Source organism: Limanda limanda, chromosome 10 (genome assembly GCF_963576545.1).
Source record: "Limanda limanda chromosome 10, fLimLim1.1, whole genome shotgun sequence".
Taxonomy (NCBI): domain Eukaryota; kingdom Metazoa; phylum Chordata; class Actinopteri; order Pleuronectiformes; family Pleuronectidae; genus Limanda; species Limanda limanda.
In genome coordinates, this window is record NC_083645.1 from 10,474,123 (window position 1) to 10,617,823 (window position 143,701).

At 41.8% G+C, this 143,701-nt stretch overlaps 9 protein-coding genes across 12 annotated transcripts in view; 4 read left to right on the forward strand and 5 right to left on the reverse strand.

Annotated features, from left to right (window-relative positions):
• Positions 1-6,112, forward strand: part of LOC133012275 (homeobox protein MSH-D-like) — a 10,361-nt gene extending 4,249 nt beyond the window's left edge. The window contains exons 2-5 of the mRNA XM_061080253.1: positions 3,767-3,859; positions 4,481-4,565; positions 4,703-4,995; positions 5,664-6,112. Of these exons, the coding sequence (XP_060936236.1) occupies positions 3,767-3,859; positions 4,481-4,565; positions 4,703-4,995; positions 5,664-6,112 (920 nt within the window). The remainder of the gene's footprint in view (positions 1-3,766; positions 3,860-4,480; positions 4,566-4,702; positions 4,996-5,663) is intronic.
• Positions 6,113-20,294: 14,182 nt separating this feature from the next.
• On the reverse strand, positions 20,295-21,458 carry LOC133012015 (D(1) dopamine receptor-like). Its single transcript, XM_061079975.1, has one exon. It carries the CDS (start codon positions 21,411-21,413, stop codon positions 20,295-20,297), a length of 1,119 nt encoding a protein of 372 aa, XP_060935958.1. The 5' UTR covers positions 21,414-21,458.
• Positions 21,459-22,686: 1,228 nt separating this feature from the next.
• On the reverse strand, positions 22,687-35,958 carry LOC133012276 (uncharacterized). Its single transcript, XM_061080254.1, has 5 exons — positions 34,860-35,958; positions 33,348-33,535; positions 26,158-26,286; positions 25,993-26,045; positions 22,687-22,699 (listed from the first exon to the last, which is right to left on the reverse strand). Exons 1-5 carry the CDS (start codon positions 35,956-35,958, stop codon positions 22,687-22,689), a joined length of 1,482 nt encoding a protein of 493 aa, XP_060936237.1.
• A 1,233-nt stretch (positions 35,959-37,191) lies between these two features.
• On the forward strand, positions 37,192-39,927 carry pin4 (protein (peptidylprolyl cis/trans isomerase) NIMA-interacting, 4 (parvulin)). 2 transcript variants are annotated; one of them, XM_061079507.1, is made up of 4 exons: positions 37,192-37,336; positions 37,479-37,546; positions 38,864-38,983; positions 39,514-39,927. In XM_061079507.1, the coding sequence occupies exons 1-4, from the start codon at positions 37,300-37,302 to the stop codon at positions 39,670-39,672; spliced, it is 384 nt and encodes a 127-aa protein (XP_060935490.1). In that variant the 5' UTR covers positions 37,192-37,299; the 3' UTR covers positions 39,673-39,927. The 2 variants fall into 2 exon arrangements, with proteins under 2 accessions (XP_060935490.1, XP_060935491.1); XM_061079508.1 differs by having other exon boundaries at positions 37,485-37,546.
• Positions 39,928-44,504: 4,577 nt separating this feature from the next.
• Positions 44,505-49,630, forward strand: faf2 (Fas associated factor family member 2). Its single transcript, XM_061079237.1, has 11 exons — positions 44,505-44,575; positions 45,361-45,429; positions 45,554-45,688; positions 45,931-46,007; positions 46,089-46,227; positions 46,339-46,424; positions 46,655-46,746; positions 47,070-47,247; positions 47,740-47,911; positions 48,006-48,149; positions 48,413-49,630. The coding sequence occupies exons 1-11, from the start codon at positions 44,513-44,515 to the stop codon at positions 48,593-48,595; spliced, it is 1,338 nt and encodes a 445-aa protein (XP_060935220.1). The 5' UTR covers positions 44,505-44,512; the 3' UTR covers positions 48,596-49,630.
• Positions 49,631-52,170: 2,540 nt separating this feature from the next.
• On the reverse strand, positions 52,171-61,858 carry rnf44 (ring finger protein 44). 3 transcript variants are annotated; one of them, XM_061079810.1, is made up of 11 exons: positions 61,674-61,858; positions 57,798-57,990; positions 57,113-57,335; positions 56,780-56,899; positions 56,140-56,313; positions 55,891-56,052; positions 55,206-55,321; positions 54,823-54,910; positions 54,314-54,435; positions 54,125-54,224; positions 52,171-54,034 (listed from the first exon to the last, which is right to left on the reverse strand). In XM_061079810.1, the coding sequence occupies exons 2-11, from the start codon at positions 57,902-57,904 to the stop codon at positions 53,972-53,974; spliced, it is 1,275 nt and encodes a 424-aa protein (XP_060935793.1). In that variant the 5' UTR covers positions 57,905-57,990; positions 61,674-61,858; the 3' UTR covers positions 52,171-53,971. The 3 variants fall into 3 exon arrangements, with proteins under 3 accessions (XP_060935793.1, XP_060935791.1, XP_060935792.1); XM_061079808.1 differs by having other exon boundaries at positions 56,732-56,899; XM_061079809.1 differs by lacking the exon at positions 61,674-61,858 and adding an exon at positions 59,699-60,106 and having other exon boundaries at positions 56,732-56,899.
• Positions 61,859-64,574: 2,716 nt separating this feature from the next.
• cdhr2 (cadherin related family member 2) lies at positions 64,575-78,667 on the forward strand. The gene is made up of 31 exons (XM_061079811.1): positions 64,575-64,607; positions 65,939-65,995; positions 66,085-66,144; positions 66,254-66,393; positions 66,498-66,548; positions 66,635-66,724; positions 66,916-67,005; positions 67,095-67,217; positions 67,780-67,926; positions 68,288-68,363; positions 68,452-68,561; positions 69,963-70,184; positions 70,263-70,412; positions 70,518-70,679; positions 70,761-70,822; positions 70,934-71,177; positions 72,094-72,333; positions 72,437-72,506; positions 72,592-73,176; positions 73,312-73,383; positions 74,416-74,465; positions 74,568-74,719; positions 75,665-75,761; positions 75,863-75,951; positions 76,035-76,106; positions 76,338-76,473; positions 77,212-77,333; positions 77,471-77,584; positions 77,761-77,832; positions 78,171-78,234; positions 78,322-78,667. The coding sequence occupies exons 2-31, from the start codon at positions 65,941-65,943 to the stop codon at positions 78,481-78,483; spliced, it is 3,879 nt and encodes a 1,292-aa protein (XP_060935794.1). The 5' UTR covers positions 64,575-64,607; positions 65,939-65,940; the 3' UTR covers positions 78,484-78,667.
• A 2,130-nt stretch (positions 78,668-80,797) lies between these two features.
• On the reverse strand, positions 80,798-82,948 carry LOC133011548 (G protein-regulated inducer of neurite outgrowth 1). Its single transcript, XM_061079293.1, has one exon. It carries the CDS (start codon positions 82,946-82,948, stop codon positions 80,798-80,800), a length of 2,151 nt encoding a protein of 716 aa, XP_060935276.1.
• Positions 82,949-86,984: 4,036 nt separating this feature from the next.
• Positions 86,985-96,753, reverse strand: sncb (synuclein, beta). Its single transcript, XM_061080284.1, has 5 exons — positions 96,633-96,753; positions 92,894-92,923; positions 92,520-92,605; positions 88,498-88,584; positions 86,985-87,014 (listed from the first exon to the last, which is right to left on the reverse strand). Exons 1-5 carry the CDS (start codon positions 96,751-96,753, stop codon positions 86,985-86,987), a joined length of 354 nt encoding a protein of 117 aa, XP_060936267.1.
• Positions 96,754-143,701: the final 46,948 nt, after the last annotated feature.

Sequence of the window (143,701 nt, forward strand, 5' to 3'; positions counted from 1 at the left end):
CACACAGACCAAATTATAAACAAGCTACACCTGGATTTTCCTTTCATTATTTATGTGAGCATATTATAGCAAGGTTATGTTAGATTTAAGCTCAAAGCCGATAACACAACTGTAGACTCTTGATCTCGTTAATCTGTAATCTGTCCTTGCCATAAAGGTCTCTCTTTATGAATCAACATGTTTATTGTTGTGTAGCAACATGTACATTTACATAAACAACCTATAATCGAATCCACTGGTGACCTCAAATTATAAATCACAAAACTTACACAATGTTAGTAACCACCAATAAATATTTTTCTGCTTGGGGCACATACACTTGTAATTTTAGTCATTCTTAGATTGATATTTGAATATTTTCTAGCTTTGAATGACCTCTGCCATTCATCAAATCATCTTCAGAGGCCATAATAAGAGTGGCGGTATAATTTTGTGAAGGTGATGTTTTACCTGTGGATCAACAGTGTAATCACTCTGCCTGGAGGAGCCCACAAACACGTCAATCTCACCCCCGTTAGATGGTAGTGACTAATATTTCACAATTGTTCATGTGGTCTAAAGATGCAATGAGGGACTTTACGAGACCGCAGCTCATTTTGAGGTGGATTGTTTAATGATACGCTTGTAAGATAATATTACTGAGTATATGTTGTGGTTTGATTTCAGAGCAAATGTGGGTCAAAGTTAAAAAGTTGAACTTGCTACCAGACAATCTGCAGCACATGTACATTGGCATCATTGATTTGTTGTGGTAACATGGAGATGTTAATGCTGTGCTTTCATCAGTTATTGATTTAGTACAATTTGTTTAGCATTTTTTGCTATTAGTCACTTGCTGCAACAACAGTGGAAACAACAAAGGTGCTGGAAGATCCCTCAACGAACCATGACGCAATGATTGCTTTGACGAAAGGACCTGAAGTAGCAGTAACAAGAAAACATATCTCATTATAGTATGCCAGCAAATAATTATCCACTCAGATTGAAGCTTGTTAACCCTTTGTTATCACAAGGCACAATACACAATGTCATCTACATTTATTACTGTTGTCTTTAATTACCATGTTTTGCTGAATAACTTATTCTTTTTTATAAAACTAAACTATATATCTATATAATTAGGGTACTTATGCTTTTTTTTGGTTTGCCACATTTTAATCTTAATTGTGCTAAAACCTTAGTTCTCCATTTGCATTTATATGAAAACTGTATTCACATAAGCGTCATCAGTTCCCACAGTGGATCCCTGACAGAGATCCAACTGTGACATTGAATTAACCCAAAGATACATCATGGCATTTCTTTTGTGCCTTGGAGTCGACAGGTATGGTATATGTTAATACAACATAAAAAAACAGGACTGCTGTGTAGGAAAGCTCACTCTAAAAACAGTGCTTAAGTAAATAAGCAGTTTTGGGAGTGGTGGGTGTCAGCTTTACAACATAGGACTCATTTGAAGGCATCAAGGCCAAGATTTACCCAAAACAAGCTCCCCTCCGTATTGGGCCTAACATCTTAAGAGCTCATTTGACTTTTTGCTGTAATCCATCCTACCCTGTACTTACAATGACATTAAACAATAGTTGTTTAGTTTTTTTTAACGAGTAGTTTATTTTGACTGTCTCCAGAGGAAGAATTGATTCAGTCTTGATTGCTCTGTGATGGCTACAGTGAGTTTGTGGGTCGATGTGTGTAGTTGTGTGTTTAACTCTAGGCTTGAACATGTTGCTGCATGTCAAAGATGCAAACCGCACTCACTTGGTGTGTAAGACACCCCAAACTGTATATAAAGATGTATGACATGAAAGCCCAGGCAAGGCATCTCAATTCCAACCTGATGGCTGGCTGCAGTATAGGTCATCAATCCCACCTCCTCCATATTAGTGTAAACAAAAGTAAACCTAGAAATTATATCATATTATGTAGTTGTTGTAACTTCAATGTTCTGTATATTCAAATGGGAATTTTTCCAAAAAGGTTTGGTTTTAATTAGTTATTGGATGGTATAAAAATGGGGTCGAAATGTCATGATTGACAGCTGAGCCTGACTCATTGACTCAATTTGTCAAGAGCGTTCAGTGTATCAACAGGATCCCACTACTGCAGCTCCATCCTCCCGGTCAAGACTTTGGCTCCAAATGTGCAGGAAGGCAGTATTCCTATCTGAAATACATGCAGGTGAAGTGAAGCAGAAGAGAAAGGAGTGCTAATTGGTGTTTGGGGCAATCAGTGTGAGCTGAGGACGTTAGCTCTCTGTTCCACTGCTGCTCTGCACCATTCATACATTGACTGTGTAACCTTTGGTGGGATGGTCAGTTTGCACCGGCTCTGGATTTAACTTTCCCTGTGTGTCTTCCTCCAGAGACCAAGCAGAAACGGTCTCAGCGCTCATGATGGTGGATAGCAGGGAGCTAATTGGTCCCAGTTACACAGTTGACTACAAAGACATGTCACATTGGTGGCAGATTACAGGGGGGGGCTGCCTTTGCACAGCTGTATTAACCAAAAACTATCTTAAAATCTGACTAGTTTTGGTTCTACAAATAAAAAAAACTAGCTAATGCTTAAACATGTCAATACTTTCATTCTATACTTTAATAAGAATGGTATTTGAATCCTACTTAAAGGGGGTACAATTTGTACTGTTGTTATTTTGATTAAATGAGATTTTAAAACAGTCAATTAATAAGACTGTAAATATATAAAGTGGACATGACCACTCCTCAAAAGTGTATCCAAGACATCCCGATCGCCCTGTAGTGGCTGGCAACAGTATAAATCCCATCTCCTCCATGTCAGTGGATAGGACATGGACCAAATTAAAGTCAAAGTACAAATCAAATAAATACATTGCTGGTTTTGTCATTTTAGGGAGTTCTTATCACACTGATGTATGTTCAAGTCTCTTTTTTCAGGTACGTTTTTTTTTGTTTTAGTTATTTGATGCTTTAAAATTTGGGTCAAATGATTTTTCAATTGAATGCATATGTTGGTGTGACATCGATACTGTGGCTCACACCACAACCTCTACTGTGCAGTCTCTGGCTTCAGAAAATGCCAAAATATCAGATAACAGATATTTTGGCGTACCTCTTGTACAATGGAAGGAGGTGGAGATGCATAGTCCATCCGTTGTCTATATTCTAACCTCCAACTATCACCATCATGCACCCACAGCCTCCTATATGTTCCAAATGTGACCCTGAGTTTGTGTGCGTATGTGTGTGCGTGTGTGTACATGCGTGCACACCTTGGTTACTATGTGAAGACAAATGACAAAGAGGCACTTGGGAGTTGAAACCATGATGCCAGTGTAATCCTTCTGATTACAGAGAGCACACAGTCTCTTGAGGGCTGATCACAGAGCTCTGGACAGTCAATTCACAGGTGGCCTTTGTGTGTGTGGGCATCTGTTGTTAAATGAGACACGCACATAGTAAAGGAAACAGACCGGAGAGTGTAGCCTAGAAGCAAAACTTGGACTAAAGGACATAGCATGCAATAAGCACTTTAAGTTTGCATCAGCAGCTGTGCATGTCTCTCTTTGCCCTGAATGAACTCTGACTCAGTACGACATTAAATCTTTCACTGTTCATCTTTTGATGTGAGCTTTGACATGCATGCACCTTTTTTGTCTGGTTTGTAGGACATGACATTAGCACCAGTGATGAATCCCATCCGTGTGTGGTTGGAGGAAGTGTTTAGGAAGGGCAGAGCTGCTTTTTCCACTTCTCATGATGTTTCCTAATACTCTGGAGCCCTACAGGTATGAGCTTCAAACAGGCACGAGACGCCTCTGTCTCCACCGGCAGAGCAGAGACTGGGACTAATCGCAGCGGGCGCCACACACCTCAGGAAGGTAGCAATTTTCCTTCATTACCGTTAAATCCTGCTTAAAAGAACCGGATTCCGCAGACCTAATTACAAGGTGTTAATAATAACAATGTAATGACAGTCATTTTAAGGCCTGCCCAAAACCATAATCTATCTCCCGACTGACTCTCACATTTAAGTGTGTGCTTGCCGTACGGTGATGTCTGAATTTTAAAAGCACGGTAATGCTCATTGATCACCATTGTGATTCTCCCACAATCGGTGTGTCAGGTCGGGCGAGTCAGGGCTCGAATCAGGAGCTATATCAGCTTTTGTTAAGTGGAAACACAGCTGTTCAGATGTCTAACTGATGCCTTTTATCCACCAGCCTAATTGAAGGATGGGAAAGAGTTAAGCATACATAAGTGGATTCTTTCCCCCCCACTATACAAGGCCTTGTCAACTTTTCTCATGCATTAATCCACAACTTCAAATCTATTTCCCTGTGCTTTTAGTGTCAAACATTCGGTCTGCTGACGTCTGTAATTATGACAAAGCCTGGTGAGCTTTCTTCACGAACCATTCTCACTGTGTTTTTCCTAATTGTCACCAAATGGATGTGATGTCTGGCTGACCTGCTGTCTGCTTGGGGGGTGTGGCCCCACAGATCCCGTTCAGAGCGTCCCAAACACGGCGTCCTATCACGAGTCAGCCCCCCCCAACCCCTGGATCAGGACGCATCACTGGCTCGAGTACCTCCCAAAGTTTTCCCAGCTCCAACTTTTGTCAACTTTGTTACAATTTGGGATTAGTAACAGCCGGGTTTCTCTCCGTGTGAGCACCGCCTGTGTTTCCTGGATTGGGATCGGATATCGTTTTTTGTCCAAAGAGGAAAAGCCATGTCTTCGCCGGAGGACTGGAGAGACGAGTGTCCCACAGTCCAGGCTGAACAGACACTGAAGAGGTGCGGGGCGCAGGTGTCCTGTCTGCCCTTCAGCGTGGAGGCGCTCATGTCGGACAGGAAGCCGTCGGACAGAGACAAGAGACATGACGCTTTGAATGAACATCAGGAGATCGGGCCTGAGTTACGCCAGCACTTAGTTTCTGTCAAAAGCGAACCCTCGGAGAAAGGGGACGGTGCGTCTTGGATTTCCAGCTCCATGACGATGTCCACGCCACCCCGTAAGTGTTTGTCTTGAATTATTCATCAGAACGGATTTGCTATTAAATAATGGTTTCTATGATGGTTATTTTTGTGGGGAATATCCCTCATGTTTTAGATATCAAAGTTATAGCAAAGAAGGAAAGGAATCCGTTCACAGATGGTTCTGAGATTATAGCTGATAAATTAATTAAGGAGATATACATATAAGTCAAATGTATGACTGCTAATTTTCAAGGAAAAGGACACACATATGACTTGCAGAACAAATCATAATATAATATGATTTAAATACATTTTAAAATACTTTTCAATACTTTATTTTCGTTTTCTTCTGTGCCAATAGTATTTGGAAATTAAAAACGAGACATATTTTTAAACCGGATTATTTTTGAAATAAATCTATTACTAATTCCATCTTTCCATTAACTGTCCCAAACCCATATACCATCAGTTTACTCCCATATAAATTGGAAAACAGTAGCAGACAAACATTTTGCGAAGCAGCAAATTAGGACTTTTTTCGATAAATCAATCAATACCATCAACTGTGTTTTTGGTTAGTAATGAATAACTTAATAATCAACATATCGGTTCAGGCCTTATTCAGCTACTTGGATATTAAACCCATCAACTTCTCTATTCGTCCAACCAAGTTATGGCCTCACTGTTTTCTCATGTCTTTCAGGGCAGCTCAGTCCACCAGTGTGCTCTTTGAGGAAGCACAAAACCAACCGCAAGCCTCGCACTCCCTTCACCACCACGCAGCTCCTGGCCCTGGAGAGGAAGTTTCGTCAGAAGCAGTACCTGTCCATCGCAGAGCGGGCCGAGTTCTCCTCCTCCCTATCGCTGTCTGAGACCCAGGTCAAGATCTGGTTCCAGAACCGACGAGCGAAGGCCAAGAGGCTTCAGGAGGCCGAGGTGGAGAAACTCAAAATAGCAGCTGGTGTTGGACACAAGACTGTGCTGCACCCAGGCTTCTCGTCTTTAACCTTTCCCCTCAGTGTTAACATGCAGGCCGGTGCAGCAGCGCTCTACGGACTGGGCTGCTCGTACAGCTGCAGCCCTGTCCACCCTGCTGCACATCTGGCCTTGTACACCTCACAGGTCGGATACAGACTCTTCCACCTCTCCTGAAGGCGAGATGCATTATTCAAACAAAATGTTGTGGATATTTATGGAGCTAAATGAGCATGCATCACGCCATACACCTTATGAGACTTGTCTGCATAGGATGTGAACTGGAGCTGAGGCTTCATGATCAAGGACAATATATAAATGTCCTTACACTTGTCAAGACAGACTATGGATGGACGAGGAAACAGCAACCAACAATCTTTCGTTGACGTTTATCAATGCTGATTCAGCACGGGTCACTGGTAATGAAGGAAATATTGATCAGGCCACATGTACCATATTATTGTCCTAAACACAAGTTTGCATATATTCTAGAGTTTTGATTGTCTACTTTTTGTATATCCTGGATGATTAGTTCTCACTTGTCAGCCTTAAACGAAGAGAAAATGTTGTAGTTGTAGAATTGACAGTTTGGCCAAGTGAAGTGCATGCTTGTACAAAAGCCAAAGTATTGGCATCATATGAGTTTATGATAACCCTCAGATTCATATATTTCATATTAAATATCCTCAATTTTGGTTCTCTTTGCTTGTTTGTGGCAAATATACACCACTAAGTAGTTGATCTCTGGGAAAACCAGCTTTTCTCTAATGCATTTGTCCTGTAATATACCACCTTTAAATGGGTGTTGCAGCTGTCTTAGTTTGGTGTCCCGTCTCCTTTGGACATCAAGCTGCTTTGTCTTTTGTCCTGCTCATCCACCAAGTGGCTGTCTATGGCGGATCACACCCCGTTCTCTGTACTGTGTATTTTTGCACAAATCCTCAGGGTTAGAAATTAAAACACTGATGTTTCCAGGAAACCTATAAACTTCTGTGGAGAACAGGCATATTTGGGATGTCTCTGCAGTCCTCAAGTAACGGGTGAAGTGGTTTCCTTCCTCACTGAGGTGTGAACTCAGCCGGATTAGGTGACAGTTAAAGTGCACCCACTTTGTAAAAAGAGATCTCATGATCTTGCTGTCTGCAACAGATGCTTTTCACAATGGACATTTGGAATATTATTATTACTAATAACACAGACTTTGTCCCTCTTCTTCCAAGTGTTCCTGTTTCTTTTCCTACTTTTAGGTTTAGAATGTAGTCAATGAAAAAGTCCAAAGCAGCATGATGGAAATAAATGTTTAGTTTCATCTTGAAGAATCACATTTTCTGTGCCTCTGGCTCCTTTGGATTTATTGCCCTATAGAGGATGTAAAACCTGCCTCTGTAGTAGTTTTTACATGATCTAAGCTGATTAGTTGACCACACCACTCAGCAGTAGATCATTTGGGCTTTACAAGCGCAGCAATCTCGCTTAACAAAGAGTCCCTCTGTGATTTATTGAATTTAAAAAAGACCACTTTGTCTTAATTAAACATTGAAGCATCATTTGATTTGAGGAAAATGACTAAACGACACATCAAAGTGTCAAGTTTCATTTCCATGTTTCGGTCGGTATCTTTTTGAAACTTTTGTTGAATTTCTTCATGTTTAGCCGTACATGACGGATCAAAACATATTAGTTGGACTGAAGTACTACCTGCTAATCTGCTTTAGAGATTTACACATGAGATTGCAGAGTATATAACTGTATTCACCTCACATATACCGAGGAGAGTTGGGCTCCACTGTAGACCACATGGGTGGATGTTAAACAGGGTGGTCTGAGTTAAGAGGTGCTGTACTGTAATGAAAATGTATCCAGCAAAGTTTCCTCTTAAGATGTGAAATGAAGTTTTCTGCAAATAGCAGATCTTATATTGTCATGATTGCATAGTGCCTTCTGATATCACAGAGGTAGAGATTTATTCATGTGCTGCGAGCTGTATTTTTGAAATTGTATACTTTCAGTGAACTGTGTAACGTAGCATTATACCAGGCTGTCCCTCTACAGGCAGTGGTTTAATTGTCCTTGTCTCTGAATTCTGACTCTACAACACTATGAAATTACACGTGTAGACTTGGTGATAACAGAACAAGGCATTATATGGTTTCTCTCTCTTCCTCTCCCCATCTCCCTCTGTAAACTAAGAAAGCTTGTCGCCATTAGCACATATTTCACAGTCCATTTGCTTCCCTCCATTTTGAAATGAAACCCAGCATTACTCTGATAGTGAGGCCTCTAAAAGCTTTGATTGCGCCGTGGACTCCAGTTTCAGCTGTTTGCATTGTGAAACTTAAGTGGAAGAAGTGATCACAGCCAAAAGTGGAACGGCTGACCTGAACAAAAAGAGCATGGGTCTTAAAATGACTTCATGCATAAACATAAAACATCAAATTAATAAAAATCACAAAATATAGTAACTAATTTGAGAAAGAATAACATTATTTCCTTATTTTTAAAGAACTTAAAGACAGAACTAATCTGAGTTTCTCAGACAGAGTAGTCAAGGAGGTTTTTAATCATGCAAATCTTATGTGCTAAGCCATGAGAGTTAATTGTCCAAACAGCTCACAGAGGCTCAAAGGACAGGTTGTCTCTATTTTATTAATACTCACACGTCCATATGTCTATGTTGCGGCTGTGGCAGAGGGGGTATAGCCTACGTCTGCCAACAAGAGGGTCGGCAGTTTGATCCCCAGTCTTCTCCATCTGTATGCCGAAGTGTCCTTAGGCAACAAGCTGAACCCTGAATTACCCCTCTGTGCTGCGAATGGATGCACTGTATGACTGAGTGTCTGAATGTGTGAGCTCTTTGAGTGATCATCAAGACTAGTAGGAGCGCTATGTAAATACAAACAATTTACACTGAAGTAATTTTTCATAACAGTAACCACAGACAAAGTCTTCAGACTAAATGTGCCTAAATGCTCTCTAAAGTTCAGCCAAAGATCATTTGAAATTACAGTATTCTGACTGAGACAAATCAACTTAAAGAAGAGATTTCCTCTACTAAAGTTAGTAAAAGTTACTTTCAGACATGAACTTATATCCTGATATCTTCCTGAAATTATCCGGAGGGCCAGTATGTAAGAACGCAAATAACCATGTCAGTTGCTCTGCACAGTCTCCAGAGTTTCTCCTGCCAGCTGCCTGGTAACAACTCTAAAAAATATCTTTATTGTTACAAGTCTGTCTCTCCTACTTTCTGAAACAACTGAATACTAATGTACTTTACAGTTCATAAATGATGTTCCCAATGTTAAGGATATGCAGTTCTTTCATTAATCCACAAGGTGTAGCAGCTTCCCAACTGTTTCTGTTCCCTAATTTCAACAACATAACTCCTCACACTACTCTCATATTAATTCACTTATTCGTGGCATTAATAATACCTTTTTGCACATAATGACGTATCATCTCATATATACGTTTACATGTGCAAAATTTTAATGAGGAATCCACACGCTCTTAGATAATGTATGTTTAATTCATCATGAGTGCCCTGGTGGTGAATAAAAGATTAAATTGTTTCGTGCCAGTGGTAAATGGCATGTGTTTGGGGGACAGGGGATTTCTAGAGTTCAGTGTTGCAGGGACAGAAGCATTTGGGTCCTTACACATGCATCACTGCAAATATGTGTTACATCAACTCAAATTGAGAATAAGAAAATCTGTTTCAGAATAAGTAAATATTAAATTAATATTTGCAATATTCATAATAAGCAGCCATCTTATTACTTCTATCAGACTGGCATTTCATGAAACATGACTCCCTGATCCATTTAACTGTTAAAAATGCATTTAAAGCCAAACAAAGCAGCCTGAGCCATCGTGTTCACAGAAAAAAGGAGCTAGTTCAGGATTCCTCAATGCCGCACTCCTCTCCTGTCCCACCCTGTTAGGCAAAACTGAGAGTCAGAGGAACATTTCGCCATGTAACTGCACGCAGGAACAAAGTTAAGATACAGTGCACGCTTCATTGCATCGTAGAAATACACTCACATTTGTGGATCACTTCTCACATGCAGTGGCAGAATTGTGAGATATGACAAACAAAGGAGTGGTGGGGTTGTGTGAGAACAACTCCACGCACCTCACAGGCCAGAGAGGTAAAAAGCATTGACTTTGGGTTGTTCGAAGTGCTGTAATTAAAGGGCATGCTTTCATCTAGTCTTCAAAGCGGTGGAGCAGGTGTGTTTCCATGAACAATCCCCGGTCTATCTTCCGTCGCTGTCCATGGATTTGTAAGTATTGAATCTCTGGATGTCTTTTTTCCCTCCTCTACTGTCTCAGTTTTGTTATGACCCCTTGTATTTCATGTCGCATGAAAGATAGAAGGTTATTATTGATCATAACGTAGCCAGGCACACAGTGAACCTTCACTACTTTGATGTTAATTCGATTTGTGTGCTGACTGTTAAGGGAAAAGTGTGACAAACTGAGGCACCAGGCTCAGCTGTAGTGAAGAGTTGACAGATTCCTTACTTGAAGAACTTGATCTTACCGCAACAGTCACACACACACCCACGCACGCACAAAGACACACACTGAGGCAGCCCTCGTCCCCCATTCTCAGAGTAATGCCACCTCTAGCAGTTTCTGCCTTTTGTTTAGTTCTTTCAGCTGGTTTTCAAGAGACTTTTCCTTTAGTCAAACAACATGACCCATTTCAACATAAGATACACCTAAAAGCTTTGGCTTTGAGGTTATTAGACAGAGCACTTCCTCTCAGGTCATTTCTGTCTTTTTTGTATATCTGGGGCACTGATGGCACCAAGGGAAGAAGTCTACGAAATGAGAACAAGCTTTATTGAAACATTTTCTCTAATATTTAAGGCCTTGAAGCACTTGTTATTTTTAAGTCACTTTCTCTCTCACATTCTGTTTTTCAGGCTCTTTTCTCCAACTCTCAACCCCCCAATGGATTTTTCTTATTTTTTAAACCCAAGGGTGTTATTGTTGCAAAACTGTTCTCGCCCCATAAGCCCTGGCCCAGCATTGTCTACACTGACAAGTTTGTATGTCTCTGCTGCTGTGGAGCCCCAGTGCTCTATTGATAGCCTGAGAGGAACACGTTTTACTCAACATCACTGTTGACCTCTGAGGTTAAAGAACAGCGTGAGGTTTCGTGTTAGTTACTGTTTACGGTCCTGTACATTCAGTACTGCCCTCTTTGCCTCTGTGTATAAAGCCTGCAAAGAGCCATCAATTTTAGATCAGACCTCTATTTATTTTGTTCGGAAGTGACTCCTCCAACAAGGACCCACCAATGTCAACTGAATTAGTGTTTCAAAGTGACATCCATACATTGCCCCGTGGGAGGTTTATAACCCTCCGTCCGAGCCTTTTCAGAGCGGCTCCATCTGTAGCTTTCACCATTGTCCGTGTCCCTTCACAGATCTGTGTGTCCGCTCAGTCTCCTGAGATCTCATGAGTCATCAATCTACCCTATGGCCTCCATTGTACTGAAGGAGACTGAGCCCTCCAACACTCTCTGGTAACTTAAGAGCACACTCGCTGGCATGAGATATGCACCAGATACTCAGAAATACAAAGACTTATATGCACAGACACACGCGATCGAGATTGCATATCCAAGATGTTCCCGGCGCTGAAATCCGAGTTATGTTTCCATTTTTGTTACTGCCTCATCATCTGTGTCATTCAAGTTCATCTGTGAGTTTCAGAGTTCAGCACGCAAAAGTCATTTCGAACCCCAGTAAAACGTTATGAGAGACTGTAAGTGGTTTGAGCTTAATTTTATTTTCCTTTTTCATTAAGTTACACATTTAACAGATTCAATAATGGTGAATATGTTTGATTACAAGACAAATTATATGACACATAATTCAGCAACACAGGCTTGGCCCCCTGTCTAGTCACATATTGAATTACTTATAAATAAAAGGAGGACTAAGCAGGGGAACAGACTTCCAGATGGGAAAATTAAAGAAGAAGATTAACATAGCTCTCAGAAAAAACATCTTTTCACTTCCTCTCCTTCTCTTTGTCTCCACAGTGTTGATGTAAACCCTTAGAACCTTTTTTTTAAGGGTTACAGTTGAACATGTATCTTTGAACCCTTGTTGGCTTTAATGTTACAATTTTTTTTTTGTTCGGTTGATCAGTCCATTGTTTTGGTCCAGGCTGACATATTTCAATGGATTGATTGAAATTTGGCCAAGACATTCATCGGCCCTGGAGGATGACTCTTACTGACTTTGGAGATAATCTACATCAGTAAATTAATCAACATTCTAGACACAAATCAACACACAATAGTTCTCAGACTAGAGAGCACAGGCCAACAGAGGCATGACACTGAACCCCAAACTGCATCAGACCTGCATCGATCATGGTTCCTGGAGGCCACTGTTGTTCGTTTGTGTGAACACTTATTAACATAATGCAAAAAAGATGCTCAGTGTGATTTAGAAATGTTAAAGAAACATGTAATAGAATTATCTCTAACAACGAAAAAGGCTGATTCTCATTCTTTATACCAAATTTTGCACAGAGCAGAACCTATGATCTATGCTTTGGATATACTGCATCTAAGGATGATGTAGACTTGTATCAGACCATTAAATCCCTGTGGATGAATTGTGCTATAAAGTGCTCCCACACTGATCATCAGCGTCTGTAAATAAGACACAACATTAAACAAGTCTGTCCTTTACCAATCTCCAGTTTCTGGATGAGCGTTCCTGGAAAGTCTATCTTGTCTTGTTCTAGAGCTGTCAAATAGGGGTCATGTGGCAGCAGGGCGATGCAACAAGGCAAGTTTATTTGTGTAGTAGATTTCAACAACAGGGCAATTCAAAGGCCTTAAAAAATATTGATTAGTTGAAGACTCTTAATTGACTGTGAGGTGAATGTGAGCGTAAATGGTTGTTGTCTCTGTATGCTGGCCCTGTGATATGCTGGCGACCTCTCACGCAATGTCCTTGAACAGGTCAAGTGGTATAGATGATCAGTGGATGGGTTCAAGGCCTGAAGTATCCACTGTGCCGTCGTGTCCTTGAAATTTTGTAATGACTCATTTATTGCATCATGTATCAGTTAGGTGGAAAAAAAAAAAAGAGTCACGTTGGCTTCAGCAGTAATGAAAGAGATTGGAGTGAAATTACTAATAATTGTTGAAAATTTGGAACAACTTTAGATTATAGTTAAATATTTTCATGAATTCCATCGTTATCACCGTGTTGGTTCTCTTACAAATAGAAATAATAATAGCTTCATAAATATTAGAATATAATTGAAAATTGAAATCATCAAAACAAAGTAAATAGAATACTTTGTCAGAAAACATATTCTTTACTTTTACTACTATAAAAGATTTTTTTTAAAAGGATGATTTCCTGAGCTTATTAAGTCCTAAGTTCTTGGCCTTTAAGAAACTGTGAACTCGAAAAGTTGAAAATAAACTTTCTAATCTGATTGAAAGTACTGAATCATGAATTGAATATACTATGAAGCCTTACTTTCACAGCACAGTTTGTTGCCTTTGAAATTTCAGCCTGATTCATCTTCTGCTTAAAGAGTCGAATTTGAACATGATCTCTCCCCTCTGGACATCTCTCGTTCTTCTTTCTTCCGTACATGTCACCGCAGTATTAGAAAAGATCATGTCTGTTGTCTCTTCTATACTCATAATCATAGGATTAGACACAGATGAACAGAAAATAAAAGGTTTTTGTGTCTTTATTCATTCGTTCAAGGACAGAGAGGACCACGAGTGCTTTGAAGCTGTTTTCTTATTGTGCACCTCTCTCCTCCTTCCTGTTCTTTCTGTCTCTCTGCTGGGGATGTTTGTTCAGCTTGTCACTGTGTCATCGCTCGGTGTCTGTTGCTGAGTGGTCTGCTGTACTATCCTCTTGGTCTGTTAATCCCCTTTTTGGATGCACAGAGCAGAACCTAAAAAATATGCAAGGGTTTCCAGCAGTAGTTGTAGTTATTGCTTCTGCCTCTCCTTTTCCTCTCTGTTCTCTTATTCCTGCAAAATACAACTTAAAAGGAGATTTCCTTTTCAAAAATGTGACTCTAGCACACATACAGATAGAGCACAGTAGCCATGTTTTTCTGAAAGGAGAACTGCAGTGATTATATTGTCAGCAAACTCACTAGAGACTAAAGATTAAATGATGAACAAATGGAATTTATGAGCACATGTTGTTGTATAAAGTTGTGTACCCAGTGCCTTCCTGTCAGCGTCTAGAAACCATAGAGGATAACAATTTAGCAAGCTAGCAGCTGTAGTAAATGTAGTCAATACAAAGGCACAATGACAGAGTACAAAGACGAGGTCCTTGGGAATATCAACCTTTTCTCAGTCATATATTGAAATGAAATTTCAAATAAAAGAAGACACCCAGTAGAGCATATATCTCTGCCAAGGCCCCATAAATTCAAACAAGCTAAAAGAAATTGTACACACTCATAGATCTAAGCCCGCTTAGTATGCCTGCTGTTTTCATCATTATTTCTTGAGAAATTCTAAAATATTTGGAAAAACAGCATACCTCATAAAGAAAGTAAAAAATTCCATTGATCCGCTCCATTAACTGAATCAGCTCCAAAAGTTAGTCGGTCTGCAGAAATGTAGATGATAAAAAGGAGCAAATACACAGTGGGCTGTTGAAACTGAGTTGTTTACTTGCATTCGTGCCAGACAGACAGCGACCATCACCTTCAACTCAGGTGGAAGAGACGACCTTGTCATACATTAACCTGCAGTTTCAGGAACCACTCTGCCTCTGTCGGTCACTTATGCCCATGTTGTGCTCTTAAAAAAACGATGAGACGCATCTGCACCCTTCCCACAAGCTAACTGATTAGCATTAGCATCGTCAAAATTCACCCGTGGGGCATCCTACCAGCATGAGCATCAACACTGGCTTCATTACCAGCGAGATCTCCGCTCAGAGCCGTCTCTCTCCGACAGCACCTCTCTCCAGCTAAGCTGCGGAGCGTTGCTCGAGAGGACATCAGCCCTCTTCATCAGCAGGCCTCATTTGCACCCAGCTTAATATTCATTGTATAATTTGATCTGCTTTCACTGACCTGGATTATTGCTCATCTAACAGGATTCACTTATTATTTTTTAACTGTGCCTCTGTGACCGTCTGTAATAGGATGAGGACGATATTAGAAATTATAAATAGATATATGACTTATAAAATCGGTCTCTATTTCTGTGGGGGATTTGATCTGACCCAGGTCAACTCATCTCCATGTTTGGCTCATCTCCAGTAGAGGTCACTCCATGACACAGTATGATTTAGGCAATATACAGGCAGATTTGCATAGATATTAAGAAGCCAGAAATAAACAAAATAAAGAGGCAGTGGAATTTGAATATAAAAGACGGAGTGAAGTGAAATGTGAAAGTGCTTGTTAGATAAGTGGATTAATGGAGATGTTTTAGATAACAGCTGCTGTGCTCCTGTCATTAAGAAGGCTGTTGCTTCCACTTTACCTTCATATGCAACAGTATAATTCCTGGCTTGCACTCAATCTCACTTCCTGTCTTTTACAGATAGTTGAGTAATTAAAGGAAAAACCTGATTAAATGAGTGAAGCTCCACTGGAACCAGTTGGAGTGATGAATGGCAACGGGGCACTGCCAGTGGCCCGCAGCGCAGACAGTAAACAGAGCGCGGGTGGAGAAAGAGAGAGGAGGGATGTATTAAGAAAGGGCAATGAAGAGCAAGACTAACACAAGGAGGAATGGAGGGGGGGGGCTTGCCACAAAGGACGAACACTAAAAGTCAAAAGATGTGCACGGCCGTCTCCAGCTGGGGCTTACGCATCTATTTTTGAAGCTCTGAATTAAAAAGCCAACTGGTGAAATCTGATTTGTCTTTACAGAATTTTGGGAATTTCTCATCTTCCGTGGTTTACAAAGACAGCCTCCTGCAGCCCTGAAATCAACACATTTTCCATGGATGACTTTACAGGATGAAGTGTGTGCGGCAGTAGCGCCCAGTTGTGTGCTTGTCATGTTGACCACCCGCTCCTATCTGTTGAAAATGACTAAAGAGCATCTGTTCCTCCCGCAGAGGAGACCAGACACAGACCCACAGAGTAAAAGCATCTTTCATCATACAAAGTGCATCCCTGTCTGTCAACATGTTGATGCACTCGATCAAGTACTAGTCAACAGCACTCTCATTCTCAGTTATGCCGATTCTCGTGTTGTGTGAAGTATTAAAAATGCATTAGGCGCTAAGCAATTATGCTAGCTTGTGAATAATGCATACAGTATTTAATGAAGAGTTATACAGATAATTGCAAACAGTTTAGTCACATTTTGAACCCTAAAGATCCCACATGTAGGGACAGGGTCACAAGGAAAAGATTAACTACATTAACTTTCACATGTCCAGGTGGGCCTCTGGACATGTGACAACAGAGGACGCCTCATGGGAGAAGTGGCAGCAGTTTGACTTTGGTGATATTTACAGAGCATCCTTTGAGACTCTTATTTTTTTTAAGTTGCCATTGCTTGATACTTACATAAGACTCTATCCTTCTCCTTGCCCCTTTTCTTTATCTCTCCCTGTCTCAGTAAATCGTTTCCCCAGGGCCAGTCATTAGCATCATCTGAGGTTGCCATGTCTAACATCACTGTTTCGATGTGCCAATCAAGAGAGACAGTATCGGTTTGAGAATCCCCGCAGCCCTACTGGGAGAAAAGAAAAAGAAAAAGAAGACAGTGGAAGGAAACAAATTGTCATTGTTTACAGAGGATGCAGTTGACATTGCAGGGACTTTTTGTTGGGCGCTGGAGCAGGTGATAGTTGCGCTGAACCACACACATGCACACACACACACACACACACACGGCACACATTCACCCACACACAAACTGTGTCTTGTCGCCACCTCAGCCATCACTCTGAATGATGTCAGTCAAATTAATTGCTGTTCCCTTCCCGTGGCACGCTTGAGGAGGTTTCACAGAGGCAAGGACAGTCCGGGGCCCAGAGAAAGCAGGCTTTAAAGGACAACCCTGTGTGTCTGTGAGTGACTGTGTTTGTGTGTGGGTGTGTGTGCGAGAGAGAGAAAGAGATGGAGAGAAATTGTCATCGTCACAGTATTTAGTAAATTTGATTTAAAGATCCATCCTCTAAATCGTCTTGAGACTTGCTGTTCTAATCCCTCTAAAATGTCCGCCTGTCTATTATGAGTCAAAGTCAGATTTTATGCTCACTGAAGACCAGACATGTCGGCAGAGATATTCATTATCTTTAATAATCAAAAGCTTGATGTCAAATCAGTTTACATTTTCATTTATCATTTAAGAAACAGAAGACAGATCCGGGAGAGAATGTTCAACTGCGTCTCTTCTCCATGACATATCCTTGTCTACTCTCACGTCACACTTCAACTACCTCAAGCTCCTTCTCTCAATCTGAATACATGACGGTGTGTCCATTTATGTGACAGGTGAAATCTTCATGTTGAAAAAGTTTCTAAACCCTTGAAAATGTACAGTCACCTCTGTCTCACTGTTTCAGTTATGAACCAAAATGCATCAATTATTTAAAGGTCCAAAAAAACACCTTAATCCAACAAATAAAAGAAACAAAACCAGCAGTGACTTGATTCTTGTTGTTCTGGGTTTGTACCCTCATGGTTGAATGCACTTATTGTAAGTCTCTTCGGATAAAAGCGTCAGCTAAATAAATGTAATGTACTGTAAAAGCAGGAGGATTTAAGAGGTGTCACAGTGGCTGCTCTACTTTATTGTACCAGGCTATTCACCGCAGACTGGGCCTTTCACTCTGCTAATGATGGTAATACATAACCAGACTGAGCACACATACACACACACACATGTGAACACCAGAGTTTTCTGAGAGTGAAATTTTGTATGTGAGACTCAGCTGGTCCTATCGGGGTTTTACCCTTTAGATTCTGGTGTGAAATGTGCTTGAGGAAGTTTGTATGTGTGGAGGTCAAAGCTGCACCGTCATACACGCACACACACACACACACACACACACACACACACACACACACACACACACACACACACACACACACACACACACACACACACACAGTGGACGTCATGAAACCGGACAAGTACACTTTTATTAAGCTGTCCAATGAGATATTTCAACATGGCTGAAGCACATACTGTCATCTGAAGTTGTTATGGAAATAATATAACAAGATGAATGCACTGGCCACACCTCTATAACAACTGAATACTCTAAAGAGATTGTTTACAGTCACGTACACAAGCCATCCTTTGTTTATGTCATTAATGCTTACTGTAGCTATACCAGATAGAGTAAGTCAGTACTTCAAACAAAATACAGTACAAACCAAATCAGAGGTAATGGTTGATATTGATGTCCTTGCTTCTTGGTCACATTCCACGACAGTACTTGACTGGTCTAGACAGGCATGTATGAGGGGGCAGCCACAAATCTTGAGGGGGTATTGTGCCTTATTATATTATTATTATTATAAATTGGGATTTAGTTTGAGGGGGCACAACATTTATTTGAGGGGGCCAGGCCCCCTCTTGCCCCTGCCTAGACCCGGCCCTGCTTGAAAGGATCATTCCTGGGTCCTATTTTCAGGTTTTCAAAGGAAATTTGATGATATTACAGAGTTAGATGAGAAGTTTGATACCAGTGATAAGATTCACATTAGCTTCTGCTTGCTCTGTCAAAAGGTTTGATAAAAATGTACCAGCCCCTCTAAAGATTATTAATGAACATGTCTCAATTGGTTGAAGTATAACAAACAGTAAATTGTGATTTTAAGATTCTTTTTTTGTGGGAAGATTTCCTTGACCAGGGGAAGTGATTTCCTGGACACTTGTCACTATGAGGCAGCATATTGTCCTCAATGTAACAACTTTATTTTAGACCTGGGACCTTGGAACACATGGCATCACTAAAAGAAAATACAACTCACAATATGATGTACCAGCAGTCAGACAATCGGGATCCCAGGTTTCAAACTAACAAAATAAAAGCAAGTGGTGGAAATGCTTGAACAAACCGTTCGTTAAGAATTCATTCAATCAAATTAGTTTGTATTTCATTTTTTCCTTTTGCTGTCAAGGATTATTTTTGATAAACATTTTATGTGCTGTCTCTTAGTTTTTCCCACTAAATTGTGGCTTCAATAATCTGCCTAAACTCTTGGTTTATGACTTGTTTCATGCTCGGCTGCTTGCACTACTTTGATGGATTTTATTGTGGTGATTTCAGTATTTCCCAGATTTCCTCTGTGATTAGCTTGGGGAGTAAAATGATATTAGGAATGATAATAAACCTATAAAATTAGGACCCAATGTGTAATAATCCAGCATTTTCATCTAATAATTTACTTTAAAAATCAAATATAAATGGATTTACTCAAATGAAATTCAAATACAATTCTGCATCAGCCTCTAAACAAAGTTAAACAGTCAAAGACACCACAAGTCAGGGAAAACTTGTTTTGGTCTTTGTCTATTCCGTAATAGAGGTAATCAGCTGTTGTCTATGAAAAATACAGGACACAATGTAATATGAGACACTCATCCATAAATCACTTCAAAGCAGTGAAACTGATAATTTATCAGATGTCTGTTGAGGACAGTTGATTTAAAGTTATACTGATATCATCTCATTTTGATGAGATATAAATAACAACTCTGAGACATAAATAGCAGTTGCTTGTGGATGGAATTTACCCTACATGTTCCTCTCTGTGAAAATATGATTTGGGTTGATGCTTTACCAAAGGAACCCTAGCAGAGCACCGGATGTTAAAAAAATGATTAAAAATATTTCCGGGTGCTGTCGTATAATTTGTCGTAGTGTTCATGCTGAGTGCTGCAACTACACTGTATTTAGAGGGGCATGTTTTGACGCTGTTTGTGTTTGGGTACGTGTGTGTGATGGTATTGAAGAGAGCAGTGTCTGACAGCATTAGGGAGTGTGCTGCCCAGTCATGGGATTATCTATCCCAGAGGCATGTCAGCACCGCTGTACTCCCTGGCACAGCAGCAGAGAGTCTTAATCTCAACACCCCAAATCCCCTCTGCTCTTCCTGGAGCTTCTACAATTTGAAGACGATGTAGCGACCATAATGAACATGGAAAGCTCAGTCTGACTGTCTGCACAAAGGTGGGCTTCTCGCCTGATGCAAACACGGGTACATAGAGGGTCACCGGATCCTTCAGTCACACAAAGAGTTCGCACAGAGAGCAGTGTCCTCGTTTGAAGTTGATCAGACCGGCCTCAACAGGAACACTTGGACTCCTAGCATTGAGGATGAGTCAGTGCTGTGAGAGAGTCATGAGTCATTTCTTGTTTAGACTGACCGTCTCTATATTGTGGCCTCCTGGATACAGTCTGTGGCAGCCCAGCAGGATGGAAAAGGCCTTGCGGAAATCTGCATTGAAGGCGTAGATGATGGGGTTGAGGGAGGAATTAGCCCAGCCGAACCACACGAACACGTCAAACGTTGTGGAGCTGATGCAGGGGAAAGCCTCCCCTCCACTCGACTGCTCGCAGAAGGGCACCATGCAATTCAGGATGAAGAACGGAAGCCAGCAGCACACAAACACCCCCATGATGACCGACAAGGTCTTCAGCACCTTGGTCTCCCGCTTGAATGTCATTTTGAAAGAGCTCTCGGACTCTGCGAGGCTGGATCCTCCGCCCATGCTATCATGTCTGTTTTTGGCACTTTCGGCTGCTCGCTCCAGGGCAGATATCCTCCTAATTTGTCTGTGGGCAATTCGATAGATCTGGGTGTATGTCGCCACCATTATGGCGACAGGAATGTAAAAGCTTATCAAGGACGTTGAGATGGCGTAGGTCCTGTTAAGGCTCGAGTCACAGTTCTCCGGGCTGTGGTACGTTGTAGCATTTAAACCTGAAGAGCCAGACAACCCAGTGAAATCTCTGTAAGATTTAGTTTGGGCCTTGTGCCAGTTGAGCTGTACTGGGATGAAGGAAATGAGGACAGACAGCGTCCAGGCTACACTTATCATCACATAGGCAACTCTGGGTGTCATCTTCCTTTCATAGCGAAAGGGGCTAGAGATGGCCCAGTACCGGTCCAAGCTTATCACACAAAGGTTCAAAATGGACGCTGTGGAGCACATAATGTCAAAAGCCACCCAGGTGTCACAAAAGGAGCCAAATGGCCAGAACCCGGCAATTTCTGTCACCGCCTTCCACGGCATCACCAAGATGGCAACCAAGAGGTCTGACACAGCCAGGGAGATCACAAAAAAGTTGGTCACTTTTGTGCGAAGGTGTCGAAATTTGGTGACAGCCGCACAAACTAGAGTGTTTCCAAGCAAGGTGGTGAGGATGAGCAGCGAGAGGAAGCAGCCGGTTAAGACGCGTCTTGAGGGCGCCTCATCCAAAAACCCACTGTCGATGACCGCTGTGAAGTTCTTGAGATCCATCCCTGAACACGTGCAGGTTGGCGACAGTTCCTTCAAGTCATACTGTGGAGTTTTGCTACATTATAACCACTCATTTACAATCTAGAAGGCTCCTGTGCTGCAGCCTGGCACAAAAATCTCCATCCCTGCACGATGCATGCCGAAAGATTAGATGTTTGAGGCAAACGCATCCTGGGTTGGTCATTTGGCCCCTGACATTGTAAATTAGATATGACATCATTTGAGCTGCAGTGTCGAAGAGGTAGCAGTAACTTAATTCCTCAGTGTCTCAGTAGCTCCCATTTCCGTTTGGGTTGTGTAGGTCCCAAACAGCTGTAATTTGAGGTTACTGCTATTTAAAGCCAACAGCAGCTCTGTGGATTAAAGAAAGAAATGTGTTAAAATAGGGTTAGGGTTACCATCATCATTTATATTGTAGTTTCTTGTTTATGTTAGACCTGATATGCATAGGCCACTTTTAAAGCCAATTATATCGTGTAGTGACCATGATCCGTTTTAAAATACCATATTGTCTATTACTGTCAGAGCAGGATCTTCCCATGGGCACATTGTAATTATTTAGACATGCCTCTAATCAAGTCTCACGCCTCCTGATTTCCATTAAACGCCTTAAATGCAGTTAGTGGGTTTTTTAATCTTCATCATCAAACTCACCTCTTACTCACAGCTGAATCCTGGTGTATTATTTCAAAATAAATGTTCCAATCGCCTCCATACAGGAACAACTACACAGCGCACAGCGCAAAGTCCGTCCAAAGGGCACTCCGGGCTCCGTGTTCGAGAGAAACAAACCCAAAGAGCAGTCCGACTCTGTCCTCGACGGGCTGCTGCTGTGCACGAATAAATAATACAAACAGGAGGATTCAAATGTCACTCAGCCATCACCGCTCCCGCTGCGTCCTCTGGCAGCCTCAGTGCGCGTCTGCGGCCGGAGAGCGTGCGCTCCGTCGGCTCACAGGCTCACATGCACCGTGGCTCTGACGTGATGCTCCGTTCCAGAGGGCAAAAAAGAAGAAGAAGTGGTGAGAGCATGTGAATGTAGCCCCCCAGACGACCACCTCTCCCACACTGCTTTACGCACAGCACGATCGTCTGCCGCTTACTCAGAGAGTAGAGGTTGGAAAATGCCACAGTTCCAAGTAGACCCGCCTGTCATCAGCGGGGATTTCTCTTAAAATTTGACCTTATAAAATCTTCACTTTTAGTTCGATGAAATTAAGATGCTGGTTATAAAACGGAATCAGTGCAAGGGCCAAACACGCAGGGAAGTGGGCTAATGAGGCCACCTAATGGAGAAGGAGAACTATTGCGTCAGGAGAGGGAATTAAAGGTGGATTCACTTATGTTCAGGTCTCACTTATGTTCAGGAATATATTTAAATAAAAGAAATAGATATTTAATAAGAAGAAGAGAGATTAGAAGAAAACACTCTCATTCTTCATCCACAAAAGTGCTGTTTGTTTTCATGTGCAGACCGATGTCACCTTCAGCAACAGTCATCTTTCCTGTCCTATCTGACTGATGAATTGTGCACAACTTGTAAAACTCCTGGCAATATCTGTCAGCACGTACCCCTAGTGTTTTTTTTCAGCTCAAGCTGGTATCTCGCATGCGGAGCATCATGGGAAGCATGCCAGCTGTCACCTTACAGTGATGTAAGTACTTCTGACAGGAGGAAAAGAAGCAGCTTTTACCCTTTTCCATCACAAACATCAACTCTATATGACATTCAATAGATGGGTTGGACCCACGAGACTCAAGGACCCATACAAAGAAGGAACTAACATGTATGTTCACTCAATGAACTCCCTTTACCATATGTATTCTCACTCTGCCCAAGTCTTACGTCCAGATTATAAACTACATAGAATTATAATAGGCATTATAAAATTCAAATAAAAAAAAAAACTATTTCCCACAACAAACAAGTAGAGGGGTCTAGAGCTATTCGTAAGTCCATCAAATCATACCTTTACTAGTTGTATAGATACAGCAAAATACTTAAAAAATACAGATCAAGAAAAAGGAATATCAATCAGTTATTACATTTTATTTGTATAGCCAATATTCACAAATTACAGTTAGCCTTAGGGATTAACAATTAAGTGTAACATCCTCTGTCCTTTACCCCTCGACGAAAACTATCAACAAAATAAACCATATTATAAGATACACAAGGGAAATAGAGGTTGTGTGAAAACAGAGCACATTAACAAAATATCAATATTTACAGCATTTATGAGAAAAGACAGCATCTAACATAAATGGAGAGCATCAATGTTTGAAGTATTTATACTGACAGAGATGAAGGCATAGTATCAACAATTGTAACGATAGTGGTGTAGCAATAAGGGTAGTACATGTGGGCAGGCATATTGTATATCGAATAAATCTAGTTGTAGTCATAATCCACGATCAGATGTCACCAAGATCCAGGATGTGGCAGCAGCTGTGATCTTGGATCTGCAATGATGGACTTTTACTTTAACTTCTTGACGAGTTTGCCTCTTTCATATTGATTCCAAACGTAGAAGGAAGCAACATCAATTTACCACCACCTTTACGACTTGTAATGTAATATGTCATTTGTTCATATATATTCCATACAGAAATCAAACCAAAGCTTAAAAGGTTCGCTAACCGACTGCTAGTTGTAGCCTTGTTGTGAATGGACAAGCATAGCAGTATTGTGCTCTCCCTAAATGTATAAAGTTATAACCTGAACTTCAAATTGGCCGTTTCGCAATCATGCCATCTCAGAGTGTTCTGCTCACATCTATCCTCCAAAAATCATATCAAAGTGGCCTAAAAAACAACGAATTAGTAGCATATCAGCAGTTCTGATTTATAATGATGTTTGATAATTGATTTTCACGATTTAATAAGATGACAGTATGTTCTTGTCCTTTCCCTGGTCTCTTTCTGTGAGTGCTGCCTTGCCTTGAGGGCATACAAGTCTTGACAGCCAGTCAGGGTCCAGAGTTCAAAGGTCAGAGGTGAGTCCAGGGATAGAAAAGCGACCTGCAGTGCATTGTGGACCTTCTACAGAGCGTCTCTCTCCACTTGTCAATGTTCAAAGCTACAGCTGCTGCTCCTCTTACTCACGTCTAGTGCGGTTCAAAGGCTCCCGTGCCAGACAGAGCCTGCTGCTGCTGCATGTGCTGTTAGTTCCAGTTTCTTGAAAATACAGATTGTCTACTCTTACTCTAATAATGAGATGAGTCACTGAGTTACTTCTGCTATTCAGACAAGTGAAATGTGATGAAACAGATCTAATCTACTGCGACGCTTGTAAACGTTTCATTATTAGAGAGACATGTTTTGGCTTGTGGCCGTCGTCAAGGTCGTCACCGCGTTTCACATGTTTTTGTTTCTTCTGTGCATGGCAGGTGCTGCTTGAGTGACTTTTCTTTATGCACCTTGAAGGTGAAGGTCAAGTTTTGCCAGATACCTAAATTCTGCTTCTTCAGTGAGATGTGACAAAAAATGAGTGGGCGAATCTGTACCTGTAGAATTTTCTTTTCACATCATCTCTCAGACACCACATGCTCCCATGCGGACTCGATCTGATAGGGATTTGAATCTTCGTAGATCCTCTGTGTAGATGTTCAAGTCATGACAGAACTCTTGAGTGTTTTTGCCCTGATGCTGGATGACAGGTACCCAGCCAAAACACACAAATGCTATGGAGAGGAAAACAGGCTGTATCACGAGCCCAAACGTTTCAAAGCCTCAGCCCTCTCTCTCTCTCTGTGCTGCTGTGTTTGTGTGAGTGCACATGTGTAGCTTCATATCAGTCTGTGTGTTTTCCGTGTGCTGGCAGGCAAACGTGTCAGATCTTGGGGTTCTCCAAGTGGGTAGTGTAGTCTTACACTGCCTGTTTTTTTTTAGCCACTTGGTTCAAACAGGAGGTGGGGAAACCTTGAGCCACTTCTAATTGTGTCCACCTCACTTCCAACACCTCTGCCTCCATCTTCCCTCGCACCATGACAGTATACTATGTAAGTATCGGAAGACTATTAAGATTTCAGTTATGAATTTAAAAATTAGAAAAAGATCCATTAGTGCTTTATTTAATTTGTCTTGTGTACTGTTTATTGATTTTTTACTTTGTATAAATTATTACTACTTGCTGGACATTTTTTATCTTTGAAACCGCCAAAAAACTTAGCAGCAAGTCAATAGGATGTAAAATTCAAGAGGATTTACAAGCATTCAGTGAAAAGTGATTGATTTATTTTAAGAAGGCAGCACAACATTTCTAAAACAGAAATAATGTTTTTCACATTGTGAAAATTACTTTGTCAAACTCAGAGTACATCCTATTAGATTCTTGAGTAAAAAAGTTGCATATAAATAAATGAATACATTAATGAATAAAAACATAAATAATAATGATAAATACATGAAGGACATTTTTTGCATTTAAAACTGCACAAACATGTGCATTGAATACATTCACTGGTCACCTTAATTAACGAGAAGGCTCTTATTAACAAGTGAAGCTGAAGAGCTGAAAACAGACGAGAACCTTCATCTTTTAATTGAGTTGTTTAGTCTCCTGAGGAAAACAATGTACCTCCAGAAGACCATGGTTCTGTTAACGAACGTTGTGTTACACTTGCCGTCAATCTGGAAAAAGAACAGAAAGAGGTTTGAAGTTACATCTCATGTTGATACCCAGTATTGATGCAACATTCAGAGCTCTGTAACTTTTGAGAAATTTGGGTTTTGGTTGACTCACCTGTTGTTGTGGTTGCAGATTGTTCAGGTTTGCGTTAAGTTCTCGGAGAAGATACGTGTAGTTCTCAGGCACGCTAACATTGTTGAGCTGGTGCTTCAGCATCCTGGTGAAGACGCCCACACAGGAAGTCTGAGATGGACAAATCACAGCACATTGTTAACAGGGTGCATGCCTCCTGAATCAAACTCAACTCGGGTTAAGGTACAACACTCACCACATGTTTTGGCACTGGCACTTCTAGTTGGCCCGACTGTAGGAACATAATTTAATATCATTAATGTACTCAGTAATGTTGACCACTTTAATTGACAGATGATGAAATGAAGAGTCATGGAGAATGAAGAATTCAACAGGAGACACATGAGAGCGTTAAATCAAATGAAGTGTGGATACTCACAGATGTGAAATTGATTTTTGTCCCTTTGTTGAGTCCATGAAGTTGCTGCAGTCCAACCATTATCTCCCCGTTCAGGTTGAGGTCTGACTCAGCATTGTAGCATAAATGCAACAGGACAACAAGGGCAAACACAGACTTAATCATACTGCAGCGATCTCAATCACTCTCTCTCTCTCTCTCTCTCTCTCTCTCTCTCTCTCTCTCTCTCTCTCTCTCTCTCTCTCGCTCTTCCTTCACAGCTTTATTTGGTTGTCTTAAGTGTGACTTCTGATGTGATGTGTCTCTGCCCATGCTTTATATACACAGAAAAAGGAAGTCACTGATGTCAGCATCCTCCACCTACCTGGAAAAACAAATTATCCGTCAAAAATTTGATCATTATCTAATGATCGAAATGTACATGAGACCATTTTGAAATGTTCTTAAAATCTCAAATTTGATGGTAAATGATTTCCAACAAGCTTTGCTTTATTCTTCAATAAGATCTGACAATAAAATCATCTACATAAGTAGTTTCTGGAAAGATATTAAGCCTTTGCATAGGAGTTAATACAAGAGACACAGACAAACAACTTAAAACTTTTTTTGTTGTGATTATTTGTAGAAATCATGTTAACTGAAACTGAACAACCTAACTTCTCAGATACAAAAAGTGAACAGAATCATCTTCACAACACCACAGTAACTTATTGCATACAGTCAAAAAGTGATTTTTGACTTTTTAGCTATAAAAATTCTGTGATACTGTTGATTCACTGGACATTTAAAAAAAATGAATCAGTTTGCTGTGCTTTTCAAACGTAGACTGTAGTTAAAAAGTGAGCAAAATGACCAAAAACACTCTTGTCTTGTTAGTTCTGAGGGGATGCGTTCAGGTCAACTCTGTGTGGTCAACAATACATGAATGCAAGAGATAACTTTGGGGGGGGCAAAGTATTTAATCGTCTAGAAATAACTAGAAAGTACAGAGACCCCTCTGTACCTCATCCCCTCCTTAACTCAGAAAACATTCTCACAAGTCAGTTTCTGTGGTCAGGAAATATTTGGTCAAGTACAACGTCATTGTTGACTGAGGGTGAGCTCATAGTTTCTGATTGGAAATAGTCGATTAGAAAATACTTATGATGAAATATGTTTGTTTCTTTATTTGGTCTATTTTTACATGTTGGGATATCCCCCTGCTCAAACTGTGGTCAGTGATGAGAGTAGTAAAGTACGTTCAATGAAACGTAATGAGGGAAAATAACCTTAGCCCCAGGGCATGTCACACTGTTCAGTATCAGCTTGAAGCGCGTCTGATTGAGCAACAATGTGATGAATTGAGTCTCTGCAATGCCAATAGAAAAAAAGCGTTGCCTGCAGAGTCCAAGGTCTCTGCAGCTCTCTGGGCACCAGGCCACACATACAGTTGTATCAGAAATATTCAACCCCCTCACCTCAAAAGACATTATAGTGATGTGGATGAAAGGTACTGACAATAAATGACAAAAAAAATCATTAAACAACAAAAGATATTTATTGACACATATTTGAGTTATTTTGACAACAGAAGTTGACTTAACTTTGAAGTTCAAATGAAAAATGTAACTCTTTTAACACATGTGCACGTGCAGTATTATTCAACCCCCAGCTTCAGTACTTTGTGGCGCATCCTCTAGCTTTTATAACTTCTAACAAACGTTTTCGGTAAGTGTGGACGAGCTTCTTACACCTCTCGATCAGAAGTGCAAAAGCCTCTAGCTCAGTGATGTTTGATGGCTTCTGTGCTGCAACTGCTTTCTTTAAATTCCACCAAAGATTTTCAATCTGATTTAAATCTGGTGACTGTGAAAGCCACTCAAGGACGTTACAGGATCTTTTTCTCAACTAAGCTTTGCTTGACTTGGAGGTGGGCTTTGGATCATTGTCTTGCTGGAAAGTCCAATGATCACCTAGGTTTAATTTGTCAACAGAAGGCATCACATTCTTCTTTAAAATGGCCTGGTATTTCTGTGAATCCATGGTGCCAGGTACACGATCAAGATTTCCAGTTCCTGCCTCAGAAAAACAGCCCAACATCATCAATGACCCACCATCAGGCTTGACCTTGGGGATGGTATTCTTATGGCCATAAGCCTGGTCTTTCGCATGCCAGACAGGCCGCTGGTCCATATGTCCATATAGTTCCAGTTTGGTTTCATCAGTCCATAGAACTGTCACCCAAAACTCAGTCATCTTATCCAAATTCCTCCTGGCATATTCTAGTCGTCTTTTGATGTGTCTTGTGGTCAAGAGCTGAGTGCGTCTTGGAGTCTGGCCATGAAGTCCTGGTTTATTCAGTGCAGGTCTAATGGTTGCCACTGAAGCACTTGTACCAGCCTTCATCAGGTCATCCTGTAGGTGTCTTGCAGTCACACAGGGGTTTCTCTGAGTTGTTCTAACTAAGTTGCTGAGGGCCCTTGATGAAATGGCTTTCTTCCCCGGCCAGGCAGGTTTGCAGCTGCTCCATATGTTTTAAACGTCCTTATAATGCTCTCAATGGTGTCTCTTGGCTCTCAGCTCCTTTCTCTTTCCCATGATTGCATCTCACCTTGAATACCTTCAAAGGTAGGGTGTATATATGGATCACAGCTGAAGATAATGAAGGATCATTATAGAGTTCGCAAAGGCTTAATTATGTTTCAACTCCACTTTAGGCCAAAAAAACTGTCAGACAGCTTTAAAAACAACAATATTATATATGGGTTGAATAATTGTGACATGGCTATTTTAACAAAATATACTGTTACACACAAATACTACATTGTGCATTTTCTGTGTTGATTTTATGTATCACTCAACTCATAAGGAAGTCATCTGAAGCAGAATCTTGCTCTTTGAAAAAACTGTAATTGATAAATCCTTAAAATCCTTGGGGGGTTGAATATTTCTGATTGCAGCTGTAGCCGTTACCAGTGATCCACAAAGTAGCTATGAGAGGAAAATAAAATTGATAAATTCCCAAGGTAATGAAAAGTCTGAAGTTTACTGACAGACATTAAATACTATTTAGCCCATTGAAGACAATGTTACATCTGCCCACTAAAGTCAAGCAGCTAAGACTGGGACTTAAAGTTTATGCAGTGTGCCGCATGTGGAAACATCTGACCTCAACAAGAACTGTACTGAAAGAAAAAAAAAACACTTGTAACACATATAAAAGGGGCTTTCTTTCTCAACAGCCATGTCCAATGTGACAATCTCAAACTGCACTGTTGATAGCAGATCACATAAATTCAGTTCACCACAGACTTGTATCAGTGTCAAAACCATTAATATGCAGTGTTTGCAACAGCAGTGTGGGACTGCTCCGAGGACAGGGCTGCAGATATTTGAATTTCTTGAATAATAAAATAATCTCTTAATAGGTTGAAAAAAGGCCAGTATCCGAAAAATGTATGGAAATAAATTTTATTTCGAGTTACTGGAGTTATTGGAGTTACTGTCGCGTGTAACATAGCTTATTAACGTTGCCTCAATGAAAGTATTAATTAAGTGACATCTGACTGAACAACTCAACAGCAGTACAAATGCTACTATCACCTACATTTGGAGCCAGAGTCGTGCAAAAGCAATCAGGGAATGGGATTGGAATGCAGTTGAAAAACGAGCAACTACCTCTTGTCTGTAACCCCATCAGTGGATGAGGAGTTAGATAAGTGTGCAGATGACTGAGGAAAACACCGCTATTCCTGTGGGCACAACAGAGGAATTTTTTCACAAAGTCCTAAAACGGAAGAAATAATATCTCCACTCTGCCATGACAATTCCAGGACTAAGTTCCACAGTTTAATCTCAGTCACTTAGTTTAGTTAGGCTTTACGTGTAGACAAGTCTGGATGTGGAGGTTCCTTCTCGTTAAAAAAGAAGTTTTGTGTTTCCACTGTCCCAGCATTTGCTCATTGTGTGAATTCCTGGCTTTCTCCCATAGTATTATATGGTACGTATGTCGTTATTTGGCACGATGCAAATAAATTGACACTGAACTCAACCTCAACACAAGATAAAATTAACACAGAATATTTATTTTAAAAAATGTGCATTTCTTCTAAAAGTGATCTGCTCTATCTCTTACGATCTTTGTGGAGCTTTGACTTCCTGACTCATAATGTGTGACTGTGGTTAAAACAGTGTGTATCTGTCATCATGGAAGTTACTGGGGTGCTCTTGTCTGCAACACCATCAGTAGATGAGAAATCAGATGAGTCTGCAGGTGTCAGTTTGTGGAGGACTGAGGGGAACATCACTGTTGCTCATGGGAACAGCCGGGGAATCTTTCCACGGAGAAAAAGTCCCAGGAGGGCAGAAAAAATATCTCCGGTCATATGTCAGCTGACGATTACAAGACCAAATTCCACAGTTTGATTTCGACTTAGTTAAGTAGATTTGACAATTTTACAACTGCTGAAAGGAGACCCGATAAAGCTTGGAGCTGGCTGCACAAGAGTTGCTCTGTTCCGTTAATTTTGAAGGGCATGAGATGATGGGCCCCTGGGCATTGTAGCCTCCCAGACTCTCTGTCCATTCCCCAAGAAACACACAATTTATGAAGTTGTCACAATAATTTATATATTTATATATGTGTATCTTTAAAACTGAGAAATGTTTTGACAAAAAATGTAACTCTCCAGTATATTATACGACGCAGAGGTTCAGGTGTAGAGACCCTGTGACATCAAGGGCCCATTCACCCGTCCATTTTTGGTGTAGACTGTGGACAGTGTTTGTGACATCATCTCCCCAAACTGATGTGTGATGATTAATGCGGTTAGACTTTCTGCTCAGATGGGAAATGTTTCACTTCTGTGTGTGGTAGAGAGAGACAGAAAAAGACCTCTGCCGTGATGTGTGCAGACACTATCAACTCGTGGAAAGCACGATCTCTCAGAGCAACGTAACGTGGGTGAACCTGAGACTGCTGACTGGGCGAAAACTTTGGTCAACTTGGAAGAGATTGTGTTTGATAAAACATGAATCTTACATTTCCGTTGAGCTTGCCACATTCAAATCTTGTTTGCTTAACATCTTACCTGCGTGTTGATTCAGAGTGCATGCAGTGTACTGTGTGTGTGTGTGTGTGTGTGTGTGTGTGTGTGTGTGTGTGTGTGTGTGTGTGTGTGTGTGTGTGTGTGTGTGTCAGAAAGTACTTTTTGGGAACATAAAAGAGTTTTATATCCTACACTTTTTTACTAATGATCATTTCATTACAAGTGTGTTTTTAAGGACAACAGCTTCAAATTACGAATCCTAAAGATGACTAAAGGGGAACATTGTCACATGTGTGAGTACCATGGCATGTATCCCTAACATGCTAATGTCCTGATCTGTGGCCGCTCCCAATTTAAGATGGCTTCTCATTATCACAACATGTTTGCCTGATGAGGTCCTGTGCGAGAGGTGTTTTGGCAGTTTTTGATCCACTCGTCCCTCTCCTACACACCTGATCCGCCAAACGGATGTGCAAAGCTCTCTTTTCCTATTTCACAGACCGTGAGGTCACTGTGAACTTGACCTTTGACCTTCAGGCCCCAAAAAGTAATGAGTTCATATTTGAGTCTAAGTGAACGTTTGATTTTAGGATATCATGTTCAAGAAAAATATAAACATACTTCGTGACAAAACCTTGACCTTTGACCCCCAGAATCGGATCAGTTTAATCTTGATTCCACGTGAATATTTGTAACAAATGAATTAGGTATTCTTGAGATATCACGTCCCAGGAATGGGACGGACAACCTGAAAGAATTATGCCTCCTGCCACTGGCTGTTTTCAGCATGGAGGCATAAAAATGATATAAGAAGATAAGGAAAATGATCTTCTGAACATAGGGTTAGTAATAGTATAACATTATATTACGTGTTCCTCCAATGATGCATTTGTATCCGTGTGAAGGTGTTGTTTATCATGGTATAAGTCATGGAGGAAAAATACCGAAGCAGCAGTTCAGATGAAGTGTTTTGTGTATGTTCAAATACAAAAAAAAACAAACTCTCACAGATATTATTATGATTAATTTGAAACGGGGCATTGTTTTTTCCATCAATAAAATAATAAATATAAAAAGGTTTATTGGCGGCGTACACTTGAATTAAATGATAAAGTAACAGGTATTCAGCTTTTGAGACCAAAACAACAAAAACTGTTTTTTTAAAGTAATTACATTTTTGTGTTCATTGTACACATACCTGTACTATAGATTACAATTTCCTGTTGTTTGGGTAACTTTTTTCTCATATTATGTGTATTATGACCTCCATTTACCACATACTTCTTTCAAAGTCTGAACCGCATGAATGTTTGTGCTCTTATCTCATTTTGATCCAAAGATAAAAATTAAGAAAAGTTATTTCAGTCAAATGTGCAGCAACAGATAACAAACTGTTGATACGAAAATTTAGAGAATAAAGTACATACAGTATGAAGAATTCAAACATATATGCATAATACTTTTTGGAATCAAATTAAATATTTGGAAGCCCTGTTAATCGGTTAATTATATTTTATATCCTTGTGGTTGCATCAACTAGAAGCTTATGCTGCTATTACATCACTTCTCATGATGCAAGACAGAAACTGCTTTCAGGCGTTCTTACGTCACTAAACAGCTGCAATGAGCTAAACTTCTGTTTCTGAGCAACATTTAGCAGTAAAACTTCAGGCACAAAAGAGGAAGCCTGTTGTCTTTCAAGCTTTCTATGTATTTCAGATGGTGCTCCACTGTGATGGGAGATTTTTAAGGCTGTAGTGATGTGTTCAGCCATTTTCCTTCAGTGCTTTCAGCGTAATGGTCAGTCCTCCAGCATCACAGAGCTGAAACTCGTCCACTCCATCATCATGTGGCTGCTGATCAGCCGAAGCCGGGGCTGGTTCTGCTTCATCCCCATCATCTTCCCTCTCCTCATCTTCTTCAAAGTCATCAGGATAGTCAGCTTGTTCTGAAAAGTCAGGAACCTCCTGAAAGGCTGAGAGAGAAAGAACCTGCTGAGTGATTGTCACTGTCGTACCAGAATAAAAGATAGCAGGAAGATGTGTACCCTTTCTGATGTCAATATGGAGCTCATTCCACCATTATGGAGCCAGGATTGCAAACAGTCGTGATTTTGATGAGTGTTTAGCTCGCAGTGAGGGAGCAACAACCCGATTGGCAGAAGCAGAGCGGAGTGAACAGGCTGGGTTGTAACGTTTGACCATCTCCTGGATGTAGACTGGACCTGATCACAGCATGGTATGCATGTACTAATGTTTTTAAACGGATTCGGGCCGCCACTGGTAACCAGTGAAGGGAGCGGAGTACTGTGAGTGAATTTAGGTTGGTTAAAGACCAGTGGAACTGATGCATTCTGGATGAGCTGCAGAAGTAGGATGGCACTAGCAGGTAGACCTGTCAGGAGAGAGTTACAATAGTCTAGGCGTGAGATGACCAGAGCCTGGACCAGAACCTGCGCCGCCTTCTGAGTGAGAAGGGGAAGAATTCTCCTGATGTTGTGCAGCATGAATCTACAGGAACGTGTTGTTGCAGTAATGTTGGCAGTTAGGGAAAGTTGACTGTAGTCACTTATAAGTAAACTACATTGTTAAAGATTAAACAAGTTGTTACCAACTTCTTTGGTTTGTGATCCCTGACCAAAAGCTTTATTTTCTTAAAGTTGACTTCAAAACGTATTTGGTGGTTTGATTTTAAGGCTCAAATAAGTAAAAATATAATTTCACAGATAAGCAAATGACTGGGGAGGATTCAAACCTAAAAATGATTTCAAAATTACGCATGAGACTGTTGTTTTTCATCTTTCCTAAAACATTAATCATCTCCCAAGTTTATCATGTGACCCGTTGGAATGGGTTGACCCAGGCTTGGGAACCACTGGAATGAAACACTCCAGAGCTGTGTCTATAGGGGTGTTACTGGCTCTATTTTGACAAGCTACAACTGTGAAATGATACTTATGCTCCGGTGCATTAATAAAATACAATCTAATTGTGTAATATATAATCATAATTATAATGTGAGGGATCCCTCTCTGTGGAGATCCCTCACTTGTGACTCTCGCTGAGGTTTCTGGGTTTTCTTTCCTCACCCAATGAAGAATTCTAAACAGAGTTTGGTGGCCAGAAACGTCACCTTGTGTGGCTGCAGAGGGCGCTGTTGCTCAGTAAAAGTTAAGTAGTGTTGCATTAATGGTACAGTATATTTTCCAACTGTGGTACTGGCACTCAAACTTAAAGCAATAATCTGACTTTAACCACTTTTAAAAGATGTTTCAGTGTATGTGTCCAGCACTACATTACCAGTGGGCTCGGCAGAATCGCTCCTCATCAGGGACCCTGATTCTCTGCTGCAGTCTTCTACAGAGGACAAACTATCATCTTCATCAAAGTCCTCAGGATAGAGGCAGTCACAGTGGTTCTTTCCTTCGACACACAAATCATCACAATCCGCCTTCTCATCACTGATAGTGTGTTCTTTCTCTTCCCATAAGAGTGGTTGGCTGAGGACCTGTGACCCAAGGGGGGAGTTTTTTCCTCCTGTATTAATGTCACAGCTCTTCCCCACAGGAGCAGAATCAGTCTCTGTGTCTTTGATGTTCGCCTGGTGAATCTTCACATAGTCGCTGCTAAGTACACAGGCAGCACTCGGCCTGTTTTCTGGGTCGAGGCTGAGCATCCTTTTTATCAGAGAGGAGATGTCATCTGAGAACACGTCAGGCATGGGGTCATACTCCCCTCTGGTGATCTTGTGTAACAGACTCATGAGGTTTGAGGCTGCAAAAGGAGGCCTGAGAGCACAGAGCTCGTACAACAGACAGCCGAGAGCCCAGATATCGGACTTGGAGCTGTAGGGGACATCCTGACAGAGCTCAGGGCTGAGGTAGCTAGGCGTCCCGACACATGTGGAGGCCAGATCAGCTGTGTTGGTCAGTACTCTGGAAATCCCGAAGTCCCCTAACTTTACCACACCTTGCTTTGTCAGCAGTACATTTGAGGTTTTGATGTCCCTGTGTAATATTTTAGCCATGTGTATAAAATGTACAGCTGTAGTCACCTGCCCAAACCACCCCATCACAGTGTCCTCTGTGAAGAACTCCCCTGGTTTCCTCTCTTTTACTTTGTCGTCTAACGTCCCAGCTTCACAGTAAGTCATCACAATGTAAATGAATCCGCCGTCAGGACTCACAAAGGCGTCGCTGCATGTCACTATGTGAGGGTGCTCCAGCTTCCTGATGATGTCAGCCTCTTGGAGAACAGCCCTCTGGGTTTTTGCAGCTCTCGTCTCCTCCACTTTCACCATCTTCACTGCGTGCAGGCTCTTCCGCTCCACATGCCTCATCAGGAACACGTCAGCTGCTCCTCCATGGCCCAAACACAGGACCTGCTCATACTGCTCCATGTTTTGTCCGAAACCGTCGAACAAAGTTCCATTTTAAACAAGTAAAACCATGTAGAGGTTATGCAGGGCTCTACATGACACAGGAAAGCAGCTGTCCACAGACGTTAGGTACTGTTTGTGTTGAGTACTGTTGCCGTGGTAACCACCTTGGTACGACACTGAAATTGGATAGGAGAACAGCCAGAGAGTAAAGCTGTTCTGCTTTTGTGTTTTCTAAAAAGATATTTATCAGTAGCTCACAACTGTTTCAAGGTTACAGATAAATGTAAATGATAATAAACATAAAATGCTAATTGTTCCTTATTCTAAGAATATATTTTGAAAAAAATACATATTTCTTTTGTCTTTCATGCTGGTCTTACATTTTGTATCATTTGTGTTTAATAAGAATTTGCATCTTGTTCAGTGCTTTACAAAATCTTTAATTTGTACAAGCATTACTGTTTTATCTCCTATCTGTTATTTATTTACTTAAATGTAATAATGGATTGGCTGTTATTTTGGTTACTACACAGTAAACACATTGTCCATTATATGCATTTCAAAATTTTAAGAACTGTAACAACATTGTAAAATACAATACATTGTAAAGGTACAATAAAACTTGTAGACAAATCTCCTTTTTGTTGCTGACTCCGTTTCTTTGGATTCTTCTCAAAGTCCAGACTCTGCTCCGTTATTTATCAACCAGCAAAACATTATAATAATAGTTATACGTACTAAAGGGGGCGAGCTATTTATTGATGCTGAAAAAGAAATGCTACGTGCCTGCTAAATGAATCAATAAAGAAATGCATTTTAAGTCGGCTACTCAAATTAAAAAGACAGTAACAAATATATGACTGCTATATTATGGGCTAGGGTTGACCTTGAAATTAACTATATAATAATATAGTTATATGAGAAACACATATATATATATAATATATCACTTTTCAAAACACAGTTACAAAGTGCTTCACAATTGAACAAGATAACAAAAAGAAAGGGACAAACACTAAAGCAGCCCAGATAATCAAGAAAGGCTTTCTCATTTAAAGTACGTTTCACGGTGCTTCTCCCAATATGACTCCAATAATAAACAACTTAAAGAATCTGCTATTTAAACATTTCCTTTAAATATACCACTTACTGAACTGCAGTATGGGTGAATGACACTAGATGGCGATGTGGACATTATCTCACCGTAATCTACCAGAAATTGGCTGAAGAAGGAGAGTGGTTTGCCCTCTCTGCGCAGGTACCTGCGCATGTGACAACAGAGACAGAGTGAATGTTGGTTTTTCTCTGTTTCATATCTCTCTAAATTTCTCTTTATTTTATTTTATTTTTTTGAGTAAAATGCCTCCAAAGGGTAAAGGTGGTAAAGGTGAGAAAGGTGAGTGAATATTCACTGTGTTTGTGTTTCCTACGTTTTAATCGAGCAACATTTATACACATGTTTCCAGTGAATAATGCAGTGCTGCTTGTTTCAACGTGACCGTGTTGTTACTGTGGCTGAACAACTGTTTGTTGTGTAGGAGCAGCTGCAAAAAGCGCAGACGTGGATAAGAAAGACAAAACAGCTAAAGGAGGCACCGCTGTGAAGGTAACATTTGACAGGTTTCGTGTGATGGAGGGATTTCCCCCTCCTCCTACCCCCGCACACTTCCTATTACACAGAGCCAGCGAGCTGACTGGAAGCAGGCGACAGTGTGAATGTGTGGTCGAGTTGTGTGTCGGTGCACTTGACACCTTGCGCAGTTCTTATCTATAGATCTCCCACCCAGCACCGGACGAGAGAAACTGCACGTCGACACGATCACGTCACATTCCACTGTGGCCATGTGTTCCGATATTGGTGGAACCCCGGCCACGCCAGTGTTTAACATGAGCACGCTATGGGTGCCGTGAGGAACAATTAGCCAAATTCGAGATATTCTGCCGTAACAATCTTCTGAAACTTGACATCCAGACAGTGGGGGTCACCATGAACAAGAGTGAGGAGAAATATCTGTGTCACCTCTCAAGGATTATAAAAAGCATATATTAAATGAAAGCAACTTATCAGTGTCAAAGCAAACGTCCATTATAAGTGTCTTTACACTTTCAAGGAATTTCACCGTAAGACCACAAATAAACGCGCATCCATTTTATTGATGCCCCCCTTCTAGTGGCAGAAACTTGGACTATGGGCAGAAAAGGTCTCTGGTTCGTCTCTGGTTCGACTCCACGGAGAAACAACAAAAAGACGAACCTGGATTGATCTGTCCTAAAATCCAAGAGGATTCTCCCTACCCTGTCTAGTGCCCCTGAGCAAGGCACCTTACTCCCCCAACATCTGCTCCCCGGGCGCCGTACATGGCTGCCCACTGCTCTGTGTGTCCTGCACCAGATGGGTTAAAAGCAGAGGTTAAATTTACCTCCTTGCATGAGTGTGCTTGTGCATGTCTGTGCATGTGTTTGGGACAAATACATGTATCTTAAATAAATGTATCTTAATCTTCTTAAAATTGTAAGGGGTGGTTATCAATCAATCAATTTTTATTTGTGTTTCCCATATTCACAAATCACAATTTTTCTCATAGGGCTTTAACAAGGTGTGACGTCCTATTATCGGTGTTACCACAGCCTTTCAACCATCCGCTCCAACGACTTCTATTAATATCAAAACTGATCATCTGACACCAACAATCACATCATAGCCAAAGCCACCGAGGTCATATTTGTCCCATATGCTTATTTTTTTATGTGAACATTAACTACCGGCCAGGTTCACCGTAATAATGTTTTTATGCCTTGCACTGATGCAATGTTCTGGAGTATATAAGCGCTAAACCGAACATCTGCATTGATATTAAAAAGCAAAAGTTATTGTATCCTAACTGTTGTTTATTCTCTTTGCTCTTACTGTGTGTGTTCCTAGGTTCGACACATCCTTTGTGAAAAACATGGAAAATGTATGGAGGCAATGGAGAAGCTGAAGGCTGGCGTCCGTTTCAGTGAAGTGGCCTCACAGTTCAGTGAAGACAAAGCAAGACAAGGAGTGAGAACATGCTCTTATAATTACTTTTTCAGTTTTACCCAGGTTCAAACCAGTTAGTGCATGTATTATACCATCAAGAACTTCACAGTGATGTTCTTCTGTAATTACATTTTTTTATCATTTTCCATGGTATGTATGTATTTAGTCGTTTATCCTGGGAGCTGAATTCAGACACAGTTTTTGCTGAAGTCTGCTCTTCAAAACTACTGACATCTTCAATGGTGGTTATAATTATAACTATGGGATTGGAGATGCTATTTATGATATTCAGACCGAAACCTCAGTATGAGTCCTGAAGGGTAATAAATTCAAGACTGATGATTATTACTTTTTTACTCACTGTGTTCATGGTTAGTTATTCCAATATGTTTTATTTTGAAACATCTCTGCACCACACCTACACTCATGCATTCTCAGGCACTGGAAAACTGTTTTCAGTGCAGTTAAACATTTGTTCCTCGTGTCACTTTATTTCTGGCTTGATACTCATATCAGGTGCATTGAGTAACTGACTGTTATTACGATGACAGGGTGATCTGGGATGGATGACGCGTGGATCGATGGTTGGACCTTTCCAGGAGGCAGCATTTGCCCTGCCTATCAGCTCCATGGATAAACCTGTCTACACAGACCCTCCTGTCAAGACTAAGCATGGCTACCACATAATTTTGGTTGAGGGGAAAAAGTGATTCAACGGTGGATATTGGAACGCAGATTCTGTATTTTCAAATGATGTTTTCTGATTTTCTTCTCTCTACATTTTGCTAAATGTTAAATAGGGATAATGATTTAAAATAAACGTGTGTAATTCTGCCAGTTTTTCTTTTGCGAAATGTACATTAGTGCACAGACAACTCACACAACTACCTGGGGTTTTCTTTTCTGTTTTGATAATGTTTGCGGAACTTAAACCACAAATGGGCAAATAAATTAATTTTCACTCATGTAGTCCAGAATGTGTAAGGTTTGTGTGGGTGGGTGTGTGAGAAAGAGTGGCAGAGAGACTTGGTGGAGGAAGTTTCGACGTGAACAACTTCTGCTTTAATGTCTTTCAGAGAGAGTTAATAATTTTACATCATACATTTTTTGTACAACCAATATTTGAAATGATGGCAGAGCCAGGACCATTGATAAGATCATGTTTCTGCTTTGATTTGGTAAATAAGAGATAACAAAGAAAGCTAGAATTTACCAAGGAAAGTTGTTCAAAATACTGAGTAGGGTTGCAGCCAATCATTTTTTTTATTATCATTCAATCAGCTGACTATATTCTCAATATCTCCATCAGTGGGTCTGATACAAATTTTGAGAAAGGTGATGTCATTAAAATGATAGTTTAGATATTCAGGTTAGTTTTTTTACTCATTTTATGTATTTCAACTATAATTAAAAAAGTTAAAATACAATGTATTTTTGACTCGTGTGTGTACAATGATTTTAATATTAGAATGAATTTGCTGGCTTCCCTTACTACAGAACTGTCCAGCGGCAGCTTCTGGTACAGGCGACATAGGCGGTTGCCTAGGGTGAAAAATGCCGAGAGGGCGGCACAAGAGAATGAATTATCATGATGTGACACATGCAATGTAAAACAATATATTAATGTCACACCATCATCCTCTAACCCCGGGACGCACCGGATGTAGAAGCGCCGCGAAAAGTGGTCCGCCTCATTTCCTCGCGCATGTTCGCACCGGCAGCGTAATGCCGGGAAGAACCGGGAAGCGCTGCGGCCACACACGTAGGTCAGTCACCTGTGAAGACCAGCATCATTTACCCCTGAACCAGCGCGGAGAAATGCCTCCCTGGGCTGCAGGGATGAGCCAGCCCCACGCCACTACGCTGCCATGGGTGGAACCAGGACACCAGTGGACACAGGAGCTGGGTCCGACCTCATGGGTAAGTTTGACAGGCTGTCGTGTTGGCAGGACTTCAACCACCTATTCATTGCACAATATCTAATAATATGTCAATTTAAAAACAAAGATGAACCAAAACAATTTCAAATTAAATATTAAAAAAAAGAAGCCCATTGCGCACATCCTGCACAGAAGTCCATTCCGCAAGAATTGCGCGCAGGTTTTAAAAAAAATTTTTTTATTCATTTAATTTAATTAAATTTTGTTTTTTTATATTTAATGAATTTAAATGTATTATGTCGACCAACAGAAAATTACCCGTCAACTATTTAGATATTCTAGAAACATTTCATTCTACATTTAATTTCCTGTTGTGTTTCTTATTATTAATATTGTTGGTGACATTTCCTTGATAAATGTGTGGAGGTTTTATTACCTCTGCTAAGGAGGTTATGTTTTCACCTCTGATTTGTCAGTCAACATGTAATAAGCTACTGGACCAATAACCACAAAACTTGGTAGAAGGAAGCTGCATGGATCAGAGATGAACCTGTACGGCTCTGTTGAGCTCTACTGAGTGCCAGTCTAGTGAATGAATCTGGAATCCTCTCTCAAATAACATTCCCCCCCCCACAGGGTTTGTAGTGTGAAGCTAATGAGGTGTTTTATAAAGATGTGATCGAAAACGTCAGACCAAGTGAATCCACTTTATTTCAGCATGAACAGAAAAAAAAGAAGAGAGTTTCATTTCACCGTTAGCAGCAGGACATACTACTTGATTTTCCCTCTCATACCATGAAGGTTACTGTATCTCTTCAGTTACTAATAAAGCTCTGTTCAGTTAGACACACAAAGGGATATAAGAACTGGGGTTAATGAAAATGCAAGAGAATTCAAAACCAACACAAATTAGTCCTCCCTACGTAACACTAAGTTTTACTCAACCTGCGTCCCTGAAATTCAAGTATGTGTCCCTTCTGTATTTCCAAAAACACTTTAAGCATTTAAAAAAACACTGCATGAAAATGAATTAAACATGGACACTACAGGGGTATATCAGGCAGTCCATGCACAACATACTATATTGCCATCTTTCTGCAGCAGGAACCTGAGAAACGAGAATGCATAACACATCTATCATTACTTAGGTTTCCATGGCTGTGACCAAACAGCTGCACTCCAGCTGTTGTCCTGAATGAGCTTTGCTAATGAAAGAATACTGCATAGTCACATGCAGTATGCGTTGATCCAGCAAGTTGTTTGTAGTAAGTTTGAACTTACGTCAAAGTCATATGGATGATGGGTACCCAGTTGTAGCCATGGTGGATACTTGTGTATTCAAAACAAATGAGATGTTAAAAGACCTACCTCGAACATAAGTAACCGTCAAGTAGATAAACTACAGGTCTATTAGAAGAATTAAGATAAACCATTAATATTAGAAGAAGAAAATGTCCTTCTCAAACTTCTCTGTTTACACCTTAATCATAATATAGCTTAAAAACCCAAAGCAACGAATTAAACCATTTCAAAATGCATCAGTTGACATTCAATTATCTGAAATAGTTTTAATAAAACATGCACTTGTCAAAGTGTAGGTGTGCTATGTCTTGAAAAACAGCTTCGGATTCCTATCACTTGTGCACATGTACCAACTTTCTTGAGGCCAAGTATGAATTCGTAGTGTATTGTATATAGGTGCATCATTGTCAGCTGTAAAGCCAGTTACAGTAATAAGTGCAATATTGAATTAGCTTGGACCCCTAAAGAATGTTTGTATTAAACTATGAAATGGTCTCACTCTCCTTATTCGCCTTACTTCAATGTTTCTCCTCCCTCCCTCTCTCCCTCTCCATCTCTCAGCAGCAAAATGACAGGCTGGAGGCGGGATCACATCAGATACCATGCAGCGAATCCAGCCAGAGCAGCAATCCAAGTCGCAAACAGAACCTGTCCCGTTGGGTGTCAGAGGTTGGCCATGGCGAGTTGACAGGCATATGCCGTTCCACTCTACGCTGCTGGATGCACAAAAAGAGAAAAACAAACCTAGACAACAACGACCTCACAACAGTTCCTCATAGCAGCAGGATGCATACAAAGAGAAGTATAAAATCCTACTCATTTTGGCAGCATAGTAGGGACATTTGCTGATGCCACCATCCGTGGCTCCGTGGACAGGCAAGCCGGCATCTAAAACATCCTCCTGGATGGGCTCCCTAAATATTGATTGTACTCAAAATGTAAGTCGCTTTGGACAAAAGAGTCAGCTAAATGACATGTAATGTAACAGACACGCTGCGGTGACAGACTGCGGTTAGAATCAAAGATGAATCAAAAACAGATTAAATTATCAGGTGCACAATTCAGAAAGCACCTCAAAGTAGAGGAGGAGAAGAAAGAACAATATAGAGGTAAGAATCACCCCGATTGTGGACATCATTAATGTTTATTTTTGTCGACATGGCATGATATGCTATCAGTACAGCTGATTTCAGACTCTTTATATTTTTTAAATATATTTATATATTTTTATATTTATAGCTTACAATTTTTTTAAGAAGAAGAACGCTTTATTTATCCCACAAACATGCACAAACATGCAAAGACACACTCATGCAATGGGGAAATTAGTCCTCTGCTTTTGACCCATCTGGTGCAGGACACACTGCAGAGCAGAGCAGTGGGCAGCCGTGTACGGCGCCCGGGGAGCAGATGTTGGGGGAGTAAGGTGCCTTGCTCAGGGGCACTAGACAGGGTAGGGAGAATAGTCTTTTGATCTTTGGACAGGTCCAGGTTCGTCTTTTTATGTTGTTATACCATCCAGGTAAGTTTTCGTTGAAACTCCGAGGAGACGTACCGTACATCATTAATGTTTATTTTTGTCGACATGGCATGATATGCTATCAGTACAGCTGATTTCAGACTCTTTATATTTTTTAAATATATTTATATATTTTTATATTTATAGCTTACAATTTTTTTAAGAAGAAGAACGCTTTATTTATCCCACAAACATGCAAAGACACACTCATGCAATGGGGAAATTAGTCCTCTGTTTTTGACCCATCTGGTGCAGGACACACTGCAGAGCAGAGCAGTGGGCAGCCGTGTACGGCGCCCGGGGAGCAGATGTTGGGGGAGTAAGGTGCCTTGCTCAGGGGCACTAGACAGGGTAGGGAGAATAGTCTTTTGATCTTTGGACAGGTCCAGGTTCGTCTTTTTATGTTGTTATACCATCCAGGTAAGTTTTCGTTGAAACGACGAGGAGACGTACCGTGGAGTCGAACCAGCATCGAACCAGAGACCCCTTCTCTGCCACTAGTCCAAGTTTCTGCCACTAGTCCACCGCCTCTCCAGCCAATTGTGTCTGCCTGTGTGTGCATCTGTATACAGTCCAAAAGTTATAGGATGCATGACAGTTTGCGTGTGTATGTTGGGGGGCGCCAATTTGAAATCTCGCCTAGGGTGCCAACATCGCCAGGGCCGGCCCTGGTACAGTCACTTTTAAGTCCCTGGTTACAAGTCCTGATCAGATCGCACTAGCATTGGCAGGCGGGGGGACATCCACACCGCCAGATGGCGGTAGCGCGCAGAGGGCCCGGCAGCAGGGCCCGCACCGGGAAAAGGCAGCTGACGTTGTTACGACTTGCTGGATGATTGGTGAGGTAAGATGGCGGCGCCAGAGGAGCCAGAATTATCCCAGGCTCAGACTGAAAAACTCCTCCAGTTTCAGGTAGACAGCCTCAACACAACACCAACACGCTTCTGTGTGAAACTTCTCATGCCAACACTGTCCCGGTGACTCGATGTCAATGTGAACAGGAGAATGTGTGCGCGTTGAAGCGCATTTTGCTCAGTCAACTTCGGCTCCGTTACCCCCAAACCAGAGCCGTCTCCTGGAGCCACAGCTAGCGTTAGCGGAGCTAGCTAGCATTAGCAAAGGTAGCTAACAAGCTAGCACAGTTTAAGGGCCATGGATGGATTTACACAACGCACCGTCGTGTGTTCTACTCACATAGATACAGCCTCTCCAGCTTGGTTCATCAGCATCCATCTTGGTGCGTGTTGTTTGTATTTTATGACTTGAAGTCAACTCGGCTAACGTTAGCTCTCCACTGACGCTTCCTGGAACAGTTGCTGAGTTCACACTAGCACAGCAGTCATGATGGAGCTGTCACTGAAGTTTCCCAGCTGTTTTTGGACCTGTTCATTCAAACAATCATGTATATGTCGATGTGATAATGCAACTTTCCTCTCGTTTGACTCTTTAGTTGTTGTAAAGCTCTCGAAGTCTCCGATGAAATACATGATCGACTTTTCAGAGCTAGCTAGCATGAGCCTTCTTGGGTTAAACATGTTTACTGTGTTGATTTTGACGTTAGCTTCGAGATAAGATAGCTGTTTAACTAAAGGGTAGTTAATCAACCATACAAATGACCCAATTCAACCTCATTTTTCACATCTTTGCCTTTCTGAGCAACCCGAGCCCTTTAATCATACTTTGTTCATGTTTATCAGGACCTAACTGGGTTGGAGTCCATGGACCAATGTCGCCGAACATTAGAGCAGCATAATTGGAACATAGAGGTAAAGTCTCAGATGCATTTCCGTGCATCTGTTTTACATCTTTATTCTTAATAAATTTTGGGAACTGTGCTTTCTTGCTCTGATTAATTTGCTTTTTTTTTCTTGGCTTACTCATGTGTTTCAGGCTGCAGTACAAGATAGACTCAATGAGCAGGAAGGAGTTCCCAGTGTGTTTAACCCTCCACCATCCAGACCATTACAGGTCAATACAGCAGACCATAGAGTATATAGTTACATCGTGTCAAGGCCACAGCCCAGGGTAGGTCTGCACACTTTCACTTCGGTTCTTTAGATTTGTTCACAAAATAAAATACAGGATGTCCGTTCTTGCCTAGATTCCCTTATGTATCATTGTTGATGGTATCACTCGGATATGACTGTAACATTAAAAATTCTGAGTGATTTCTTTACTTCTAATTTATTGTTATTACACAATACCTAGGAAATACCTCATATCGCACAATTCCTCTTTAAAAAAACTGCATTGACTGTTCTTTTCAGGGATTACTAGGATGGAGTTACTACTTGATAATGCTACCATTCAGATTTACATATTACACACTTCTGGACATATTCAGGTAATTCAAGCACATTGAGTTATACATGGAGCTGCTTGCTAGAGGATGGTAATTGACCGTCGCAGTGTCTTTTTCCTGAAGGTTTGCCCTGCGGTTCGTCAGGCCAGATCCGCGTGGTCGCGTGACAGACCCTGTCGGAGACGTTGTGTCCTTCATTCATAGTTTTGAGGAGAGGTATGGTCGGGCACACCCTGTATTTTACCAGGGGACATACAGCCAGGTACGTGCAGAGATATGTTGGCAGCAGAAACACAAATTTTGAATCAAGTTCAGTCATACAGCAAAGATAAACTGCAGCATGTTGTGATTTTGTTCACTGTGATATGTGCAGGCACTGAATGATGCCAAACGGGAGCTCCGCTACCTATTAGTGTACCTTCATGGAGATGATCATCAAGACACTAATGAGTTTTGCTGGTATAATACTTTTTTTTAACTTCTATGACCTAAAGTGTTTCATATCGCTGGATGTCTGTTTTGTACAGTTGTTTATTTTGATTTTTACTCAAAGCACATTCTGCTGGTTAAATGGTTTAGCACATAAACTCTAAATTGTGTATATATTCACATAATTACCGTTTTTTCTAACCAAGTTGTTATGATGTTATCTTTAAAAATAATTGTGCTGCTGATCTGTTTCTCCATAGCTCGACCTTATGTACAGAAGAGGTCGTTACCTTCCTCAACACACAAATGCTCTTTTGGGCATGCTCAACCAGCAAGCCTGAGGGCTTCAGAGGTACGCAAATGTTGTTGTTGAACATGTCATTTTTCTAGATCAGCTGTTACTGTGAAATTGTGTAATGTGATCAGGAAAATATGCTTAGTAGCAATCAGACATGTTGGTGCATACACACATGTATCTTCTGTATGAAAGAGGGGTGAGACAAACTCAAAGTTTTCTTCGACCGAATGACAGAAAATCAAATGTGAACAGATGATTATTTGTGTACGGAGCTGGAGATTGAATGTCTGAAGGGGTACGGGACTGTAAAAAGTTTGGGAACCACTGGTCTATAGTAATAAACTGCGTTATAACAGTTATATCTGGGTGTGTTCCAGTGTCCCAAGCATTGCGGGAGAACACCTATCCATTCCTGGCCATGATTATGTTGAAAGATCGCAAGATGACAGTGGTGGGAAGGCTTGAGGGCCTGATTCAGCCGGAGGACTTCATCAATCAGCTCACCTTCATCATGGATGCCAACCAAACATATCTGATGTCGGAGCGCCTTGAACGGTAAGAGAAATCTGTGATGGATAATAACTGACTGCTTTCCTTTTATACATTTCATCTAATGCAAGACAAACTGGGAGCTAGATGTTTTAATTGAGGTTCAAATGTTTGACTTTCTGGATCAACTGACTTAATTCTCATTTTGAAGTTTAAACCCAAGAACAGTTTGTTTAATGTCACACTCTGCCCGAGTACCAGATACATATAATAGTTTAAAAAAAAAAAGTTTTATACTTTTAAATTGGCCTTTTATATACCACATAAAATGCTAACCATGCCACTGTCTGATAAAAAAAATTTCGGCACAATATTACCTTTATTTCCAGACTGACACTTTGAAAAAGTTTATCAGCATATTGGACACAAACAACTAAATCCGATATAGAAAATTATGTGTGGTTCTTTTACATTAAAAAACACAGACATTAAGTTGAAAATTCAGGTTGGCAAACAGTGCGGATTCGTGTGCAGCTAATGACTAATATTTTAAATCAGGGAGGAGAGGAACCAGACACAAGTGCTACGGCAGCAGCAGGATGAGGCCTATCTGGCCTCCCTCCAGGCCGACCAGGAGAAGGACAGAAAGAAAAGGGAGGAGCAGGAGCAGATCAGGCAAGAGGAGGAGAAGATTCTACAGACTGCTCTTGCTGAGGAGCGGAGACGAAGAGTGGGTCTTATTTTCTTTTTACGTATACATAACAATCATTTTTGATTCATAAACCTATTCTGATTCATGTTGTAACATTTTGTTGCGACTCCAGACACTTGAAGAGGAGAAAGAGAGGAAGTCAGAATGTCTTCCCCCTGAGCCGCCTGCAGATGATCCAGAGAGTGTCAAAATAGTGTTCAAGCTGCCCAATGACACACGAGTAGAGAGAAGGTTCCTGTTTGGTCAGTCTCTGACGGTGAGTACCAGTCATCAAGACTCAGGCAGCCCTGGACCATTTTCTCATACAGTTGTTTTCTGCAGGTTCCCAATGAAATTAGATTTTGTCAAAGCTGAAATAGATTCTATAAACAACCTTAATAATGTTGATACTGGTCAAAGGTGGTTTAACACCTTTTTAATTTGAAGTTTTTTCATCTGACACAGACTTGGCTCACATGTGAATTAAGCATTTTCTTCTCAGATACTGTTCTTCATTGAATGGTTTCTTTTTTTCTTCAGGTTATATACGACTTCCTTTTCTCGTTGAAGGAAACCCCCGAGAAGTTTCAGATAGTTACAAACTTCCCTCGCCGAGTCTTGCCCTGCCTCCCGACTGAGGAGCAACCCAACCCGCCCACACTGAAAGAGGCAGGACTCAGCCGCTCCGAGGTCCTTTTTGTTCAGGACCTTACGGATGATTAATAGATGACATACCTCCTCTACCTGGAAACACATTTTCCTTCAATGCCCAACCGCCCTCTACCCTTTTTTCATTTTACTTTTGTCAAATGGCCATTATGCACAAGGGGGGGTTATTGAGATAAAATCATTACCTGAACTAATCAAAACCACCCAGCATCCAGTCCTTGTTTGGTTGTGTTTACAGGGTTCCCAGTAGCCTGGAAAATCTTGAATTTTATCAAATAAATATTTCTTCAAGTCCTTCCTTGAACGCATCTTTATATCCCTGTGGAGAGAGAGGTGTGTTTTCCATCATCTGTACTAGTTAACAGTTAATTATTGTATTTCCTTACCAGTTAATGTCACAGCAAATTAATTAATCACCTACTTCAACGGTAGCATAGCCTTGTCAAAACCACAACAATTTCCTAAGTAAGTCCATGTCAACTGGGAAACTACAGATACACACGGGATGCAGCATGAAGTTATGGACTTCTATGATGGCGTGAATCCCTTTTTCTTTTCTTGTGTGCTCCATTTTGTCCTAATTTATCACCCTCTTTGCCTAAAGTTTACACACGCCTCCTTCAGTGGATGACGAGCACAGACCTGGTTTTGGTTCGGTACTGCTGTGATTGTTTATCAATGTGGTCTGGAGAGCTAATGTACTACTTCAGGGAACAGGTTAATGGATTGGGACATAAAGGAAATATGGGAACCCTGTTTTAAATGAGCCATGACCTGTACATAAGTTAGATATTTAAATCCTCCAAAACTTACCTGACTTTTTTTCTTTGTTTTTTGACTCATCTGTCATATAATGACCAAACGCAGGTTGGTAACTATGTAAAGCAGACTGCCTCAAGCTCATGAAGTTTAAAAAGACAATATTTAACAAAGGCCACAGCTTTTACATGTGGCTTTATCTAGCATAGTACAAGTCTGCCCATAGTGTGCCTGTGGTTACTCATAAATGCCTGTTTTGCCTGTAACATCTGAATGGGCTCATGTAAAGATGTAATTTTCCAACTATAAATTAAAAACATTTTAAAAACATGGGTTTATTGCGAATGTACAAATTGCTTGATGTAAGGAGATCTATCGGAAAAGCTGATTTTTTTTTGGTGTGTCTGTGCTATGATTTAATGTTTAACATCATCCTTAAGAGAAACTAAAGCCGTTTTAAGACAAACTCTGGAGAATGTAAACAACAGTTGGGTCTCCAAAATTTGCCTATCAGAGAGTTCAGGTGAGGCTAATGGTGCAGGAAGCAAAGTTTGAATGCAGCTGCGGGAACCACATCATCAACACTAGCATCGGCCCTTGTTACAAAAAACTCTTGACATGTTTTCTACATATATGGCTCTTGAGATGTATATATTTTTTTGTGCTTTCAGTTTAGCATCCCTTGTTAGAAATGTCATCACTTTTACAGTATCATAATTAGTGTTAAGTACAGCAGCTTATCCTTTAAATTAACTACGACAAATGTGATATTGGTATACATCATACATTTATTAGTGAACAACCCTCTCAGATCAGCCACAACAATAAAAAAAAATATGATTGCACTACTTGGTAAAGCATAACTAGCAACTTTCATTTAAAAAAAGTACAAATCTTAAAAATTTCAAACAGTATACAGATGTATATATAATACACTAACTAGTTATGTTAAATGCTACAAACAATATGATTCCAATGGAATGAAAAATTATAACAATTAGAACCATTTCCTATATATAATATATATTAGTTGTTTTCTCCCCCCGCCCACTCCCCTCAATACAAACATGGAAAAAATGAGGTAACTGTAAATGTGCAAGTACCAAAGCAAAATATCTGCCTAACACAGAACACATGCCCCTGGCTCTGTTGGCGGGTGGGTAAACTGGTGTTCAGGCAAAGGACCCCTAGAGGCCAGGGAGAGTAAGAACAGTAAACCACTATCCCACCACAGCAAAAATCATTGGTAAACAATAAATGGCGTCTACGGAGCAATCAATCACAAATCCTAAATAAACTTTAGCTGCTCATTGGAACACATTTTTGCACCACGCAAGCTGTGAGATTATTTCAATAACGCTTAACAGAAAGACTACAAGACTCTATTCTCATTTGCTGTTGAAAATTACTTCATTACCTAGTCCTTATAATGGGAGCATCTCTTTGTATTTAACATCTGAATATTGTCAATTCAATATTTATTTCAGAAATAATAGTGCTAACATTGACATGAGTTAAGGTATCTATATGTGAACAATACATTTTAAGATATTGATACACTGAGAGGAAGAGTCTGATAGGCAGGTACAGTACTACACTGAAATAAGTATGACAATACTATTCTTTTTTTAACCCTTAAACTATATTGATTTTCACTAACATTGTTTCTGGGTATTAGTATAACATGCTTCAAGAATACATGGGATCCATGACAAACTATTGCATTCACGCAAGTGAGTTTTCATACCTAAAAGCAGAACATCTAGCACCTTTTCACTATGGCTTTTGATAAACTACAGTAGTTTCAGAGCATGTTATTTTCAGTCGTCAGGGCAATAACAGTAACACAATGTATGTAAGAATTTCTGGATTCAAGACCAGCTGTTTTTTTTTCTTCGTTTTTTTTTCTATAAAATGAAGTTAGCGCAATAAAATCTTGTAGTCATTCAGTTCTATTACAAATGTGTGCAGTACAATGCATGGCAGTTATCAGCTGAGCGTTAAGATCCAAACCCCCAGAATCCAAAGCCAACTAGAGCTAAAAATCAGTTGGGATCTGGTCGACAAGCATGCATATTGTGCACCATTAAATAGGTCCCCACCAGATTTCCAAGATATCCTCCACTATAACCACACCTGTTCAACTTTTTTTTTCTCTTTAAAAAGTCATGCAAACACCTCTGAAGTAGATTTGGGAGTGAGTTAGGTAGGATAGTGTGCAGCGCGGCACGTTTTGAAATGGGATCACAACCGCTATGTCTCAACATATGGTTTGAGTACAAGAACAAAAGTCAAACAGGTTTGAATAATACACTTGTAATGAGTTGCAGTGTACATTGCCTCTTTTCAGTGAATATTAATAACATATTTACTGATCTTTTTTTCTTGCATGCCTGTCGTTAAATGATATAATATCTACTATTTCAGACAAAACAGAATATTATAATTGATTACATTAAAAGTATTTATGGTCTGAGGAAAATGACCAAACTAAATTCAGATATACCCTTTTCATGGCATCCTTTCCATTTCAAATGGACTGTTCTCCTTTGTTTTTTATATACTGAGAGGCCCTGAGTGATATTTTTTTAAACTTACAATATATGCCAGCGAATAGATATGTACACATAGGTTAATTCTCAAAGCTGTGGGTTTAACTCATTAAATGGCTTCTTTTTTTCTCTCAAAGGTGGCACAGACGTCAAAGACTCACATTCACTTAAGAAACAAAAGTAAAGTAAAAGGCAAGATCCCTTCACACGTAAAAGCAAAGGTTACGACCGCCTGTTAGTGCTTAACCGGGGCAGCTAAGAGACAAGAGTGAATTCAATGCAAAAAAAGGCAATTTTTTGCTCTTCTCCCTCCCTCCCTCCCTCCCCAAATATATTCTTATTTTTTGTGTGAACACAAAAGCAGGGGACTAGAAGTCTTACAGTGTTTCTACACCACTGAACACTCCAGCTCTGTGCCATTTAAAGGCTGCCTCGAGCACGGTGGAATACACAGACAGCTGGCAAAACGTGGAGCGTCACCAGTGACTTCTACAAGGGTTTTCAACATTCTTCTGTCTTCAAACGTTGATCTAAAAGCATTCACACTGAAGCTGTACATACAGTTGCTCTTCTACAACACCATAACCATAACCATGGCCTAAGACAATGACCTGACCAAGTTACCAGAATATAACACATACCATACACAAACATTGTTAGTGCACCAACTGTTTCCTTCAATGCATTTTATCTAGAAGAAATAACCAATAAATAAAGTATTTTTTTTTTTCTTAAATGACATACTTTCAAAACAAGTGGAAATCACAAATTATGTTCAGGGTTAGTAATAGGTTTGTGCTTGTCAAGGTCATAAGAAGGCAGATCTGAAATCTTGAACAGTAGGCTATATCTGTATCGTGGATTTGGCTCAAAGACAAAGAAATAAAAAGCCCAGTCCTCCTATAGAGGGCAAGCAAATGTTCGTGTCAAACTTGCCACTCACTGCACATATTGCTTTCTGCACAGGCCTCCAGAGCTCTATGGCAACAGCATACCCTTAATAGAAGAGGACTCCGATCCTTAAACACAGTCAGGGTGGAACCACATGCAAGTCTTCCCTCATGGCGCTTTCTGAATAAACAAGCAGTTCTTTTAGTATGTTTCTGTGTGATACATTTTGTTGGCAATGCTTGATTACAATATTGCTAGTCTGAATCAACAGTTCATGCAAATCCTGGCATGCTGCCCTGTATCCAGTGGTTACACAATGCATCGGGTCTGTGAACAGGACAAACATACACACACAATATGCACACGCAAGTACACACTCGCCAGAGGAACATTGCTGACGTGGAGGGTGGATGTAGCACTTGTGCAGTTATGCCAGATGACCCTTAAAAAGACGCCGTCCATTAATCCATGACTGCTTTTGCACAGATCTGTGTTCCAAAGTGGATTATCTGGGGTAGAAGATAAACCACAGTTGCATGTCCCATAACCTCAGGCTTAACAGAATCTGCATTTAACCACAGCAAGTCACACTTTCACAAGAGCATTGGCAAAATCTAAAACAAATAAAGGGTAAAACTGTTGAAATGATCAATATTATTGCAGAACATACATTATTAACAAGAGAATTTGTCCAACACCTTACACAATCATGCATCTATGATGGTCAGGCGTCGTCTCCAAACACAGATACCCATGTCGAAGTATTCCTATTTATTTTCTGCTAATTGCACAAGGTGTCCAGCCTATGATCCTCCACGCTGCTGACTCACCTCCTCCAATGCAGGAAGCTCACTATTCATGAACACCACGACCAAATCCAATAAAGAAAAATGAAACCCTGTAAACAAAAGCAGCAAACAATGCATTGTAGGGAAAATCTTTGGAATCTGCAACGAGGGGGCAGAGAAAGAACTGGCTGGCGATCCCAGAACTCTGGCTATAGGCTGCAATAGGCAGTGGGTTTCATGAGACTCAGACCATGAAGCACAGCAGAGGTACAACAGGCTCCAGAAAAAATCCTGGATTGCTTATTATTTAGGAAAGGGGCGGGAGTGGTGGGTTGGTAAGCTATATTTACTGGAGGACGCAGGCAAGGTGGCAGGTGTCCCCAGCTCTGGGACAGACTCTGGTGTGTGCAGCTTTCCAGTTCAGCACTCAGAGACAGTTCTCACTCCACCTCCCGGTGAACGTCCGAGGCATCGGCTCGGCAGATAGGACAAGTACGATTGGTCTGGAAGCAAAGACCATACAACAATGAGTACAAAACACAAAGAACTCAAACAAGACAGAATTTTTTATGAGTTTAAAGGAATAGACTTACCTTTAACCATTTATCCACACACTTGGCGTGGAATTCGTGGTTACAAGGTAATACCCGAAGTAGCTGCCTACACTCAAAGTCACTAAAGCACACAACACACCTGAGAGGAAGAGAGGAAACCATTACAAGGATGTAAATATACTGAATATGAGTGTTTTGTTTTACGAAAGAGGTGAGGAAATGACTTACAGCGTTTGTTCAGATAGATGACTCTCCGAGTTGAATCTGTAGGACGGGAGTTGCTCTATATCTGCTTTTGTGAGTCCACGTGGTTTTGCTTCACCCAACCTCTCTGCCAGATTCAATAATGCCTACGGGGAGAGAGAGTGAAGAGAGAGAAAGAGACCTTTTAAAAAGGAAATTTGTACAAACTGATCAACTATCAACTTAGGGTGGGGGGCAGCACCTCACTAGAAATGTAGCCCAATTGTAAAAAAATATCACACATAGTTTTTACTGGCCCTCTACGTGTACAGAGCGCATATAAGAGCATACTGTGTGTGTTCTGGGGACTGCGCTCACTGGCCAATCCCAGCAAAGGTTCAACCTCAAACTGGGCTAACGTTAGCTTGACGATATCCAACCTCAGAAAGGGGCAGCCGTCGACATGTTGCCATACCTGCGTGGACTCCACAGGGGGGAGCCACCTGTATATTTTGTGTGGCTTCATGTGGTTTTCCTCTAACCACCACACTCACCTCATAGTTCTCCATCTCCACATCATCCACATCCAGGTCCAGACTGATGGCCGGGCCCACTGCTGTTTGAGGCACAGGAAGCATTGACCTGAGCGGAGAAAGTGAGCGACACAACCTGTTGAGCAAACTTCACTGTGATCATGAGCAACACAAACCAGCAATGAGCAGCCACTACAGTCAATCCCTGTTTCTGGCACTTTGTCACTCCATCGAGATGATTCAGGACAAGACACTTTTAAACCAAACTCAGCTGCTGTATTCTGACACAAAATAGTTAAACACTGAGGCCAGTAAATTAGTATTAACCATGAATTTACTTATGAATAGGTAACTGCATGATTCATGCTTCTGTATTTCATAACCAGGTCCTTCCATGTACTCACAGGAAGTAGGGGAGGAAGCCTGGGTAGTAAGCTGGAGGGGGAGGAGGAGGAGGGAGCGGTTGCTGCAACCGGTATCTCTGTCCGTTCACTCGTCGGGGCAACATGTGGGGATATGGCTGCCAAGAAACACAAACAGATTCATGCAGTGGTCACCAACCTTTTCTTGCCCATGATCATTTTTTAATTCCAAACATGAGTTGAGATCTGATATCCTGATATCTTCCAAAAAACAACTTAGGGTCATATTTATTATTATTGTAATTTCTGTTAAAGGCTCAATGTACACACATAAATATATCGGACGTTAGATGTTTTTATAAATAAATTTACTTTACAGGCACACACACGTCTATGTTCTTTCTGTTGTTAATATCCTGTTCATTGATAATTATCATTGTCATTACCATTGATGTTGTTGTTACTATTATCATATTATTATTAGTCTGTTTGTTGTACAATGTAAACAATAGAAAAATGAAACTGGCAGTGTCTCAGGACTAAAGTTTTTAAGGCGCTTTTATGGAAAGAAACTGTACGTGACAATTGTGCAAAAAAAGTGCAAAGCCTGTAAATGTAAGACTTTGACGCCAATTTAAGACCTTATATTCCAAAGATACCCTGATTTATTTAATAGTTGTAGGTACACAGCCAATATCCATGTGAAATGTCTGAGACGTTATCTTACCACTCCGAAGGGAAGCTCCTGATGCAGAGGCTCTTGAGGAAGATACTGCAAGGGCAGAGAAGGAGGCAGCGCTGGTGGATGATGAGAGGGGGGGTAGGAGAAGGTCCCTAGCGGGTGCTGGTCCCCTCTTAGGTCAACTTCATTCTCTACCCTCTGCAGAGGCTGAGAGGAGGGAGAGAAAAATAGCTATAAGACTATATACACACACACACAACTTATAGAAACTTGTATAAGATATCCACCACTCACCATGCGGGGGTGCTGAGGCTGTAAAGGGAGAAACTGACTCAAGGGAGTAAGGTGCGGTGGCTGGTGGGGGGGTACAGATGGGTTTGGGTGCAATACAAAATGTTCGCTGGAGATCAGGGGTGGAAAGGCTTGATAAGACACTGGCATATGCTGCATGGTACATGCCTGTATGAGCTGAAGAGTGGGAAAAAAGAAGAAGGGACAAACATTTATTTTAGTCCATTTTCTTTTAAGTTAATACCAATAATCAAACTCAATACTTTGAAACAGCCTCAATCTAACCATGGTGAAAGCATGTTGTAGTAAACAGAGGCATTTCCATAAAACCAAAGTACTGACAATATTACCACAACACCAAACATGATGTTACTGTGAATTCTGTTTCCACAAATAAGGAACTAAAAGAACAACCAAATGATTGTGACTGGACTGTTGCTATTAATAACTGTGGCAACATCAAGATTACAAAACAAATCCTGCATAGTTAGAGCAGCACTTAATTTCTTAGTCATGAAAAGTGACAGATTGCATGGCTGGTATGATGTGCTACATGGAGGCCACTGACATTTGGGCTCTTCCCTTTCAAACTCACAGGAGGAGGAAGGCAGCAGAGCAGAGAGAGCTGTCCGCTGAACATTACCGAGCATGCTGGGAGCTGCTGAGTGTTGCACCCTGGAAGGGGCTGCCCGGTGTGGAAAGGAAATCCGTGGGTCGTCACCGTCGTAACAGTGTATGATATTGGAACTGGTCCCTGGTGCATCTTTTAAAAAAAACAAAAACATGGGAGGGGGAAATGGAGTGAGTCCACAATCTTCATAAAACAGAGAGACTTTATGAAAAATATAACTAATATACAACTGCACCACACTCTGCATGTTTTATAGTAAATCTGTGCAAACATTTGATCAGGCAGGAAAGCAAATCATATGTAATACATGCTTCTTTCCCCACCAGGCTGTTCCGCTTCTTTTACCTGGTCATGTAGATCCACCATGATGGGACTCTGCTGGGGCAGGTGAGCAGCAGGGTGAAGCATGCGTGGTGCTGTGCTGGTGTGGCTGTATTGTCTGGACTCATCTAAAGGAACCTGTTGGTGATGCTGGGAGAAAAGCAGATGGTGGAAGTTCTCATCCTGGACCAGGGAAGGGTGCAGCACAGGTCTGTCTCGTCTCACCCACTGGCGTCTGACAGGTGGACTGTAAGATTATTGGGAAGAAAAATGATCATTGCCAGAGACGGGTCAACACATTTTCCCTATTTCACACCAACCATACCGGGTACAAGTTTCCTTCAAATTCGTTCTTGATTGCCTTGGTCAAGGTGGACAGTTGCATTTCCATCAAAATGTGCTTAAACGTTTGTTTTTTGAATGGTATAAAGTTAAGTTTAGTAATTTACACTTTGAACTATACGTCACAACAACTGCTTAGTGTTTTTTTTACATCTAAAATGATTTGCTATATGAGCATATACAACCAATTTCTTGCATGTGAGTAAACAAGCAAGTCATATTGTTTAGCGATTGGTTATGTTGAAATGAGTTACATGGGGGCTTGAATATTGTTTAACATTCTGTTATTTAAGAATAAAATGTCCATATTGATGTTTTGTCTTTAAAACAAAACTGCAATAAGTAAAGAAAGGACAGATTTTTTCACCTTCTCCTGAGATGCAGTGGGACGCTGCAGGGCTCTCCAAGGAACCTCCTTGGGTTTAAGGGGGCTGTTGGTGGCAGCCTATTTACTGCGATTTCCCATGGTTGCATTGGTGACGTCGTGCAGACGAGTCACACTCTGGGAAAGGAAACTGTACAGTGGAGGCACTTGTATGTGGCCTCAGATTGTCTTAACCCTGCAAAAAAAACCATAATAAATAGATAAATAATTAATTTAGCTTCTTACACTTAATTATAAATTATATTCTTTATCCAATAAAGGTCTAGTCACTAAGAAAATTGAGAGAAATTCCATAAAAAATCATAGTTAGACAGCAGGAATATGCCAGTTAACAGATGAAATGTGTCTGGTGCCAGCCAGATTTCCCCACAAGGATTAGAAATGTTCTAAATTATAAGTATATAATACTTATACAAATAAAACATGGGTTGAAAAAATACTAGTTACATTGTTTGTCATTATTTTGTGAATCACTTAAGATACTGGTTGCCTACTTTGGTGACAATACTCTTCTTTGCAGCCAAGGTTTAACTTCAAACGATGCCATTTTATATTTGCCTTAATACCCTCAAATTCAGAATATATGGAATAGAGAAAATGTTTAAGACCTTATATGGAGGTTATATAGAGTCTATGCATGTGGGAGAGTATTCAGGCAATTATATTTTCAGTTAATCAGATCTGTCCATCATACATTTCACTGCTACATTTAAGTTTCAAAAACGTTTTCCCAGATTTCTTGTAAATGAGGTTAGATTGCAACACTTTACTCAAAGCACATGCATCAACCAACTTCTTCATACTTATGTGGTAAGTAAGTCTGCAAGACCAGTCCAGTTGATTATGACACTGAAAGCAGCATTTCCCAAAATAACCTGTGGTAATTTCTCTGGATAATATCTAATTCTACTGTACTTCCTCTCTCTTGTGATCAGTGCAGTGGTTTTTTCTGCTGTGCACAATAGGCTACCTTAACCTTTAAACCTGTAAGTATGACAACTACCATTATGTTTTTTAGCATTTTTAAATAATTTGAACTTGATTACACTAACTGATTATCTCAATGGTCTTTTAAAAAATGACATAAACATAAAACTACTAATCTTATACAGTCTAATAAATTAATTAATTGAAAATATACTTGAATAAGTACAGGCATGTTTAAACGCATAGCACAGCGTTATCATAAGACAAATACCATTATGTTGGCTATTGCAGGTCACCAGGGAGACAGCCCGAGATCTAGGTCATGTAAAACTACATTTATAATACATGTAATAAAGAAAATTGTTTAAATACACGTCGTTATTAAAATCTTTAATTATGGGCATTACAATGTTACACGTGCTGAGGACCTAAATAATGTATAGTTCTATGATTAAATGGCAGCGTAATTAATACCGGAACAGAATAAATAGGGGTCGCTGTAGCCTGCCTGAACAAAAACATGGAAAGCCATGTGCTCAAGAGACAAAGCAACAACAAAAGATGTGGCAGGTCAAGCGGACTGCTCGCCACCACACTGCACAGGAGGCCACTGTGCAGGTACACAGGTTATTACAAGCCTCACGTAGAGCCACACACACCCCGCTGCGGATACGAGGACCACTATAATTGATGCAGCCGCTACTTCCTCACTTCAGGCGCTAATTCGACGTCCCCTGGCCAAGCTGCTAACTGGAGCCACGCTAGGCTAACGCTTTGTCCAAACACAGCAGCCCTCAGCTGCGGCGAGCTACGTAGCCAGCATGCTAATATGTGGTTAGCACGTCTGCTCGGTTATCACTATGCATTTGCCCGTGTAGCTAACACAGCCCCTCAGCCCAGCATGGCAAGGACACATTTAGCATGCGAGTTGGCTAACAACAGAGTCCACATCTTACTTTCTTAGCTAGTTTGCTTGCTCGCTGAGAAAGGGGGAGATGGCAGGTGTTCCAGCCTCCGAACGTCGTGTCCCATCAATGTATCCTTGCTTGTCACCTCGTCTAACCGACCACCCTCTCAGGACACTAACTGCAGTTGACCGAGTCCCAATCGACCGCTGTTTCCTCCCGATAGATCCTGACAATGTCCCCGACAGGGCTTCTGTTAGCTTGCTAACGCTAGCCAGCTAACACAACGCCTCCAGCTGCAGCCTGTGGGAATACGTCGTCCCCGGGAGCTTCCCAGCGTCCTGTCGGTTACCGGCTGCGTTCGCCTGAGCAGGAGGAACCGTTACACTCGTGAAACGACCCGTTAACGACACAGCAACGGAAAACATTCCTTGGCGCGTGTATGTGCCTTGAAATGCATTGTTATGGCTAAACCACGCCTCCTTTCCATGAGCAACCAATCGGCGGGCAGCAAACACAGACAGCAGACACCCAGACAGTCTACTTTGCTATCAAACAGTTCCTGTTGTTATTTATTTAGTTTACAAACAAAAAGTCCCCTGAAAGTAGACTAAACTTTTCAATTAATTACTCTACACACTAAATACATTTACAAAATAGGATGCATCGTTATAGATGATGGCATAAAGTTGGTATATAAAGCAATAACAGATATAGCTCCACCTGAAACATATGTCAAAGTACTGCTTACAAATGTGTATAATGATAATAATACTAACAAGGTGATACTAAGTAACACTGACAGGACTGTACAATGAGACAGCCAGGCTGTCGCTGCTATTGGCTCCGATGTATCAAAACTAGCAGGTCTTTTTATTTATGTAGTTTATAAACAACAAGTCCAATGAAAGTCAACAAAACTTTTCATTGAAGATTTTCTGCACAAACTAATTTCACAAAATATGATTCAGTGTTATATTTAGCTGTAATTAAAATGATAACTCCACCTAAAATATATATTTGGTAAAGTACTGCTTGCAAATAATAATTGAACGAAATTAGGTGAAACTGTATACAATAAGTACTTCAACTTTTGAAAACGAAAGTGCATTTAGCTGTCAATACCTTTGTACTGTCCATTTAAATTTTGAATGTAGGGCTTGTGGTGTAGTATTTCTGTAACACAGTAAACGATGCTAACAGTTATTCCTCCACTGGCTGCCATTGTAAGCACAATATCATCTCATCAGAAAAGGTGTTCTCAAGTATTTACAAATACAGAATATTTAGCAATCTAAGCATCATCAACCTGAAAAAGTTTGGGAATTTTACACTATAGCATATCTCCTGTGACACACATTCAAACAAATTAAATGTAAATTTGCATTAGATTATTCATATCCTAAGAATTTATTAGTATTTGGTATTGTGTTATTGTAGGTCTGTAACTCTGCTGTGGCCTGCCGGTCTGTTTGGACTGTCACTTGAGCCCACTGTGTCCTACTGTGGACTACCCAGCTGATTATGTAATATTGCACTTGCTTGTTCAAGTAAGAAACCAGCAACGAATATTTCCATTTAGTGTCTTTGCTGGACAGTGAATGCAAGCTGCGAAATAATGTGAATGTGATGCTGAACTTGAGCAGTATCGAGCTTGAATGGGCCTTTAAATGCTTCACATCAGGCCCGGTGTGTCAAGTAAGTGTTCATAAATAATGTCTTCGTGTGTTTTGACTGCCAAGCTGCAAAGCACTGGGACATGTCCAGTCTCATGAGCTGAGCCGCCAGTTCAAAAACAGCCCCTCAGTGAAGCGCTGGGTGAGGAGAGTAGCAGGGGTTTGCCACAGAGACAAGATGTAAACATTACAACATATCGCACTCGGTGGCAGCATAACAAGGAGGGGCTGGAGGTTGAGCAAGATGACAGCCATAATAACCCGCTCAACCACATCCCGGTAAACACGCACTGCAAAGCTCCACAAAACAACATCCAGGCAGCGATCAGAAAGAGGAGCAGAGCTGTTACCTGATTGTTAATGTGCACACATATGATCACTGATATCTCCCCCGTGGTGTTCACATCTCGTCAGGCTAAGTGCGGCATCCCACGGTCAGCTGTTCCCGTGTGGAACATTCCGTGGGTTCCACCACTGCTGCGAAAAAAGGTGCGGAACATCCCCCCGTCGTAATGCCACGACCCTCTGTCTGGATACTGGGTGGGTTTGGGGCTGTGCGACCCCGAGGCTACTCCCCCAATCCCCGCCCTTTCGCTGTAGGAGTCGGTAATCCGGCCCACTGTTGGTTAGAGTTTCTGCGGTTCCCCGTTACACCCCCGTGTCTCTTATTTCCAGAGCTGAGAGCAGGCGCCGAGCTGCCATTTTTACCGTAATACACAGACCAGAGCGGCTCAGTGTGGCTGGAAAACTTGCTTGGGGTTAGGCTTACTAAGACCCTTTATTACTAAGTAAGCCTTAATAGCGTAACATATTTTGTAACTATGAATTACGATAAATGTCCTTTACTTTACTTTTATATCTTTTATATCTTTTTATTTTATATATTGTCATTTTGTTATGTGTAGTACTTATTGTGTATTTATGTTTTATGTTCAATGTATTCACCTTCAACCAAAACAAATTCAAGGTAGGTGTAAACCTACTTGGCAATAAATACATTCTGATTCTGATTCTGATGTAATTGTGGAATATATAAAAAAAAACTGTAGCTGTAGGTTTTGGTAAGTCCCTGTTCATACCTTGGGTGATCTGGTCACAAATTATCAGCTTTAAGTTTATAGAACATGTCCGGAGAGATAACTCTCAATTTTCGAATAAACTGTGGGGGGATTGCTGCCTTTTACACAAGCTGAAACTGAATTTCTGGCTTGAATTTGCTCGATGAAACAGCTGCAAGTTGAATTGAGAGTTGGATAAACAGGAATGATAACGACTGCAAACTTTAAAAATGTGAATTACGTCACGTGAGCGAGGTTGAAGTTCACTGAAATATTTGATTCCATCAGAAATGCATTGGTCTGGAGCTGAATTAAGTGCATTAGCAGAGGAAAGTCAGTCCTGATACATGTTGTTAAATGATATGCTGTCAGAGCAAGAGGACTTTGACAAAGCAAATACATGTGTCGTTTGTGCAGATAGTGTGATAAATGACTCAGTTATGGCTGTTAACAGTGCTGTATTTACGTCTTTGCCTTATCATCCAATCAGACAACATCACATTTTCCACTCAGGGCACAAGAAGACCCACCCCTTCCCGTTGGTGGACTGAAGTGGGAGGAGAGCAATTAGTGCCCAGCAGCTCATGCTGTTGTTCCTCCTTTAATGTAAAACTCACAAGCAAACCCTGGATCTAAAGCTCAATGAATCAGTGATAACGTTTTATCAATATTATGAATGATGTTATATCTGCCTGTGCTGTGCTTGTTTTGCATAGTTTTTAGATGTAAGAAAATGTGTATACAAAGAGAATTCCCCCAAAAGCCAAAAATACAAATGGCTTCAATCCAAAGGAAAATAATTAGATTGTAGACTAGTTCCTCCACAAGGAATACTATGGGCAACACCTTTGTGAACTGGAATGAGAAAAATAATAGTCATAAATAAAGTTTAACAGAATAGAAAGCATATATGTTTTAAAAATATATTATTAGTTATTCATTGAATTTGGTACATTTTCATTACATTATTTCGATCTGTCATTCTCTTTACAAAATCATGTTTGTTATATTGCAAGCTTGCGTGCGTTGTTACTTGTATCATCTTGTCTATGTAAGACAACACCCTCAAATCATTCAATCATTTACATTACAGTCCGATTTTGTGCACTGGAATTGCTTTGGCATCGTTTTATTAAGTTCCACCCATTTATATTGTACATTCACATTGAAGGGTCATCAGTGGTTGTGCTGTTTTTTAATGTTGTAAGTTATAAACCAAAGTCTATAAGGATAAGATTAAGTACCAGATTCCTGGTGAATCAGTCATCGATATCCAGAGGGAGTCCACTTGGATGCTAATTGTTTTATTGTTGGGCTTATTAGTTAATGCTACTTATGCTACCATGCCGAACTAATATAGTAACCATGGTAATTATCCCGTTAGCATTGTCACTATGAGCATGTTAGCATGCTTGTGTTCCCATTTAGCTGTCCCTAACTATTCAGTGGACATGTACATGTAAGGCTTTTAAACATTGTTTTCATGTCTTAAAATATCCCAACTTAAAATAAATACACTGGTCAGCGTTAAGTGGTGGAGTTTTGTGCTTTTGCTTTGAGGTAAATGTCTGATAATGAATGAATCCAATTGGCAGATTATCGTTTGTGTTAGGCTCTTTAATTAGAAGGACAGTCAGAGGGTGGGGGGGTTGGGGTCTCATTAGGGAGGAGCACAAATATGAACAAGGCATCGGTCCAATGATTGCTTCTGATGAAGGGCCGCATGGACACATTGGTTTTCCTCAAATGAGGCAAATAGACTGTTGTTGTTGTTGCCATAGACAATGGAAGCAGCCTTTCAGACAAGAGGTCCGTTCACAGGCTCCTGGGGCTCTGGTATGGACACTGGTGACCCAGTATGGCACGATGCCCTGTATCTCCAGTGGGCTGAACAGACAATAATGGGGAGAGGAGCTTGCTGCATTGGACTTATCTGTTAGTACTATCAGCAGCTATAATGTGTCCATGTGTTAGGACTAACAACAGGTGGATATTTTGCGAAGTTGATCAATTTAGCTTTTTGCCCTTAGTAAGATGCTTTGGGGATTTTTGTTCAACAAGCAAGCACAAGGAGGAGGTTAAGTGTCAGGATTATTGCCAGTGCGTTCGTGTATGTGTTAATCATTTATATTTACGACAGTGTGACGGTTATCACTGGGAGCAACAAGAGCCAAAGGTCTCATCCAGGCATCAGTAAAAGAGAAGCTTCCCTATGAACGTCTTCTGGTAAGTCTGACTGCTTAATTTTATATTTGATTTATGCTTTTTGAGTGTTAGCGTGTTGCTTATAGAGTCTGCAAAGCTCTGTGAGTATAACAAAGAGAGCTAATGTAAAATGTGCTGATATTGTAAGGACAGGGAATATATGTATCACTTAAATCTGGTAAAAACTGTATAACATAGGATACAGTTTGTATTGTGAGAGGAACAGATTCAAATAGAACAATTCTAAGAAGCGCAGAGCAACCAAAGTGATTATACCTCAGAAATTACAGCATTGAAAATCTGTTTATTCTCACATTTAGTAGAAACTGATGAAATGGTTAAAATAAAATCAATGAATGTTTAATTAAAATGTCAAACTTACATATGACTGTAAAATATCCATCTTGATTATGGTCTGTCAAGATTCCCTACACGTTTTTTTCTTGGGGTTTATTTACCTCAATTGTAATTTGTGACATTTTTAACCCTCAAAAATCTCTCTGACTTGAACTATATGTTTTGTTCTCAGGTGATTGTTATATAAAATGTCCTCAGAATTTATTTCATGTTCATGTTTGATCTAAATTATCTGCTGTTCAAGTTTCGGTTTACTTATAATTTTGTGTAATGTAAATCTCCGACTAACCATCTATGTGAACCTCCAACATTATCATTGTTAAAGAGTCGATGAGGGCGTAGAGCTGACACTGCTCTTCATTCTCTGTAAATAAAACTTTCCAACATATTATCCATTCAGTGATGTCACATCATAGCTATGATCCTACTAATCTGGGTGTTGTCAAAAGGGCAATATACTGTTAAACGTCAACCCACAGAAATGACGGCGTTTGATTCCTGTAATTGTTATATGTCTGTTTGCATCTTACTTCCTAAAATGCTTTGAATGTTGTGAGTGTTATTTCCAGAGGAAATGGTATGAGAAAGTGGTGAAAGCTTCATATTTGATAGGTTCAATTCTAAGCTATTGGCTGTATTGGTCTCTCAATTACCCACTTGAGGTGGACTGAAATGTCTCCCAAGTTATTGGATCAAATTTTTGTCCAGCTATTTCTGGTCGGCAGTGCATGCTCCTCCTGACTTTCGTCTTTGTCTGACTGTTGATCTAACGCTACCAGCTGGGTGACATGTTTCAGTTTTAGATGTACTGTCATCTTTCATGTCTCACAACATACTTTTAATTCACATCTGGTTATGATTAAATAATTAATAGTAATTATGGTTCACAAGGTAAACATTTCCAATTAAACAGCAATATGGTCACTGTCGTTGTGGTCACTATTTAACAATCATAGATCTAAAATCTATAATTTTTGTTTTCTATTCATTTTCAGTCATGGAGGGGATCCTAGGAAGTATTCTGCTGTTGTGCCTTATCAGCTTAACATATGGTGACTGTTCAGTTATGTTATTTTTTTTTACATTTTTATCATTATGTACCTATTTACATCTCTAACAAACTTATATACTGTTTCTGCAGCTAATACCAGTCCTACAATCGACAAATTGGTATACCAATTGTGTGAAGACATCCCCCCAGGTATAGTATGTGTGAAATATTGAGAACTGCCTTTATTTCAGTTTTGTGATATTATGCCTCCCAAAATACTGCACAACTTTATATGTTCCACCACTGTTTTTTTCTACAGGTGGCAATGCGTTTAATATAAGTGCAACAGACGCAGAAACTGAGATCCTGACTTATCAACTCACTGGGCCCAATGCTGTATACTTCCATGTCGGCGAAAACACTGGGATTGTTACGGTCGCAAATCCGCTAAATGTCCCGGTATAGAAGGAGATATCCATCAGTCATCAACAACATCATTTTATTTTTGTGTGTATGGGTTTTATCAATTTCCTATATTTGTCTTTGAATTTACTTTGTAATAGGATGAATTCAATATGGATCTTGGAGTTGTTGTCTCTGATGGTCCAAATAAGGTAAGTGTTAGTATTAGTTTTAATCATCTGTTTCATATTGGTTTTGTTCATTGTATTCAACGATTGCATCTCGCTTTGTCTAACAGACACCAGGACAGTTAACTCTAGCATTTATAGAAGCCAACAACAACCCACCCATATTCCAGGAGGGGTCATACGATAAAGTGATTCGAGAAGTAAGTCAAACCTCTGTGTCAATAGTTCTCTTAACCTTTTTAATTATTCAGTTTTTCTATAAAAAAAATAAATATAAACCGTTTAACAATCCAACAGGATGCAAAAATTAGCTTGCACTTAATGCTGAGAGACATTCCTGTGTTGAATTAAATTTGTTCCCTCTTGTTTTTATCCCTCTCTGTTTCATCAGGATACCGCTGTAGACACAGTTTTGTTTATGGTGCGGGCTACTGATAAAGATACTTTAACTGGTGGTATTATTATTTACAGCATTGATCAAGTGAGTTTCCTTAATAAATTTGTTTATTGATATCATGTTCCGATGATCCATAAATATAAGGAAAGGTTCAAGTGCTCTTTGCTTTCTAGGTTACTCCAAATGAGGGATCAAGTGTGTTCAGCATCGTACCCACAACTGGTGACGTCAAATTAGCAGAACGTCTGAATTATACTTCACTAAGCACTTTCTACCGTCTTAGGATCAATGCAACAGTAAGTATTGTGCTTATACCGTTGAGTTTGGATTTGGTTCTATATATTTGTCCTTGATGAAACACAAAATCTCTTCTTCACCTATAGTGATGACCTGTTTCCAGTCTTTATGCAAAGCTAAGCTAACTATCTTCTGACTGTAACTTCATGCTACACATAAATATATCAGAGAGTGGCATCAAGCTTCTCATGAATGATACTATGCAACAAAAGTATCTTGGGAAATTGTAGATTCCTATATAGGGAAAAGTTCTTATGTTCAATATTATGTACTAATGATAGTATCTATCTATCAGTCTGGAGAGCATACTGCACCATTTACAGCTTGATTTATCTTTGTTATTTATACTCTGTGCTTCAGTCATGCCTCCATACTGCCACAATGGAATTCTCAGTTTTTCACCATCATGCTTATTAGTAATGCCATCTATTATCCTGTGAGTGATTGGTTATTGTCAATAATAATATGCAATCAATGATCATAGTGTATTGAATAGAAGCTTCTATTATATGTAGCCTAACATTTTTTTGAGTTTCAATACCTTTGTGTGTTTCATTTCAGGATGGTGGGGGCAATTGCCATTATCAGGAAACAAACTATTTCTCCAGTGTTGTTTATTCCTTCATTACGGTGGAGGACGTCGCAGATCTCGACCCAAAGTTCCTCGGTGTTCCTTATATAGGGAGAGTTGAGGAGAACGTTCTGGTGGTGAGTGCTGATTAATTTTATTCTGGGTACATACAGGGTGAATAGTTTTATAGCCATTATTTAATTCAATGCATTTCACTATTCAGCTAAAAAGGAAACTAAGCTGCAGAAATATTGAGAATGAGGAAAGTGATGTGTTTTCTGAACATTAAAGCATATAAACCTTTTCAAGTAACTACACAATTATGAACCTCAATATGAGTATAATATGTCTCCTTTTTATTTTTTGCTGCAAATCATGGTTTGATATGACACAAAGCCTCCATATTGTGTGTTCCATAAGCAGTCTAAAGTTTATGAGTAAATAAGAGTCTTTCAGCTGCTTAAAGTTTCAGGAAACCTTTTTTTCTTTCTTTGACAGGACACATCTGTGCTTAAAGTGATCGCCATAGACCAAGACATTGGAATTAATGATGTTATCAACTACAGCATTGAAAGTAACAACAACCTACACAAAATAAAACAGTGTGTTGTTTCCAGTGAGAGCGAGCAAGTGATAAATGGTTTGTCGCTCTTGTTTGACAGATTCGACACCAGCTGGCCTGTTTAAAATCTCAAGAGACAATGGCATCATATCTGTGATGTCACCAATTGACAGAGAAGTTGTTGGTGATACTGTTACCCTGACTGTAAAGGTACTGTAAATAAGTGAAGTAATAGTAATGAGTGTATTTTGAGTTCATTGGGTTAAAAAAGAACCGTTGATTTAACATTCTTGTAGCCTACCACAATTGAAGGAATAGTTCAACATTAGGGATGATACATTTATTCTTGCTGGATTTGATGAAATGATCAAAACCACTCTCATTCCAGTATACTAAACATGAAGCTAACAGCCAATTAGCCTTCAAATCCACCAAGCCTCTGCTCATGCTAACATGGAGACGCTGTGTTTTCCTGTTTGTATGGATTGAAGAAACAAGATACACCATGTTAATGAGTTACATTTGAGGTGGTGGCAGAGCTTCTTATCTGACTTTTGGCAAGGAAGTGACTGTGCATATTTCCCAAAATGTCAAATCAAGATAAGATGTTAAAGCTGCAAGAATGTGAAAAATTGACTAAGTACAACTTTCAGGCGCCACTTTTACACTTTAAAACTGTCACTTGCACTAACCACAGCAATAGAAAAGTACTGCCTGGGGATTTCAGAGCAACACAGCCGGTGCAGATGTTATGTGGCTTACTCATGCAAAGCAGGACAGCACCACAGCAACTTACCTGTGCGACATACATAAATATCAGGACAAACTTCAACACGTGTGACCCCTTCACAACTTAAAAAAACATTTAGTTTGAGCAAACTGCTCATTGCTCTTTGATTGTATTTATTTCTAAACAAAGCACTCTACCTAGTATGAGGCTAGGTAGGTGAAATATCTTAAAGGAAATTTTCCTCAGCTTGAAGATCATGTGAGACAACAGGAACATTGTTGACATGGTGGTTGAGCACATGGGGATGAAGAAGGGTCAAAAGGAAATTAATTCTCGACACCAGAGCAGAGGGTATGATGGCAAATAACTCAAGGAGTGACGCTGAGTGAGGGGGCGACATCTTGACAAGGCTTCGCAGCTTTGTCATCCCCCTCTGTGTGGTTCATCATGAGAGAGGAGGAGGTGAGAAAGCAGAAGTCATTTGTGAAGAAGGTGCCATCTTTGCTCGAGGAACCTAAGTTAAAATAATTGAATTTAGGACAGAAGCCGAATCTCCTCTCAATCATACATACAACCTAACCGTCTCAAGAATGGTGTCTGTCTAATCTCACAGAAAACAAAACATGATTTTATGCAAATATTTGGTAAGATTGAGTCTTTTTTTTTCACTTCAAATTGATGTTTGGAAGTACAAAAGCAAAAACAGTAAATGCAACATACAGCATGATGTATTTGAAAATTACACATAAGTTTAGCCGAAATTAATGACACAAATGTTTACGAGTCTCATTGAGTTGAGAATCTTGTGTATTTGAGAAGATGTTATTTAAAAATAGTGTTAAGTTGAAAAAGTAAAAAGATTCTTCTCTGTTATGTTTTAGGCCACCGAGTCTAATCCAAACATCCACGGTATACTAGCCAGCACCACAACAGATGTACTGATCAGCATCCTTGATGTCAATGACAACGTGCCTGAGTTTTATAAGTGTGACGGCTCAAGCGACGCGCTCTCCTGTGAACGAGCAAGCCACTTCACAGGAGAGGTCCTTGAGCACGCACTGGGGTCCATATACATCAACATGACGGTCAAAGATCACGATAAGGTAAGAAATTATGACATTTAATACTTAAAGAGTCACATTCATGATGGAGCATGAATAATCCCTGTTGGATTTTCACAGATTTCCCGCACTAAACTAATCCTGGAGGGAACTGACAAGGACCTGTTTTCTGTGGAACCTCAATCTACGTCGTCAGATAGTATTGTTCAGCTGCTGGTCAAGGAGCCCAATCTGCTGGACTTTGAAAAGATACAGCAAATAGTTCTGCAGGTACGACTTCAAAACAGGCTGTGACATGTTATTTTTCATTTGGTTTTCATATTTGTGCTTTGACCAGTCTAAGGCGCTAATGTGTTGCTCTCACCATGTGTACAGGTGGTTGCCATAGATGAAGATAAACCAAGCGTCCGCTCCACTGCTACAGTTACTATTTCCATCAAGGACGACAATGACAACAGCCCCACGTTCCCACACGACACATATAAACTGAATGTGTCTGAGCACTCTCCTGATGGGACGATAGTGGCCAAGATCACTGTACGTGTTGAACTTATCTTATTTTCTTACCCAGACAGTGTAAGAAACTCTCAGATAAGCTCATATTGTTTTTTTCTCCAGGCAGAGGATCCTGACACAATGGATCAAGGCAACATCACCTACAGACTTCTTCCAGACAGCATGTATGTCTACACTCAAACCAAACTACATTTTATTGGGTATTTTAGCGCAGTTTGCATTTTTTGTTTTCATGATCCCTCACTGAGTGCCTCTGTCTGTATCTGTGTTGCCAGGCGACTGTACTTTGACGTGGAGCCAAAAACGGGCACAATTTATGTGAAAAACATGACTCTGTTGGATCGCGAGGTCAGATCTCTGTATTCAGTGACTCTGGAGGCCAGAGACACAGACGAGAAGCCCGGCAACACAATGCTGGAGATCACTCTGACCGATATCAATGACCAGAAGCCAGTCTTCAGCAGAGAATCCTACCTGGCATTTGTGGAGGAGGGGGGAAAGCTTGAAGTTAAGATTGAGGTAACAGTGACAGAATGATAAGACAACAGTAAACAGCAAACAATCCAGGAGGTTTATTTTTCACTTTCTTTAAAAATACCAGAAAGAGCATTTTTCAACATTTTCATAGATTTCTCAGAGAATAATTCTTAGATCTTGATATAAATATATACATGAGTGTGTGTAATTTGGTGGAGATACAAGTAAAAATCTTGATCTTTTGAATTAAAATATTGTTTCACAAGGGGACTAGTTAATTATGGGGATGTTTTTCATTAATAGTGCTATTTGTAAAAAGTACTGCAGATATTTACACTGTTAGACTTCGACATGAGTGATGGACTCAGGTCATGTATCATCAGTAGCTTTGGGAGGATCAAAGAGACTGACCGGGCTTATGTATGAATGCTCGTGCAACATGTTGAAAACTGGCTTGAGTCCTGTTCTAGTGTGTGCCAGGCTTCACTACTGGAGTGATGCTTGCGAGCTTGTTCAGAAGGTCAACTCAAACTGCCTCACTCTCTACTATTGCCTGCTATACAAACCCTCTCAATTTGGCGGCCTATTTAAACTGCAAAGATTTCCCATTCATCCCTTTGCTTGTGGATGCCTCTTCTGCGTTGCGTCAGTACCACTGCCTGTCGAGTCAGCTCCCCCACTACCCCAGCAGCCCCCTGCCGGCTCCAACAGACGAGTTCAAGATTTAAGCTTATCAGTATAACACAGTATTCATATACAGACACCAAGAGGAGTGAATGGCGTCATAGCTGCAAAGGAATGGCCATAGTTGTGGATTGAGTGGTTTCAAGTCACATACAATTGTTTTTTTTAGAGTGTCCACATGTTTCCAGGAATGTAGTTTACATTACAGTAGTAGTAACATTACATAAAGCATATGTTTCCTAACAGTTTTCTCTAATGTTCCTCATTTGGAAAGGCGACTGATGCCGACGACTCTGATACAGAAAACAGCCAAATCGTGTATGGAATTATGCAGAGCAGGTTCAGTGACAACTTCACCATCGACCCAAACACTGGTGTGTTGACAAACAGAGGCGAGCTGGATCGAGAGGACCTGGACCCAAAGCTGAATGGGAGGATCGAACTAAACGTAACTGCTACTGACAAAGGAACTCCCCCTTTGTTCGCTGTGGTCCCAGTTATTATCAATGTAGAGGTGAGACTTCAGAAATTCATACTAAGACTCTGGTGCTGTGATGCTGCTGATGCTGCCACTCCCTGGTTAAGATGATAACTGTTACCGTCTTCTTTTCCTGCAGGATATCAATGATAATGCTCCGCTATTTGAGGCCTCCTCTTATAATTTCTCTGTTAAAGAAGGAGAAAGAGGTGAGTGTTAAAGTTTGCAAATGGATTTCAGGTGTTCCGAATTGTCTGACTAGATTTAATTTGTATTTCTTTCCGTTAAAATCAGGTGCATACGTGGGCTCTGTCTATGCTGAGGATTTGGACCAAACGACAGACTTCAATCGCATTTCTTTCAGCATAATCGAAGGAAGCTTCGGCAGCTTCATCATTCGCACCTTTGCAGACGAGAGGGGCTACAGGGGGAACATCACCGTGGACCCGGACATTGAATTGGACTATGAGAGCACCCGGAAGCAATTCAGACTGAGGGTAGAGGCAATAGATCTTGAGCAAAAGATAGCTGTAACCACGGTAGATGTGTACGTGCTGGACGTGAACGACGAGAGGCCTGAGTTCACGCCGACGGGGCCTGTGACGGTGAAAGAGAACACCACTGTCAGTGGGGTCATTGGGAGTTTCACAGGTCAGGACAAAGACGGAAATCACTCACTGGTTTATGAACTGGAATCCATGAAATGCAGATGCAACGGCTCTCTGGTATCCTGCAGCTGGTTTATCCTCGATCCGACGGGGGAAGTCAGACTCAACCTGTCGTACACAGTGGACTATGAAGAGTGTGACCAGGCGGTGATCGAGGCCCAGGTGGTGGACGAGTTCACAGAGAAGGGGGAAAACAACAGTGTTACAACAGGTCAGAACTGGGCTGTTCAGCGATAACAAAATAATAATTGAATCAAATAATCGAATCAAAGCAGTAAAAGCATAGTAAAGGCATAAAATCATCAAACACACTCTGTTCACCATGCTTTACTTTACTCTTTTTCAGGAGAGCTGGTGATCGACATCGTAGACATCAACGACAACGCTCCTGAATTCATTCCCTCAGATTCTGTATTTGGTTTGTAGTTATTTTACACTTGTGACAATTTAAAGAGGAATTCTTGTATTTTTCAACCTGGGTGATATGTTCATAAATGTGGGTGCTGTCGTGTTAGTGTGAAGGAGCAATCTTCACAAAGACTGTTAACCGAGCATGGCCTGCCGGTCTGTGTCCCTACAATAACATTCCTCCAGGTACAAACATCCATCACTTCAGGTCCTATCGACTACAATATGCTTCTTCTCTGTGGCTGAGGAGGTAGAGCAGTCTTTCTTCAACCAGAAGGTCCCAAATTGCCCCTCATAGAAAAAGTGCTCCCCATAGATATACTGTATGAATGTGTGTGTGAATGGATGAATGGCAGTAACCAGTACTGTAAGTGCTTTGAGTGGTACATCCTGACTAGAAAAACGATATATAAATACAGACCATTTACTTTTTAATATATAATATTCAAACATATGATGTACAAAAATACCACATCTACCCTTTTTAGAGAAGAAAAGGAAGACTTCCTTTGTCTCGTCAGACCTCAGGGGATTATTCATCCCCTTCTTTTTAAAGATGTGGTCCTTTCTAAATTCTGTAGTAGGAATTATCCATGACACAATTCACTTAGATGTTGGCGCTCCCCATCAGCTCTTCTTCAGCAGACATGCTTGATGAAGAACAAGATAAAGGATGAACTTTCCCAGCTGGTTGACCATCCCGAGAAAGCTCCTCAACTCACTAACATTTGTGGGCTCTTAATTTGGAGGATGATCAAATTGGAACTGGCCGCAAGGGGTAATACATGTTGTATACCTGGCTGATTCTTCTGTAAGATAGACGCACCTTCTTGCCATCTTTCTTGGGCATGACCACCATTCCAGCGCACCGGTTAGTTTGTCCAACCACACTGTTGCACTTGCCCCATTAGATTACATTGTAGCCAGCGGATATGATCTATTGGACCGAGAGTCATTTATGTACACACCCACAATTATAATCAAAGGTATCCTTTAACTTGGGGACTGTCTGTTCTAATACCCCTTCCTTTCCCCTCTTTAGTTGTGGTGTCTGAAAGTGCAAGTAAAGGGACGTCAGTTGCAGGAGTCACTGTGAGTATGAAAGGGATAAAATACCAAATGTGATTTCAGCTTGTTATAACATATGTAAAATGACCTCCAAGCATTCTTGCTTGTATCTCACACTGCTCTCAGGCTATAGATGGTGATTCTGGAGTTAACAGGCAGATTGACTTTAAAGTAGAACTAGTCCAGTTCGAAGACACCAGCAATCGCACAACTGGCATGAGGATGCTGTTTGAGGCCGTCACCACACAGCAGAAGGATATTTATGTTGGGATTATTCAGTGAGTAAACAATAATCCATCAGCATCATACAAGTTAGTACAAATCATTCAGCTCTCAACATGTACTGTATGTGGATTCTGTCACAACTTTTGGTGCGTGTGTGAGTTAGTGTGTGTGTGTGTGTGTGTTTGGGTTGCATTTTAAGTGACTGTTAATATCGATAGTTTAAAAGTCAGTTAAAAAACTACACAGTGATGTTTTTTCACCAATCATTACAGATGCAAAATGTTCACAAAAAGACAAGAGTGCCAGGGCTACACAATTAAACACTTTGTTATATACCTTCACGTTGTAAATAAAGTATTTAAAAAGAAGAAAAAGTCACTACAAAGAGATTCAGAAAGTAGCTGAAAAAGAGAGACAGAAAAAGAGCATATGCGGTGTGCCCGGACTTGAATGTCCAGAGGAGAATGAGATCCAACATTTAGACAAAAAAATGGTCTTAATGACGCTGTTTCGAATCGAATTTGAATGTCGAGGATGACACCACAGGAGCCATAGGAGGCATAATATTTAGTTGCTTTTTGCATTTGAAGAAGTGGTCACCAATTACTTTACATTTCATTGTACTTGGCTGCAATGCTGTTTACCACTGAAACTCCTGAAGTGTTTTGGGGACTCAGACACTTGACCCACCCCTCCATCTGCACAGTGGTGAGTTGATAATGAGTGAATTATCATTTTTGGGTGAACTCTCCCTTTGACATTACATTTTAGAACAGAAACAAAACAGCCAGAGTCGACACAAAGAGTGAGATAGAAAACAAGAGACCAACAGAAACAAAATTGTGTAGCTGAAAAAGTCCCTTAACCATAATAAAGTGAAACAACACAAAACAATCCACAAAAAGACAGACAACAATAAAGAAGACAGACACAAGGCCTTTTACGTGTCTGTACTTGGTGTCTGTGTCAACTCTTATGTTTTCTTCAACTTTCCACAGAACTACTGAGGGACTAGAAATGTCACTGAAGGGGAAATATTTAGTAACGGTGTCTGCAACTGATACTGGTGGCATCTCCAGCAACACCGTACTGGAGGTAAGGGGATGAAATTAAATGAGGCCTTAGCTTGTCTGTCTTTGTAAACACCAGAGTGACAAAAACTGCAGCCTGTATTTATACTGTTTGTTATATTGCAGATTTTCTCAGTTGATGAAACGTATAAAGTCGAGCTTCAGTTTACAAGAACTGTAGCGCAAGTTGAACAGGATCGCGATAAAATCATCAGGTAAACATATTCATCTGAGGATGGAGAACTTAATACTGTTCTCATTAATGAATGAGTATTTTCTCTGATCTCTCCATGTCCAGGTCGCTCATTGCTGCCACCAAAGCTGCTGTTGAAGTTGTCGCAATCAGGGATGAAACTGATGACACATCCAGGCAAGTTCACCGCTAACTTCACATCACCTTACATCAGAATACAGTCATAAAAACACTGGCTGTTGACAGAAACTCTACTTGTCGACATTCAGTTTTTGTCCACTAGGTGGGGCAAGTCTGCCTGAAAACAGTCATATTATGGAGGATCCCTTATTTGATGTTGGTAGTTGATGATAAGGATTTTAGATTTGTAAGCCTAAGTGCAATCTTTAAAGTGTTTTGTCCTCTCAGAGCTTCACCTATCACTGTGATGGTGACGTACTTCGTCTACTCCAACGGGACAGCTCTCACCTCCAATGAAGTGGAGGGGATGGTCTCTGTTCCTGAGCATTATCCTGTACTGGCAGACCTTGGCCTCAGATACATTGTAAGTAATAATTTAAATTATTGTTATTATTAACAAATTAAATACAATTTCTGTGAGCTCGTTGTACTCTCTTGAAGATACACTCTGAAAAATAAAACCATCAGTAAGTTGTAAAATCAGAACTAGACGAAAGCACACCTACAAAAATGTGTCTTTAAGTTAGATTTATAAGAGGATAAGGACTTTGCCTCAGGGAGATTGTTTCAAAAGAATAGGAGCCCTGACAGAAAAGGCCCGGTCACCTCTGGGCCTTCACTTAGGACGTCGGGTTACAACAGGGCATATGTGGTATCAAAAGATCTGAATTGTCAAGGCTCCATTTTAATCGTTTATTAGAGATCTGATGATAGACAACCTTCTCTATCTGTTATAAAAAGTTTTACCCATTCCTAAAAATGTCCATTGCACCCTTACAAAGGCTTCCTCTGTATCTAACGACAAGAAACCTGTCTCTGGAACCTGTAGATGTAATATGTCTCAACGCCTTCCTACACTGTACGACTGAATTCTGACTATATCTTAATATATTAGAAAAAATCATCAAAAGTTATGAGCTTATTGCAGAAATCCAAGATTATTCACAAATAAAGATGAAACAATGATAATTACAGTTTGTTTTTATCTTATTATGTCTATAGTGATATATATCGTTAGATCTGACAGCGGCAGGTGTAATTGAAACCTCATAGGTCTACAGTCAACAACATACTAATGACCGATTTCTTCCTTGTGTTTCAGGGGCAGCCTCCTACGACCGTAGTACCAGTAGATACTTTGAAGTACGTTCTGTTCGGGATGGTGGGAGGCCTCATCATCGTGCTGGGGATCCTCACCACCTCTCTCATGTGCACCCGCAGAAAGTAAGAAACAGGGGAATAAAGTTAGGGACGGGAGCAAAACATGCTGTCTGTCCCGGCAAAGACCCATGTCTTATAATTTTAAAAGTATTGTGAGAGGTTTGGTTTCGGTTGATGTATGTGCTCGCTTCATATTACAGCTACGGGAGGAAGCTAAAGGCCGCTAAAGCTATGAATTCTGCGTCCATGGTGACGTCTGACAACCAGAAGGGTGGCGCTGTGGTGCCTGGAACCAACAAGTACACCATGGAGGGGTGAGGAGTCAACAGCATCTCAATGACAAAGGAATATGAACATTGAACAACAATGATCAATAGGAAATATGAGTTACCTCAGATCCTGTTTATATTACTTTGCTCTGGGGAGTGGTGTGTGTGAAAAGTGCTCTACTAATGAAATCTGATTGATTAAATCGACTATTCCCTGACAGAGCCAATCCAGTTCTCAACCTCCACATGGTCCTGGACTTGGATGAGGAGAGCTCAGATGTGGACAAAGTCAGGTAAAGATGCCCCTCCTGACCGTTGTGCTCATCTCCATCTGCCGATGGTAGTTATTTGCTTGGTGACCGCGGTTTGACAAGGCGGTGGCTCACAGTGACACGTAGCCTCTCTCTCGGCTCTCTGGTTAGCTACTGGGACGGTTTCCAGGTGAACATTTTGTCACAGTCTGCTCACGCCAGCATGTTGTGACACAGAGCTGGTTCCAGCTCCAACAGTGTCATGTGACCTGCAGCTAAACCAAACACCTCTACAATGATTTGAGAAAAGAAACACTGTCTTTAGGAAATGACTGAGTCTGAGTTCTAGGAATAATTTGATATTTCTCTTTTCACCTAAGTCTCAATTCCCTCGACCTCTCTGAAGACATGGGCCTTCCTGGAAATCATATAAAAACAAACATGGTGAGATTACATCTTAAATTTGTTTTAACTTTTTCTTAAACAAATTGAGTTCTTATTATATATTAATTCTATCCTGCTCCTCATCAGTTGATGATCGAGGAGGAAGAGGAAGAGGAGGAGGAGGAGAACTACAGCGGACCACCAGCGTACATTGAGCCTCTGGGGGCTGCGCTGGCCCATCGGGGACAGAAGAGAGACCAACCTCAAGTGGGTTATAGTAACCCGGCCTTCAGCACCACAGACCTGTGATGGAGAGAATGTAGAGAGAGGCACCAAGCTCAGGCTTCAGATGGACACATGTTGCGTCTCTGACTAGATCGACCAAATAACGAATCAAACACATAGGGTCTTGTCTTGTGCCTGGCCAAACAGAAATTTCCTTTCTAGTTGTCATTTTCCCATATTGCGCCGCGTTTTAAATAGTAAATGCACTTGCACCATGTTCTTAGATCTTTAAAATAGAGCATATAGTTTTGCATTAAGAGCTTGTCTTTATATGATTTTGTGTTCTGACCAATATTAAGTAAATATAATATTATTTAGATTCTACGTTGAATTTTGCATCTGAAGTGAGTTTGCTTTGACTAAACATTAAATTTAAGAAAAAATGAAAAGGGAAACCATGTCACACTATGGAAACATTACAATGGACACCATTTTACTATCATATACTGTACTCTCTTTTTTCCTCAACAATATAGAGTAATACAACTTTCATATCAATCCGTTTCAGCTTAAATTAAAAAACTTTAAGCAGAGAAGAGAAAGGAAACCAAATCAGCCTTCCAGAATCTCAAATGCAACCACCTTAACAATGATAATAATAATGATAAACAAATGAAGATGATTGTGTAATTCACACAAATGTTTTTTGAACATTAGACGGCTTTGTGAAGTCTTTATTCTAAGCTAAGCACTACTAACTGTAGTTTCATATCTAATGATCACAGCTGAGAGTGGTATTCATCTTCAAGTCTCAGCAACAATACAAAGCGACTTTCCAAAATGTCAAACTCCTCCTTTAAAACTTTCTTTACAATAGTATCCGGACCAGGAGAGGGGAGACAAACCATCTCCGCCGATGATTCAGTTTGATCCGACGTGAGAGGCCCTTCATAAATACAAAGAAAACCCATGAGAGCAAACATTTTTTGTGAGAAAAGAAAATATCAGCTGGATGTTGAAGGGATATGTATGTGTCAATAATTGAAATAGACCTTGACAGGAAAAAGGTTCCCTCACTCCTGATCTAGACAGAGAGAATCCAGACAAAATCAACAGAAAAAAAGCAAAACCATTATTTGTTGCACACATGAATACGTTTATTTTGTTCGTATATTAAGCGATGGATTAAAAATTGTTCGGTTTGCTTTGAAACTAACTGTATTATAAGATAAGCCAACACAATGTTATTTTATTTTGTCACAGCTGATGCTCCTAGAAAGAAAATCAAACAAGAGGTACACATAAGAATCTAACATCATGTATGAATGAAATCCTGCATGTCAGCCTCAAGGTTTAACCTCAGGAACGTTCTGTTGAAAGAGTTTTCTCTGGGTTTGAGACTCTTTTTGCAGAAATTAAACCTCATGCAGTGACACTTTGTGACGTCAAGCAGCAGATTGAACGGATAATTTCACTGACATCTAAATGAATGTATTACAAGTGCAATCTGTGAATAAAAGCATTTTCTTCCAGTGTGGATTTCAGCCCATGTATGACCACCATCATCACTGACACTGTAACATCCTCTGAATCAAAAACACAGTTTCATCACAAAATTGAACTGAATCACTCGCCATGGCATTAAAATACATTAAAGTGGTAATAAAATGAGTCATTGCTTTTCCAAAATGAAATCCTGATTGTGCTCGTCATCATTACAATGTTATGCTTCGCTCATAATAGAAACAAGTAATTGTGCCAAATCTAAAAGCGGAATATAAGTCATACAAAAAGCCAGCACAGACTACTCTCACACACAAAGCAACATTTTGAGAAATTCAAATATCCACATGTCTGAAATAAAACGACCCAGAGAACATGCTGACGGAGCAGGAGGTCATGAATCACAATCGTAAGCTGCCTCTCTGAAGTCATCTCTCCCTCTGTCGACGCTGTTCAGTGCTGAGCTTGTTAGCAACCAGGAGAAGGATCGCTGGTTGCCATGGCATCACATTGTCTGAGGTGCATAAAAAGAAGAAGCAAAAAAAAAAGTAGCAGCTAAAATGACTCAGTGGACGATTGAAAGGTCCTGGTGAAAAACAGGAGAAGGAAAAGAGCTAACGATGACATAAAACCCTCATTTTTCCAAACATGGTCAATGTGGCAGGTTTAACGGAGAGAAGTCCCGGAAAAACTGTGAAAAAGCGAAATCTAATAAAAGAGGAACGAAAACAACCCTTGAATGGCTGACGTGTGTATTCAATGCTTCTGGGCTCTTTTGTCTTGTGTGAGGACGTGATTCTCTTCTCACATTTTCAAGACCATGTTCACAGCATCACAGCCACACCGACCAGATGTCACGTGTTTTTTCTTCCCTGCAGGCAGCTTCATCCTGGTGTCAGTCATTGGTGTGAGCCCTGGAGCAGCAGTGAGGCTGCTGCATGTTCTCCATCAGCTGACGGAACGGGTTTCTCCGGCGTCGACTCACCTTCCCGTCCCGACTCCCTCTCTTCCCGGCCCGGCCTTTGCACGACCCTGAGCCCGACCCGCCCTGGGAGGCCTCTGAGGGGGGCATGGCCGAGGGGTTGAGAGGAGGCGGGGGCGGCATGGATGGCTTCTGCTTCTTCACCTGCTTCTCCAGGTGTTTCTGGATGGCTGAGCCAAGCACGGCCACTTCCAACACAGCCCCATACACCTCCCACGTCATCCCTTTCTCGTCCCAGCTCACCTCCTGCACCGGCTCCTCAGAATTCTCCTCATCTTTCTCCTGACAGTTTATTGATTCTGTTTGGTCCTCTTCTTCTTCTGCTTCCTTTTTCTTCTCTTCAGTTTTCTTCTCCTCCTCTTTACATCCTACCTCTTCCTCCACCTGCTCGTCTTTAACCTCTACCTCCTCCACTATCTTCTCCTCCGTACGTGCCTCTTGAATGACCTCGGGAAACGTGGTGGCGGTGGGCGTTCTCGGGGTCATGGGCGCTGTAGCCACTGAACGAAACTCCACTAGTTGACCCACCTGCATCTCAGCATCTGTAGTCCCTGCACCCACAGCCCCACATCTCCCAATAGGGCTTGGGAAGTAGAAGGCAAGGTCTCCCTCAGGAGGGGTCATAGGGCTGGTGGCCGCAGACACACACTGCACCACCTCCAGGCTCACCTGTGTGCAGATGCTGTGGCAGCCGAAGGGAGCTGGAGATTCAGGGACGGGAGGTTTTGTCACAGACTCGTCACGTACATCTTTATTTTCTCTGCCCTCTGAACGGTCAGGTTTCATATTGGTGATTGGTTGTCCACTGGCAGGAGCAGATGATTCTGCAGCTTTGCTTTGAGGAGGATTCTGATCAGGAGCATCAGCCTCTGTGGAGATCTTCTCATCTCCATCGCTCTTGTTTTCACCGGGTTCCTCATATTCATCTATCTTGACCATCTCTGGCTCAATGGAGTAAGAGCATAACTCGTTATTCTCTTCGTCTTCCTCCTCATTGTTGCCATAGTGGGTGACCAGGATTGTTATGTCCTGATCCATGCTTCCCATCCTCTGCTGCTTACTCTGATGATCACTATCAGCCACAGTAACTTTTGATTGTGTGCGGCTGGCAGAGCTGGAGCCGTCGTTCAGCTCGGTTGATGTGGCACATTTCAAAGCTGCGGCTATCTCTGACTCAGCTTCTGTCAGACCTCTTGTCACAGGGAAACTCTCTTGTGTGCCGCTCTCCCTCTGCTCCTCTGATCCTTTCACTGGCTCCCCCCTCTGCACCATTTCCCTCCCGATCAGTTCGGGGAAAGCTGTGGTCGACGGCGTCTTTGGGGTCATGGGTGACGTGGCCACGGAGCAGAACTCCACCTGCCGACCCAACTGTAGCTCGGCATCTTTGGTGTCAGAGCCCACAGCTCCGGATCCCCCGAAGGACATTGGGAAAAAGAAGGGATGGACGCCCTCGGGAGGGGTCATGGGGCTGGTGGCTGCAGAGCGACACTGCACGACCTCCAGGCTCACCTGCGTGCGCATGTGTTGCTGTCCTAAAGGAGCTGGGGAACGTGGGTCTGTAGAGAGTGGGTTGGAGGGGTCTGTGGCTGATGGCACCCGGACAGTCAGAATTTCTGGCTCTTTTTCTCTGTCCGGACCTACACTACTATCCTTAGACTTTTCCTTCTGAATGTCGGCATCTCCATTCTTCAGGGACTTGGTGCAGATTGTCATGTTTGTATGATGAGCGGTTGTTTCATCAGCTTCAGGTTGTTGTGTCGGAGTGGTGCTATCGGTCTGTGTGCACTCTTTATTTTGTGTTGAGTCAGGGTTGTCTCTATCCTCCCCTGAAAGCACTTGATCTTTGGATGCCGGGCTGTCACCTCCCTCCTCAGTGTGGCTGGCGTTTGTGTGTTGTTTTGGCTGATGGTCCCCTCGGATTGTTGACTCTTGACTTGTGTTTAACTGAGCTCCCTCTGGCACGGCGCTGTCATCTGAGCCACCTGAACGCTCTCCTTCATCGGTCTTGTCGTGAGGCTGGTGGTCCTCTCTGAAACCTCTCATCTCGTCCTTAAGACTTCCCATCCTGTCTCTGCATTTAAGTCGTACAAGTGCCTGAAGGGGTAAAACACATCAGTGTTTGTTCCATTCGTAATCAGTGACTGTAACAACAAGCCCCAGCATGAGAGGAGGATGAAAATCATTTTTGTTTTTGCGATAGACGCAGACATGCAGCACATGTTACATCACTGCTACTACTTGATGGAAATTATTCCTGCTTATTTTAGTCGCCCCATGTAATTGGCATACTCACTTTTACTCAGCACACCATGACACTATTATTCAGATGTCTAAGAACATTTTACTGATTGATTATGATTCAGACCTTTCTGCTTTAAAATGCATTCACACAGCTCATGTTTAAATTCTATTTAAATTCATAATCACATACACATAAAAGCATGCACAGGAATGCAGCATAGGGATCTATTTTCTAACCACGAGAGCAAACACGATGAAATACACTGTAAGAAATCACGAGTCAAAGCCCTACCTCAGCAGTCCGAGTCAAAGTGAAGTCTCCCCATGGCTCAGTCTCAGATTTGGGTCAAACGTTACAAATCTCAGCGCCGATCGAGACCCCACATATGTCCGTACATCTCCCCTGTTGATTGGGAGTGATTTGCAGTGGCTGAAGGTTTGTCTCTAGAAGAATCTGTCTTAGGCAAGCCCTCGCTCTTTAAGCTGTGGCTGTGTCTATTGAAAAGCTTCACATTTCCAGTTTCCCTGGAAACCACGGTCGGGTTTCTGGCAGTGAGTGTTAATGTAATGACAAAAAATCTCTGCTCGGCTCTCTAATCATCAGTAAATCATAGTAATTAACTGCAGGTTCTCATAGCAACACAGAGGCGAGTGTGAGTACAGAGATGAACCTGTGAGTTGGCTTTACTGATGACAATTTTTTAGAAGAGTCATGAAGTGGTGATGAAAGCTCCATGCAGATAAAAGTGGTCAGTTTGAAGGGAAGTGTACAGTGGATTGATTTCTCTTCTTTATTTGTCTGTGTGTCTGTGTGTTTGTGTGTGTGTGTGTGTGTGTGTGTGTGTGTGTGTGTGTGTGTGTGTGTGTGTGTGTGTGTGTGTTTGTGTGTGTGTGTGTGTACGTGTATGTGTATGTGTGTGTGTGTGTTAATTTGTCTGACCACTCTCAGTATAAAGAAATCACTGATTATCATAGTAAAAAAAAAAGCAGGATGTTAAAATGAAAACCAGATTTAGTTTTGTGATGGTAGATTATCAAAGACCCATTTCAGGACCATGAGACGAATGCAAACTGAATTATAGCGGAAGATATTTGTAAAATATTCTATTAATACTGCTGCAACAGTAGAGAGCACATACAAGACAACAAGGCAGATCAGCTGAAGGAGCCGGGAGGAAGCGGAGCTGCACCTCCCACACAAACAAACTCCTATAAACCACCTCGTCTTTCACACTCCGCTCCGCTCCCCCCCCCCCCCATTCAATCCTCTCCGCTTCACGACACACGTTTATTTAGAGCCTCTGTAATTCTGCTCGTCTCCAGTAAATTGTCTGGAACCAAGGATTTTTTTTATTTTTCCCTAATTTATTTGGGAAGAATCTTTCCATTCTAGGTTTCGCTGTAGTGATGGGCTGCAGCTCGGCCAGAACACTGTGTACTGACAGAAGTATGCTCACCATTAATTCAAAAGGCCTCCACCAATCCCCAGCCGCCTCGAGAGTGCTGTTGCCTGGCAACCGCGTAGTGTGATGGAGGGAGGTGTGTTGCTGAGGGGCCAAGGTAGACAGCTCCCATCACATTCTCATCAGGAGCACTCAGCCTGCCAAAGGGGCTGTACTCTCCGCAATGTGTCGGTGACCGTGGTGCTTCATTGATGAGTGCTCACAACAACAGGATGCATAACACAAAATCACACAAACACAGCTTCTGCAGCAGCCACTGACAGTGTTATATCACCTTTTACAAACCTGAGAAACATGTGATATCTGTTTTTATTTCCGAAAATAGTCACATATAATGAAAGAGCAAGAAATACAAATGGGTGATGGGAAAATGTGACAGGAAAACAAGAATTTCTCCAGATTGCCTTTGGAATGTTAGCTGTATGGTGTTATGTGAACACACTATATATCTTTTGTCTGGATTTCTGATGCCAACATACTTCCATTCCAACAATTACTACTTGTCTATGACCTCTGGATGAGCAGAAAAGTTGGCTCCAGCTGGAACTGTTCATATTTTATGAATTATTTGGTTTCCAGTTTGTGTCCAAACTCCTTGATGGTGTCCGTGGCCTTGTCCGCAGCCTTTCCTATGGCTGTTTGGGTCTGTCTGCTGGCTTCTTGAGCAGCTTCAAAGAGTCAGAGTGAAGCAGAAGAGACATATTCAGTAGTTTGATTAAAACTATTAAACTTTTGTCATTACTCATGCTCAAAGTAATCAACCCTTATAACATTCTGAAGTAACCTTTTCATCCTCTGACAGCCTGAATCTGTCTTAGCTGTAGCATGCTGAAAATGAAATATCTACTGTTGCATCGAAATAGTTCACAGACAGAGCAGTGGACCCATTACCTGTGCTGGCTGATTCTTTGGAGGAATCTGCCACCTGCTTCACAGCATCTTGAGCTGCCTGCACTGAAAACACACCACAGAGACCTACAGTGACTTCAGGGGAAGAAAACTACAGCAGTTGGCATGTTTGCTTTTTAAGATTCCAATAACACAATTTAAACATTTGAAAAGGATAAAAACAACAATTGACAAGTATTTTCTCTGTCTATCAGGCCGAAGTTTTTTTCTTGTTGCTGTAGTTCTGTACCTGCAGTGTCTGTGACTCCTTTGGCAGCCGAGTGGCTTGTGCCTTTCAGGCTCTCAAAAGACTTCTTAAACGAGGCCATGGTCTCCTGTCTTCGTCCCTGCGGGGTCCAAACATCCGTCTGAGCCGGCAGAGTTGGGAGCTGCTGTTTAATACCCTCTGTTCGGGGCCAGACACCAGCGAGACTGCACGTTCCAGCCGGATTAACTCAGACAAAAACCCTCCCAAAGAGTCCTCATTCAGAATGGCATCCCAACTATGGCAGCGTCCTGCCAGGAGCCAGAGCCCACTCAGCAGATTCTACTAAACCCTGTGATCAAACCATAGACTGTACCAAACCCGCAGACAGGAGCAGGCAAAAAGAGAAGCATGCACAACAGATCCACATTTAGATCAACACGCAGGAAAACAGAAATGTTCACAAGAGGTTTAAAAATCTAAAGTGGTCAAAGCCAACAGTGTTTAAACACGATCAAACAACACTAAGCAATGGTTTCCTTTTTTTTTCCTTTTTATTTACAGAGGAATTGTATGTCTGGCTTAACACATAAACCTTAATATTGACAAGTCCTGCAATTTAAAGCACATTTTGATATGACAACCATTATGATTTCAAGACATAATATATTGACTTGTTAAAATCTTCAGTACACACAAACACACGCACACACAAACATGTATACTCTGTCCATTTCTAACAGATAGTTTACTGGAATGATTTCACAAGCAACTATAAAGATACAATGTAAAAAACTCTTACTTCAAAAACATTCAAAGAAATCTCCAAAGAAATGCATGAAGGAAAAGACCCACAAACAGGCTTTGTTGACACTTAGGGGATATTATTGTAGTCATATCTGCTTGCAATCGGACATATTTATTTTTTCCTCTCCCAAGGTCTCATTGGAAGATGATGAACATCTATTGCACGTTTCTAAATACACATACACACAAGTACAAAGTCACAAGCCCTGGCTCAAGTCTCATTTCATTGGGAGGGAATCAAGGAAATGAGACGGAGAGGAGAATTCCTACACCTCAATAGATACTTACACCCAACACATTACATTAATAACATGACATTTACAATATATAATAATAAAAGATTTGTCTTGAAGGAAGAACATTTTTCAGTGGGAATGCTTGTCGTTTTTGTTGTTTTTTGCAACAGGGTATGATTATAATAGTTTTAAGATTTGTCCTTTTTATTATTAGAAATATTATTGTGCTGCTGGTTGGATGGTGGGTTGGACTGATGCTTTTACGCTTCTGGCTCGTAATCCTGGCTCCCCTGGGGAAAAGAGGAAGAAGAGATTTATCAGTGACAGGAAGGTCCCACAGAGAGAAGCTGCAGATTAAATTCATCAGTGTGAATTTAATTTCCTAATCAAACACATTTAAAATTGAATCAGTTTAAGGAGACAGAGAGCTTATCGTAAGACATGATCGCTCCCTGTCAGATAATGATATCACTCCATCACCGCTGAGTTCCTCTGCTGGTCCAGTGTCACTGTGTGGCCTGCAGAGGGCAGCACCAGCCTGCACCAGCCTCAATGGCATGTCGTGAGCACAAGCCCATCATTTTTGTAACCCTGCACACGCCTCCCCCTCCTCACACATGATGGTACAAAAGCGTATCACAGCTCCCATGCAATTAAAAATAGTCTTGGGTCATCTGTTTGAAACACGTAGAGATGAATTTCTTTCAAATCTCTGCATCCATCATGAGAAGGTTTCACTCACTCAGTGCTCAGCCTCCATATTTACAGCAATGCAGGGAGACCCTGACATTACCCACAATGCAGCGAGGCAGAGCACGTCATCACCCCACCCATTTAGACGGTGCTCGCACATTGCTGGTGTAGCGAAGGATGGGGGAGGGTAAAGAGATGCGGAGGAGTGGGAGAGCGATGGAGGAGGACACGGATGATACAAGCTACTGCCTTTGAGAAAATCACTTGTATTTTGCTTCTCAGCAAATATCACCGTTTTATTCCTTCAAATGATTAAAGAAATAATCCAGAGATGGAGGCTTTACGTGGAAATGAAGAGAAAATCCGAGCAAATGCACCGAATGAATTGAACATTATCACGGATGATGTAAAATCTAATATTAAATCTTCCTCAAACAGATGCTGACTCTGAATATTTAGAAAAATAAATAAACCACTTATATTATAGGTCTCTGCTATAAATCATAATATACACTGAGGGATATTTTTTATATACAATTAGAGCAATATAAAATCTGCTTTCAGAGCCATAGGTTCTGCACAGTTTGTCTCGCCCCTGACAGTCAAATTCCAAAAATAGCCATCTGTGTCAGACTCGCATCCTTCCTCCCCACACACACACACACACACACACACACACACACACACACGACACACACACATCTAAAGCTCTGTGTAGGTAGGTGGTGCTATATTCACTGTACTCGCAATCGGCTTGTTAAACCCTTTTTATTTCCAGAGGCGAGCAGAATTACCTCAGTGGGAGCGGCAGCGTTTGTGTGGGACAGAAGTGGAGGGCAGTGTGGAGCGCCATTGACATGCAATACAGATGTAAATATGTGTAGCCCTGCAGAGCTGCTGAATACTGATGAGTCTCGGTCTACTGTAAGTGAACGGACTCATCCCTGCCTGTGGTCTGCAGCTTTTTCCTTTTACAAGAAACAAATAGCTGTTGATCACAGTGCTTAGTTTAAACACTGAGACGCAAGATGCTTCAACGTAGAGCAGACATGTGCACGTTGTGTCGTGCAGGCTGATTACCTGCTGGTTCTCGTCATATGTCTCTCCTTCTGGCTCCAGCATTGCCTCTCCCTGGCCCTCCATGGCCTCCTGCCCATACTCCTCAGGCTGCAGAGACAGAGATAGAGAGAGAGGGGAGGGTAAATAGAGGAATATCCACAGTAACACCAGCAAATAAACATGTATCTGATTTAACGTATATATTCTAAACCTTTTTCTCAGATTGGGATTCTGTTTCCTCCCCAGAATGCTGTTGAGATGATATATCTCCATGATCTTAACTATTCATTAATTTATGTCTCAACTTTCCTGTCTGTGGCACTACATCCAGAATACATTATTTTATTTCATATTTATTGTAATTCATCAGAAAAGAGCATTTCTAGACACAATAATTATCAGTAAAAGTTACTCCAACAGAAGCACTGAGGTAAATAGGGCAACACGCGTTGGACGCTATTTCCAGCTGTGGCCTCTGGTGGGTATTTAGAAGAGTGGGATTAAATTAAATTCAACTACAGTGCGTGTTCAGGGTAATGAAGGAACAACGTTGAACTATACACCAATGTGTTTTTAATAGTTTCTTGGGAGCAGTGGAGCTCTATAGCCCAAACTAATCAGATTCAACAGGCACCAGACAACCCTTGTTAGCAGGTACATATTTTTTGTGTTTTCTTCTTTTGAAAAACAGAGAATATCACTATTCTTTGACTTGATATTGAGAGTTCTAGTTTAAACTGTACTTTATTCTCTTGTGAGATCTTTCTGAAGCAGACAGTTCCCCATCCTCGCTGCACCTGCTTCTACAGGCCCTGATAACAAAGTCAGTGGGTCGCGGTTGTGTATTTTTAAACCCAGCCCTAATCAAGGCAATTAGGTCAGAGAAGAAGAGACCATAATCCTGAGCTGTATCAAGCTGGTGTTACTGGTTTAAGTCCGCCAACTCGATTAGCATGGCCTTAAATGCACAATAGGAAACCTGCACTAAGACACAGATCAGACAGATCGATGCCTGAGAAAAAGTCAACATGAACAATGTGTGTAATTGTATTCCAATTCCAACAGAGGGGGAATAAATGATGAATCCCACTCGTGAAATCTTTGAATTCAGGTGAAATTCAAACACAATGAAAACATGTTCACACTAAGTAGCACAAATCTCTCTAAAATAAAAAAATAAAATTACATGTATTAATTATTTAGAGTAACATATTTTAGTTTGTGGAGAAATGTAAAATGAATTCTAGTATAACAATGTTTATATTCTTTAAAATATCTGCAGGCCAGACTGAAAAGAAAGTGGCTGTACAGTCCAGCACGAGCTCAAACTGCACCATTAATCCTGCCTCTTCCATGTTAGTGTATGGGACATGGACCAAACTAAGTACACATCAAATTTTTCTCAAAAATGTTTTCTGTCATTTTAAGTAACCTGATATATTTTCAAGTGTTTTTGTTTGGTTTTAATTAACTATTTGATAAAATCAGGGCGACACATCATGATTGACAGATGAGACTGAACCGTGATTGGTCAGGCCCATTGACGGGACCTCCGCTCTGCAGCTCCATCCTCCGATCACCACCGTGCCGACTGCGATTGTGCAAGATGGCTGCGTTCGTATCCAGGATATTTTAGCTTCAATTCTGGATAGTGGGAGGAAGTAGAGACCTGTCTTCCATTTTCTTACACAGTCTATGGTGTCCACTGTACTAAATTATCCCAGATATAGACACTGCCATCTTGCACTGGTGAGACCATTTGAAACCACAATCTGAGCAGAAGTGATCCTGAAGCGAAGCCGTGGCAGCAAGGACCCACTGACTGTCAGTCTCGATCATAAAGTCTCACCCTGTTTTTACAGTATCGAATGACTCATAAAAAACAGATTAATCAGAAACATCAGTGTGATAAGAACTATCTAAAATGACGAGAACCATCTTTGATACTAAAAATCTTTGGTGTGCACTTTAACTGCTAAAATAAAGGAGGCGGGGTTTACAATCTACACTGCAGTAAGACACCAGCAAGTGATTGAGGTGTTTTGGCTTCACTTTTTGGGGAGCTGCCATGTCATCCATCTTTATAATACAGTCATCGCTCTGCACACGAGACAACAGTGTCACAGACGGTTGTCAGGGTGTTAAAATGAGTAGTATTATCACTCAGACTGTGTCTTCAACAAAAGCCTGTTAGAGCAGCCTGTCAGATTTACTAGATTAGAGGGTCCAGATCTGAAGGATGAAGCCGTATACAAGACAAGGACCTCTCTGTTTCACCGACAGTCTGACAGAGATAGACGAAATGTCAACGTGCTGACAGCACACGAACACTGCATTTAAGCTAAAGAGAATTGGAGGAAAACACTCAAGGTTTTATGTTTCGTTATCAATTTTCTGCGTTCGTGGAGAGTGGGATCTCTTCCACCTTTCTTCTCACATCTCAGGATCACAGTGTGTAAAGTGCAGTGACATTTACAGAGGTTATCGGGGGAGGCAGGGTATAGGATGAAGGCTGTATGTTGAGGAGAGCTGATAGTCCCACAGGGACACTGATCAGGACCTTTAAAGGCGCCAGAACGATGAAACAGGTCTGAGCTTTATTATACAAGCGGATATTGTGCAGGCAGAGCAGAACAACTATTCATCCTCAAGATCCCTTCACTTCCTTAACAAAAACAGGGGTAAAACAAGGTCTATAAGTATATTATGTTTGATATATTTATTATATCATGAATACATGTAAAAAAAAAAGGTGTATAAAAGCTTTAAAAGATAAAAATACAGAAAACATCTGACAGCTGAGGAATAAAATAGATGAAGTTGCAGACTGTGTTTTGGAACGTCACACAGTTTTGTCACCCGTATAAACTTGGCTCTGCTACTCCAGTGATCCTGTCCAGACTTTAATGAACACAGCTCACAAAAAGATGCCAAGTGTAAGTCAGATCTGGAACTGAAGCAGACAACTGCCTGTTTTCCTTTTAACTGCCCACGTGACAGAGAGCTGTAGAGGCACCGTACAGTGTGCACAAACAAGAGAGGGCTCGGCCCTTTTGCATTGTTACTGCAAGGTCGTTTTTCTCGTTACTTGGCGTGTAATTACAAGGGAACTGATTTTACGTATATATTTTTAAGTGTTTTCTTCCGTAGCTTTGGAGGAATTTGTTTGAAAAAAATTATCCTGTTTATATCATCAGGTTTACGTGAGATTGGGCCTGAGACACACGATTTAGTGTTCGACTCATCCCTGTGGTTTAAAGTAAAAAGCACAGATTAAAACTATTCTTTTATCTTAATCAGACTCTCAATCTTACAGAACATGTAATGCTGAATTTCTGAAGTGTCCCATTGAAAAAAACGTCTTCTTTTCATGTCTTTTAAGCTGTTATTTCACTTCTCAAGTAAGCTTTATATTAAAGATGATAAAAAAAGTATAAAAAACTAAACTGACCACAGACAGTTCACAAAAAATGCATTTCAGTTTTGCCCGTCTGTATTTTTCAGGACAAACAAGAAAACACCAAAATGGATTAAAAGTTAATTCCCTCTCCAGCAGATGTGTGTGTGTGTCCGATACATGTCTAATAATAGAAAATGGAATAGTCTTTTACAGTACTGTCAATTTTGTGAGCTATCTTCTATAGTTGTGTATGTTTGCTGCTGAACTGCCTGTTGTTTGATAGATCTTAGTGCTACTGTAATGCTGCTCATTTCTGTCTCTGCTTATGTCCGTCTTCTGTCTGCTCTTATCGGATTTTACTAATATTTGTTGAGCAAAGCTGGTTTGAAATTTGCCCTGTTGTCATGTCTGTGTTCTTTTGTTATTTGATTTTCTCTAATGAACTGTAATTTTTTGTTTTGCATCTATTGCTACCCATGTTTGTCTTCTCTTTATTTATATCACTGTATTTAGCTTTTACTGAATGATATTGTCTACATCATGATAAGTGTTTTAATAATTTCGTTAATAATAATAATAATAATAATAATAATAATACTCCTAATAATAAGGCAGCAGATAACGGTTGTCACGTTGTACATACGTTCAGGTCAGAGGGGAACTCGTCCTTCTTCCCCAGACCAGTGGCAGCTACGATGTTCCCCATAGCTCCAGTGGTCCTCTCCGCCACTGTAGAGTCACACACACAAACATCATAAACTCACACACACGCTCGTAACATTATCTCCACAATTCTGTAGACGGATTAAAAGCATGCACATGATCTCAGACCTCCTTGGTTTCTTTACTAGATTATTGTACATAATGGCCACTTACGCTTTCCCCCTGCAACCCACAAACTCTCCCTCCCTTTTCACTATAATGAATTTGCCATGAAGTTTAATGTTCCTGTAATAAAACTACCCTCATGGCTACAGCAACATTGTTAACGTTTGAAAAACAGAGGTAACTACTCACCGTTGCCCACGCTGTCTTTGGCCTTGTTACCTGCAGTAACAGAGAAAAAGAGATGAGTCAGAGAGAGTTCTGGTTCTTTTTGAAGATCGCTTATGATTTGACATTTCGATGTCCACTGAGATTTGGTTCTTTTGTGCATTTGAGTGAGTGTGGATAAAAGAATTGTACACTTTCCAAAATCTTGAAATACTGTAAGTCTCTACAGTCAGAACATCAGGATCAGACTTAATCTTTCAACAACATAAGTTAAAATCTTCTCTATACCTGATGCATTGTTGTTGAAGTAGACCAACGGCTGCTCAGTTAGTTTTCATATGGGTCAAGAAACAATCTGCTGAAACAAGAATCATAACTCTGCCCATGCAGCTCACCACAGCTTTGCCACCACAACCGCGTAATCCCAGCAGGGAGATATTAAACCTTGTGGCCAATTTCAACCACAGCCACCAGCCTTGTTTAATTCTCCGACCTTTGGCAGATCCAATTCATCTACACTGTGCTCCATCGAGCTTTTTTGGCAATCTAGTGTGCACTCAGATGTCCTGATCACTCAAGCCCTGTCATCCTATCTACTGTGCAGCAGTCACGTGCCTTAGTGGTCCCAGAGGGCCTTTAAAAGCCAAGTGAGGAGAGATGAAATGATGATGAAGTACGCAATCGTGACTACAAACTGCAAGGCTAAAAGCGGAACACACATCTGAGAGCTATTTAAGCACAAACATGCATGATAGCTGCAGTTCTTATGGCTGAAAGATATAAGAATTACAATGAGTATGGTATTGTATGTATTTTTTATACGATAATCATATATAGGTCTTAAGCTTCTTTGGGATTATTGAACAAAAACAACTGATTCAAAGATGATTTTTAGTAAATGTCTTTCAAACTCATTCAGGTGTTTATTTAAAAACCATTAAATTTCAAAAAGTCTTTTTATTTTTATTTTCAATGTTAATAATCACATACTGGTTCATTTTAAATGAGGACAAAATGACATGATACACCACTGCACACCATGAGGATCATTTCACATGTAAATTATTACTATTATCATGTAAATTATTATCACCTAAACATGGACTGATTTAGTACCTAATCATACAATTGAAACAGATCATTAATATTATGGTTATCTTGTCACGTAATTTGAGGCTGAGGCTGTTGTAGAGAAGCACTGACACTAAATATACTGACACTGATGTGACTGCAGGTTTTTACAAAGTAATTACACTGCTATTAAAACAGCAGTGTGTAAATACTCCAGCGTGTCATAGTCGGGCACATAATTGCTCAGTGAATGAAACTGTTGTGACAGTAAATGCATCTAGTACAACAGGGTTTTACTCATCGCCGCCTCTCCTTCTCCACACGCTGCGCTCAGCAGGGTGGGCGGGCTGCAGCAGCAGCAGCTGTCAAAAGGTGGGCCACGGACCTATCAGATCACGCTTACCCCTCCTCCAAGAAGGGCCTTCAAGCAAATCAGAGGCTGCTTTCTAGGGCACCACCACCACCACGCTCAACAAGCAGCACGCAGCAGCACACAGATGCCTTAGAGATGCTCTGTTTCGTTTTCTGTGTACAACAGGCAAAAGGCAAGATGAGGCGGAACACGTACGGGATGCAAACACGCCTGCACATTCTTTGACATGTTTGAGCTGAGCTGACGTGTGGCAGCGGCGTGGTGCTCTATATGTGGGGGGGGATTAAGAATCCATCTTGTTGCAGACACATCTGACATCATCACCTGGAATATTATCCTTCTCTTGGATGCATCCAAAGCAACCAGCCAACAAATCAATGGGGCAAGCTTGTATAGCCACCAGCAGGGGGTGTCACTGGAAATCTGCTCCCCCACCATTGACAGTTCACCAGCTGAACCACTGACAGATGAAAGCCTGGCAGGGTCCAAGGCCTCTGTTGGGTTCTGGGTCTCCTGAGTCACCCGGCCCTCCTATCACCCACCACTATCTCACCAACTTCAGATCCACTGCAGGGTAACAGGGACAGACAGCGAGTACAGAGGGAAATATTCATCACATGGCGATGTGTGTCTGTATAAATATATATTTACTGAAATATAGGCAGTACCGTCAAAAAATGTGTGGTACGCAACATATTTAGCGATGAAAACACTAAGTTGCAGAAAATCAATCAGCAACAATTTTTGATCATTTATTATTAGTTAATTGACGTTTTTAAAGTGTTAATGTAAAGCATCACCTGAATCCATGCAGCCTCTGAATAAATTATGCTGGATTTCCTCATTTTCTTTATATTATTACTTATTTACATTGTACAAGCCATGTGAAGATGTCTGACTCTTACCTGCAGTAAGCATTTAAAACACCCTAATGGTTGTGTGAATAATCGATTAAATAAACCCTAATGTTCATATAGACAGCAGTTGAAAGATTCCTTAATTGCAGATGTAGACTTGTTCAAACCAAAACTAGATCAATCAAATTAGGTTTTCTGAGTCATGGCTATTATAGTTTTGTTCAATATTTAAATGTATCTAATATTAGACAATAAGGCTTCAACATAATTGTTTGAAACCTTTAACATAGATATTTTGCTTCAAGTGAAACTGGGGCTGGTGGATCTTTTGTATATGATACTGGTTTTTGTCACTTTCTATTTTTAACCTTGTCCAGCTGCTCTTTCATGCATCTGTCCACCTCAACACCATTTGTGTGTTTTTTTCAAAATAACGATCTGAAGCAGGACACTTCGATTCGGGTCAATGGTCTCAGCCACATAATTGGCAACTGCGCTTTGAAAATCTAGACACTGATCCGTGTAGATCTGTGTATGTTGTTAGATTACAAATTAGGCAGCCTTTTAGCCTATGCCTCCAGGAGGTGATCAGGGGCTTAGACTGTTTAACAATCTGCTGCCAACCGATGCACGGACATGTGGCAATAGCTGCTCCCAACATCCTGCTGCCCCACCCCCGCTCCCATCTCCTGCCTGTGGCCCAGTCAAGTGGGGCGAGGGGGCATAAGGACATTCGGAGCCTTACATCACATCATCTACGTCAAAAAAAGGACTTCCTGTCCCAGAGTATCTTCTCTCAAACTACCAACATTTATGATTCTGGTATGATGAACTACGCTGCATCAGCCTGCATCAGTAAGATGAGATATTGATCAGCGTTTTTCACGGCAGACATTTTGACACGTCACAGAAATAAAAGCACAGGTTTTATGATCAAATGAATAATGGCTGAATTCCCTTTAGCTGCTTCGGTTTCAGGGCCCCTGTGTAGTTCATGCAGCATCACTTTCTCACTGGACTACATTAACAGTCATTGTTAATGAAAATCAATGATGCCATTCTAAACTAAAGCGAATTGACCAAAGGAGTGCATTCAGTGATTTTATTACCATATACTGTGAAATATCTGTCATTGTAACGTGCAGATTGATTCTGATTAAATAAATATAATAATACAGAAGAAACCATGAAGGTTTATTGTCACCTTTTAGCTATTGGTAGGATTTAGTATTCTAGTATGATTTGGTGCTGTCTTCTCCATTCATTGAGACCTTTGTTCTGCGTTCTAAGGCTTATTGCAGAATTCTGCTATTTATCAAACAAAAGTATAATTTCACCATTTGTTTCAGGAGATATGGAAATGCGGCAGGAGTTGAATCATTACACATCCTTATTTGCTGCTGCTCCTGCATGCAGCGGGAACATTAGCAGTCCTAGTTGGCTCGTGTGCAAACAGTCTTACCTACAAACATGACTCCTTCTTTGGTCTTTTCTGCTGCGACCGCGCAACCCTCCTTGGTCTTCTCTGCCGCCACAGCCATCCCCTCTTTCGCTTTAGACAAACCCTTCATAAACACATCCATCTTGGCCGAGCTACTGTGGAGAGAGAGAGAGGGAGCACAAGAGCTGCCAGTCACTATGGCTGACATGCCCATGTTGATTTCATGGCTCACACTATTAATACACAACCATTGGTAGATTATTTCAATACGTTTCTCTTCTACCAGGCTCCATACGTTATGAGAAGAGGACAGCACCGCCCCCTGTGGCAGATCCTGATAGCTGCAGTCCATCAGGCTGTAGTAAACCCCCCCCCCCCCCCCGCCCGCCCGTTCACTACTGCATTCAACCCCCTTTTTTCACGTCCCCCTTAATGCATGAAATATTCAGAGGCACAACGACTTGAATGATTTTGTTTAATTGTGGGGGTGCTCATGAATTATTGCTCGGCTGTAATGCAACTCTCGGTGACGGTGACATGACGGGACTGCGCCTGGGCCTCTGTTAAAGAAGGGAACCCACAGCATGTGAGTGTGTGACTGGAAGGTGGCACTGACACAGCGACGCTGGGGGAAGGGAGGCACGATGTCCACTGTAATATATTTATATACACATGTATACCCATTTATTAAATATATAATATATAACATTTACATATATAGATATATTTATATATATATGCACGCATCACGGTTTTTAACGTGGAATGATGTGCATGTGATAGGAGCGTGTCCGATCACACGCACGGACACGTTTGGATTAAAAACTAAAAAAAAACGCCCGGTTGAAGGGGAACAGCTCGTACCATGTTCTAACGTCAGGTATCGATCATGCACATTGTCCTCCTGTGATGTCGCAGGTCAGACTTTACATTACTACATGTCCACCATTGGTCACGTTTGCACCCGCGCCTGCACGAGCACGACTGAATACATTTAGCTCATGTTCCACCAGAAACCCGATCACACCCAGCCGAGAACACGGATATAACCCACAGTGTACGTTTATATTTCAATATAGGTTCAGATGTATTTTTTAAGCGGGTTCTTCCCATGACGACGCTCCCATGCCATGGTCCTCAAATGGTAGTGACCTCTATGTGTGTAAAAAAAATTAAAAGAACATAAAGTTCAAATTCAAATAGAGGAGCTCTTACCTATGTACAATTTGCCTTCGACTTGTCCCCTTATGATTCCGTCGCACAGTCGCGTCTTCACTATCGTCTAAACGGGAGCTATCTTCAAATGATCACTAGGTGGGCCTTCCTCGGGCTGATCTCCACCAACAGGGACGGCCCCCTTCACGGTGCGGCTCAGTCTATCCCGCCCCCTTCCTCCCCTCCTCTTCCTCTCTCTCCTCTTACAATCACTAGCTCCACTATCGATCACCCTAAGATCAAATGTCAACTGGTTCAGGGAGAAGAGGCATTATCAAATCCACTTTGCCTCCTTTTTCCATTGTAACTCTTATTCCAGGTGTCCGCGTGTAATGTGACTGTAAAGGATAATTACTGAACTATAGTAATGCAATTGTGTTCAATGATGTCAGCCTAAATATCAGCAGTATATCTGGGCAGTTACTGTAGCTGCAACTATTATCTCCGATTATTATCATCTCCTATTTGTATGTACTTCTTTTGAATGAAGGAATATTATATTTGATTCAGACCATTTGCATGATGGGTTCTTGTGGACTCCATTTTGGATCTAAATGTGCCAGCGACACCACACATTGCTGCTGTAACTCGTATGTCTCTGTATTGGCTTTCGCTAAGAAAATAATATCCCCATGCTGTGTAACTGATAGTTAATGTATCTTTCATTGTATTGTCTTAAATAACGGACCCTTGTGTCTTTGGTGGACACATTTAAAAACGCGTCATCACTACTATGTGTAACAGTCTCAACTGCGTGCGTGAGCGTGATGGAAGGGTGATACCATTCTGGGGAAGAGATGGGGGAGGATTAGTGTAGCATGAAGCCACGTGAGGCTGTGCTGTGTATAAATCGTTAGACCAGCAAGTTAAGTAACACTCTAAACAGATTCGCACATAATCACAAAAACAATTCGCGTGATTTATCGTGTATTATCTTATTATGACCGCATCCTCGGCCAATCAGAGCAGAGGATGGAGAAGAGTATCAGACGTTCCGAAGTAAAAAAAAAACAAAAACGGCAGGAACTAAAACTCGCGCCTCATCGCGTTAATACGTTCTCCTTGAACACCACAGGTCTCCTCCACGTCTCACTGATCCCCCCTCTCGTTCTTTACCCCCTCTGTCTGACGTGTGTACAGTGACGTCATCCTCGTTGTAGTGGGCGAGTTATTGCGACATCCCCCGTCGCCCCAACCCCCCCTTCCATGCAGTTGAGGAAATCCCAGATAGCAACATCGCCTTCAATTCTCCTGTCTCGTCTCATCTGGTCTCGGTGGGCATGACAGGCCGCGGGCGTGGATGTGTCACCCTCCTGAGAGGAGGTAACCTACATGTGTAGAACCACCGTGATGTGCGACACAGCGCTGTGGAATATAGCTTCCGGTGTTGTGTTGTTAAACAATCGCAAAGTCCTTATTTCCCATCCTGTCATACGTGACGTATTCCTCAGAGTCTAGTCTAGTGAAGCCGGGAGCTGTCCATGGTGCTGAACGGAGGCCTGACTCTGTCCATGGTTCTGATCTGCTCCAGCCAACACAGCACTGCTCTGCGGGGAAAGCTGCAGGATGAATGGGGTTCATATCAGCTTCTGTTAGAATACTTCACACACTGTCAGGGCTGGACTGGGAGAACAAAACGGCCCGGGCATTTTTTGGCTCAGACCGGCCCACATAATTAGCCGAGCACATCTGCCATTAAATTGACGTAACTTATGTCTTCTAAATGTCTTAAAGTAGCTCATATTAAAAGTACTTAAGTATCAAAAGTATCTGGTGTTGAAATGTACTTAAGTATCAAAAGTACAAGAACAAAAATTAAAAATGCAAAGTGCTTTTTATAGTAGGTCTATACAGACACAAAACAACCCAAAATGTTTCTCCTCAAGATTTATCTCAACTGACTGAAAAATTACAACAACAATATGCATAAAATGTATAATTTTACCAATTTTGAACCCTAGATGCTGAGGTTCAAATAGTAATGGACCAGTGCATCTGAACTTCTAATTAACTATAAACAAGTGCCTCTTGTGTCTGCCCAAGAACATTAATAAACCACAGTATAACCACTATACTATAGGCACACAAAATAAGACACTATCTCTTATCCTATTCTAGAGGAAGTAAAAGTCGTAACAAGATTTCTGAAGGTGAACCTGCGGAGGGATAGACCAACCTCTCGCGCTGCACCCCCCCCAACGGCAAACACGCCACCGGACCTGCACATCTCAGGAGGGAGGGGGCAGCGAGAGAGAGAGAGAGAGAGAGAGAGAGAGAGAGAGAGAGAGAGAGAGAGAGAGAGAGAGGTGCGCCGTGGGTAGAGGCGTGCTACGCCAACCTCCGCTGCTCAAGTAACGAGCCAGTTTTGAGAATGTATTGAAAATTGAAAATGCGCGCTCACATGTCTGCCTCCACTCGCTCATCATTGTCGAGTCCTCCTCGCTCGTCTCCCGGCGCACCTGCTGCTGCTGGGCTGGTGAACCCGGCACCACATAGGTCCGTCAGTTTGGCACATTTAGCAGCCTCCACCTCCAGAGACTTCAGCTTTTTTTCCCGATGCTTCTCAGCGCCACCCGGGCGTTTTTTTACTCTTATTATCCATTAAGTTAAGTTTCTGTCTCAGCAGCAGCCAGTCCCGCGACTCCCCCCGCCAATGCCATGAGGTCCCGCCCCCCCCCCGCCCCCGGTTTGTGATGTGATTGACAGCACTGTCGGGGCTCTCTGAGCCTGTCAGCCCATGATTGATTGACAATGACAAACAATAGACCAATAATATGTGTCGATGCTGGCAACACACTGCTAGCCCTCTGTAGCCAATTGGCCGGCCCAATTGGAGGGAATTTAGAGAGGAAGAAGAGAGAAAAAAAAAAAACAACAACATAGCGGACCAGACCGGCCCACATTGGGTCAACGGCCCACCGGGATTATGCCCGGTATGCCAGATGGCCAGTCCACCCCTGCACACTGTACATTCTGGTATCTTTTAAAACCTGCTGTCAGCTCAGGGTGATTAATTCACTGGCTTCGTTTCCCAACTTGCTGCTTGTACTTGTAAGACACCGCTGCCCTCTTGTGGTGCTTTGTAGTAATGGCATGCCAGTTGGCGGAGGAGGAAGACAGCGCCGCAATGACAACTGAAATGATAGAAGTATTGCCAGTAATGGTAGTTTATGTGGGCAGGCATATGCATATAAAATACATGAGCTGTTTATGAATGAGAACATGTGGTTATGTTCTTATAAAGATAGAGGCTCTCATGGCTGCTAGCAAACAGGGAGTTATCCATCTACGTCTCAGGCACATGAGGGGTGAATCTTGTGCAGGGAATAATAAGTCCAGTGTCCAGGCAAGTGTCATGTTTTATGTGATTGTTTCTCAAAGTTTGCAAACAAACACATAAAAAGCAATGGTCTCTACTGTCTCTCTTCAAATCCACCAACACAGTGCCGAAAAGCCAAAGCAAGGCAAGTTAGCACATTTCAACAATTAGGGAATTCAAATGCTCCACATAAAATATAAAAGGGATCATGAGAAAATTGTAAAAGCAATATAAAACATCACAAAAAATAAGCATTCTTAACTAAATTGAAAGAGTTAAATACAGAATAGAAGTTTAAAAAAAGAGGAAAAAAAGGAAACAAAAGAGTGAAAATCAGAAATGCCTATGTCCGTCCATACATATAAAATCTGGTGGTGACCAGTACCTTCTACCCGAAAGCTTAAACTACCAAAACCAAATCAAAGTAATGATTTTACAGGCATAATCAAACTCATTTAAATTTAACTTTAAATGAAACAAAAAAGTAAATAAACAGATGTTTAATATTAAACATTACAGAAAACAATAAATGTTGAAAATTTGGACTATTAACAGCATCATAACCCCATTAATCTGAGCACTGACACATCACCAACATTAAATAAACATAATGCAGTTATAGCAAAGTTCCTTGTCAACATGAGTGGGTGTTTGTACAAACGATTTAATGTAAACATTTATTTCATTGGAAAGTGCTGTGTGAATTAAATCGCCTTGATAAGATCCCAGGAACTCAAGGTACAATAATCTTAAAACATCCCTAAAGTTTTCCATCATTTCCTTAGCAGCAGTTTCTCTCCACTACACAGCTTTTTGTGAGATAGGATCAAATGATTTGGAAATTGTAGTAGGTGGTATATATCTATATTCAGGAACTAAGAAAAACTACAACTATTTCCGCATAATACAAAACAAGCCAAGTTAAGTCTCTTTTACTCTGTGTGGTGAAGAAAAATGTTCAGTACAGATGTTTTAAGAAAGATGTCAGATTTTCTCATGGGTGTTCGCAGTGGTGAATAAAATGATTAACAAGATGAGCCTCAGTTGTCCTCACTTGAATATATGAGTCTATACCAGTATGGATCTGTCCACAGAGAAGATTCTTTATCCAACTCACAGGTCAAACAAGTGCAATAGAAAGATCTGAGTATTTAACATTATTGGGAGGGGGCAGATAACAAGTCGACTTTACTAAAAGTCAAGGATTATTTTCTTAAAAATGAAGACTGTCTCAAGGTTCATCTCATCCCAATGCTAGAGACAGGAATGGCAACTCCCAGCAAAAAACGTAAAACATCCCAATCTAATGCGTTCCAGTTTTTAAAAGTTTCTCACACACAATATGAAATTAATCAAAAGACATTGAAATCACAAATTCCCTGACACTGAGATCAGAACAAGAGCAAAATGCTGTTTCCATGTAAACCATGGCTAATGTCATGCAGAGCTTTTTCACAATCACTGGATGCAGCTGAGAATCAGCCCCAACAGGACTAAAGATTCATTGAACAACAGGCTATTCTCTTCAAAGTAAAAACTTCTCATATATGTTTTTCACCTTTATTTGGAAGCCCATCTAACTATTCTGGTGATGTCTTTGTCAGATGATGCCTATGTGATCGTTTGGAGGGTAGTCAGATGATGTTTGTGTACCTCCGATTCATCAACCAGCTCGTGACAACAATTTCTGCTACAAATGTAAAAGTGAAGGGTTTTCCACGTCAGCACAAGCACAATGGTTGTGTCTGTTCCCTTTAACATTATGTCTAAGTCACTTACTGAAGACCATTCCTTCTCCTACACTTTAACAATGACTCACCAACTCACCGTGTCAATTTAACAGCTTATATTATTATTAGCTTCAGCCAGCTACTGTTACATCACACTTTCATTTCAGGTTGGTTTACAGGAACACAAATTCTCTCAAACATGATTTCCAGGTTTAGTTTATTACACATCTTAATCATCACAGCATTTACAGCCACATTCAGACTTGTATTAATTTCATCGATGTCACTTCAGCCGTTGAGGTGAATAATGATGGTGGGAAAACATGCTGATATGGATCCTGAGATTTAAAACCTGTGATTCTGCTTTACACACACTCACTCACACACACACACACACACACACACACACACACACACACACACACACACACACACACACACACACACACACACACACACACACACACACACAAACACACGCGCCTTTAAATAAAGCTAGATTTAAGCTGTAGTGTTAACCCAACCACGCACACAGCAAGTCACAGTGGATAAACTAATTTAGTTTCTATTTATCTTTTTAGGGTTTTTGTACAATTAATCTTTTTATAATTCGCCTGAGGCACTTTTTCATTTTAACGAGATTACTTCATATTGATCACAACCATCATAAACCATGAACATATAAACGTAGGTTGAACCAAACGTGTGTAGATATTTTAATAAGTAAATAAAAATAATTTCAGTTTCAGTGGTTATGCACTTAAAAAAGAGTAAATGAATAAATAAATACATTTATTTAGAAAGAGTTTCCCCATTTATATTTTTACCTCCACCAAGGAGGCTGTATTTTTACCCCTGTATGTTTGTGTGTTTGTTTTTAAGCAAGCTTATGTAAAAATAACAGAACACATTACTACAAAACTTGGTGGAGGGATGTGTATATGGTGAAAATATTTTTTGTTTGGATTTTGATCAGGGGGCAGATCCAGGATGTGTTTTCACTTTCTTTAAGAATGTGAGGATAGGACGTTTTCCTTGATTTCTCAGAGTATGATTCCTGGATCATAAAGAACATAAGGGTCAGTGGACTGATATTGATGAGTGTGTGCTTTTTGGTCTAAAATCCAGATCTAGTGAATTCAAATGTGGTTTATTAAGGAGGCCTTTATGTTTGTGTTTTTTAGATGTGTTTTTTCTTCAGTGAAAAACTGCAAAGTGACCTCTTAAAAAAACAGAAGTCCATTATAATTCCAGTTAACCACAGTTGTTCTTGGCCCTGATTGGCTCCCCTCAGTGAGAGAATCCTCACACCCCTCCAGTGAACAGGGTTGTAATGAGCAGCATCTTGTAAAGCCTCCTCTCAGCAGGTTCAGTTTATTTGAATTAGAGGAGCTCGTCGTTTGCTGCTAATAATGGTCGGTGGTTAGGACTGTGAGAAGTTGGTTTTCCAATCCATTTAACAAATACCCTTTTTACTACACTGCATTAACTTGCACAACACGCTGAATGACACAGTTTTGCCTCTAAACTGCAGCATATTCATGGAAATGGCATAATATCCGTTTCTGTTTTGTTTGAATATAAGCTCAGCGGTCCACATCAGAAGATGATTGTGCTGCCCAGGAGTTTAAGAGTGAATGAATGAGACCGTGCCTGCTCCACAGACCCAACCGGCCCAACATAGTCAGATTTCTCAGCCTCAGTCAGGTGGTGGTCTTCCAGCCCCCAGTGAACCTAGTTTATCTATTACGGCTTCTTTACAGCCCGAACTCCTTCATGATGCTTTTCTTTTTACAGATCCATTGAGTGGAGTCAGTCAGTCACTGCAAGCTTTATATAAGTCCAATCAATCTGAGTTATAAAATCTTGACATGGGCTGAGGCCGCAGCACAGCTGAAATTTACAGCTGTTTAGATTGCAAGTCATTTTCCCGGAGCATGTGCATACACACACTGCATATGCCTTGTGGAGCTGAGTGAAAATAAAACCCTGCCTGTGAGAGATTTCAAATCTGAGTTTTACTCCCTCTTTGAAGCAACCATGAATGACATACATATACTGCATCAGACGACTTTAATGCTCTTTACTCGGCCATAAACTGAGAGGTTGGTGTGTTTTCTGCAGGTCCTTGAGTAGAAAGCATTCTCAACACTTTGAGGAATGATGAATAATAGGTAAACTGGAGTAGCCCTGACAACCTTTAGGTGGCAGCAGAGACTGTTTATCTCCTCGAGGAGCTTGATTACTATTCACAGCACTAACCAGGGTACATATCAACCCAGGACGTACATGAATCGATTCAGTTTAATGTATACCCACGGTGGCTCAGAATGAAATATTCACTTGTGTATGACACTTCTCCGCAGCTCGAGAGTGGCTGTTATTGGACGTCGCAGGATGCTGCTGTCATCACCTTGAGCAGACTCAGCTCAGGGTGTGTGTCTCTCTGCGTGCACGAGTGCGACCAGCACCAGTTCAGCATCCAAATCCAAAATGGCCCAAGAAGAAATGCTGTCTCACCATCAGGACTCTGCAGGAAAAGAAAAAGGAACATTTGTAGCCCATGTGAAAGTGTTTCCATCACACACACTGCAGCCTATTGTCACTCTGACTCTCCTAATGCCTGCTGCTGTCACAGAGGAGATATGTGATGCATTTGGTTTTGGTCATTGAACACGTCTGTATTTGTCATTAAGGTGACACCGTGACCTCTACATATCTCTGAAGAACACACCCACGCTTTTGATACTGTGTGTTAATTATGTAACGTTCGTTGTTAACATATTTGTTTTTATGATCCCCTGGATACATTATACACAGTGAGAGCAAGTCTATAGTCTGCAGATAGAACTATCCTGTGGCTATAATATTACATGTGATGAAATTAAATGCATTATGCAAATTGTACATACAATGTGCTCAGAGCTATATCTCCATCTTCCTTATGCATGCAGACTTAATTCAATGGATCTGTGTGAGAGCACTTAAACCAATGATTGAACTCGATATACAGCACCTGAATGGAAGCCAAGCTATACAGATTAACAATATGACGTCCAGGAAGCAATATTACAATTGTGTCATGCAATCTGTTAAACTGTCTCAGGGCTGACCACATGAACAGAAGGACAATTTATGGTTTTTACGCGGCTGCAAGTGTGTGTTCGTCTGTCTGCGGATTTGCTCCTTACAGGAAGAGGTTTTCCATTTCTCCTTTATTTGTTCATTTTTGGCAGTTATATAAACCCTGCCCAGCTGGCTGGTTTCCTGCACAATTGACTGCTATTAATGTTGATGCATAATTGCATTACATAATGTGTTGTGCTGTGTTTTAGAGGAGTCAAACAGCTGTGGCTATTGGCTGTCTCTTACAAGTCCAGCACTCTGCTCTCATTCACTGCCAGACGACAGCCTAATCATAAATGGGAGCTGTCACAGGTCATTGTTAATTCTACGCCATATCAATGGGGCTTTTGTAACTGCTACAGCACTTCAATATATTTTGTCAATGAATTTGTAAGATTTTAAGTCCAGGGAGATTTGATTAATTCACATGCTTTTATCAGACCGTCGCTAATTTAAACACAGCAGTCGTACAATGTCATCAGCGACAGACAGAGAAATCAATCTCTGTTATGGAGAGAGAGAGGGAGAAAGAGAGCGAGAGACAGACAGATAAAGACCGAGAGAGACACAGACAGACAGACAGACTGAGAGAGAGAAAAAGAGAGAGAGAGAGAGAGAGAGAGGGAGAGAGAGGGAGAGCGAGAGACAGATAAAGAGAGAGAGAGACACAGACAGGCAGACAGACAGACAGACAGACAGACAGACAGACAGACAGACAGACAGACAGACAGACAGACAGACAGACAGACAGACAGACAGACAGACAGAAAGAGAGAGAGAGAGAAGTGGAAGGAGAGGTGAACATTTGCTGCGGCTGTCTCTGCCCACAGGTTCCCCAGCAGATGGTAGTGCAGCATCGCAGAGGAACTTCTTTCCGCACAGGATGAAAATGGTGCAGGAGACGAGCTGTCTGAAAATGAACGCTGCAGATTCTGAGGTACGAACCATAATGGGATAATAGGATAATATCTTACCTACACCATCATTGTGCAAGGCAGCACATTTTGAAAAAATGGCAGAATCATGAATGACAGCAGTATATCTTTCAACATCTCCCATATGGTGTACCCATGGGGACGATTAAAAGTGGAGCACATTGATAGCCGCGGTGCAATGAATGTATGTGCGTATGGCTGCAGTTTTGAATCCAGTCACTTACGTAAATGAATCCAGGATTGAGTGCAATCATAATATTCAAACCGCAGATTAAATACTTGGTACGGCGGGAGCAAAGGCATCCAGCTGGGTTTGCAGAAAACAAGGATCAGAGCAAGTATCTAATGTGCTCACATGCCATAAGTCAAACGTGTCCACAGGGGCTTCATTTGCATTACAAAGAGCATATTTTACAGGAGGGTTTGTGATTTGGGTGTCTTCAGACATCGCATAGTGTGTGCATGTGAAAAACAGGTAAACTGATGTCAAAATATAAAGCACCCTCTACCTGGTACAAGGCTGAAAACACTTCCCTGTTTCAGGTTTGGCCTTTTTTAAATTTACCCCGCATGTTGAAGCGAGATCAAACTGGTGGATTCATGAGAGTTTCTTCACTCTGCCTATGCCCCAAAACAAAGTCGGTGCTGTATTGCATGTCATTTGGGAAATATGTTGGCTGCCTCTTATCTCTACACTGGATGGGCGCAGATTCATGTTCGTAAAAGTGCTTGAAGAAAGTGCTGTAAGGGAAGTTTGTCACACTGTAGCACAAAAAGAGGCTGAAAACAGCAAGTGGCCATGGATACATAACGATGCAGCATCTTATGTGCCCACCTAAATCCACACACAAGGCAGGTTGTCATGGGAGCTCAGGGCAAAATTCATTAAAAGTAACACAGGCGGTTTTAAGGTATCTCTCATATATGTTCTGACAAAATCTATCAGTGCTGAAAATATCAGCCATTAGTTCTGAGGAAGAGCCGTGTTCTTTGAAGTTGAGCAAAAAGGGGTCTCATCAGATAGGAGCTCTATAGACTGAGACATCCGGCATTCAAAAAATGCTGTGATTGGGAACCTGGTAAGCTAATGAGTTTGCACTTCTATCTTCTCAATTTGAACAGGCTTTTGTGCCAAGACCTTTGAGGCTTTTCTGTGCCAAGTCTTGTAATAGTGTTCACATTGTTCGCCTGAGAATCTGACACTTTTTCTTGGAACTTAGGGGGAATCCATTTTTCAACTTTTTTTTTTCACATGGGAAAGACAAGGGGGCCAGAAAGAAATCACTGTGAAATATGGATTTTGCTGCAGGGACTTTACAATCACAAAGAAATGGCAGCAGACATAAAATGATTCCTCTCTTAAAGGGCTCCAAACACTGGATTCTTCACAACTGCATCTAAGCTGCAATGCGATGTAACAAGTCATAAGTGGTTCTTGTTTAGGACTTGTGAAACCATAGTGCACCCCCCCTGTGTCAGCCTGAGAGACTGAACTCTTGCACTCTCATAGGCAATGACCATCAATAACTATTAGCTTTTGGCTCCTCAAATAATGTGTGTATTACAGTCTCATTTTTCCTGTCAGAGATTTAGCTACAGATGTGAAATTATTTAAAGCTGGCTGTGTAGTGGAGCTGCCTCCCTCCTTCCCTGTCTCACGCCCTCTCCCTTTTGGTTTGTCTCTGTCTTAGCAAAACCACATAACTATCTGATAAATGAGCTACAAATGAGGGAGGAGGTTTTACACTTGGGTGTTGTGGAAATGATTGGGAGTGCAGTGACCACAGTGCTTATTTAAGCTTAAGATGCAGGCTGTGGAGATTTGCTGGGAGCAGATCTAGAGGCTGGTTTAGTCTCCAGGCATGTCCAATCCCATCCATTCAACCATTAATGCCTGAGAGTAGACCAGAGGAAACATTACAGCCCTCAGATCAACTCAGAGGCAGCGAGTCCAGAGTCCCTCTCCTCCTCCAACTCCCTTTCTTTGCTCAGTAAAAATTCAGCCTTATACATGCAAGACAGCGCCGAGCTCTCTCCATATCCTCCTCACTATTTCAACACAACTGTATGCCCAGCACTTGATAATTATAGTTACCTTCAATCTGATAATCAGCTGTCTGAGGAGTGTGGGATAAACACACAACTCTGAACACACAGTGCGCTTCATGCACAGTGTCGTGTATGTAAATAGATTTACTCACACATATTCTACAGGTCAAACATCCTCGCAGCAGCTTAATGAGTGATTGGAGAGAAATACAAGACAAATGCCGTCAAAACAAAGCGCCTGACTTCTTCAGTACAGTTCATTGGTACAGTACAAACAGACCACCCCCCTCCCTCTGTAATTCACAGGTGCACACACACAAACACGCCCACAGTAATTCTATGAGGCTCAAGGTTGTCGTGCTTATTGAATATATCAACTTAACCACTGATGTCATTGATCAAAAAGCCAATTCCAGTTCTATTATTGTGTTAGAGGGTAAAACAATTGCCAAATGACTTTGTAAGGTGCACTCACTTGGTAAACAGATCTGAGATCCATTAAAGCCTTGGAGATTATCAAGCCTCAGTCCAACAATTTGTGCAGATTGCTCTAAACACCTTGCTGGTGACCTTCCTCATCCAGTTGAAAGTCAATGGGAATCGTGGCAGGGAGCCCGCCGGTGCCACAAGCGCCCCCTGCACTTTAATTACACCATACCGCAACAGCCGGCTATTTCCTCGTCCAGCCATGTGTCTCTGTCGATACCTCGGACCCACTTATATAGTCCAAATGTGCCATAGGCTCAATAGTCCCCATGATACTGCCGGCCACACTTAATCAGGGTATCTTTGCTCCATGATGGATACTGCATAGACGACCATCTCATTAATATTAATGCCAGGGCTTTGTTCCATGCATGCTGTGCTTTGTGGTTTACTGTAGCTGCCTCTCTCTGACCTCTGAGTGAGGAACGTGGATGTTTTCCATGTGCTTAATCATAATGCACACTGCCTACTGCATTGATAGGTTAATGTACCCAGGAGGATCAATGCAGTCTCGAGGACGTCTAGCACACCAGACATTTAAAGGTTCGGGGAAAGGCTTTAACAATGAGTGCAGTCTGTCTATGTTAGGATCTCATTCCAGTTTAATTAAATGGGGTTGTGCAGGGTCTGGTGACTGGTGTGATGAGTTACTGTAGATAATTGGCGATAGCAGCTGTTCTAAAGAATGCAAATCTAACCAAGAGCTCATTAAAAGCACATAAACAATATTTTTCTACCGATTTTTGAAAACTTATTCCTAAAGATCAGAATTAGTTCAATACTACCAAAAAACAGGAGAAATAATGAATGTTTATAACCTGTGGGGTCCTAAATCTGATACAACTCAAAGCTGTCTTGAAGTAGTTTCCATCAGTTGTGTAATGTTGGACTAATATTTAGAATATCTGAGGATATCTGAACCCGTTCCCTAAATAACAGACTGGCAAAGGATCAACAGTCGAAGCATTTTTTACTGGTAATTTCCATAAAACTTTATGTAAATCTGCTTGCTTAGGAAAAAAAGAGAAATAGGCCTTTTGCCTGACACAGAAAACTCTGCAATAAGGAAAAACAAGTCAGAAACTATTTTTAACCCTCTGTGTGAAGAAAATGTTTTCAATTGGGTATTTGTAGAGAGTGTATATGGCCTTCAAACATGAATAAGTGTTTCTTTAGTGCTTTTATTATTTAGTAAAATAACATTGGTGTACAGCTTCTTAGTCCTATGAAAAGGAAAAAGCTTCTGCATGGATACAGAGAAAAACATTTGCTCCTAATGAATAAATAATGAGAGGCAACGAGGTGCTTGCATTCATTTGCAAAGCAGAAATTTTCACAGAGTTTTAAGCCAAGGAATTTGGGGATCATTTACCTCACGGCGTGTTGTGCTACAATATGCAGCCAAATATAGCAGCACTTTGGTTTAGAAACTTTAAAAATGCAATGTACTTGACAGTAAAATGAAATGGAAGACATTCTACAACCTTTTTATTTGTAATGGTCTGGTACTGAATCCCAATGTAAACCAAGAGGAGCAGCTGAGTATGTTTTTTAAAATAGGATCTAAAATATAGGATCCAAGCTGGTACTATAAATGTATATAAATGTTTTAGAGACAAGACTATTTTTATTCTTAACTGTATGTCTTGCCTTATAAATATATATATATGCATCATATTTATATATGACACCTTTGCTTACATTCATGACTACACTATAGTGACACTGTTGTCCCTTTCCTGCAGCACAGCAGATGAATGCTGTTCTCAGTGAATTTACAGAAGACCATTGAGCATCTGCAGGTTTGCAGACCAATTGTCTTTTTTATTTCCCAGTGTCTGGCAAGCCACAGCAGAGCTTTATGGTCCAAGAACTGGAAAGCTGCTGTCTTTTCTTGGTGGAGACCTGAAAGCAAACACATTTGTGTGCCAGTGACTGGTTTGTGCGACATGGTCATTTATCTTTAGAGGATAAGCCATATTGAAAAGGCGACTATAAAGAGCTTCAATGAGATCCGTCACTAAACAAGCTCTGCAGAATAATAATTAATATGCAACTCGAGGACTGTGTCTCAGCAGGGGTCCCCACCTGTGGTGAGAGAGCAGAAATGCCCCGAGCAGACCTGAGTTAATTTACCTTCTTAATTCATTCAATTATTGCACGTTCTCTCAGCAACAGCCTTGTTCCTGCCCTTCGGTCCAGAGAAGAATCTGTCTATCTGGAGAAGAAACCCAGATAAAGTAGGTAAACACTCTGACATCCTTTTCTTGGCTAGTATGTGAGTGAGCAACGTTCTGTCCCACATGAAATATTATTTGTGACTATGAAGTATTACATCACTTAACGGTAAGACTTAGGAAAATAAAAACTTAATTAGCGCCTCCAGAGAGCAGAAACAGATCCAAGATTTCAAGGGTAACACTCAGCCAAAATCTCAGCCAATATATTATCTCTCACATTAGTCGGTACTCCCCTGCAAGACAGCACTCTTTTCATTTAGAGATATACAATATGGCAGGCGGCTATGAAGAAATGTAAGTCCTGGTCGTGAGCCCAAATATTTTCCATGTTAAATTACCCAAGCTGCCATCAAGCTACTCCTACTCTACTTTGACCAGAGTCCACCAAGTATCACACCACCATTATGTATGTATGGCTGCATTTTATATCAGAAAGCAGAGGGAGATAGGATCTTTGTTTTCCATTAGTATTATTTTTAAATGGGGAAGGAGTGATATGGTGCGTGATGAGCATTTCAAAAAGCTGCTCCTGAGGCTTAGGTGGGTTTTAAACTTGTGAAATAAGATTGAGCCATTCAGCTCTGCGGATCTTAATTGGCATGTGATTGGCTGTCATGAGACATAACAGGAACGCTGGAGTGTTTTTGAATGATGCTCGCTGTGTGCAAACACGTGGATCCAACAGATGGCAACATTGTTCCTTCTTCGCCATAACAGGTTACTTGGCAATCCACCAGTGAGGTATGGGTGCATCGTCAGAACCCTCCAAAATAAAAACAGCCATCAAACACAAGTGTGGGTGATGACGATGTGACTAATTGTTGCCATGGTGATCTGGCCTTTGAGATACCGTCTGACGGTAAGCGAAACAGGAGCCAGCCACGTAGAGAGCACAGGAGAAAATGAGAGAGAAAAGAGGCGGACAGTCACCTCATAATGTAAGGTCAATTTGATGTCCATTCATTTGTTCAAGAAATGGCCTCCATCCATGGAGACTATCACTTCTCATTCTACAATTACTAGTGTTCAAAATGGGTTTTAACCGAACCGCAGTCAACATCACCAAGGTTATTGCAAGTAGTGAGGGTTTGTTCTCTCTGTTCCGCTTATTGTAGCTCTGTGATATCTGAGAAATACTACAAATTGCACAGATAAAAGAGCCAAAGGTTTCCTCTACCTAAGTTTAATTATGTTTATTAAATTCCCCCTACAGTGGGGAAATGTAAGCCTTTCCAAAATGATTACAGTCCTCGACAAAAAGCCTTCTCGCACTCGTCTCCCAAAAGTCAAAAAATAACATGCTCATGTGTTGCTTTTTGAGAAAAAAAAAAAAAGGATTTCTACCTGCCATGAGCAGCAGGCTGAGAGATGCACTTATCCCCTCAATCACATTTTGCAAGGCTTTGTCTACGACCGAGGTAGCATGGCTGGCACCTGTGTGCTGTTTGCTCAAGCAGTGTTACCCAACAGCGAGTGCCGAGTCAGTGTCGGCTGTGTTTATGTTGTGCCAAGGAGAGACGCCTGGCCACAGACTGTTGCATCAGCTTTTCCTTTTGTTTAACAACACAATGAACACTGGTTGCTCGTAAAGGCAAGACAGAGAAAGCAAAGAGGGAGAAAATAGTGTCACGAAAAGGAAGAGGCTCTTCATTTCAACAGGACAACATCATCTCGACAAATTGTTGAAGATAAAAAAAAAAGAAAAAGAAAAAAAGAATCAGACTAATCCAGTTTTCCCCATGGTCAAGGTCAGCTCTTTAATAAGGCAGATATAAATCACCACTGGGTCATATTTCCCCTCGGTGCTATCTGAGACCCTGCGGCGCTGCTGTGTTTTGTATTATCACTTGGGAGCTGCCAGTGGTGTGGCACACTACGCTGAGCTTTGGCTCGTCACCGCGCTGTGTGTCATATGACAACCTGCTACCTGGCAATAGTTTCCACCGGGGCTGAGCGATAAGAGGGGGCGCTGCAGATAAGATGTCTCCCGTTCGGGCTGTAGACTCGAGCCTGTGCCATTTACAAGGAAGGTGCTAAACATTTTAAAAACAGTGTCAGGACTCTTGTTCCACAGCAAACAACACACTTGTTACTCACAGCAGGAAATAGACTTTGTAGTATGTTTGGATGTCACCCTGCAAAAATGTTATTGATGGCCGGAGTTTTCGAGTTACCATCACTACCATCTTTTTTTGTGGCAACTGGTGCATAGCACCACTGTACGTGACAAACCGTTACGCCACCGACTCGGCCGTGCCTGATAACGACGCAGGAATGGGGATTTGTTCTCACTCCCACACGGGCTGCTGCTAAATGACAGTGAAGTGACGAGTCCTGACGACTCTGAAATGATACATGTCGAGCAAATCTTCGTCAGTTACACTCGTCACTGTGCCACTTGTCACAGAGCTCCTGCTACTCATCGCTGTGCCTGTCAATGCACTGTTACAACAAGAGCAAAAATAATGATCCCAATTTCCGTTTCCAACCAATTTTCTTTTCTAACTGGATCTCCTCCTGTTCTAGATAATATAAAAGGCCTCTATTTTTACTAATACAGGCAAATTGTTTTCTTTCACAGCCACATTGTGCTGGGAGAGAATAGTGTTTTTGTTATGTTTTGTACTCCTAGGTACACTCTCTGCTCTCCCCTTGTGTTTACAGGACAGTTTGTTTCTGCAACAACCTCTCAGCAGGAGAGTGTTAAATTAGTTGGGCGTGTGTGTGTATGTGTGTGTGTGTGTGTGTGTGTGTGTGTGTGTGTGTGTGTGTGTGTGTGTGTGTGTGTGTGTTTTTGCAGGCCTGTGTGAGCAACTGTGCACCAGGCTCTCTTCCTGCGTATGTGCTCAACGTAAGCTTAAACGAGGCAGTTGCGATGAACGCCACGCAATAGCAATCAGCTAAGGCTTCATTAAAATGTAAATTTCACCCGAGTCTCTTGTGAGTCTTTACAGTGCTTCCAAAATAACTGCACAAAGGCCTTCTGGGGACTTGTACGTATGATCTAATCTGTGTGTCTTATTTGAGACCTCTCTCTCTCTCTCTCTGTGCAAGCAGAATTGGAGAGCCCCATCTGATCTGGGGGGAACAGAACACTTAGAACCGATGCCTGGCCGGCTTTCAGACCCGACCGCTTTCACTGTTTATTTGCTTTTCAAGAGCAGCACAAAGCTAATTAGACAGCTGGTGTTCAGCCAATTTGTGCCCCTCAGTCTGTTGTTTACCCAATTTTTTTTGCATAATTCAGACGTGATTGTTGACATTGTATGATGCCGTTATGCGGTCACAAGTGGCTGTTTGGCGTGTTTCACCTCGCTGCAGCCGCGGCGGCGGGACGCGGGGTGGAGGCGGAGGCGAGGAACACGGGTGTCAATTATGCCCCTTTGTGTCCTAAACACTCACCCATTTACAATTAAGACACATACACAGTAAATACCACACAGACATAGAAAGAGAGTGAGGGTGGTGTCAACAGACGTCAGTGGGCAGAAGCGGAAACATTTAGGATGTAGTTTAGTGTTTGATATACATCGCAAACATTAGTGCCCATGAAAACTGAATTTAAACTAATTTCATCTGAACAGTTGTGCACTCACTGTATCCGTGCAGAAGAACTATCCAAATCCAATTATCTACATTAATGAAAGAGAAGATTTATTTATTTTCGTATGAGGGTCACAGTAAAAATTTTACAAGTAAAACACACAACTCTGATTCTTACTTTGAAAATTAAAATGCTGCGTCAGTATAGACTCATAAAAACCAACATCATTAAAAAGCTGCTTCATCAGATCATCACATCAATCTAACACTTTAAGTGTTAGATTGATGTCTATCTTGACTTCTTAAGGCTCAACACTTATTTTTTGTAAATATTCAATATCAACATTGAATAAGTTTGAATATCATAGATTTTTTTTACAATGTGATATTGCTGCTTTTGCTTGATTAAGCATCTACAAACATCTTCCATCTCTGCATTTTTAACTTTGTATGATATACCATCGTAAACCGATGTGCCAAATGATTAAATGTCATCAAGGCATTCAATGAGAGTTAGAAAGGGAAAATGATTTGCTTGACTTCTTTTAAAGGTGAAAAACAGCTTGAGTGTGACTCTTACACTCTTGATCAAATCGATGCATATTGACATGTCACTTCCATCCATCCTGTGTCCATCGCCTCTCATCCTGCTAAGAGTCTCTTGGGGCTGCGGCCTATAGGTGTTACACACTCTGTAAGGCACAGGTCACCCGTTTATCACAGGGCTAACATATATAGGCAAACACATTCAAACATACTACACACATGCACACACACACAACCACACACCCACACACATGGTAACAATTCCCAAGACGCACAGGTTTTGGACTGCCAGTGGAAACAGGAGCCACAGGATCAAACCCACGCAGATACAAAGAGAGCATGGAAAGTCCCCACAGTAAAGCCCCAGCTGGGGTCCTGCTGTGAGGCGAGAGTAAAAACAATTGAGCTTCTGCTTTGCATTCATGCAATAACCAACACAGACAAATAAGTTTCTCCAAATATTTTGTATTGATGCACTTTTACAGACTCTGCTGGTGGTTGAATGTTAAATGTACTTTGTGAGGTCAGATATGGGTGAAAGCACAGGATACAAAATGAATCAGACTGAGCAGTAAAACCTCATCTATCAGAATAGTTTTCATCTTCTTGGTTGTCTTCAATATATTTGTATAGCATGGATGAGTTGTTATGTTGCTTTTTTCTAATATCATTTGCTGGTGACAGCTTATCATGGAAAGGCAGAGTACGTGATAATTGATGACAAAGGAGTCATAAGGAACATTACCTGTCATGTCAGATCATATATGCTGCTCACAATAAGATTGAATTCGATTAGGATAAACCTTCACATTTTCTAACCCTAACCCTAACCCTAACCCATTTCCACCTTCTCTGTGACAAACTTGGCAGAGTCCTGAGTGTGTTCGATTAGAGGACGACACCACTTGGGAGTGATACAAGTTTTATGAAGCAAAATCTGCTCACAAGCAGAGATGTTGTTTAGAGCCTATTGCACTTGTCCCTATGCCCGAGAGACACAAAAGGTATTTTAAGCGGTTTGAAAATAGTACAAGATTACAAAGCAGCCGTCTCTTCCGGAGCAGAGTACAAGATAAGTCCATGCAGTCGCCATGATGTAAATGAGAGCATGGCATGTTGTATTACAAATATGCATTTTAAATGCATGTACCAGTAAGTCATTTTTCATTTAATTTTATATCACATATGGAACTCTGGGGAAAAAAATTGAATCAGTAGCAGGTTTATTACTGTGGACCTGAGAATCAGTTTAACAGCTTTCAATCATGTTGTAGGTCAGGTGAAGAATCCTCCAGATCAGAGATGTATGACAACGAGAGAGTGAATGAGCAATGAGAGGACTCAACATGTTGAATCACATTAGGACGGCCTGCATACCGAATGTATGCTTTCCTTATGAGAACAGCTCTTCATACAGCATTAATATACAGTCCTGCTAGGCTTGACATTATTATTCATCCTGCTAGACTGTATATTGATACAAGACTGCTGAGTGTTTGAGGTGCCAGACGTTCTCGGTCTCAAGATATGTACTGTCAGATATATGAATCTACCTACCACCACCACTGTCTCTACTGTGGTTCTGTGCCTCGAGCTATGAGGCCGTGGTCGGCAATGTAAGATGCTGTTTGATTTCTTTCATATTATTGTGTTTTCGTGATGGTGTGAGGATTTGACAAAGTACTTTGGTTTTTCAAGTACTTTGTTTACTTTGTTAGACAAGCCAAAAACAACAACAACAATGCATTAGATTATAAATACAAATATGATAGTGTGGAGATTATTCGTGTTGCCTCAGAGCAAGAGGGTTCACCATTACTCTCAAAGGATAAGCGGTAGAGATAATGGAAAGGTGGATGGTGGAGTTTTTTTCATTTATACTGGCCATCCCTGTTTAACGCTTGCATGAGAATACGAACACTAAGTGGATAACTAGAAATGTCCTCAGAGAGCCCATATCTCCACCAAGGCCAACGCACTATCTTACCATGTTAAAGAAAGTGAAGCAGATCTCCCCGTTTAATCATATTCACTAAAAATGGCAAGTGGGTTCTTTCATGGGTCTAGCCCCACCCCTTGGTACTGGGGTAAAGTAGTTTCTGAACATTGGAAAATCGCAGCGAGGTTTCGAATTTCCTTCGCTTTTGCTTAATATTTACATATGTGAGACAGTGCCCTGATCCTGCAGACAGACAACATGTATATAGGGCTTTTCTTCACATTCATTCATTCACAAACATTTTGGGTCCAGTGCCTTGCCAGAGGACGGTTGGAGCTGGGATTTGAATCCCTGACCTATGGTTCGAGGACAACCCAATGTTCCTCCAGAGCCATCGCCATTATAAAAACATTACTTTTATAGCAGTGGTAAAAATCAAGCCCATATGGCACCAATAGACTAGTTCAACCAGTACCAATAGGTTGTTTTGACCTGTTGAGCTTCAGGAACCAAAGAGCTACTTGTATTGTGTGGTTTTTCTTGTGAAGTTACACCCCCACTATCATGTGAACTGGGTCAGTTTCGGCCCAGTGTTTTTTAAGGTCTGGTCCTTATCTTAAAAAATGTAATGATGTCAAGCTGACTTCAAAATGACCGTTATAACAGCAACAATGAAACTCTAGCTGAGCGCTGCTTAACAAAGATAAAAATATATCCGCTGTGAAGATAAAATATTACAGAGAATCACATTCATGCTCACACACCCACTGAGACCGTCCTGCCAGACACCACGCTGCTGCTGCTGGCTGGTTCACAATTGTGAAATTTGTGACAACCAAAGCTAAATATGCATCCAGAGTTTCTCTCCCAGTGGAAAGCTCAGTTGTATGGAGGCAGATCAAGAAGAGTCTTTCTCTCAAAGGGTTTCATGCTGCAGACCACAAGAAGCTTTTGAAGGCAACTAAAGTGCGTATAGTATTCGTTCTTTGATGTGCAGCTCTTTGTTTGCTGTGGAAATACTATTGTTTTATCCATTTAAACCTAGAGGACAAACTTTTTCTTCATATAAAGACTGACAATGGTAAATCAAAGATAAATGAAGCTTAGTTTTCATTATGTAACGTGCTGCATGGGTACACTGTAGCGTGAGAATGCTGGGTTGACTGTGCGCAGGGTGAGATACTGGAGGTGTAGTCTCCTGTCAGCTGTCCTGCTGAACCAAGTGAACCAGTCGTGTTACTATGTTGGTTTGTTTTTGCAGCAGTGTACCACACTAACCGAATTAGCTCCACATCTCTGCACTCCACAAACTCTGAGTGTTTTCTTAACTTGCTTATTATTTTTCAGAAATCCAAGGATCTTTAATTCAGCAGTGCTGAAGTAAAAACTAATGCAAGCAACATTGTTATGTATGAGCCACTAGATGTGTGAAATTAAAGAAGGGATGTGAAGAATAAGTAGTTAAATAGTGAATAACGAGTGCCATGGACCATCGCCTGCTTGGATAAAAGTTGGCGTATTAAGCCGCAGAGAAGCTTCAGACAAGGGCGTAATTGGTTTCTTTGGGACATGTGGCAGGGTGTCAATGCAAAGGTTACAGGAGGCCGCCAGACATGCAGCTCCCCAGCCCACAACACCAGAGACAATTTTTATGAATGCCTCATTATCTCCCATTCACATCTTGTTTATCATTTCATCGATATCAGTTATGCTACCTGGTAGCTTGAAGGAATTTAATGCTTGCAGATACTACACTAATTGTCACGGGTATGGTGAGGACCCAAATGCAGCACAGGCAGACGAGATCTTAATTGGTAATGAACTTTATTTTTCACTGCAGTCTTAAACAGTTCTTAACAGTGGCAGGGTGAAAAGTCTTTGTTCCCAGTGATCTTCAGCGAGATCTGGCAAGGAGTGAGTCTGGTGTTGCTGAGTGGAGGCAAGGTCCACAGCAGGAGGATTACCTAGATGCAGACAGGTTCAGTGGTGAGCTGTGTAGCAGGCCGGAGCAGGTAGCAAGCAGGTAGCAAGCAGGTAGCAGGCAGATAGCAGGTAGATAGCAGGTAGCAGGCCGGAGCAGGTAGCAGGCAGGTAGCAGGCAGATAACAGGTAGCAGGCCGGAGAGAGAAATGCTGGAGGTCAGGCATTTACGCAAGACAATCTGGCACTGAAGCAGAGACAGGAGCAGGCTTATATGCAGCCAGGGCTGTCACAGGTGTGGAGAGTTGGCCTGATGAGGGGGCGTGGCTAACAGGTAGAGTGGAGCAGAGACAGAGGAGTGGAAAAATACCAGCAGACAGGAGATGAGCAGACTGTGACAGAACCCCCCCCTCAAGGGACGGCTCTCGACGTCCCAAGACGAATGGACCAAACCGGGTGGGAGGCGGGGGCCTGGAGGAGGGCTAATACTCGTCCGAGAGCCCAGCGTCCATCTCCAAGACCCTGGTCCCGGGGAGACTGTCGTCGCTGTCGTTTGGGGACTCCGACGGAGGATGTGGTCTGGGAGGTGGCCTGGTTCTGGACGTCTGGGTGGGGTTGCGTCGATGGAAATCCCTGATGATGGTGCGGTCCAAGATGTTCCTCCCAGGAACCCAGAACCTTTCTTCAGGGCCGTAACCCTCCCAGTCCACCAAGTACTGGAATCCCCTCCCACGCCGGCGAGACTGCAGGATACGACGGACAGTGTAGGCGGGACCTCCATCGATGAGGCGAGGAGGCGGTGGAGGTGGTGTGGCAGGAACCAGGGCGCTCTCTTGGACCGGTTTAACCTTGGAGACATGAAACGTGGGATGAACCCGCATGGATCTAGGGAGTTTGAGCCTCACTGCCACTGGGTTGACGATCTCCTGGATCTCGAACGGGCCGATGAAGCGAGGAGCCAGTTTTTTGGATTCCACCCGGAGGGGAAGATCACGGGTGGAAAGCCAAACTTTCTGACCCGGCTGGTAGTCTGGGGCCTTGGAGCGGTGGCGATTGGCGGCCGCGGTGTAGCGGTCAGCGGCCCGGAGTAGAGCCGCCCTGGCTCGGGTCCAAGTCCTGCGACAACGGCGGATGAAGTCCTGGACAGAGGGGCAGGATGTTTCTTTCTCAAGTGCCGGAAAAAGCGGTGGTTGGAACCCATAGGTGCACTCAAAGGGGGAGAGACCGGTGGCGGAGCTGGTCAAGGTGTTGTGGGCGTATTCTACCCATAGGAGCTGTTCGGACCAAGAAGTAGGGTCTTGAGACGTCATGCAACGTAGTGCCGTTTCCATCTCCTGATTCTTGCGTTCGGTCTGGCCGTTGGACTGGGGGTGGTACCCCGAGGACAGGCTGACGGTGGCTCCCAGGAGCGAGCAGAACTCCCTCCAGAATACTGAGGCGAACTGGGGACCCCGATCAGAGACCACGTCCACTGGGATGCCATGGAGACGGACGACGTGGAGGAGGAGTAGTTTAGCCGTCTCTTTGGCAGATGGGAGTTTGGGCAGGGGCACGAAATGTGCCATCTTGCTGAACCTATCTACCACCGTCAGGATAGTAGTGTTGCCGCTGGATGGTGGTAGACCGGTGACAAAGTCCAAAGAAATGTGCGACCAGGGACGATGAGGCACAGGCAGAGGATGTAGAAGACCGGCAGGGGCATGATGAGCCGGCTTGTGCTGGTTGCAGGTGGGACAGGCATTGACGAACCCCCGAATGTCCTCATCCAGTGACGTCCACCAGAACCGGCGCCGCACCACGTCCTTGGTCCGTTGGATCCCTGGATGACAGGTAAGTTGAGTGCTGTGGGCCCATTGTAGAACCTCGGACCGGAGGTCAGGCGGGACGAACAGACAGTTGGGAGGGCAAGCACTAGGTCCGGGCTGGTCTTGGGCGGCGACCCTGACCTTCTCCTCTATCTCCCAGGTGAGTGTGGCCACCAGACGGGAAGAAGGCAGGATAGTGTCTGGGTCGGTCCTGTCCCCCTCCTTTTCCGAGAACTGACGGGACAGGGCATCGGGCTTGACGTTGCGGGACCCCGGTCGATAGGAGAGGGAAAAGTTGAAGCGGGTCAGGAAGAGTGCCCATCGAGCCTGGCGGGAGTTCAGTCTTTTGGCGGACTGGAGGTACTCAAGGTTTTTATGGTCAGTCCATACCAGAAACGGCAGTTTAGTCCCCTCGAGCCAGTGTCGCCACTCTTCTAAAGCCAACTTGACGGCGAGGAGCTCTCGGTTTCCAATGTCATAATTCCTCTCTGCCGGGGTCAAACGTCGGGAATAGAATGCGCAGGGGTGCAACCTCTGGTCGGAGGCTGCTCTCTGGGACAAGACAGCCCCCACTCCCGAGTCGGAAGCGTCCACCTCGACCACGAACTGCCGTTCAGGGTCCGGTATTTGGAGGATGGGGGCCGAGGTGAATCGTGTCTTCAGGGCCAGAAAAGAGTCATTGGCGGCCGTGGACCAGAGAAACGGAACCTTGGAGGAGGTAAGAGCTGTGAGGGGGGCCGCCACCGAACTGTAGCCCCTGATGAACTTCCGGTAGAAGTTGGCGAAGCCCAGGAAACGTTGCAGCTGCTTGCGGGAATCAGGGGCGGGCCAAGTGGTGACGGCAGAAACCTTGGCTGAGTCCATCTCCACGGTCCCCCTCCCTACGACGTACCCCAAGAAGGAGACAGACGAGACGTGAAACTCACACTTCTCGGCCTTGATGAACAGGGAGTTTTCCAGCAGACGTTGGAGGACCTTCTGGACGTGATGTACATGTTCCTCTCTGGAGCGGGAGAAGATCAGAATGTCATCAAGGTACACGAAGACGACCTTGTTGAGCATGTCCCTGAGCACGTCGTTGACCAGAGCCTGGAAGACAGCAGGAGCGTTGGTGAGGCCGAAGGGCATCACCAGGTACTCGTAGTGACCAGTGGGGGTATTGAACGCCGTCTTCCACTCGTCCCCCTCGCGGATCCGGACCAGGTGGTAGGCGTTGCGCAGGTCAAGCTTGGTGAATATGGTGGCCCCCTCTAGGAGCTCGAAAGCTGAGGAGATGAGAGGCAGGGGGTACCGGTTCTTGATGGTAATGTCATTCAATCCACGATAATCAATGCAGGGGCGGAGTGTCTTGTCTTTCTTCTCCACGAAGAAGAAACCTGCTCCAGCCGGAGACGAGGAAGGGCGGATGATGCCTGCCGCTAGACCGTCATTGATATATGTCTCCATCGCCCCCCTCTCAGGAACGGACAGGGAATACAGGCGTCCTCTGGGGGGCGTGGCACCGGGCTGGAGGTTGATGGCGCAGTCATAGGGCCGATGTGGGGGCAGGGAGGTTGCCTTGGCCTTACTGAAGACCTCCCTGAAGTCCAGATACTCAGCCGGGACCCCCAGCACATCGGTAGAAGAACTGGTCGTGGCAGAAGGTCGTGGTGTGGCGGCTTGCTTGAGGCAGACCTGGTGACACGATGAACTCCACCCCAGGATCGCCCCTGTGGTCCAATCAAGGTGTGGATTGTGACGTCGGAGCCATGGGAACCCCAGAAGGAGAGGATGACGAGGAGAGTGCAGGATGTGAAACTGGAGTGTTTCATGGTGGTTCCCGGAAATTAACATCCGTATAGGCACTGTCAGGTGGGTCACAGTTCCCAGAAGTCGGCCATCCAGAGCGTTGGTGGAAACTGGAACTGGCAGGGGAATCTGACCGACACCCAGCTGCAGAGCTAGGTTAGAGTCCATAATGTTGGCATCAGAGCCAGAGTCAATGAGGGTGGCGAGGGTCTGGGATCCCTCAGGCAGTAGCAGGCGGACCTGGCACAGGGATCGTGGGCTGGAGGAGGAGCTAGATGTATGACTCACCAGGAACTCCTTCCTTCCTGATGAGCCCGACCTTTTAGCGGGCACCTGGAAATAAAGTGTCCCGCTTGGCCACAATACAGGCAGAGGCTCCCCTCGCGGCGTCTCCTCCTCTCTTCTGGAGTTAGACTGGCCCGACCCACCTGCATGGGTTCAGGCTCCCCTGAATACCGGCAGCCAGAAAGCATCGATACGTCGGAAGCCGCTGGTGAAGGGGCGGGCTGGCGTCGTCCTGCGAGCCCCTGATGTCTCTCCCGCTGTCTCGCTTGAATGCGACGGTCGATGCGGGACGCCAGCTCGATGATGCCGTCGACAGTGGTGGGAAGATCGTACGAAATCAGTTCGTCTTTAATGTAGTCAGCGAGCCCCATCAGGAATGCGTCGCACTGGGCAGCCTGGTTCCACTCACTGGAGCTAGCCTGGGTGCGGAAGTGGATGGAGTAATCGGCCACTGAACGAGACCCTTGCTTCAGACCTAGAAGCCCTCCAGAAGCGTCCGGACCTCGGGAAGCTTCTCCGAACACTTTGCGGAGCTCAGCGGCGAAGGCTTGGAAAGTGGAGCACGCTGGAGTGCGACGCTCCCACTCGGCTGTTCCCCACAGCCGAGCGCGCCCAGTCAGATGATTCACGGTGAACGCCACCCTGGCGTCTTCCGAAGCGAAGGTGTGGGGCTGGAGGGCAAACAGGATGGAACAGTTCGTGAGGAACGGGCGGCAGCCCTCCGCGTCCCCGGCGTAGCGTTCAGGAACCCCCACACGAGGCTCCGAGGCGGAAGCAGAGGCAGCCGGGACTGGTAGAGGCTGGACTGGTTCTGGAGGCAGAGGGACAACTTGAGCAAAAGCTGCGGCGAGTTGTTGGACCTGCGAGGCTAGCAAGGTAACCGCCTGCTCCTGCTTAGTCACCGCCAGTTGAACATCTGCTGAGTTCGAAAGCAGCAGCGCCTCGTGTTGCTGGAGCATCGCCTCTACCTTCTCCAGGCGATCCATCGGTGTGTGCGCTGGGTCCATGTCTGGCCAGATTGTACTGTCACGGGTATGGTGAGGACCCAAATGCAGCACAGGCAGACGAGATCTTAATTGGTAATGAACTTTATTTTTCACTGCAGTCTTAAACAGTTCTTAACAGTGGCAGGGTGAAAAGTCTTTGTTCCCAGTGATCTTCAGCGAGATCTGGCAAGGAGTGAGTCTGGTGTTGCTGAGTGGAGGCAAGGTCCACAGCAGGAGGATTACCTAGATGCAGACAGGTTCAGTGGTGAGCTGTGTAGCAGGCCGGAGCAGGTAGCAAGCAGGTAGCAAGCAGGTAGCAGGCAGATAGCAGGTAGATAGCAGGTAGCAGGCCGGAGCAGGTAGCAGGCAGGTAGCAGGCAGATAACAGGTAGCAGGCCGGAGAGAGAAATGCTGGAGGTCAGGCATTTACGCAAGACAATCTGGCACTGAAGCAGAGACAGGAGCAGGCTTATATGCAGCCAGGGCTGTCACAGGTGTGGAGAGTTGGCCTGATGAGGGGGCGTGGCTAACAGGTAGAGTGGAGCAGAGACAGAGGAGTGGAAAAATACCAGCAGACAGGAGATGAGCAGACTGTGACACTAATGGAAACTTCCCTTCCCTTTCTGCTCTAACTTTTGCTTTTTAGCTTTTTATCTAAGTGAATACCATAAAAAACTAGATCAAACGGAAACAAAGTAAAAGTTCAGTGCAGATGGGGTCAGAGCACATTCAAGAAAAGAAAAAGCAATAACCTTAAAGTAATAAGGCATGCACTGTCCTAAATCCCGGAGTTTGCTGCTTTGTTTGCTGGGGCTCTTGATGTGTATGTGAGTGTATTTTCCTTTCATGCTTCTCATAGTCAGACTGAGTGAGGTCTTTGTTTAAATGTGACTCTTTATTTCCTTTGTCAGGAGGACGTCAGATCGCGACCCCTTGTTTCCGTCAGTCATCCCTTCAGCCCAGAGGGGAGCAGTCTGTCTCCATCACGCAGGCCCTCCATCTACCGCTGTCCTTTTGTTTCACACTCTATTCATAGATCATGAAAAGAGAGAGATGTCTTTCACAACTCTCTCTCTCTCTCGCTCTGTCTTTAATCCTATTTTTGTCCTCGTCTGGCTTGATTAAGTTGTCATGTGCGAGGCTGTTACTCTTGCAGCCGAATCACAGTGTAATTATTATCAAAATCAATGCATTTATTTCTCACACACACACACACACACACACACACACACACACACACACACACACACACACACACACACACACACACACACACACACACACTCACAGACTCACACACTCACACCCTCACACACACACACAAAGAGCACCCCAGAGGTGGCTGCAGGTAGGGTGTTAACGTCTCTTCTCATCAACAAACAAAATCAATGTGATCATGTTCCCAGTTTGCATCCTCTTATCAAAGCGAGGTAAACTGGGGCTTTGAGTGATGCAGTCGCATTTTAAAAATATCTGCATGCTGCATCTACATTTGCACACGTGTTCCTGTGTGTACGCGTGTCTGCCTGGTTGCACCGTATGCCTGTGTGAGCCATGTACAGTATCTGCTCCCAAAGTACTTAGCCAGAGGAGCTGTCTGCTGTTTGAATAAGGGCAGTCACTCACCGGCACTAAAGAGAACATTCATCAAGCACGTCCACAGCTTACACCTGTTTCTGCTGGGGAAGACAGACAAGCTGGGACGGCCGCGTTTGCCACATCACCCGCTGCGGTCTCCCCCTCAAGTGTTCCTGAGGGGGCTGTGGGCACACACTGTTCCTGATGCTTTTCGCATTAGCTCCCCACAATGACCATCACCATTTGCAGGTAAATAAAGCTAACCTTCCCTGCTGTGACAGGAGGCGAGGGAGCGCTAGTTATTAGCGTCCCCCGAATCGTAAATTCACCTGCATCGCGGCGCTAGTGATGCATTTCAAACAACATTACAGCATCATCATCCCTTATGCTTGACTTCACCGCGGAGGATGTGACCTCACAAAGGGCCAGGGGTTTGATACAGTTGTTGCCGCTAGCAGCAGGCGCCCATGCCTGCTGCTCAGCCTTGTTAAACCCTGCGACTATGGCGCGGCTTAATTTCCCTCTAATATGACAGCTGTGTTCTAATCATGATAAAGGGCTTCCTGTGCTGCGTGAGGACCCAGTGGCCTCACCTTGGAGCTCAAAGCATTGCACCCTTTCAGTACTCTGCTGCATCACACCTAATTGCCTAACTCTATTCTGACATGGCCACTCAGTGGAATTGGGCCTTGCTGGCTTCACTTATCACACTCCGCTCTATGGTGAGTAGGGGGTGTGTGTGTCTGTCACTTTTTCGTGTAGCTCACTTCAGTGTGTATTTCCTTATGGAGTCAGGATACGGGTATTATTATTTTGATCCATCAGAGGATGTGCGTTACTCCTTCATATGTTCCTTCTGCCTTCCTCAGTTTTTGATATTACACTCTTATCTCCTTGGCGCCCCTGTTGTCTCCGTAGTGCAGGGAAAAAAAGAGCTCCTTCACTCCTCTCACATGCAGTCCACATTCACGGCCTTATCGATTTCCTTTAAAATTGTCTTTGCAGAAAACAGGAAGACCGTTGGCTTCAATATTTCCTATTCTCTGCAACACCTGGTCTGGGGTTGCTAGGTAACACGTTGCAGAGGGCTGTGTTTGATGTGCGTGTGCTCTTTACAAATGGCTTTGATCCTTCGCACACTGACAGACTCTGCACACAGTTACCTTCCCCTGGTAGTTTTGGCACCTCATCAGACCAAAGAGACCAAAATGTATCTGAAAGCTCCCAAGTGAAATGGAATACCAACCTTGTTAGGCAAAGTAGGAAAGGGGAAGCTGTCCTGAAAAGTTTAAGCTTTAAACTCTTTTCATTAAGAACGCCACTGGACAAGCCGGGCGGTGCATCCGAGTCATGAAGTCATGCGATAGACCAGACTGCGGCTCTCTGAGAGCAACATTATGCAGTGCACTTATCAAGGATTAAATAGATTCTCCTTAATATAATCAACATCTAAAAGGGTCTCTACGTGAAACTCTTGTAATCAATAAAGCCTGTCGTTGCAATCAAGACACACAGGTCCAGGATGCTAATCTCAGCTTCCTTTAAATGTAACGGAATGTGGGATCCTCAGCGTGAGAGCTTACCATGTTGCACGTAAATCATAATTAAGTAAACACTTTCCAAAACACTCCCAGCATGTAATTTCCTGTCTTACACCATAACATTTTATAACGTCAGTGTAGTAAACTCTCACTCGGAGCACATGAAAATGCATTGTTCAGGGGAAAAAAAATTATCTTTTTATAACTCACTTTGCTGACAGAGGAACCAGTCAAATTTATTGCTTGAGAAAACACACGTTATGGCATCTGTTTTGAAGTTAATGGGTAAAGTTTTACGAGAAACCCCTTCTGAAGATAATCAAATCTTTTTAATGCATAATTCACAAAATTTATTTCCTGTACAGGCACACAAATCAATATATATTGCTGCTGTAAACAATGTCAGTCTTGAAGATCCGAGTTAATGTTTCATTTTGTGTAAAATGATTTATCTACTGACCGTCACAGCGGGAGAAAGCTGAGTTACTAATGTCCTGCGATGAAACCAAAATTCAAGATAAAGTACGAATTTTTATGATTCCTTTACTGCAGTGTCAAACCATGTGAGCTAACCTGAAAAATGCTGGTCATATACCTGAGTCAGAAATGAATCATCCTCATGCCGTTTCCACACAGACCTGCACAGCACTTTTAAGATTTGGGCCAGAGAAGAGACAGAGAGAGGAAGAGAATGTGTAGGACAGCCGAAAGCCGGGGGAGCACACGGCTGCATTTGAGGTTGTGGGAGGTTATTACAGGTATGATTATTTAGTTCCACAGGGCAATTGGCTCAAATGAGGGCTGATAGCTTTGGAGGGCAGCAAACAGCTGGAGAGCTCATCACTGCCAGCAGCCATATTAAGACCATTTCCCTCCCAGGTGCATCAGCTGCTCTGATCCGTGAATAAAGCATAACTAATAAAGAGTTGATGAAAGTAATCAGGTGCCACTGCATCTGCAGGCGCTCTCAAGATGCTAGAACTGCTTCCTCATGGTTTAAGAGAAATCCATTTTTTTAGTCCAAACAGGATTCATTTTTTTTATAACTCTGAATTAAAATTGTAAAGTGGAAATCCAGCATTCAAATACAACGTTTACAAGTGACTCATATTGTCACTGTAAAATACTTATAACAGCCCAGTGCTCATGTATCACAGCCACGTGAATAAGTGCTAATACTACAGCGTCACAACAGCATCAATCCATCTTATTTACCCATTCATTAATGTAACCCAGCGACCAATCAATAACTGGTGGCTCAGCAATGCAAACTGTGTCATTTCTTTGTACCTCTGTGAGAACACGTTTAGCTTGTCTTCAAACTCACACGTGCTACTCAGACTGTGTTAGTGCGTTCAACCGCTGACAGCTACAGCACATAACTCCGCCAAGGCTAACACCCTATCTCATTGTGTTATAGAACATGAAGAAGAGTTTCTGCATCCGCTCCGAAAGCTAATCGGTTCGTCCTTGGGTCATGCACAAGCCCTCCACCAAATAGAGGGAAATCAATTCAATCGTTTGTGCAAAATCCTACTAGCTAACACACAGGCAGACAAACCACTGCAGATGAAAACACTGTACTGTACAGTGGGAACCCGCATGTTGCAATAAAATGGTCAAAAAGTTAATGCCGAAATTGACACTTCTCACCCTTAACAGTCACTATCTTGAGGTAGGGGAGGGAGCCCCGAATAGTTTTTAACGGCAATCAATGTAATTTGTCTAGTGTAATTTCCATGTTGCTTTTGACCTTATTTTGTCAAGTGAGCGGAGAAGATGGGGAATATTTTCGTGCAATTGCAGGTACAAGTTGCATCATCATTTATGTAGGTAAAATAATGGCCATATTCAATTTGAGACAAGAGAACAAGTAAGTGTGCCAGTGTCTGCATTGAGAGACTGATTGTGTAAAATGGTAAACTGCAGTCCCAGGTGGGATCAATGTTTTAAAGGTAACACTTAACAAAACTACACAAAATAATGTCAAAGCCTGGTGGAGATGAGTTGACATAATCTCTCCTCAGTGCAATATGTATGAGCAACCACTGACTGTGGAAAAATATAATTCGGCCCAATGCAATACACAGCGTGGGTGTTCGGACCCCTGAGCATCTTGTAATTGCGTTTCATAATGGTTATTTCTTCCTCCTCACTCCTTTCTCTTGCAATATGAAAGGTAATGAATACTGCATGGAAAGCATATTCACTAGCTTCAAAAGATGTGTGCGATTTCACCTGGAACCTGTGATTTCAGCATGATTTTGATGGAACCGAAAATACAGACACCCTGTCATCTGGCAGCTAGGGAGCGCACACACACACACACACACACACACACAAACACACACACACACACACACTTTGATAGTAGCGATAGGTTTCAATCATCAATCAATTCTTCGCTGAAGCCTCATCAGGCTGTCACTTGTTGTGCCAAAAAACAATGAATGATGAATTACTGAATTCAATTAGGTGACAGCAGCTGTCACCCGGGCTAGTTAAACTATTTGCAGTACTAATCCTGAGAAAGTCTTCACCGTGTCTCCGGGTCTGTTTTTTTTTTCTCACTCCCCTAGTTCTGCTTGTGGTCTCTGCTCCTGTTGACAAATGCGACATCATTGTAGAGGACAGGAAGCTGAATTGCATCTCAAGGCTGTTTCCATGTAATATTCATTGTCAGCTGGCAACACAGTGGCCTTAAGTTTTAGATCAAAAGCATTTCTATTCAGCAACAAGGGAAAGCACTTGAGTGTGGAAGAGGAATTCACAAAACGCCCTGGTCTCTCTTTGATATTTTAGTTTCCTATCAGACCTTTGCCTTTGAAGGAGTACAGTCCATGAGCTGTCATGCTAATAACAAAGAGCTGCATCTTTGGGGAGATACAGCATTTAGCGGCATCAACTTGTCTGGATCATCAATCAAGCCTAGCGTAACTTAAAGTGTGAATATTTTGTTTCATGTCCCGCACCGAGCCAAATGTGCATTATGTCTACATGAGGCAGATGCATTAATCTTCTCTCCTGCCATAGCATTGCTTGTTTAATGCCATTTCTTCACACAGTCTCGCTTCCTACATTCCTAATGCTGTCAGCTATTCCATCAGTAATGTAGTTCAATGTGTACAGCAGCGATGCTCAGGTGAAAACGTGTTTCAATTGTGATCTACCGCAAGTAATCAATGTTAATGAATAGGAGCAGTTCAACCCAGAAAAGATAGAGACTAAAAACCTCGCGGCAGCAACACGCCGAGATATATCTGGAGCATGATGACGTAAAATGCAGATTTATGGTGATAAATCATGGTTTATATAATTCATGACATTTTTATTTCATTTTGCATCACCATAATATGTGATACTGATATTTTGTGCACAATGTCAGCAAACCATTCACTGTCAGCTGTCACTGTAGCTACCGGTCCTCAGAGTCGTCTCGCTGACATTTTCAAGAGAATCTCATCTCCTTTGCCTCCAGCTACGACTATCTAAATTTAGGCTACAGAATATGAAAATCCTGCGAATTATAGCTTTAAATGAGCTGTTTCAGACTAATACCATTTGGAGCATATACGCACACAACTCAAGTATCCGACAAGAAATGGATTGAAATCTTATCTTTGCAGATACAGTAATGCAATAATTTCACTCCTCCTTGATGGTGCTTGATAAATTGTAAGATGTAAAGTACTTTTCTTTTGCATAAAGCTCCAACGTAGGAGTTGGCATTATAGAGTCAATGGTCTAATTTAAGACTCTGATGATGAGATAAAGCACATTCATTTCATAACCAACAGAATTTGTCTTCTACATCCATTTCTCCCTCCCACACATGTGCACATGTTGAAGTGATATATTGAACTCCAACCAGTTCATTAAATATCCATTCTTAATTTCCTGAGCTTGTGCAGATAGCCAGCTTATTACATATTTAGTTGACTCCTCTGCTGCACAGCAGAGGAATCAATCTGCAGGGAGACAGCAAGTACAGTAGCCAATGTGAGCCCCCCCCCCCCCACCACCACCACCACATTTATACATGTTTTATTACTTTTCTCTCACAATTGATCAGGAGCTCTTTTGATTAATACTCAATGGACATCTCTTATACATAATACTCAAAAAGGCATCAGGCACCGATGATGAATAGTTATGAAATGTTATTTTATAAAGAGAAACCAGCTCAAAAGTACGAAAGTCTCCAAAATCGGATGAATCCGTGCACGGATCCTTCACTCTGGTCTGTCCACCCATTTTTTACACAACTATAAACACACTTTTGCATTTGTGCCCTGTACCACTGAGCATAATTTATTCATTTTTCCTATTTTGAAATGATGATGCAAATGCTGTTTTTTAAGGTGGGGGTCAGAAAGAAAAAATTAAACGAAAGAAAATCATCAGAGGCTCTTTTTTCAGATAGAATTTCCCTGCAGCAAAGAGCTTGAGATCCCAGTAAATGATGACAGCTTCTTCACAAACCCACGTTTAAGCTCGGGATACACAGTGCAAGAGAAGACACAGCTACACACATGTTTTCTTTTTTACTTTGTGCATGAAATATTTATTTTGCGATTCAATGGCAAACAGATTCTATAGCAGCATCAAGTTTCGTGTTTAGCTTCTGGGAATACCAGCATGGAAATCACATATTAATTTAGAAATTAAGCAAGGTATGGCAGTGATGTAAAATTCCATGCGTATTTCAGGAGAGGCCTTGCTGTAATGGGAAGACACATAGAGAAATACAATTAACTGATGGTGAACTAATGTGGAACAAGATGCCTTGTTATGATTTAGATGGTGGAACAAGACAGTTGGTTCTTCTGAGCCGCCGAGCACACCAAGGTCTAAAGTACTGATGATCCTCGAAAGTGTTAGATTGATAGGCTACTTAGTCCCTGAGTGAAACACACCATCTATAGCAGCCTGAGTACAGCATGTCCCTGACAGAACGATAACCCTTGAAACCTGGGACAACCTGACTTCTGCACTTTAGCACCCAATAAATGCTTAGGAATGTTCTGTGAATATTCCTTATGATTTCATTTATTTTACTTTATCTTATGGGGCGGCATGTAAGTGTGTGTGTGTGTGTGTGTGTGTGCGCCTGGGAAATATCCGTCTTTTTGTGGCCCATGTAACATGCTTACTCGCAGAGTTTAATCCTGCAATTCACCAAGTCCTGGGGGATGGCAGGGGGCCAACTGTTGTTGCCTCTCACTTCTTCCTCTGTGGGGAAAGTGGGGTTATGTAGATAAGCCCACGTTCCACTTTGGTTGGTTCATCCGGTGTAACACCGACTGTGAGGGGGATATAAGGTAATGCCCTGACAAACCTTTGCAGTTCAGCTGAGAGAAGAAAAAGAGGTTAATGGGAACCCATCACATTTATAAGCTCTTATCTAATGACTGTGTTAGGGTGAAATGCAATTATCATCAATGGCATCTCTCAATGAAAGTCATTTGAATAATTTCAAGATGCAGTTTTACGCCTGCCAGAGCAAATGTGTGTTGCCAGGCAATCTGCCCTCCAAGCAGTAAAGGCTGTCGTAATAATATGCAAAATCCAACGGCACAAAAACTGTTGGACAGAGCTTGTCCTGAGCTGGATTTACAAAGCAAGCAAATAGCTGATTGCATGAATCAAGAGCCAGGTATGTGCCTTAAATACGTAATGCATGCACAGGCTAGTCAGTGACCTTTGCTCCTGAGAAGCAGAAGGGAGGAAAAGATGTCTATGTCAAAAGCAGCACCTTGGTGAGACAGGTTAAGAGCTTTATGAGTGCACACAAAATCAGGACATAAAATCATTTAACCTGGATGGCAACTGGTTCAGATGGGATGAGCCGACAGTGCATTAAAGTCACATATCTTGGTAAAGCAAAGACAAGAACAGGGCAGTTTTAAGATACCATGAGATGACCTGCTGAACCCACCAGTTCAAAAGGGGACTGATTGTATATCTACCAATAAGGACAGATCCCAAGAGAGTGAGATGACAGTGAACTGGTGTTGACCAATGTGAGGCTTTCACCCAGGCTCTGCCCGGGGTGACAATCTATCAATACCAATGAAGTAGACACAAGATAGCTGCCAAATACACGGCATTGACATAGGCTGGTAAACTACAACTTGCGGTACATCATTTCCTCAAATAAAGTTGCTATTAATGTGTCAATATGTATAAAAAACACCCTGTTAAGTGGAATTGAAAAGCAGTGGTGGCTGGTGATAAAATGCAGAAAACATGGAGCCTCATTGTGTTGACTGCAGCTACCTGTCGGGTAGAAGCAGGGGCAGCAAAGAAAGACACCTCTTTTTCTCATAATAAGAGACGGAGAAGCCCCGGGTGTAAGCTCGTCCTCACCACTTGCCGGCTGCTGAATCTGTTAATCGGGTGAGACCAAACTCTCTCTTGTGAAAGGGTGTTTTTGTAAAGAAATTACAGAATTTCCCGCAGTTCCGCTTGAAGACGCCATATCTCTGAGGGTCAGCTTGCAATGAATGTAACTCAGTGACGGCGAATGTGAATTGAAACAGAGTGTACCTGTTACCAAATAAGAGTGGGAGTGTCTGGGGTGCAGCAGGAAAAGTTAATTTACTGAAGTGCAATTCTTGGATACTTGAGCGTTCCTATTTCTTGTCCTCCACACTTGAGGGAGAGAGATAAATTGCATTTTATATATTATATATTGCACTTTTATTCAACAACCACAGTTCCTAAGGCTTTTTTCAAACTGAACTCTTATATAATAAAAAATATGATAACCCTAAAATAGTACATATTAAAGTAGTATGATAGTAAAATAATGATTGTAAAAATTGTGCAATCGTATTAACAATAGTATAAAACACTTAATAAATTATATAGTAGTAATAATGATATAGCCTAAATGACTCCTCTTTAAAGTTTTTAAATACACATAAACAATATGTAGCTAACCCTAACCCTAATTATGCATAGATAAATACATAAATAATATACCATATATCAGACATTTTAAGTACTAATTTGTATATCAGTATTAATAACAAGTTATCTAATGATAATCTATGAAAGTATTTATACAGTTATACCACCACTGCGAATAAAGTACATTTCCCCTGCTTGTGCTGAGCAGATATCTCCATAGTTTTTATGTAAAAATAGTCCAGCTCTGTCAGTGTGTGCCTGGATAAAGATAGCTGTGCTGAAGCCAGACTGAGGGAATGACTACGTGAGCATGACAGGTCTTTAGCTGTGATTTTGACGGGTTTGTCAAATGGCTATCCAATAAATCCAACTTTGTGAACTAGGCCAAGAAAAATAGTGGGAACTCAGATTAACAGCGGCTTTAGCTGATCAGTGAAAGTTGAAAATATTTCAGAGTTCAACACAAAGTGAAGTTACGAAGGGAGGAAGTTAGCACACGCCATGTTTGCCTCTGCTCTGGGCGGAGGGAAGAAAGCCAAGCTATCCTGAAGGAATTCACACTCCTGTAGCACGGTAGGACAAATGGAAGCTGAGCTGCCATCTGCAACTTATACGGAGTCCTGCGTGTTTCTTTTTGAGCGAGGTGGGTTGAAGCTCTCTCATCAAAGGGATCACAACCTGATGCAAGAAGGCCTGTCATCTGAATTGGGATTGAACGTAGCTGTCGCTGTGAAAGCAGGCTGTGGACTGTGCAGAGGCTAGCCCGGTCAAAAGAGGTGAGTGTAACTTGTCCAACATTTGACTACAAGGGGAGCTAGTTCTTTGTGCTTCACAACACACACACCTCTCATCCTGAGAAAGCCAGCTGCGGTGTTCAGTGCTTTAGAAAGAAAATATCAAAGCACTGCTGTAGGTATTTCCCATGTGGATGCAGTGGCAGCGAGAGGAGGGGTAACCCACAGCTAGTTGGCCATTTGCCAGGCTGACACAGACCAGGCAGATGGAGAGTGTGCCCGATGAGGAGAGGTTGAAGTAACATCCTGAACACAAGCTGCCTAAACCTAACTGTGCTGCCTGCCTGGCGAATCCTACAAAATGACATTGCTAGCTGGCATCAAACCTCTGAGCATGCAGAGCCGAGCCCCCGCAGCAACAAAAGGTCAAGATCGTGATGCCAAACTCGCACTTTAAATCCTTTTCATTTTGGTTTTATTAATGGATTGTTTACACTATCAGAAAGTAAAGAGCTTTACTCTCCAGAGCCAGAGGTGACAACAGTGCAACATTTACAAAATATTCAGTTTGTTACTGTAGCAGATCTAGGATTTTTCTAACTCCTGGCCATAAAAGGCCACAGTTCAAACAGAGGGCGGATTATAAATCCATCCATACACAATTCCTGATTCAGTAAGGTGCATCTAAAGTCATTCCTTGTTCACTGTTAGCTCTGCAGTGTTTAACAAAGCCACAATTCATTGAATATATTGTGAAGCTTGTTCCTTGTCCAATGACATTTTGTACTTCAAAAAACCTTGAAAATAAAAACGGTAACAAATGTATTGTTAGTTTCGTTATTGCTATTCTCTTAAAGAATTCTGACAGGACAGAGGCACTTGGGGGGTTTATTAGATTTCCACTGGGGCCAGTGTCCCCTAACCCCGCCCTTGGATCCACCCCTAGTTTGTTATGATACGACTGAGAGACGCTGAATATTCTCACATTAAAAAAGCGGAAAATGTAAACGTCAGATCCTCTAAAGAGTTATGGCTAATTGAATAATTGACAAATCCCTGCAGCTCTATGTTAAATCAGTCCAGTCATTGCATCATAACTAGACAGTACTCTTTTTCATCTGCTCAAGGATATATTGAAGATATATACTGAATGTATATCTATAATTTGTGGTTAAGCTTATCCACATATTTGCCTGGGAGGAAACTCCTTTTTATCTTTTCCAAATATGTGCACACATCTGTGCACATGCATGCATGTATGATGCTCCTGTGGGTTAGAAAGCTCTCTTTATATGACCTGGATTATGAGGATGTAATATTTTGAGAACAGGTTCTGCTTCAAATGACCGATTTAGCCCTTGGTAGTTGTCAACTGTGCTTCTAAAAAAGCTTAATATACGTTTACGACAACCTTCTCCTTTTATATACTCCGCAGGCTGTGTATTGGAGTGAGAGTATGATTTTGACAGATGGAGGAGGAAAAGAAAAATCTGAAGAACTTCCCTTGGGGACATCTTAATGGGATTCATTTCATTCTTTGACTGCATTTCTTAACAGGGAGAAATGCAATGAGCTGACACACCAAACATTATCATGGTGAGCTCAAAGTAGAGTTAAGCTCTTTATGTGTACCTCTCTGAAAGGAAGTTTTGTGGAATCCCGCCCCTGAACGCATTCATGCTATCAAATGACCATTGTCTCTCTTGACTCTTCAGATCTCATGTTTCTAACAAGAATGTTAAGTCACCATCATCATCAAAGAAAACTTTTGGCGTTCCTTCCCCCTGAAATACTCCCCATTTATTAGTCAGGTAACCTTGAGTTGCAACAGGAAGCAAGAGTTGCATTTTAGGGCCCTCATGGAGGATATCAATCAGCCATAGACGACTAATAACTTGTGCAGCATTTATCTCCTTGTCAGAAAAGGGAGGAGAGAGCAATGATGAAGGGAGACAACCTCTAGCGCTGTTCGCATTACAGCATGGCTTTCCACAGCCCTCGGGCTAAAAGGGAATGTCAGGGGGGGATTCTGAAAGGAGCTGAGAGGGCGGGGAATACAGACGGCACCTTGAGACGGCATGCCAAACAGTGAACAGAGCTGAGACCTTTTGAAAAAGTCACAGTTAACTTCTGACTGATTCACTTCATCTCCATCAGCATTGTTTATTTATGTGGCAGATGGGTTGCATAAATTTCATTGTGGCCCTCACCGTTATAAACCTAACTCAATTAGCCAGCCGGGGTGTTAGCAGACACTTGCTGGATCCATCGCAGCAAATCACAATGGGCAGATGGGCGGTATTTTTCATTTTTGGTGGGCTAAGGCTCAAACCCATTATTTTTCCTTGTTTGTGTGAGTGCCTGACTCATTGAATAATCAGCATGATTAATAAAACCAGTCTCCCCGGGCATAATGTTTTTTGGCTCAAGCTGTGATGTGGACCCTGGTGTGTCTGTGGAGGGATTCAGCCGCTCTCGTTCACTGTGTTTTCATGTGCCGGGTGAATTCTTTATGTTTTGATTGTCAGACATTGTTACGAAAAATATGACAAATTTATCATTAATTCAAATGAACTCATGTTTTCTCCACCTTACGCCTTTTGTCCTGCATTTCTAACCTCTAATTACTGCTTTTCACTCCCGGGTTCGTATTTCTCTTCCCATTGTCCACTTAACTGTACCCTGCTTAATCAATCCATCCTTCACTTTCCACATTTCTCCCTCATTTTAAATATTTCTCACGTCTCCGATTCATCTACATACCAGTATCCTCTCTCCCCGCCTCCTCATCCATCGCTCACTTCATATCTCCCTCTTTCTCTCCCCGCCAGTGAGCCCACCCTGGCAGCCTTGGCCCTCTTAAATGCATCATTTCTTCCAAGAGATATCCTTCTGCACTGACCTCTGTGCTAGCTGGCTGCCTGCCATCTTCACTCAATGGACTCATCAATCCATCTTGGTTCTTGGATGGCCTTGATTTTATTGTCTCACACAGCCCTCTGTCGTCCTGTTCATCTCTCATCCTTAATGTCATCCTTTCAGATTTTAACATGTCTGCATTTTCTGAGCACAGAGCATTTGATTACATTGAGCTAGAACGGCAGAGTCCAGGTGGGCTATTGTTGTCAAGTCCTTGCAGGGGCATCGGATGTGGAGGGGCGGATTTACCATTTTTGCAGAGTTAATCATTGGATTGTGGAGCAGCAGCCACTTTCTAACTCAATTTATTTTCCCCCTCATCATTACTGATGATTGATTGGACGTATTAATGTATTGATGCTTTATGTTAAATGGTGCTTGTATATATTAATCAATCATCCAAAACCACAACATTGTTGATGAAAAAAGTTGATTCTATGTCTACAGATAAACATGGAAAAACCTGCCACATTTTTATTCTTTCATGTGTGTTGAGTTTTGGAAAGTAACTGAGACTTAAACAAACATTTTAAGTTAGTTAGAATTTAAGTTAAAAGTGAAAATTTTCGATACCGAAAATGCAACATTTTTAAAGGTTTAAGACTCGTGTTTGAAAAGCAGAAAGAGATTTTACAAATCCGAGATCATTTGAAATTGTTTTATACCTCCTTAAAGTGCTTGGACAAGGCCAGGAGAATTATCAGCTACCACCGTAATACTTTAGTTATCATTAGACAACAAATGTTTGCTAAAAAAGTGAATATTATATATATATATTAATCACCACTTCCTCCCATTATCCAGAAATGAAGCTAAAATATCACGAATACGAACACTGCAATCATATGCATTTGCAGTCTGTGTAGAAGTGATCAGGGGAGCTGTGGTAGCAAAGTCCCATCGATACACAGTCACGCCAAATCGCGAGTAGGTCACAACTGTAGATTGGTCAACTGAACAGTTCGATGCACATCGGTGTGATATGAACTACCTAAAATGACAGAAACCATCTTTGAGAAAAGATTACTTAACGTTGCACTTTATAATTTTTGTTTGTCCATGTCCCACCCATTAACACAGAGGAGGCAGTATCTATTGCCTATACTGCAGTCAGCCACCAGGTGGCGATCAAGATGCTTTGGCATGGCTAGATCAACTCCCCTGCTCATGTGACTTGGCTCACAGATCCCAGCGGTTCATAGTCTCCTTGAATACTCTCTGTGTCTGCATTATAGACGATGTTCGAGCATTGTGGAAGATTAACACACAACATGGACTCAGTATGCATTATAAATTTCTATCTACTTTCCCTCTGATTGCTTGTTCAACTGTTTTCTTTTCTGTCCGCTCTGGGTTAGTGGGGTCATGAGGAGGATGAGTGAATACATGACCATTTTACGCCTTGTTCCGTATTTGCCTTCAGGAGGCAATCGCAGATCAATAACTACTCCAGCACACTACCGCAGGAGAAGTTACGGGCAGGTCTGGGAGTTTTCTATAATATATGGACATGCTAAATGTCAGTCATGCTTCCGCAGCTCTCCAAGGCCATTATGAGCATTTGCTCGGCACTATTTATAGAGGGCCTCAGCCTGTTTAGTCATGAAACACCTGACCCTTCAAATCAGAGCCCACTGAGTTGAACATTGGAAACTTGCTTGTATCATAATTTTTCTGACCTCCACAGCAGCAGCATGAGGCAAATGAAAAAAAAGTGAGGAAAATATTAATCTGAAAATGGCAAATGTGTCCCTATAACCTTCACCTTTATCCGCCATCAGTCTTTCATCATGTACTTGACCTGTCCCTCCTACAAATACGCTTTTCTCACCCCCTGAAAATCCCCTAGTTCCTGAGAACGCTGCATCACAGTTACACACTGAGAAAGACAGCTCACACACAGACTCCTGTTTGTGTTTCTGCCTCCAACTGAACCCTGAGGTTCAGACCTTACTATATTCTGTTTTTCCCGCGACCCCACTGTGCTGAGCAAACGTCAGAGACAAGGAGCAGAGACTGAGGGCACTTACTGCTTTCACACTCCGAAGAGAGACTCCTTTGCTTTTAGCTTGATTCAAATCGGGTTCACTCATAAAATTATTTAAAATGTGCTCTTGACATTTTAACACCCTCTTCACTCTTGGGGTGGAAATGAATGGCAATAATAAAATTTGCATTTTACAACAGAGACTTGGATGTGTTTTTCTGAGGGTTGCATGAAAAATCTATGAAACACAGAGTTATTTAAAATGAAACCATAGTGTGCTCCAGATGCATGGCAATGGTTCTGTAATCATCACGTTGCTATTTTTTCTGCCTACAGAAGCAAAAGAGCATTTAATTGCTATTGCAAATATACATCTGTATGCCTGTGAATATAAATGAGGCTGCCAGGCCTCTTGTTCTCATGGTAACACAAGTAGGATGTGATGTGCTGATTGACCTTGATGGTGTGGAGTTTCTGTTCCCACATGAATTTAGCAGCAAGGTAAGACTCCGGGTGTCTGCACGGCAACAGGTCGGCCGATTGTGATGGCAAACTGTCAAATGTTGCTGTTTGCATCAGTTCATTTTCTCCAGTTGCATATAAATTTGAGGAAGTCTGAATAGTTTATGTAATGAGAAAACAAGTCTGTCACAAAAAGAAATTGCATTCATTTCATTCACTGCACTTATCTTATTAGGAAATGACTGCAACCATTCAGGTGATCCTTGTGTAATGTTTCAATTTACACAGGCAATGCATTACAATGATACATGGAGCAGTGTGTCTCTGCGGCGGTGCGTCATCAGGCCTGTGGGGGGCACTCCAGCACTTCCCCCCTCCGCCTGTGGCTCTCCTCCCTCTATCTCCACTTTTTCTCAGCTCTCAGCTCTCGCTCTCCATTTTCTTCATTTTCGTCTTTGGACTCTCTGTTTTCTCTTCTGTGACTCTATCACTCCTCTCTCTCTTTTTCGTACTAATGCGCTCTCTCATCACTACTTCTCTTTGCCCTCTCTCTCTCTTTCTCCCTCACACCCTCTCTCTCCAGTTCTTCGTCCTCTCGTTCCACTATTTCACTTTTGGTTGACACTCGTTTTTTCTCCTTCTCTCCCTCTTTCTTCTCTGTCCCTCATGCTCATTTCTGATGTATGTCTGCCACTTTTTTTTCTGAGGATTTTCAGCTGATACTGAAGGCTCCACTATCTTTTCTCCATCGCACGTCGACATGAAATAAAATGTACACACATATAACCACCAAGACATTAGTAGCTCGACCTTCTCTCTGTTGGACGTATTTCTCATTCATTGCATTTCCATATTAGAGCATTGTATAATTAGTATGGCTTTCCATAGAAGAGCATTATCAGGCTGCTGTGAGATACAAAAAGAGAAAGAAATAATGGGAGTCTGATGACACAGGACATTATTTTTTTCCTCCCTGCAATTTTCCAGGAAGCGATAGTGAGTTTGACGTCAGCTCATCACTCATTGCACAGATTCTTGTTCATTCTACATGTTTAATCCTCGGGCAGCTCTGAAAAGATAACTGGCCATCAAATTAAGGGGATGCATTTATGTTAAATTGTCAGAAATATAAAATATGCCGGATGCTTTGAGAGCATGCTTTTGCTCTGTGATGCAATCTCTCCCAGTATAAATCCATGCTGCTCATTGGAGGGACCAGAAATAGATGGGAATATTTAATCTTTTATTTTTGCTTTGTTTTCAAATCATTTGTAGATTCATAAACAATCACCCAGCCATTTAATCTTGTTGGAGCTCCAGGCTTAAAACTGTCTTCTCAAGTAGACAGATATTTATCTAAAAAATGTCACCATGCCAAGAGTATTCATTCATGCCAGGAGTTGTAATCGAGTTGACAACATCTGCACTCCAGGGATTAAGTGAAAGAACAGCAAAATGCTGGGACAGATTGAGCAAATTATACTCAATCACCCTGCCTGTGGATAAATAGAGCCGCTTCAAAGTTTGATGTGACTTTCCTGTGTGCACACTGACTGCCAGCTAAACCTACAGCACGCGATTAGTTTCATTATAACATTATTGATTTCACCTTTGTCACAAATTATAATAAAATGCAGGCCATGTCAAAAGATGGTAATTAATGATTAGCCCTTATATGTATTACTTTGTCAGGGAATGACCGATAGCCGCTTGATGGCTAGCGGCCATGACCTTGACAGGGGAAATTACCACCGAGGGGGCAGACCAAGGAGATAGGTTGTATAAAGCAGCCATTGCTTAATGACCGAGTTACATCATATCATTGCTTATGGCTTCATGACCCACGAACACAGAGATGATTAATTTTAATCCACGTTTCCAAGTTTAATTTGACCAGGATCCACAGTCCACTGTAAATAATTCAGTGAGTAATCAATTATCTATCATTTCAGTTAATAATTTGATTGGTTGAAATATAGTACCCAACCAAATTAAAGATGAGGGACATGTGGTGGTCGGAGGTTGAACTGTGGATTGTTTGTAGCACATAGAAGGTGGTGGTGCCTCTGTGTAATGTGAGTTGCATGAAAGTGTGTGCTAGCCACCTGTAAGGGTCGCATACATTAACTCAATTAGCACTCCTTTTCCACAGCTCTCTATAGATGGAGAGTAGGTGCTTAGCTGTAAGAAATCTCACCAGGCTGTTATGTGGTAGCTTATCTGTTCACGGGATCACGCTAATACTATTTTCATGTCAAATGAGATTGAGAGTAGAGATGTTAACAGCTTGTGAGCGTTCATGTCACCAAGACAGTTGTATTATTAAAGTCGCCCTCTGGTTGAAATTGAGTTTCTAAACGTGTTAACATGTCCCCCTAGTGCTTTGTGATAAAAGACATACTTTGGGAGAAAAAAAGCAGTCAGTGCCATGGCTGAGTATTTCCACCTTAAAATGGTAGTAAACAAATACCAGTCCAGTCTGCCAGGGTCAAAACATCATCAGCAAATTCAAAACAGATTCATATTAGTTTGAATTCAGATTTTTCAGAAAAGTGAAGCTTATAATAATGACACATATTGTTTCCAAGTCGCAACTTGTTATTTATAAGAACTCGGATATGATAAAAACACAAGATTAAATCAGAACGGAACAAGGGAACAACTACTGAATAAACACAGCAGCTCATTGTTTTTTTTAAACACCATTACCTCTCTTTGGGTGTTAATTCCATTCACAGGTGGAGGTGCGATGTTTTAGGATTCCCATGGCTGCTAAAATGAGCACAACAGTAATTGTGTGTCACTCGGAAATGTGTCCCACCTGAGCAGGTGTCTTCAGAATCTGGGTCGGACGTGCTCAACTTACTTCAAAGCTAAAGTATACTCGCCTTAAATGAAACCAGTAATATCAAAGTCTTATGTAGTATATTTTATGTTTTCTTTCTAACAGCTCAAAAACGTACCCCTCTTAACAAAATTCTCCTGCCAGTGCCAACTGTGCCCAACACATTCAGTCTGATGTTAATTTTCCTTCAATGAAGC

Coding starts and splice junctions, on each gene's coding strand:
- LOC133012015 (XM_061079975.1), bottom strand. CDS start 21,413: ATGGATCTCAAGAACTTCACAGCGGTCATCGACAGTGGGTTTTTGGAT.
- LOC133012276 (XM_061080254.1), bottom strand. CDS start 35,958: ATGGAGCAGTATGAGCAGGTCCTGTGTTTGGGCCATGGAGGAGCAGCT. Junction 33,536..34,859: donor CGATTCTGCCGAGCCCACTG/GTAATGTAGTGC, acceptor TTTCTCTCTCAG/CCTTTCAGGAGGTTCCTGAC. Junction 26,046..26,157: donor ATCTGCAACCACAACAACAG/GTGAGTCAACCA, acceptor TTCTTTTTCCAG/ATTGACGGCAAGTGTAACAC.
- pin4 (XM_061079507.1), top strand. CDS start 37,300: ATGCCTCCAAAGGGTAAAGGTGGTAAAGGTGAGAAAG. Junction 37,547..38,863: donor AAGGAGGCACCGCTGTGAAG/GTAACATTTGAC, acceptor GTGTGTTCCTAG/GTTCGACACATCCTTTGTGA. Junction 38,984..39,513: donor AAGACAAAGCAAGACAAGGA/GTGAGAACATGC, acceptor TTACGATGACAG/GGTGATCTGGGATGGATGAC.
- faf2 (XM_061079237.1), top strand. CDS start 44,513: ATGGCGGCGCCAGAGGAGCCAGAATTATCCCAGGCTCAGACTGAAAAA. Junction 44,576..45,360: donor AAAAACTCCTCCAGTTTCAG/GTAGACAGCCTC, acceptor CATGTTTATCAG/GACCTAACTGGGTTGGAGTC. Junction 46,008..46,088: donor ACACTTCTGGACATATTCAG/GTAATTCAAGCA, acceptor TTTTTCCTGAAG/GTTTGCCCTGCGGTTCGTCA.
- rnf44 (XM_061079808.1), bottom strand. CDS start 57,904: ATGCAACCATGGGAAATCGCAGTAAATAGGCTGCCACCAACAGCCCCC. Junction 57,336..57,797: donor CCACTGCATCTCAGGAGAAG/GTGAAAAAATCT, acceptor ATAATCTTACAG/TCCACCTGTCAGACGCCAGT. Junction 56,314..56,731: donor TCTGCTGCCTTCCTCCTCCT/GTGAGTTTGAAA, acceptor CCCACTCTTCAG/CTCATACAGGCATGTACCAT.
- cdhr2 (XM_061079811.1), top strand. CDS start 65,941: ATGGAGGGGATCCTAGGAAGTATTCTGCTGTTGTGCCTTATCAGCTTA. Junction 66,549..66,634: donor TCTCTGATGGTCCAAATAAG/GTAAGTGTTAGT, acceptor TTTGTCTAACAG/ACACCAGGACAGTTAACTCT. Junction 77,585..77,760: donor AACAAGTACACCATGGAGGG/GTGAGGAGTCAA, acceptor ATTCCCTGACAG/AGCCAATCCAGTTCTCAACC.
- LOC133011548 (XM_061079293.1), bottom strand. CDS start 82,948: ATGGGAAGTCTTAAGGACGAGATGAGAGGTTTCAGAGAGGACCACCAG.
- sncb (XM_061080284.1), bottom strand. CDS start 96,753: ATGGATGTGTTTATGAAGGGTTTGTCTAAAGCGAAAGAGGGGATGGCT. Junction 92,924..96,632: donor AGAAGGAGTCATGTTTGTAG/GTAAGACTGTTT, acceptor CTGTTACTGCAG/GTAACAAGGCCAAAGACAGC. Junction 87,015..88,497: donor CATATGACGAGAACCAGCAG/GTAATCAGCCTG, acceptor TCTTTTCCCCAG/GGGAGCCAGGATTACGAGCC.